Source organism: Chiloscyllium plagiosum, unplaced genomic scaffold, assembly GCF_037043375.1.
Source record: "Chiloscyllium plagiosum isolate Xiang-an unplaced genomic scaffold, Cpla_swu_hap1 HiC_scaffold_21, whole genome shotgun sequence".
Taxonomy (NCBI): Eukaryota; Metazoa; Chordata; class Chondrichthyes; order Orectolobiformes; family Hemiscylliidae; genus Chiloscyllium; species Chiloscyllium plagiosum.
Window position 1 is genome coordinate 14,765,481 of NW_028270159.1, and position 144,179 is coordinate 14,909,659.

General features: G+C 40.2%; 1 protein-coding gene and 1 long non-coding RNA gene across 11 annotated transcripts; one reads left to right on the forward strand and one right to left on the reverse strand.

Annotated features, from left to right (window-relative positions):
* The first annotated feature begins 9,235 nt into the window (after positions 1–9,235).
* On the forward strand, positions 9,236–118,411 carry fubp3 (far upstream element (FUSE) binding protein 3). 7 transcript variants are annotated; one of them, XM_087998296.1, is made up of 19 exons: positions 9,236–9,360; positions 44,050–44,155; positions 51,167–51,200; positions 53,619–53,668; positions 57,284–57,355; positions 57,606–57,663; positions 62,118–62,283; positions 64,483–64,581; positions 70,143–70,241; positions 72,210–72,312; positions 76,092–76,192; positions 78,046–78,190; positions 86,812–86,975; positions 87,861–87,934; positions 88,751–88,830; positions 91,884–92,000; positions 95,535–95,603; positions 113,005–113,144; positions 116,730–118,411. In XM_087998296.1, exons 1-19 carry the CDS (start codon positions 9,250–9,252, stop codon positions 116,736–116,738), a joined length of 1,797 nt encoding a protein of 598 aa, XP_087854422.1. In that variant the 5' UTR covers positions 9,236–9,249; the 3' UTR covers positions 116,739–118,411. The 7 variants fall into 7 exon arrangements, with proteins under 7 accessions (XP_087854422.1, XP_087854427.1, XP_087854425.1 ...); XM_087998301.1 differs by lacking the exon at positions 116,730–118,411 and adding an exon at positions 116,032–116,109; XM_087998299.1 differs by lacking the exon at positions 95,535–95,603.
* Positions 118,412–129,119: 10,708 nt separating this feature from the next.
* LOC122564666 (uncharacterized) lies at positions 129,120–136,887 on the reverse strand. 4 transcript variants are annotated; one of them, XR_006315961.2, is made up of 3 exons: positions 136,788–136,887; positions 136,409–136,502; positions 129,120–133,083 (listed from the first exon to the last, which is right to left on the reverse strand). It is a non-coding gene; the product is annotated as an uncharacterized LOC122564666 (long non-coding RNA). The 4 variants fall into 4 exon arrangements; XR_015760701.1 differs by adding an exon at positions 135,360–135,409 and having other exon boundaries at positions 136,009–136,864; XR_015760700.1 differs by having other exon boundaries at positions 136,009–136,864.
* Positions 136,888–144,179: the final 7,292 nt, after the last annotated feature.

The window sequence follows — 144,179 nt, forward strand, 5'->3', positions numbered from 1 at the left end:
AGTTCAAGAAGGCAGCTCACACTACCTTCTCAAGGGTCAGCTAGGGATGGGTAATAAATGCTGGCCAGTCAGCCACATCTGCATTCTACAAAATGAATTAATAAATATGATTTGCAATGGTTTCTGGCTATGGTGTATCAATTGGCTAAGTCTTTAACACATTTTGCCTCTGTTATAGAATCCCTGAGAAATCTCTTGAAGAAGTCACAAGCATGGCATATACTGTAACAAGTGGCCTTTGAGAGGATTAAGGATATGTTGACTTCGACTGAAGTCTCATTACAATCCACCACATCCCATGATTACTACTGCGCATGCCTCAGCCACAGGCACTAGAATAATTTTTTCTCAGTATCAGCCAAAGTATATTGAAGGTCCATATATTAAACCTCAAGGACATTAGTGCATATGAAAACCCAATATACTATCTTTGAGAAAGAAGCTTTAGTGGTTACATTCACCTGTCAGAAACTTTCTGCTTACACTTTGGGCCTCACCCTCTGGAGAAAAATATTTTTTAAAATTGCCTCCTCACATACAATGGTTTCACCTCAAACTCAAAAGATTCTTTCATGACACTCGACATTTCTAAGGCATGTGAGAAGATGCTCTATGTACTCCCATATAACAATACACTTTTGGGGCTGAGGCACATCGGGCAATCATATAATCTCAGCCAGCCTCAACAAACCAACTTAATTTCATCAAAAAGGAACAAATGAAAGATCCTAGGTACATATGGTATGCAAGAGCTTCACCCAAAGTTCACCAGATCTCCTTTCCCACTCCATGCCTTGAAGACTTAAGTCAAACAGGGACAACATGTTTCTGTTATCAAGAGTTTGCTGGTGATTAATGTGTAACTGGCAATTCTTCAACCATTGCAAAATAACATTCTTCAATGGAATCACCAAGGGCATTTTGGCATATCCAAATGCAGAGCAAGAGCTTGTGTAGCTGTGCTTCAGAATTCAAAACATTTAGAGGACCTTGTCGTCAATTGTAACAAACATACGATACCAGTAGGGAATGGCAAGAAACTCTCATTCATACAGAACTTCTGGAATGACCCTGGGCTCATTTGGGCACGGACCTGTTTATGTATGAATGTCATTTATACCTCATCTTGTTTGGTTATTACTCAAGATGGTTTCAGGCTTAAAAGCTGACATCAATGAGTACTAAAACAAATGTGAGAGCCCTACAGAAGATGTATGCCAGTCACTGTACTCCACATGTCATTGCTTCGGCAGAAATATATCTAATCATTGATTTAGAGAGGGATAGGAGAGATAAGGACAAAATGTACAGTAAATGTTGTTAAAAAAGCAACCTTTTATAAGTGAACCAGCCACCTTGTGTCAATTACAAACCGGTGGAAGCATCTGAAGAAAGATAGTTGAGTAGCAAGAATCATAAGGAACTAACAATCATATGTAATCTGTAAGTGGGAATAGGAACCAATGAAGTGTGTGTGTGTGGTGTTACACATTAACATTTATAACTGTTTGCCAACAGTCAGCATCTAATTACTTGTAATGAATAGCGATTCTTGTTAAGTGCAGAAGGATAGCTCATACATTCTTGGTCTGGAAGGTCAGGTAAATTGAGTGACTTAGAGTGATTATTTTAAAATCTTTACCTTTTGTAAAAATTCCATGAATAGTGGGCTTGATTTCTAATGTGCTACTCCAGTTAGCAGTGAAAATCTGTAGCATTTCTTGGCTGTAACCATGACAGCCACTGCCAGCTTTCCCCAGGGTTAAAACAGATCACCATATCTAGCAGCATTCAGGAGATGCAGATTTTATCAATGGCCTCCTGTGGCAATTGTAACCCATTTTGGCAGTTTCTCTGAGTCGGTCCATCAACTAGTGAGAAAAGTTCCTCATGGATAGCATAAAGTTGGAAAATAATCCTGGAAACAGTGTTGTCCAGATAACACAGAATATGCACAACACAGAAAAAGGCCATTCAGCCCAAGTCATGCTACTGTTTATGCTGTACTTTAGCCTCCTCTCATGTCCTCTTTATTTAACCTCATCTCCAGTTACTTCTATTCCTTCATTCCTTGTATTTACCTAACTTCACCTAAAATGAAACTTTGCTTTTTATCTCAATTACTTTGTGTGGCAATGAATTTTGATTTCTTAATTGTTTATAAAAGACGTTAGCAAAGATTTTATGTAAATATGTAAATAGATGAAAAACAACTCTGCTTATGGGATGTTAATAATTTTCTGAAAGTGTTTTCTGTTAAAATTAATTAATTTTGGTGCATATAGATTATAAACTTGTGCATTGAAACATGATTTTTATATTGACAGTTTTAACTCCTGGAAAAGTTACTTTTCATACAAACAGTATGCACTACTGGGGATAAACAAGATTCAACAGGCTCTGTACTGTATTTTTAAAGAGAGCATCATTAGCAAATCTTTTAAACCATGTCTTGTGACAGAAAAACATGAGTTTGCTTAACATCTTTTTTGAATTATTTTCATATGTTTCTGTGTATTGTTAGATAAAACATCTCATACTAATTGGAGTGAATGTTCCATTTGCCATCTGAGTGTTAGATTGGCAATAGGTTGCAAATAGGCCAGTGACAGGCTGGTTTTAATGTGAGTATAGCCTGTCATTAGGCTGATTGTTATTAGGTTGGTGTTTGACCAGTGTTGAATTAGTGTTGGATCAATGCTAAACCGGCATTCGGCTGGCATTGCAGATTGACTTCCCAATATAGCTACAATACAATTTGAAAAGAAAATTGAGTGGTTTCAATAACAGAGTGGAGAATTTACAGTGCAGGTGGTTATAACCTGGGCAGCAAGTTGAAAATCAATCCCAATGCATTTTAGGCAGAGATTTATGTATCATGGAGAGCCATAGTCCAATATTATGGAAAGAATTGAATGTACACACATTGGAAGCAACTTGAGTTAATGATAGCATCTATTGATTTCAAGATTCTTCCTATTAGCAGAATTGTTGGTGCAAGTGAAGATTGTGATGTTATCATTAGCCTTACTCTCCAGGGTTTAGGAAAGGGACAATTAACTTGATTTCTCATTATTGATCAATAACTTATGGCCTCTGCTGGAGAGTAAATCTCTACCAACATCAGAATGGAACAGAATCAGGTTGGATTAAATGTTTTCCCCCCATCCTCTTCCAACTTCCACCCCACCCTCCACCTTAGCCCTGCATCAGATAAGTGTCTACAGCCTTGTTACCTCCCTATTCCTTACCTATACCCTGTCCGTCAGTGACATTATTCAAATGCATGACATCAATTTCCAGTTATATACTGATGACAGCATCTCCATCTCAGTGCCACTTCTTTCACCTCCATTACTGCTCTTTTGATATCTACAAGTTACTCATAACTACACTGGTCCTCTCATATTTCTTTATTTCAAATCTGCCATTAACACCCCTCACCTTAAACAATCAAACCTCTCTCCTCACAGTTGATGACCCAGTTCCAAAATCCTGTTCCTTTACAATGTTCTTAAACATTTTGTTGCCTCCCAAGCTGGTTCTCATTTGACCCTGCCAGAGTGTTGAAACAGTTTTTATCAAACCATCAAGCCATTACATCCTCTATGTGATTGTGACTGGGATTGTCTTTGTTATCCTTCTTGGACTGTCTCACATCCTTCTCCAATGCATCTCCACTGTCATCCAATTGGGACTGCACTCACCTGGTTGGTTGATACCTAACAAATCCTCCATTGTTGCCTGATCTTCAGGATTGGACTCCTCACACCAAGGCCAGAGCACATTCTTGTGCAGGTCAGGGGAGAAAACCCGTGGTTTTTCCCTCTCCCCACACCTATGCTATAGGTTATAGACCTATCCACACAGGCAGCCTCCTCTATTCTGCTCCCCATCTCATTGTTGGGAAGCAAAGCCTATTATACAGTCAGATGTATCAGTAAGACAATATAGTCCATGGGTAATACTTTGACTTTTAAGATTACAATACTTTAGAGTTCTACCAACAGGTTGATCAATTAAAACTATCCCTCTGAATGAAGTAGCTCATCCTGCCTGACCTGCTGTGCTTTTCCAGTGCCACACTTTTCGATTCTGATTCTCCAGCATCTGCAGTCCCTCACTTTCTCTCTATTTCCATCTCTGTCATGCCTCTAACCCTGTCTCAGCTCAGCAATTGAGATCCTTATCTATATCTTTGTCAACTCAAACCTTCACTATTTTCACCAGGTCTCCCACCTTGCACTCTTCCTAAGTGTAAGCTCATCTAAAACATTGCTGCCCAGACTATAACTAACATCAAGTTCCATTCTTCTATATGAAAATGGAAAGTACTGGAGAAATTCAGCATGTCTGACAGCATTTATGGACAGAAAAACAAAGTCAATATGAGTCCAATATGCTCTCCAATCACAATGGCATTTCAATAGCTAACAATATTCTGAATCATAGACTCATCTCCGTCCTTAATATCTCAGTCCTCATTAAAGCATCTTTCCCATCACCCTCACAAGCGTATATTGGCTCCAGCTTTGTCAAAGTCTCAATTTTAAAATTCTCATCCCTGTTTTCAAATCCATCCATAGTCTCACCCTTACTGATCATTCTCAGCCCTCCAGTTCTCCAAGGGTTCCTCTAATTCTGGCCTCGTGTCCATCCTCCAAATCCATTACTTTAGCATGAATGGCCCATTCTTTCAGCTACCTGGACCCTAAACCCTGAATTATTTTCTTTAAGGCATTCCTTAAAATCCTTGATTTGGAAGTTCTGGTGTTAGATTGGGTGGACAAGGTTGGGCATCGCATGACATGGGGTTATATTCATGCTGGAGCAATGAATTTTAAGGATGCATATTATATAGAATATAGGAGTTTATGGAAGAAGGAAATTAGGAGGGTGAAAAGGGGCATGAGATAGCCTTGGCTGAGAAGATTAGAGTGAATCCAAAGAGGTACTTTCAGTATATTAGAGGAAAAAGAATAACCAGAGAGAAAATAGGGCCCTTCAAGGACCAAAGTGGATAGGTATGTGTTGAACCACAGACGATAGTTGAGGTTCTCAATGAATATTTCACCTCTGTGTTTACCATGGAAAACGACTTGAAGACTTGGGAACTTGGGGACTTGGGGAAGTTAGTGGTGATATCTTGGGGACAGTCCCATGTCACAGTAGAGGAGGTGTTGGATGTATTAGAATCTATGAAGGTGGATGAATCTCTTGGTCCTGACCAGATATATCCAAGAACTCTGCAAGAGGCTAGAGAAGAAATTGTGGGGACTCTGGCTGATATTTTTGCATCATCATTAGCCATGGGCGAGGTGCCAGAAGCCTGGAAGGTAGTGAATGTTGTACTATTATTCAAGAAGGACTGCAAAGAAAAGCCTGGGAAATATAGACCAGTAAGCTAAACATCTGTGGTAGGTAAGTTACTTGAGAAGATTCTGAGAGGTAAGATATGTATGCATATGGAAAGACAGGGGTTTGATTTGGAGTAGTCAGCGTTTTGTGAGTTGGAGATCATGCCTCACAAATTTGTTAGGTGAAGGTTAGGCGAATTGGCCATGCTAAATTGCCCATAGTGTTAGGTGTATTAGTCAGGGGTAAACGTAGGGAAATGAGTCTGGGTGGGTTACTCTTCTGAGGGTCAGTGTGGACTTGTTGGGCTGAAGGGCCTGTTTCTACACTGTATGGAATCTAAACTAATCTAATCTAATCTAAAGTGACCAGGAAGGTTGATAAGGGCAAGGTGGGAGATATAGTCTATATGGATTTCAGTAAGGCCTTTGATAAGGTTCCACATGGTAAGCAGCTTTGGAAGGTTAGATTGCATAAAGTCCGGGGGAGCTGGCAAATTGGATACGCAATTGACTTGATGGTAGGAAGCAGAGGGTAATAGTGGAAGGATGCTTGTGGAACTGGATGCCAGTGATTAGTGGATAACAAACATTATTTTCATTAAGGCCCTACCATTCACCATGACACTCCTACCTTGATTTGATTTTCCAAAATGCAAGACCTCACAATTATCTATATTAAACTCCATTTGCAATTTCTTGCCCACTTTCCCAGCTAATCAAGGTCCTGCTGAAATTTCTGATAACCTTCTTCACAGTCCACAATACTGTCTATTTTATTGTTTGTTATCTATATCAATACTTTGAATGAGAACATACAAGGCATGATTAGTAAGTGTGCAGATGACACTAAAATAGACAGTATTGTGGACTGTGAAGAAGGTTATCAGAAATTTCAGCAGGACCTTGATTAGCTGGGAAAGTGGGCAAGAAATTGCAAATGGAGTTTAATATAGATAATTGTGAGGTCTTGCATTTTGGAAAATCAAATCAAGGTAGGAGTGTCATGGTGAATGGTAGGGCCTTAATGAAAATATTGAAATAGAAGGATCTTGGAGTTCATGTGCACAGTTCTCTGAAAGTGGAGTCACAGGTAGACAGGGCAGTGAAGAAGGCTTTTGGCAAACTGGCCTTCATCAGTCAGGGCACTGAATATAGAAGCTGGGAAGTTATGTTGCAGTTGTACAGGATATTGGTGAGGTCGCACTTGGAGTATTGTGTTCAGTTTTGGTCACCTTGTTATAGAAAATATGTTGTTAAACTGAAAAAAGTGCAGAATAAATTTAGTTCTTGGCCTCAATGGTCTGAGTTATAGAGAGAGGTTGGACAAGCTCAGACATTTCTCTTTAGAATGGAGGAGACTGAGGGGGGATCTTATAGAGATGTAAAAGATCTTGAGAGGCATGGATAGGGTGAATGCATTCAGTCTTTTTCCCAGAGTTGGGGAATCAAGGACAGAGGGCATCAGTTTAAGATTAGAGGAGAAAGATAAAAGGGAATCTGAGGGGCAATTTTTTTTACACAGAGGGTGGTACAGATATGGAATGAGCTGCAAGTGGAAGTGGTTGAGGTGGGTATGTTAACAACATTTAAAAGGCATTTGGACAAATACATGGATAAGAAAGGATTAGAAGGATATGGGCCAAATACAGGGAAATGGGGTTGGTGTGAATGGATATTTTGGTTAGCACAGACCAGTTTGGGCCATAGGGCCTGTCTCTGTGCTGTAGGACCCTATGATTCTAACTGTTTTAATATATTTTCATGCGCCTTGGTGTCAAATCTTGTTTAATATCCATCTTGGAGACATTTTACCACATTAATGGTGTTTTATAAATGACAGTTGTTAGTGTAGTTTTGCCATCAAATTGAATGTCCTATATCATGTTGGAGGATTTGACCTAAACAGAGAGATTGAATAGACTGGGGCTGTTTTCCCTGGAGCATCAGAGGCCGAGTGGTTCTTACAGATATTTATAAAATCATGAGGGGTATGGATATGATAAATAGACAAAGTCTATTCCCTGGGGTGGGGTATTCCCTAGAGAGCATAGGTTTAGGGTGAGAGGGGAAAGATATAAAAGAGACCTAAGAGGCAACTTTTTCATGCAGAGGGTGGTACGTGTATGGAATGAGCTGCCAGAGGAAGTGATAGAGGCTAGTACAATTGCAACATTTAAAAGGCATTTGGATGGGTATATGAAAAGGAAGGGTTTGGAGGAATATGGACTAGATTAGGTTGGATAATCTGTTTGGCATGGACAAGTTGGACTGAAGGGTCTGTTTCCATGCTGTACATCTTGATGACTCTATAACTCTATGTCCTCATGAGCTGGAATTTCCTCCAATTAAATATTGGTGGGATGATAACCTTTTCCTTCTGTTGCCAGCTAATTTTCTATTTTCCAGAAATGAATTACAAGCCTCTCTGGCCACAACATCAGGCCATATTGTCTATTACCATGCCATCCTGTTTGAGTCAGAGTTTCAGCTCATCTGAGTAGTGAATGCATGGAATGCGTTGCCAGCTGTGATGGTGGAAGCAGAGTCAGTGGGGACATTTAAGTGACTGCTGGACATGCAATGGATAGCAGTGAGTTGAGGGGTGCGTAGGTTAAGTTACTATATTTTACATTAGGATTAAATCTTGGCACAACATCATGAGCCAAAGGGCCTGTTCTATGCTGTACTTTTCTATGTTCTATGTTCTATGTTCTATCACTGCATATGTGCTAACTAACATGAAACCCCATTCATTAATTTCCCCTGTGCCTGTTGACCTGCTGTGACTTCTATTCACCAACAACTTAATGCCATTATACCTAGCCTTCTGTTCACACTCCTTTTAATTTCCTGAATTTCCTGCAGCTCTGCAACACTCTGAGACCACTGTGTTCCTCCAGTTCTGCCTCCTTTTGTGTTCTCTACCATTGGTGATAATGATTTCAACTTTCTATGATGTAACCCTTCTAACATCTTCCCTAAATACTTTGCCATTTTCTTATCTTTAAGCCACTCCACCAAAGCTAGCTCATGGATAAAATTTTTGTCACTCATTTTAATATTTTCATCACTATGTAATATGAAATTAAATATAGGCAAGCTGTGGAAACATGCAAACTAGGTTGACATATAAAAGAATATAGAGGTGGGCTAAGTACTGAGGGCTGCGTTGGTACGTAGGGCTCCACTCCAATAACCAAGGCAACACCTTTGGAAAGAGGGAAGAAAATTATGCTTATCTATTATTTTCCTAATTTTACCTTGAAAGATTGATGTGCCTTCATTTTTAGTAAGGCCATTGGTGGCAGTCTTATTGTTGAAATTAATCCTATTCAATGATATATTTGCTTGAATTTTTGAATTTTATCATTGATTATCACAGCACTGAAGAAGGCCATTCAGTCATTATGTCTACCATGTACTTTAATTCTGTATCTTCTGATTTTTGACCCTTTCCAAATGTAAACAGTTTTTATTTAGCTAATCTGTCAAATCTTTTCATGATTTTGAACACCTCTTTCAGATCCCAGTTATATAATAATGTGTAAGAAATATTCAATTGTTTTCTATTTTCATTCGTTGTCCATTATATGTTTGTGTTGTGTTGTTATTCACAATTTTTAAATTTTTCCTCGAGTATGTTTATTTTTTGTGGCAAAAGAAAGCTCAGTATGTAGATTAATGAAGATTATCATATTTATGATTATCAAGTTGAGGGAGGAAAGGACTCTCCGGAAATAGGTGAGGTGCGCATGGCTGACGGGAATGACATCATAACGAAAGTGCTCTATCTGAGGTAGCAGCGCGGAAACCTCGCGAGAGGTGAGCGCGGCCTTTGTAGTGACGCAGTTTCCGTTTCCCTTTCCCAGTATGCTCTCTCTCAGAGACGGGAATGGCGGAATATGGCAGCATTCTCACCCCGGCGGCGCTCGGCCTGAACGCCGGACATTCGCCCGGACCCAAAGTAGAAGCTTTCGCGGACGCGCTGCAGAGGGCGCGGCAGGTAAAAGAGAAACCCCCTCTCCTGCACGACCGCCCCGGGCTTTCCTCAGTTCCAGGCGGGGGTGGCTTCAGGAGAAACCTCTTGTGGCGGGCCGGAACCGCCTCCATTTGCAGCCCCCAGAACACTCCCCCCTTTTGGGAGGGGGCAAAGACACATGTGTCCAGGGCCCAACAGTCAGCTTCAGGTGCAGCAGATATCCTAATCCTCCAAATTCCAGTTGGGCATCAACTATTAGCTTCACTCTTGCTCATATTCCACTGGTTCAACTCCCTAAGGTTGCCACACTGTGAGGTCTAACCTTCCACATCAGGACATTAAATCCACTGCGCAGGACTGCCAGGATCCTGCTTCCAGATGTTTGAGTTTCAAACTTCAGATGGGTTTTTATTAACATACCCTGTACTACTGGCAATGTTACAGGTGTCCTCGGTTTTGATCTCCTTGAACTCAAATAAAGTACTTCATACCATGTATATATACCTCTACATCAAATCATATTTTTGCTGTGGTCGTACTTGAACTGGAAACATTATTTTCCATGCTGTTGAACTTGACCTTCTGTCCATGGCCCAGTCTGTCTCACTTTTGATTGTGCAAGTTTCTTAAAATTGCCTGAATTTCACTTGGAGTTACTAATTTCAAAGTATATGGTTTCCTAATATGTTGAAATCTTTTGTAAAGTAGAGGAAACAAAGTATAGCATATTATTACATTGAGTCTTATGGTGTAGGGAAGGAAAATGTTTTGAATCTTAATGTTGTGCAGTACATAATTCAACTGAGTTTTTTTGACACTGGTACAAGAGAAATTCAGGATCAGGTATACTGTGCAGTTTACATTGGGGATGCACAAGTTAATATTAAATTAGTGGAATCTCTCACTGTAAATGTTTAGTGCATTTGTCACTTAAAATTAGCATCTCTTAATGAGTAGACTTACATATATGACAAATCTTTGGTTTTGACATGATGTATGGGTAAGCTGTGTTTCTTATTATAAGATGAACTTGATTTTTCTGTAATAAGGAAATGTAAACCAGTAGCACCATTCCTTGATCTCCAGTAGCAGATATATTTCCAAATGTATGTCAGACAGTCTAGTTTTGTTATATTTTTCATTGTTTCATGGCAGAGGCCATCTACCTCATCTTTGTCCTGTCTCAAAAAAAACTACCTCATTAAATCTCTTCCAATCTTTTGTTCTACAATCATCCAAGTTATAGCATCTTAAGTATATGTTGAAGTATTTTTTAAAATGAGAGGGGGAAGTAGAGGAAGGAAGCCTTACCAGATAGAGCTCCAGGATCCCTAATCTTTCTGGATGATGAGGTTTGTCCTCTCTTCTCCCATAATCATATCCATTGCTTTCAAATCTGTACATCTTGTTGATTGACTATTCAGATAAGTTTAATAGGGTGTTTATTTTCTACTGTAACTCAACTCCTGTGTAATTTTCTGCACATCAACTCTTTATTAGCTTCTTCCATTAATAAGAAAGCTACCCCATCCTATCCAGACTTCTAGCTAAAATTCTCCATTCCGGCCACAGGATTACAGATGCTTTGGTTGAAAGATTTACCATAATAAGATTTCTCTGAATTGTTACAGGATAATGGCATTATTCATTTTTGAAAGGTCTATCTCAACTCTAAAAACAAACTTTGATACTGAAAGAAAGGCAGTGCCAACATAATTTGTGTAACAATAGAAGTAACACCAGGAATTTATCAAATAGAGATCATGATGGAAACCTAAGGGACTACCCAGCAGAATCCTGTTGTTCTCTTGGAGATGAGGGATGAGCTTGAAAGCTAATGCTTCAACAAAGTTATGATTTATTCTATTATTTAATTCAGTTACGATATAAGCATTGCTGGCTAAACCAGCATTTATTACTCAAATCTATTTGTCCTTTAGGAGATGGTGAGATGTCATCTTGAACTGCCACAGACAACGTAAATTAGGGTTGTCCACAGTTCTGTTAGAAGGAGAATCAATGTTTCGGCATAAGCCCTTCTTCTTCCTGGAGAAGGGCTTATGCCCGAAATGTTGATTCTCCTTCTCCTTTGATGCTGCCTGACCTGCTGCGCTTTTCCAGCAACACATTTTTAAGCACTGATCTCCAGCATCTGCAGCCCTCACTTTCTCACCTTTCTGTTAGGGAGAGAATTCCAGGAATTTGACTTTGCAACAATAAAGAAACAGCAATATAATTCCAAGTTATAATGCTGTGAGACTTGGAAGGAAACTTGCATGTGGTGGTGTTTCCGTCCATCTGCTGCCACTGTTCTTCTAGGTGTTCGAGATTGCAGGTTTGAAAGTGCTGTCAGTGGAGTCTAGGTAAGTTATTCTGTGCATTTTGTAAATGATACACACTGCTGCTAGTGTGCATTGGTAGTGACGAGAGTTATTGTTAAAGGTGGTGGGTGGGGTGGCAATCAAGCAGCTGCTTTGCCCTGGATGATGTCAGATGTCTTGTGTTGCAGCTGCACGCATCTAGGCAGGTATAGTAATGCATTTCACTCCTGACTTGTCTCTAGTTGGTGAGCAGGCTTTGGGAAGACCAGAGGTAACGTACTCATGGTAGAATTCCAAGTCTTTGATCTGATGTAGTTAGAATGTTTGAGTGCCTGGTCCAATTCAGTTTCTGGTCAGTAGTCACAATGCGATATTGGTTATGCAGCAACTCCAAATGAGAAAGCATTACATGCTATATACAAGATATATTTTTCAAACTAACTGATTGCAGTGTCCTGAAATTGAGTTGAATAAATTTAGTACTTGTACATTTGTGGGATGTGAGTATCACTGACTGGAGCAGTATTTATTTCCCATCCTTAGTTGCTCACTAAAAAGTTGTGGTTTTCATGAATAACAACAATGAGTTTGGAAATAAAACAGGAATTGTTGGATAAGCTCAGTAGATCTGGCATCATCTGTGGAGAGAAATCACTGTTACCATTTCATGTCGAGTGACCCTTTCATGGCCCCAATTCTGAGGAAGGGTGACTCAACCTGAAATGTTAACTTTGATTTCTGTCCACAGATACTACTAGACCACCTGAGCTTATCCAGCAATTTCTGTCTTGTTAAGCATTACTTCAACACACCAAATAGGTATTTGCAGTAACCATAAACTGTTATTTTTCAGCTCAAAAAGACGATGCTTTAAATGTGTCCAATGTGATCTGACCTTCCCTCACCGCGTGTGAATCACTGCCTTTTAATCACCTTTGTAATATCCATTTTTAGTTTTTTGTAATTTTGTGTATTCCTTGCATATACATTGTATCAGTAAAATCCGTACAAGTTCTCTTATGAGTCTTGAGGACTTGCATACAGCGATGATTAAAAGCAAAATATTGGGGATGCTGGCAATCTGAAAAACAACTTTGGAGAGATTTAGCAGGTCTGATAGCATCTGTGGAGAGTCAGGTGTGACTCTTCTTTCTCCACAGATACTGCCAGACCTGTTCAGTTTCTCCAGCAGTATCTGTATTTGGTACAATGATAACAATTGCTTTTGCATGCTTCGTGGTTCCTAATGCATTAACATTCCTCATTCATAGTTGGATGCTCTTGATCTGTGCTTGATTAGGGATTGATCCGGTTTGGCTTACTGGTGTGAAATGGAACAGCTTTGTGAATTAGAGCTGGACTTGGCAGAGACCTTGAAGAGTATAGTTTTATTTTTGCTTCATTAACCAAACCAGACATAAACAGGTTGTCTCAGTGCATGTTGGTCCAGCCACTACTGGTGTTTTATTGTGTTTTCAATGTTGTCACTAAGCTTAATCAGCAAATACAGGCAAACCTTTACAAAAGGGCAGTAGTGTATTATGCTGTTTCTTTATCCATGAGTTGAAATACTATGATTTGATTTCGGGCCTACACTTACGTAGTTTGCTGTAATATTGTGCATCTTAAAATGTTCGCCGCAGATCCAACCCTGACATGGTCTGTAGTCATAATGCTCCACTAACTACAGCACTATTTTCTGCGTACTTAGAACCACGTGATGTATCGATGTATTATTAGTTTTGTGCTTTGAATATCAGAATTATCTCTGGTTTGTAGATTCTGGAGTTATGTTTTTCCACTAGTCAAATTAGGGAAAATTGCATTTCCTTGTGGACACAATGTAGGAACTAGACGCAGGAGTAGGCAATGTGGTCTCATGAGCTGCCTCCACCACTTTTTTAGATCGCAGGTGATGTTTAACCGTACCTCCACTTTCTTATCTATACCCATATTTCTTGATTTCCTTAGAGGCAAAAGACCTGTCAGTCTTAAAAGTATCCAATGACTGAACACCTCGAGGTTTTGGTGGGGGGGGAAGAATTCTAAAGAATCCATCAGCTGAGCAAGTACTGAACATGTTATGAATTCAGAAACAAAATCAGCAATTGCTGGATAATCTCAGCAGGTGTAGCAGCTTCTGTGGAGAAAAAGCAGCATTAATGTACCTTCTTCAGAACCAAAACATTAATTCTGCCTCCCCTCCACAGATGCTGCCAGATGAGTTTTTCCAGCAATTAGATTTTTTGTTATTTCCAGCATCTGCAGTTTTTTTTATGAATTCAATGTCTAATTTAAGATTACATTATTTTGATGTAATCACTGTTTGACCTTGTGTACATCTGCTGTAACATAATTCTTTCTTTTAACTTGTTTTTGACAATTATGTTGACATGCTTTCTGTGTGTACTGTATAGTTTGATGCAAATGTTGTCCTACAATTATAATTTGATGTAATGGTCAAATATCAGTCAGTATTCTGTTTCCACGATGTTTCTATGCGCATCAGTGTGTATATGCTTTCTACCATTAAAAATCTTTACAGGCTTTGATATTGGATGCATTATCTTTTTCCATATCTTCTTTCTCTTCCTTTCCTGATGATACTGATACAACACCAGGCTCTGTTTCAGTGCTGAATATGCAATCATAGTTTATCCAAATTAGCAAAGTTTGTGTGTGGGCCTCAGCAGAGAGTGTTGACAGCTCATTCCATTGTTAGGTATGTAACTGCTGTGTCCAGGGTTCAGTACATGTTGCTGTCCACATGCTCAGATTTTCCACAGAGTAACTGTAGGAGCCTCTTTATTCAAAAACAAAATACTGCATTGGCTGGAAATCTGAAATAAGAATCAAGAAAGGCTGGAAAGACTCAACAAATCAGGCAACATTTGATCCGAAACGGTAGCTCTGTTTATATTAACAGGTGCTGTCTGAGAGTTTCTAGCCCCTTTCTATTCTTATTGCAGGGAACTTATTGTTTCTTCCTTTCTTTTCAGCACTAGGACACCACTAAAGTGCTAACTTAGCTAATCTAATATTAGCTAAATCTGGAACATTTCTAATGTAATTGAATCGGAGCAGTTTCCACAGATGTGAATTCGGATCATAAGATACTTTAACTTATGCCTGCATCATGTGTATTTCGCAGTAACAATTTGCTAAATCCATTGGGATGGTTGTTTGTATCTTTGCTGTTATGACGGTTGATTTTCCCCACCTTAGTCTTCACTAATGTAATAGTAAGGTATGGGATTTGAAGATAGAGTGCAATATACTCTCGAAGAGTTTTATTGTGTTCCAATGAGGAGGTCTTGACGTAAGGAGGTTTGCATAGTTCTCAGGCTCTACGGTGTTTTTTGATTTCTTCCTATGCCTTGAATTGTCTCCCTGACAAATGAAGATTTCAATGTTAAATGTATTTCCACAAGAGGGATTTATTTGATTTTTAAATATTTTGGTCATTTATTTGCAAGTACTTCAAATAAGTTATGCTGTTTCTCTAGAGGATTCCAACTCTGCATTATAACTGTGAAGGAAAAATAATTCTAATTTGCTTTCATCCACTCACAGGAGAAAAAAACCAACATTTGTTATCTGCTACTAATTGCCTTGAAAAAGGTGATGGTGAGCTGCCAGTCGTGTGGTCAAATGCTGCCTTGATATTAAGACCAGTCACTCGTGCCTCACCTCTGGAGTTCAGCTGTTTTGCCCCTGTTTGGACCAGACAGTAGTGAGGTCAGGACCCAACATTGAGTATTAGGCAGCAGATTATTCCTTGGAAGTGCCGTTTTATCTCACTGACATTCCCTTCCATCACTTTAGTGGTAACAGAAAGTGGACTACAGGGGTGATCTTTGTTCAGGTTGGATTTGTCCTGCTTTTGGTACATAGGACATGTGTAGGCAGTTTTCTATATTGTCATGTAGGTGCCAGTGTTGGAGTTGTACTGGAACAGCTTAACTTGGGGCACAGCTTGTTCTGGAGCACAAGTCTTTGGTACTATGGCTGAAATGCTATTAAGTCCTATACTCTTTACAGGAGTCAGTGAACTTTGCTGTTTCTTAATATCATGCAGTGTCAACCAAACTGGCTGAAGGTTGACATTTGTGATGCTGGGGGCTTTGTGAGGAGGCTGAGGATGTATCAATAATTTGGCACTTTTGACTGAAGATGGATACAAATACTTCAACCTTCCATTTTGTACTGATATGCTGTGTTCACCTAGCATTGAGGATGAGGATATTTGTGGATACTGCATCTTTTGCTGGTCGTTTAATTATCCACCATCATTCACTACTGGATATGGCTGGAACTCAGAGGTTAGGATAGTTCTGTCTTATAGCTTCACCAGGTTAATGCTTGCTTTTTGGTATGCTAGGTGGCATGTCCTTCTGCACCCTTCATTTATCCTGGTTTAATCTCCTTGATGGGACTGCTGGAGTGGCGGATGTACTAGATCAATGCGTTACAGATTGTGGTTGAATACAATTCTGCTCTGCTGATGGCAAAAGTACCTCATGAATGTCCAGTTTTTTTTTTACATGATCTGTTTGAAGTGTATCCCATTTAGCACAGTGATAATGCCACACTCTGCAGTGGTCACACCTACCAGTATTGTCATGGACAAATGCTTTTGTGACAGTAGTTTGAGGATGAGAAAGTAATTTTTTTCCAAATTGTTGGCTTCCTCACCACATGAATAGCTTCAATCTAGGAACTCCTGGGCCTCTGCCAGTTTGGTCTGTGATCGTGTTATTGAGCCATCTTAGTGATGGTCATTGAAGTCCCCCATCCAGATTATGTTCTTGCCTTTGCCACCTTGAATGGTACTCAGCGTAGACCTGTACTGATTCATGACTTGAGGAAGGACGTTGATTTTGGGTTAATGTTGAGGTCATCCAGGGCACCTCATTCCCCACTGCATATCACCCTGCAGCCCGCTTTGGTGGACTTATCTTCGCAATAAGACCAAACATTCCACATGAACGATGATGATGTCTGGGACATCATCTAAAATGTGTGACTCTTGAGATTGACCATGTCAGGCTGATGTTTGACTAGTTGGGGCCTGCTCTTCCAGTTTTTACCTATGCTGCCCAGGTGTTGTTAAGCAAGACTTTGCAGTTGACAGTTTGCTCTTGTTGATTCCAATGCCTAGTTTGATGCTACATGATCGATTTGATTCCATTGCACTTAGACTTTGTAACGGTTCGATACAACTGAGTGGCTTCCAGGATCATTTCAGAGTACAGAGTCAGCCACATTGCTGTGGGTCCAGAGTCACATGTAGAGCGGATCAGATCAGAATAATAGATTTCTTTCCCTAAGGAATGTTACAGAACCAAATTGGTTTTTATGTCAATTGACTACAGTTAATTGTAGTCATTAGGCTACGTAACTCCGGATTTCATTGAATTCATATTGCACCATCTGCCATTGTAGAATTCATGCCTATGTCCCCAGAAGATTAGATTTAGATACTGGATCATTAATCTAGTGACACTATCACTGCACCACCTCCCTGCCTTGAAATGAAACATTTGGTGATGTTCTGCCAGAGACATGACTCTGAAATTCAAGATCTTGTGCAGTCTCTTTACAGAATCTTAGATAATGAAGAGAATGATCCAGGCTAATCTAATCTGATATGTTTGTGGCACTAGTGATCATTGACCATCTGGCTGCATATTAATGATCACTGACTTGGTAGACATCTGATCGGGAATGAGGATTCTTTCTGATAAATATTTGCCAGTTCCCAGATGGACAGGCTGGCTGTAGGTGCTTTAGAATTGGAAATTTGACGAAGTGATGAGTGCTCTTGAGCTGTGTTTATAGCTGTACGAGCTAAACGTTGTGACCTCTGTGTTGGACAAAGAATCTATCTGAATTTTCCAATACTACGATTTGTTTAGGTGACTGTTTAATTTTACCTTTTAGATGCTGCACTGATTAAATGCTTTTAGATGAACTAAATATAAACTGGGAATTGACAAAATAATACAACCTCTTTTTGATCTGTGTAGTAGAAAAGTTATGGTGGTTTTCTAAACCCTTTTGAATGAGTAAAGTTCCCACTATTGTGTCCCATCAATGCACTGATCCTAATGCAACAGCAGGCATGAACATTTAAGTCAATTTCTATATGGAAACATTGCGTTTCAATGAGTTTGATGTCGTTGAGGCAGCCATTGTAAGAAGTGATCAGCTCAAACCTTTTACACAGAACAGCTTAAAACCAGATCTCCGAGGCAGAAATGAAGCATTGTCCTGAGAAATTGTCAAATCTCACTCGTACAAATGACAAAATAAAACTGTATTGTCTAAGTAGATTCAAAATCCAGCTCACTTGACAAGCTGAAGAGCTGCTGCTGTAGGACACATTCTGTAGTAAGGGATAATTAGCTCCAATATTCTCTTTGTACTTAACTGGATCAAGACAAATCTACCTCGTGATCTTCCTAGAATATTGCAAGCTGTAAATATACAAGTGACATCAGGGCCATAATCTCCTTTGGGAATCAAGTGATAACTACAAATGGTATATGCCTTTTATAATTCAATTTTAGTATCCTTTTGGTGGTTAAAGCTTTAAAATGTATATATTTGTATAGTACATATATTTTCTCAAATATTCTTACTAGAAAGGATCATATCCCAATCACAGCTCCTTTGCTGTGGATATCATTTTGCATTATCTGGCAGATTTTGACTATTACCTGGTAAATATCTGTTACTAACAAAACTAAAATAATTCAAAGTTTCTTCCCATCAGTTATGCAACACATATTATGACATTTTTTTCCTAATTGTTTTGTCTATTAATCTAATAAATAAAATAAACTTTAATCTCCTTAGTTTGGAGTAGGTTACAGCTGTAACTCATGTATCAATTGTGTTTAGCTATATGCAGGTAGAAGACATTAATTGAGGGTTTACTTTCAATGTAAAGAGGAACATTGATTATCCAACATTCGATTATCCAAACAAAATATTCCTCACCTCTGTTGTTTGGATAATTGAGGTTCTGCTTTAATGAAATTTTTATTGAAATTATGGTATGTTTAGTGTTTGGAAGTATTTTTAAAATGTTTCACTCTAAATAAGATCCCGTAACGATTGGTTTTAGTAGTACCTTTAACCAATTGGCTTGCTGAGAAAAAACAAGAAATCCCAAAGTTGCACAACTTACTTAGTTCACACTGATCCAGATGGATTTTAAATTACTGATTCAGGACTGAAGACTGTTGCCTCCTGGGCCAATAGCCTATGAATGCTCCTGTTGACTCTTCTGCAGAGTAGTTGCCTACATGGATGTTTTACTAGAGGTAGCAGTGAAACTTTGTCCTCTCCAGAAATCTTCACCTTCAATTGAAAGGAGGGGAGCAAATCATACACGCCAGCATACGAATTAGGAATACAAAGCAAAAGCTCTCCTTTTGGCTGCCAGTGTATTATGGCAAATCATAGAAAGCCATTAAATGGTTATAAAGCTGTAATCTGATCTGTTCTTGTTATGATTTTTAGCCCTAACGAGCTTCCTGTTGTTGATGATGTTTCCACTTAACATTTTTACTGTTTGCTAACTTTTAATTTCCATTTTTAGAACACAGGTTATTTTCAGTGATTTTTCTTCCTATGTTGTGGGATATTGATGCTGTGGAATCAATGTTTTCCTTTTTGCTTTCAACAGCATGAGCCCACTTCCTGGTCATATACTGAATGTACTGGAGTGCTCTAACACTCTCCCAGCTTCAAGTCAAGAAGACTGGCCTTTCCTCCATTCAAGTGACCTTGAAATTGAGGTGATGTGGAATCATTGGAGACATCTCTATGACTCTGTGGTCTTGGTCAAATTTTAACATTAGCGTTTAGATTAAGTTGCTTTAGAACAGTGAAATTAATACTGGTTCAATTATTTGCTATAAACATCAATGTGTAAATGGAATTGTTATTTTTTTTTGCAGAATTTGGTTATCGCCACCTTGCTTTTTCTCTCTCTCTTTCTCTCTCTCTCTTTCTCTTTCTCTCCCTCTCTCTCTCTCTCTCTCTCTCTCTCTCTCTCTCTCTCTCTCTCTCTCTCTCCCCTCACACACACTGAAACTGATAAGAATTTGTTTGCATTGTATACTGTTTAATCTCTGAAACTTTTAAGTTCAGATTCTTGTCAGCTTAACTGTGGTCAGGTATGACTGGAGTATTGAAGGTGACATGATTGCTTAATCCTTCACGCCATCCCTCAGTTGATGTTTAACAGTAATGTTTTACTCGGCAGTCTCTATTGAATTAAATTATTTTTTAAATACTTAAGTGGAGTTCGTCAAGATATCCATTATTACAATCTGAACTGCCAAGTTAAGTTTCTGGCTGAAGCCGTTTATGGCTTTCTTGTGTTGGTGGCCTCACATTGACTGTAGAAAAATATTAAGCTTGGTTTCTCTATTGAGTACCAGCGAAGAATTCCTTGACATTGTCATCAGAAATAACCCAAGACTGGGAATGACAGTTAGTTTAATGGCAGATGACTGGAAGCAACAATCCTAGGTTTTGCACTTTGAAGTGGCGAGGTTTCAAAACCATTTTTTTTATCCTTTCTGCATGTTACATTTTTGATCTTCAGGAATCTTAGTTTTCCTCTATCCAGATTTTATGTTTCATTTACTCTAATATTGAAAGGAATTAAACTATTGTACATGGTAATTACTTGAAATAGTTTCACATCCGTTGTGGTACAGAAGTGTCATATGTTTCTGTATCTTTATTAGCGTTGGTAATCCTGTTTTACTCAATATTTTAGTTTTTTCATAAACCACCACAGGTCAATCTGCCTTTGTGGAAATTTGTTTATTCAAACCTTTGTCATTTATATAAATGATTTGGATCTGAACATAGGAGATATGGTTAGTAAAATGGCAGATGGCACCTAAATTGGTGGTGTCATGGACAGTGAAGAAAGTACCTCAGAGTACAACAGGATCTTGAACAAATGGGCCAAGGGGTGGCAGATGGAGTTTAATTTAGATAAATGTGAGATGCTGAATTTTGGAAAGACAAATTAGGGCAGGACCCAAGCATTCAACGGTAAGGCCCTGGGGAGTGTTGCTGAACAAAGATACTCTGGAGTGCAGGTTCATAGTTCCTTGAAAGTGAAGTCGCAGGTAGGCAGGATAATGAAGAAGGCGTTTGGAATGCTTGCCTTTATTGGTCAGTGCATTGAGTATAAGCATTGGGAGGCCATGTCCTGTGTAGCCACAACATTAGTTGGGTCATGTTTTGGATACAGTGTTCAATTCTGGTCTCCCAGGTATAGGAAGGAAGTTGTGAAACTTGAAAGTGTTCAGAAAAGATTTACAAGGATGTTGCCATGATTGGAGGGTTTGAGCTACATGAAGAGTCTGAATAGACTGAGGCTGTTTTCTCTGAAGTGTTGGAGGCTGAGGGGTGTCCTTATAGAATAGGGATAAATAGACAGTCTTCTCCCCACAGTAGGGGAGTCCAAAACTAGAGGGCATAGATTTAAGGTGAGAGGAGAATGGTTCCTTTTAAATCTAAGGGGCAACCTTTTCATGTGGACGGTGGTGCATGCATGCAGTGGTGCAGACTGGTACAATTGCAACATTTAAAGGACATCTGGCTAGGTATGTGAATAAGAAGATTTCAGAGGGAAATGGGCCCATATGCTGGCAAATGGAACTAGATTAATTCAGGATGTCTAGTTGGCATGGATGAGTGGGACCGAAGGGTCTGTTTTGGTGCTGTACAACCCTGTGACTCTAATCTATGAAAATGGTTTGGTTTTTCTTTGGTTCAAACTGCAGAAGGGCAAAGATCAGGATTGGGAAGTGAAAATTAAGAAAATTGGGCGAGAAAATCTTTTAAATGGGCATGGAATATAGATTAAAGAGACAATGGGAGATTTTTCTGGAGAAAATGCAGAGAAATTAGGTGCTATTGATATTGTCAAACATATCTTTTGAGCTGGAAACATATTCTCTGTTCTTATGGATTTTCACCAATTTAACCATGGCCCATTGTGATGATTTTTTTTAATTTGGTGTCAGTGTTGCCTATTGTTTCTTGTATAGGTACAGACCAGGGATACTTGCTGTAGTCTTTCTGCCATTAAACAATGTAGTGACATTTTGAGAAACTCCAAACTGGCTTGGAGATTTATAATTTGAGGTTTCCTGATGGGTGCTTAATTAATTTACAAGTTCCACTCCTCTGCTAGATGATGCCTCTCTTATAATTGTTAGATGGCAATTTGCTAAAAGAGCATTTAGAATTTTCATACTGTTTTGAAAATTATACATAAATTTAAAGTTTGGGTTGTGTGGATATCTGATTGCCTCCTTCAGAGTGTCATTTTTGAATCTTGTGTTGCTTCTACTATTGTGAAGCTGTTTAATGGATTGCAACAAATACTTGCACTATTTATAAGGATACTTTTGGAATAACAGGATGGTGGCTGAAAATACAGCTGCTGCACCCTGTTGTTGTCTTGTTTTGCTTTGGCTGGCTGACTTTCCATGGTGCCATTTGTTTTTTCCACATTTGTGGCTTAGTTACTCTCGTCCATGTTCTCTTATACTTCATCCTTGATAAGATCCAGTTTTTTGAAAACTCTTGTCAGGATGCAGTCGCATATCAAGTGATGCTTGGCTATTCACATCGCTATCTAGTATTTATACTCATTTGATCCCAGTTGTCCAGCACTTGAAGTTGTTAGTTCCTGTTGGGCTGTAAGACCCTCCAGGCTTTGACCATTCCTGTTTTTAATTGCTGCGAGTTGTAATACAGTATTCCGTTACTGAATGCATCATACCACTGTCCATGCAAAAGGTAGCAAAAAAACTGGAAATTTTTCACAAACTGTTAATCTCGATCAGTCAAACTTTTTTTGAAACTGTGATTGATGGACAAGATTACAAAATCAAGGCAGGTGCACTCAGAGAAGTTGAAGTCTAGATCTGCGAGCGTTAAACTGAATGGCAGAACAAGTTTGAGGAGTTCACTGGCATGCTGCTGTTGCGATGTTCTATCGATGACAGTCATGCTGTTAAACCCCTCTATTTTGCTATAAAACTAATTTAAAAACCACCCTTTAAACCAAATTTTTAATCACCCTTACCTTATGTCTTCTGTTATCCTTGCTTCTTCAGAGTAACTTTAGAGGTCATTGTGTTAAAGGTGAAATAAGTGCAATTTGTTATTGACACAAGTTCTGTATTTTGTTTTGCCTTGCATATCTATTGGAAGATATTGTATCAAAGCTGTTATGTTTCTAATATTTACTGTTTTTAGATCCCTAGTATGCAATTTAGGAACTCCATATTTATGAGCTTCTGATCAAGGCTGTGATATAGCTTAAAAATGTGAAGTGAAAAGTTATTATGTTGAAATTATCTGAAAATGCTTTTTTGATAAGTAGAAGATATGAAGTTTACTATTTGCTACAATTTTTGTTTTTGCAGTTTGTCTCCGGTTGCTGCTTGCCATTACAAGGTTGGGGGGTTAGATCCTGCATATCAGGGTCAGATCATTTTTTGAGGTGAATCCCTGACCATTTTCATTGTCAGGAGTACAGATCCCATAACACTGTTTGAAACTTAGCATATTATGCTCATCAAACATTCCTTTCTCAACCAGTCTAGCCATTTAACTACTGACTGTTGAGGGACATGCAAAATGTTTACTGTGTTTACCTACACAAATCACAGTTGATTGGGTGGTGCATTTTCACATTTCAGTCTGCTGGAAAGTGTATTTGTTATGTAGTTTTCAGTACTTTGTAGAATAACAGCTATAGTTTACGTTTTGAGTACAGAGAGTTGGATGAAGACTGTAGGTATCTCCGTGCAAGTTTTAGGATATGAGGAAAGTTTCCAAAACATTCACATTGAAGTGCTTTATTGTTTTCTTGTGTAGATTGTGAATTACTTAATGCATTAGTTTTAATACCATTATTTTTCCTAAGTTCCTCTTTATATCTAGATCTAATGTTATACAAGATTTTCCGCATTGTACAAAATAGTGGGCTGAAATAGGAGAAAAAAATTGAGCAAAGTTTAAGTGGGACAGGGAAAAAGAGAGAGAAAGTAATGTTACAATGTGAGTGCACTGTGGCCTGGTTTTTATGTGATGTACCATGGTTTGAGGAACAGGCCTGTGTAGCTCAATTTATCACTGTGAACTTTGAATTTCATTCAGAGGAAGTAACCAGAGGTGGCTGAGTACTCACCTGTTTAAGGAGAGACGGCAGAGCTAAACCATTATACAGTCACCTCAGCAGCTGGCTTTAGATAACATGACAGCAGTAGAGAAGCAACTCTACACCTAATCCCCTCTCAGGTTTGTGTTGGAGAGTAGTAGTTGAAAATTTCTTGGATATGGACTTGAGACATTCCTTCTTGATTGGTACATCTTTAAAAATGAAGTTGTTTGTTTGGTGTTTCAGGCATACATGTAGGGATACAAAAGCAAATTAGAACATACGAGAATAACTTGAATTGCTTCAGTAGCATTAACTGTCCCTTTATAAAGCCTCATTGATTTCATACTTGCGTTGTTGCTCAGTAGCTCTGACCTGCCTAATGCAACTTCTTCTGAACTCTATAATCCAGTGCTAGATCAATTGTTACACTGACTAAGAATTGCACTTTGAAAATGCAAAATCTCTATTGAAATGTAGAGAATCAGTTGAATTATTTCACTTTGTCCCTAAGTCAATTAACTGTGTTTAAGCCCAAGGAGAGCAAGATGCTATTCAAATAACTAATCCATCCCCTCAACATTTTTATAGTAAACTCCTCATTTGGCTCTGTTGGTTTCTTTCCATCTGTCTCAACTATGAATCTATTGAAGTCAAAAAGAAACTTTAAACAACCTGTACAAATAGTTTGTTTACCTAACTTTGAGCATTGCCCAATTTGGAAAGTAGCGAACTTCTGATTGTATTTATATCTGTCATGTGCCTTGTAAGCTGATATCATAATAACGTAGTCCTATCACTCACTAGGACGTCACATTTCTGTTTATTGCTCCTACCAACCAGTAACGAGTGGAGCAGATAGCATGTTATGTTTGCTGGACAGAGTTGTTCAGAGACATCGTGAGATATGTTCCTGTTCATCTAACAGTTTGTGTTTTTAAGTTAGTTATTTGAGGTAGGTTAGAGTGCTACTACTTAGAATCTGATGATTATTCAGAGATTTATGAGTTCACTAACCAGAATATACATTGGACAGTATAGCCTGGTGTACAGCTGATTCTTATTGTGCATACTGTTTTACTATATTTTGGAAGATAATTTCTGTTTAAAAATGTGACTTTAATTTTGAATTGTTTTTCACAGTGAAGCAGCCAATGACTTAGTGAATGTTGATGGATGTACTTAAATCGTAGGCTTCATAACATTATTAAATATTATATTTAAACCGTTTAGTTTTTCAAGATCATTGTCACCTTCTATTGAATACTGTCTGCATAGTGCAGCATCAGCTCATAATTTTGAGCAGCTTATTCATTTGACTATTATGACCGGGAAAAAGGATATGATATCTCGGGTTTGCACAGAATTTGCTTCTTTAACTGTCTTCAAATCACCATATTTTACAAAAGTAGTACTTTAGTAACAAATTATTTGAGTCTTAGGTGTTTACCGTGGCATGTCAGGCTGTCAAATCGTTTTTCTGGCTTATAACTCTGCAACTGGGAGTCTCGGGTATAAGTATAGCGCAGGTGTATATATATATGGGTTAAAGGCAGATGTGTGTAGCTGCAAATTATTGCAAGTAAATTGGTAAGTAGGTTTGGCGAAGATTGTTCTTGGTGCTGGAGCTTGAATAAATGAATTATCAGTTTCAAATTCTGTTGGTGTCAGTGACTAGAGACATGTACATTTGAATATTGGTTTCAATGTAATGCAGTTGTGTTATGCAACTGATAATGCATAAAAACTTGAATGTTACTGTTAGTGTGGTTTTCTTTCTTACAAAATGGTACGGTGGTTTGGTGAGACTTTGCGGTTTAAGCTGTACTAGAGAGAAAAATATTGGAAGTACAGAGGAACTGAAAGTGCTTTATACTTTGAAAATGACTTGATTTTAGCAGTATAAATTAGAATGTGAACGCATGCTTTCAGGCTCCGGTTTTGAAATGATTGAGCCTGGCTGCGGCCTCCTCCTAATTACCTGTATTCTTGAGTTTAGGGACTGGGGAGTCTAGGACTAGAGGACATTGTCTAACATTAGAAACAGACTTTTCAGGAGTGAGTTGGGGTATTATTTTGGAACTCTGTTCCACAATGCCATTAATGCCAGGTAATTTGTTAATTTTAAGTCTGAAATTGATGGATTTTTATTAATGAAATGTTTTGACTGACAGGGCAAAGGAAGTTAAATGGACTTGGATCATAAATCAACTATGATCTCATTGACTGGTTGAACAGGAAGCTGGGGGCTAAATAACTTCCACCTGTTCCAACAGTTTAGAAAGGACTTTATGCAGTTTGGGTCAGGTGGAAGACTACATGCAGAAAGCCCTAATCTTCATTAGAACCCTGAATTACTGTGGGGAAGTTTTCCTACACTGTTAGTTCTATCAGAATTGTTACCACTTCTTATTAAAACACTGTCTACATGTTTCATTTTACTGGTTATGCATGGAAAATCTTGAAGTTTTTGAACAGGTAAAATTTATATGTTAATGAGTGGATTTACTGTATGTCCTTTAAACGTCTGGAAATCGATTGTTATCTTGCATTCTATTTGAAATTTAAGTTTGTAGGAACTATATGGGTACATATGAAACTTCAAGACTTCCTCATGGTCACTGAGCTGTTAGGATATGACTGTTTTAAATCTTCCTAAATGAGAGTTGTCGCTTCATTTCCATGAGTCACACAGTTGGTATGAATGTTAGCTCAGTATCAGGAAAGTTAGAAACGCTGGTTGCCATTAATGAAATTTAAGCAACCAATAATTTTTGGAGTGAGAGATTGTGTAAAATATCCATATGGTGATCATTTTTATATCTTTGTGCAATAATGATTTGTTTCTGAATGCAATTTACTTTATTCCAGGGAGCAGTTCATGTTATTTTTGGAAACACAAGTTTTTTGCAGATCCATGTTTATTACATTTTTAGTGAGAAGAAATGAATGAAAATTGTTGGGATTTATGGAGCCAGTTGTACTGCAGATACTGCCGTCCGACTAGAACTTCATACAGTTAGATCTAAGTCAGTTGCAGACTTCTGCGGTCATTTTCAACCCAGGTTCAATTGTCTGTTTGTAACCACATTGGCTTTCTAACTTTAGGAAGTGTTTAAATGGTTCCTGTCAAATATTGAATTTATATTCAGCAATTTCCAAAATAGAAAAGCAAAATAACTGCAGATTCTGGTAGTATGAAATAAGTACACACAATGCTGAAAGTAGTTTGCCCATCAGGAGGGAGAGATGGTGTTATTTTCGTTCACACATTCGGACTGAGATTAGATGAGAATCTGAGGCAGAAAAATTGACTGCCATGGAAAGTGTTTTTTATGTTGCAATTCTAATATGTTTCAAACCTGTGTGTTTATAAATTTAATTTTGGAGTGAAGAACTGCATAATCCACAAAGATCCTGTCCCATTCCTTGTATACACTCCTTTGAGTATTACCAAGTCTGAGATTTATGAAACTCGTTAAACTATATTACTGTGTAGCTCTGCCACTCCACCAAAGCTTTAAGCTATGGTTCAGTAGAAGTGTTATTATCTCTATCAAGGATGAGTGGTTCAAGTTACATCAATGGGACCTGTGCATATAATCCAGGTTGATACTCCATTGCAGTACTAAGCTGGTAGAGTTCTTGTCTTTGCCGTGGCACTTTAAGCTAAGGTCCTACCTACTGAGTTGTTCTGGAACGTTCCTATGGCACTATTTCAAGCGTAAGCAGGGGAGTTTGCAGAAACAGATGATCAGTTAATTTGCTACATTGCTGTTTTTGAGACCTTGCTTAGTGCAAATTGGCTACCACAATTTTTGTGTTACAATGAATATTATGCTTCAAGTGATCTTCAATGGCTATAATCTGCATTGGAACATGAAAGGCTCCGTAAAAATGCCAGTTTTCTTTTGTATAAATCCTTCCATGCATATGACCCTCTTAACATTGAAGTTTCGATGAGTCAAGCTTTCCGCACTTTAATATTGGGAAAACTAACTTCAGTTTGTCTCTGACCAAAATCTTTGAAACCTAGTCTATCCACCTGTGTTCTGTTTGACCATGAGCTGAACCTTAAATTGCCTTTCCTATCCACTGAAAGACCATCTATGTTTATTTCCTCAATAAGTGTCTCTGCTTTTAATGCTCTCTAATACCACCAATGCTCTCTAAATGGGAAATACTACTAGCTGCTGCTTCAAGGTGGGAATGATGCACTTTGTGGTATGTTATGCTGTGAATCTGCTATTTTTTAATACCACTTCTCTGTATATTTTGTTCTCCTGTAACTAATATAGGTAATTTCAAAGGCTTAGATATGATGGTTACCTGCTGGCTATGTCCATGCCTGTAGGATAGTTTTATGGAGCAAAGAGGATTTAATGTGCTAATATTTGGATAGTGTTAGCAATTACTCAGTTGGTAGCACTCTTGTCTGAGTTGCAAGAACGTGGATTCACTGCAGACAGCTAGGCGCAAAATCTAAGCTTGAATTACTGTCAGCTGAGGGAGTGTCATACTGTTTGAATTGCTGTCACTTTGAGCTGTTAAATGAAGGTTCCACCTCCCCTTTCAGGTGTACATAGTAAATCCAGTCATACTATTTCAAAGAACAACAGAAGCCTGCTATAGCAGGCATTATTTATCTTTCAATCAAGATCGTTAAAATAGACTATCTGGCCATTGTCACATTGCTGTAACTAAGAGTCGAGCCATGAGAGATTGCTGTTGTCTGTCCAACACTGGCTGTAAGGTCTCTTGAAGTTCTGAGGCTATGAAAGACTCTATTTTAAATGCAATCTCACCACTTATATCTGATGAAAGGATAGTAACAAGTGTTACAATTAGTTTGTAACATTATTTCGGGCAGTGTCTTTAAATAAAATGAGGTGCTCAAACAGTCAGGTAGGTGGGTTAACTCCAGGAGAGGTAGGATGGGGAGGCAGGTAGTGCAGGAGTCTTTTTTTGGCTATCCCCATTTCAAACAAGTATGCTATTTTGGAAAATGTAGAGGGTGATGGAGTCTCGGGAATGTAACACGAACAGCCAAGTTTCTGGTATTGAGACTGGCTCTAATGCAGTGAGGGGTAAGTCGGGTTCCAAGCGATCGATTGTGATAGGGGACTGTCTAGTCAGAGGCATAGATGGACGTTTCCACTACCAGCAGCAAAAAATCAGAATGAAGTGTTGTCTCCTTGGTGCCAGGACCAAGGATATCTCAGAGAAGGTGCAGAGTGTTTTCTAAGGGAGGAGGGATAGCAGCAGGAGGTCATTGTTCACATTGGAACTAACAACATTGGAAGGGAAAGGGATGAGAGTCTGAAGGGACAATATAGAAGGTTACACAGGAATTTAAAACAGGAGGTCGTCGAGGGTAGTAATATCTGGATTACTCCTTTTGCTACAAGCTAGTGAGGGTAGGAATAGAAGATAGAGCAGTTGAATGCATGGCTGAGGAGCTGGTGCAGGGGAGAAGAGTTCACATTTTTTCATCATTGGAATCTTTTCTTGGGTAGAAGTGACTTGTACAAGAAAGACTGATTGATTGCGCCTGAATTGGAAGGGGACTAATATATTGGCAGGGAGATTTGCTTGAATTGTTCGGGAGGATTTAAACTAGTAAGATTGGGGTCAGGGTGGCGGGGGTGGGGGGGGTAGTGGTCCCAGGGAGATAGTGAGGAGCGAGATAATTTTGAGTCTGGTCCAGTTGGGAAAAGGAGTGAATCATACAGTCAGGAACAATGCAGAGAACAAGGTAGGGCTGATAAATTAAACTATTTAATTCTTTACAAGAGGCCTAACAGTGAAGGCAGATGAACTCTGGGCATGGTTAGGAGCATGGGACTGGGATAACATAGCAATGACAGAAACATGGCTCAGGGATGGGCAGGACTGTCAGCTTAATATTCCAGGATACAAATGCTACAGGATGGACAGAAAGGGCAGCAAGAGAGGAGGGGGAGTGGCGTTTTTGATAAGGGATAGCATTACAGCAGTAATGCAGATATAGATATGAGAGATCGAGTGAATCCTTAGAGTATAAAGGCAGTAGGAGTATATTCAAGGTCCCTTTGTACTCTGGAGTAACCTCCTTCAGTGTCCACTAGACCTCCAATTTTGGTGTCATCTGCAAATGTACTAACTATATTCCTGGGAATACATCCAGGGAAGTTATTTGGGTGGAATTGAGAACTAAGAAAGGGATGATCACTTTATTGGGATTGTATTATAAACCTCCCCAATAGTCAGAGGGAAATTGAGAAACAAATTTGTAAGGAGATTTCAGATATCTGAAAGAATAATAAGGTGGTTATGGTAGGGGATTTTAACATTCCAAACATAGACTGGGACTGCCATAGTGTTAAGGGTTTAATTGGAGAGGAATTTGTGTGTACAAAACCTTTTCTGATTCAGTATGTGGATGTACCTGCTGGAGAAGCTACAAAACTTTACCTACTCTTGGGAAATAAGGCAGGACAGGTGACTGAGGTGTCAGTTGGGGGGGGGGGGCACTTTGGGGCCAGCAATCATAATTCTATTAGATTTAAAATAGTGATGGGTAAGGACAGACCAGATTTAAAAGTTGAAGTTCTAAATTGGAGGAAGGCTAATTTTGATGGTATTAGGCAAGAACTTCCAAAAGCCGATTGGGGCAGATGTTCGCAGGTAAAGGACAGCTGGAAAATGGGAAGCCTTCAGAAATGAAATAACGAGATTCCTGAGACAGCATATTCCAGTAGTGTGAAAGGAAAGGCTGGTAGGTATAGGGAATGCTGGATGACGAGGGAAATTGAGGTTTTGGTAAAGAAAAAGAAGAAAGCATACGTAAGATATAGATATGAGAGATCGAGTGAATCCTTAGAGTATAAAGGCAGTAGGAGTATATTCAAGGTCCCTTTGTACTCTGGAGTAACCTCCTTCAGTGTCCACTACACCTCCAATTTTGGTGTCATCTGCAAATGTACTAACTATACCTCCTATGCTCACATCCAAATCATTGATAAAAATGACAAAAAGCGGTGGACGCAGCACCGATCCTTGTGGCACACCACTGGTCACAGGCCTCCAGTTAAGAGGGCAATCAGGAGGGTAAAAAGGGACATGAGATAGCTTTGGCAAATAAGGTTAAGGAGAATCCAAAGGGATTTTATAAATACATTAAGGATAAAAAGGTAACTAGAGAGAGAGAATAGGGCCTCCCAAGCATCAGCAAGGCAGCCTTTGTGTGTGGAGCCCCAGGAGATGGGGGAGATACTGTTTACTGTGGAGAAGGACATGGAAAATACAGAATGTGGGGAAATAGATGGTGACATCTTGAAAATTGTCCATATTACAGAGGAGGTGGTGCTGGATAACTTGAAACATATAAAAGTGGATAAATCCCTAGATGTACGCTGATCAGTGGGAAGCTAGGGAAGTGATTACTGGGCCTCTTGCTGAGATTTTTTTATCGATAGTCACAGGTGAGGTGCCGGAAGACAGGAGGTTGGTTAACGTGGTGCCACTATTTAAGAAAGGTGGTAAGGAAAAGCCATGGAATTAGAGACCCGTGAGCCTGACATTGGTGGTGGGCAAGTTGTTGGAGGGAATCCAGAGGGACAGAATTTACATGTATTTGGAAAGGCAAGGACAGATTAGGGATAGTCAACATGGCTTTGTGCGTGGGAAATCATGCCTCGTGAACTTGATTGAATTTTTTGAGGAAGTAACAAAGAAGATTGAGGGCAGAGTGGTGGGCGTGATCTATATGGACTTCAGTAATGCATTCAACAAGGTTTCTTATGGATGACTGGTTAGCAAGGTTAGATCTCATGGAATACAGGGAGAACTAGCCATTTGGATACAGAACTGGCTCAAAGGTAGAAGTCAGGGGGTGGTGGTGGAGGGTTGTTTTTCAGACTGGAGGCTTGTAACCAGTGGTGTGCCACAAGGATCGGTGCTGGGTCCACTGCTTTTCGTCACTTAAATAAATGATTTTGGATGTGAACATAGGAGGTATAGTTAGTAAGTTTGCAATGACAACAAAATTGGAAGTGTAGTGGGCAGTGAAGAAGGTTACCTCGGATTATAATGGGATGTTGAACAGATGGGACAATGGGCTGAGGAGTGGCAAATGGAGTTTAATTTAGATAAATGTGAGGTACTGCATTTTAGAAAAGCAAATCAGAGTAGAACTTGCACACTTAATGATAAGGTCCTGGGGAGTGTTGCTAAACAGAGAGACCCTGGAGTGCAAGTTCATAACTCCTTGAAAGTAGAGTCGCAGGTTGATGGAATAGTGAAGGTGGTGTTTAGTATGCTTTCCTTTATTGGTTAGAGTATTAAGTACAGGAGTTGGGAGGTCATGTTGTGACTGTACAGAACATTAGTTCGGCCACTTCTGGAATATTGTGTGCAATTCTGGTCTCCTTCAGATCAGAAAGGATGTTGTGAAACTTGAAAGGGTTCAGAAAAGATTTACAAGGATGTTGCCAATGTTGGAGGATTTGAGCTATAGGGAAAGGCTGAACAGGCTGGGGAAGTTTTCCCTGGAGCATCGGAGGCTGAGGTTTAAACCTTATAGAGGTTTAAAAGATCATGAGGGGCATGGAAAGGATAAATAGACAAGGGTTGGGGGAATCCAGAACTAGAGGGCATAGGTTTAGAGTGAGAGGGGACAAATATAAAAGGGACCAAGGGGCAACTATTTCATGCAGAGGTTGGTGCGTTTATGGGACGAGCTGCCAGTGGAAGCTGGTACAATTGCAGCATTTAAAAGGCATCTGACTGGGTGTATGAATAGCAAGGGTTTAAAGGGATATGGGCCAACTGCTGGCAGATGCAAGTAGCTTAGGATATCTGGTTGGCCTGGACTGAAGGGTCTGATTCTGTGCTGTACATTTCTATGACTCTCGTATGTCCTGATCTGAACCTGACAGTAAGCCTGAATGGTTTATTATTTTACTGGGAAGGTGGTATAAGGTGTTTATATTGTGATACAATGGCAGAATCATGTATGGTATCAGTGGATAGACTGGGAGTCTCCAAAGTCCCAGAAAAGTGATGGAACTTCAGGTTATAAATAGTTATACTTTTAAGTGTCTCTTAATTTCAAGATGAAATTGGATTCTTAAGGATCGGGTAGGTACACTTACTGTGTTGTTTGGAAGGGAGTTCCATGAAAGTTTGTCATGACAACATCTCAGCTAATAACTGGAAGGTCAAATTTATTTTTAAAAAGTTAATTAGAAGGCCATGATGCAGATTATAATACAGGTTGTCTCCCCAAGAGGAGAGTCAGTTAGCCTCTCGGCTGGCTTGCAATGTAGAGTGATGCCAACAGTGCAGGTTCAGTTCCTGTTCTGACTGATCTTAGCCAGAAGGTCCTGCCTTCTCATGGTGAACCTCAGGTTAAACGACCATCAGTCATATCTCTCTATTAAGAGAGCAGAGCCCTATGGTCTTTTGGGAATATGACAACTATTTGTACCTCTTGAATATCTGAACCAGCACCTACAGCTTCCACATTTTCCCTGTAGTGGCTGTGTATCCCTCCTTTATTCATGTACTTTTTGTTTGACTTTCTCTAGTTTGGATACTCTAAATCCTGTTTTTGGTGTCCAACTGGCAAATCATTCATCCATTTGGTGTGTGATTGATACAAGCTAAAATGAGGTAATGTACTTCTTAAGAGTTTAGCTCCGAAATCTGGCCCAGAAAAAAACAGATTCGGGAGCTACAACCCATAGAAAATGCACTTACGTAGCATCTATATTATGGTAGAAACATCCAAAGGATATCAGCATCAGTGGGACTTAGGAAATTGGAGGTGTTTATCCAAGGGAAGTACAGCCTGAGATGGATTTTATGAAATAATTAATTCCCTTTGTTTCAAAGCTTAAATTGTTTTTGAAAATTTATCTTGTGATACATTGCTTCATGTCTGGCAGATGTGTAAACTGTTGCATGAGGGGCTTGAGTTTCAAAGATCTCCTTTTATGTTGTGTTAGAGCAGCAAAAATGCATTTGTGTTCGATATTCTGGGGAGGAGAATAACTTGTAAATCTGCAGTTTCATTTGCATGATTTGCTATTCAATAAATCTGACTAGTAATTTATAGCCTGCAGCCCCAGTCTGTTTATTCCAGCTCTCTGAAGTTGAAGAGATCATGTTACATGTGATATATCCTGTAAACTAGAATCAAGATTCTCCTCCTTGGACTATTTTTAAGATAGGTTTCCATGAATCTGGGAGCAAGTGGCACTAAAATTAAATTTGGTTATAAACCCATAAGCATCATACTGCAACAAGATAGACCTGTACTTATGTACACATTAGATGGATAGTGTTTATTCATGATTTTAATTAACGTCAGTAAGTTGATTAGGCCTGGCCTTGACAGAAGAAAACTCTTAAATGTGTCTCTGGGTTTCAACTTCATCTGTAAGACTTCAGTGTTTTGATGCATATAAAATAATCTGTTGATCGTTCGTTAAAGACTTTCAGCATTTATTGGAGTCCTTTGCAAATAGTGATAACTTCCAATTAAGCAGTTCATTTTCTGCAGTCTTTTGACATATGACACATTCTATCCTATTAACTTCCTGCAACTTTGGTGGGTTGGTTCGATGTGCATTCTCTAATGTGTAGTACTGAATGAGTTGAATAGATGGATAAATGTCTTGTAATTTATGCTGCTCTGGAAAGTTTTATTCATTCATGGGATGTGGAGTTGCAAATAAGGCAAATATTTTTGCATATCCCTACTTGCCCTTGGTGCTGTTGAGCCGCCTTCTTGAACCACTACAGTCTGAATTGGAGTTCCAGGATTTTGGCCTAACAACAGTGAAGGAATGTCACAATATTACAAGGCAGAATGGTATGTAGCTTGGAGGGCAAACTGTGGATGGTGGTTTTTCCCAGGCATCTTCTGTCTTTGTCCTCCTCGAGTAGAGGTTGTGTCTCAGATGCTGTAGAAGGTGGCTTGGGAAGTTGCTGCATTGCATTTTGTAGATGATGCACCCTGCTGCGGTAGTGTACCACAAGTGGATAATGTTCATATTGTAAGATGTTGGATGAGGTCCCAATCATTCTACTTTGTTCTGTATGGTATTGAGCTTCTTGTGTTATTGGGCTTGCACTCATCCAGGCAAGTCAAAGTTGTTCCATCACACTCAAAGCTCATGCCTTGTCGATAGTAGCCAGGCTTTGAGGAGTAAAGTAATTCGTTGTTAGACTTCCAAGATATGATCTGCATAGAATTTCTGTGGCTGATCCTGTTAATTTTCCAGTCAGTGGTAACCCTGGGATATTGATGTGTGGTTCAGCAAGGTTAATGTCATCATATTAAGAGGGGGTTGGTTATGTTTTCTCTTGTTACAAATGGTCATTTCTGGCACTTGCCACTTAGTCCAGATCACAGTGTTGTCCAGGTCTTGGTTCAAACATGCATGACTTCTTTCAGTATCTGAGGTGGTACATATGGTGCTGAGTGATGTAATCACCAATAACGCCCCTCTCATTACTCATCTGATGAAAAACGTTAGGTCATTCATAAAACAGCTGAAGATGGTTGATTCTGAGAATACCATCCTGAGGATCTCTTACAGTAATGTCCTAGGCCTGAGAACATTGGTTTCCAATGCCCACTACTCCAATGAGTAGAGAAGTTTTCCTCTGATTCCCATTGACATCAGTTTTGCACAAACCCTTTGGTGCCACAAACGGTCATATGCTGCCTTGAAATCAAGGAGAGACATTCTCACCTCACTTTTTGAACTTGGTTCATTTCTTCCATGTTTGGACCAAGGCAGTAATAAGGTCTGGGACTGAGTAGCCCTGATTAAACCTAGTTGAACATTGGTTAGCATGCTGCTACTTGATACGTGCCACTCGATAGCATTTCAACAATATCTTCCATCACTTTGCTGATGATAGAGAGTAGACTAATGGAGTTGTGTGTGTTCCGGTTGGATTTGTCCCTTTTTGTGGGTAGGGCATTCCTGGGAAATTTTCCATATTACTGGATTGATGCCACTGTTACAGTGAAAACAAAGTTTGTTATGACACATCTCAACACACTGGGTGTAATATAATGCTGGTAGGAGGTAGATTTTCTGTTGTGTTGTTGCAGAGATTGATAGTGTCTGGTGCATAAAAAGTGATGGGGTATTGTAATTATCAGGAAAATATGTATTTTTAAATTGAAAGCCTTATTAATACAGTTGCGTACAGTAGACTGTTCCTTTCTTTGTTTTCCTATTGGTTACAATAACTGTACATCAGCCCTAATTTCGCCTGTTTCATCTTCCTTGTGTATTAGACTCATTCTAAAGAGTAGATTGCTGTTGAGACTATCACCATGTTTTCCTTCTATGTTTCTCATTTTTGGTTTGGAGCTGAGATATGTGATATGTGAGAGTTGCAGTTGAGAATTAAATTTTGAACTTTGAACAGCAGCTTGATTTTGAAAAGGAGAGAACAAAAGACTAATGTTTGCTGTTGGGAACTGGCCTGGAAAGATGTTGCAGGTTAACTATTACTCCAAAAACACTAGATAATTTATCCCTTTACTGGATGCCCATTTGAGAGTAAGGTTTCTACCCAAAAAACATTGGGCTTAGATTGTTGATGTTGATTAGATTGCTTTGTGCATTTGAAATCTGCTGAAGTTACGTTAATAATAAATTAATTTTTGTTTAAGTTATAAACTTGGTGTCCAAGATCTGTTACTTGTAAAGTCCATTTAAGAACAGTTGAGCAATTTTGAGAGTCATTGACTTTTTTAATTTCACTGTGTTGCAAATCTGGTGATTGTGAGGCTGACCTAGCTTGGTTTGCTATCCATGTGCCATAACATTTCTTAGCTGTCTTTATCTAATGCAGTATGTCTTAGTTTACATGCAATTTAAATATTGGTATTAACACAGAGTTCCAATTAACAGTACTAGCAGGGGGGCTTTTTTTAAACAAAGTACATTACGTTTGGTAACTGTTGAGATTTCGGGTGAACACAATCATGAACTAAGACAATAAGGATTCATAGGTTCATCAATCACAAAAAGCCTCACAGTCAAGAATGTGCATACCAAAGTACAATGCCTGCACATCTACAACCTTAGTCGATAGCACTGAGACGAATGTTTGGTGAAACAATTGTGTATAATTTTTCTTATTTAAATACTACGCAATTTCTCCACTCTGCTTTCTGATGATCACCTTGTTCCTCTTGTTGCCATTTTCTGTTGTGTCAATGAACTTAGAAACAAACAAGGACATTTGTGTCAATAATAACACAACTTTTTAAGGAAGTGAATTCTCAGTAAATGGAATACTTGAAAATGTGGTTAAAATAAATTAAATTGTGGGTTTCAAAATTGAATGAAATCATTATCTAAAGAGAGTATTTATAGAACTACAGAGAAAGGGAGTGGCATCTGCTGAGTTACTCTTACAGAGAGTCAACATAGAAATAGTGGACCAAATGTCAGCCTCTCGTCTGTAACTATTTAGTGATTCTAATAACAGGATTGAGGCACTCAATCCACGCCATCATGAATGTGTAGAAATTTTACTAGAAATATCTTTGAAAATATTGTCTTTCAATATGTTTTATGAAACCGTCTCTGGTGTGAGCATGCTAAAATTGTTGCATTAGATAGGAACTACTGTTGGCTTCTGTGCTATGTTCTGAGACCTGGAGTCAGGCTGATTCAATGAGCTTGGTTGAAAAATTTGTGTATGGTGGCTGAAGGTGAAAAATATTTTTTATTAACTTGTTGAGACTTCTTGTGAAACAATACTGGAGTAGCTGTGCCTGACTTAGAAGTCGGGATGCTACCTCTGTGCCGTACCAGCCCTCAGCAGAATGTTATATGTAATCACCTGGGAGACTTGCTGGGTTCATTGATGGAAAGTCGGCACTTGAATGATGTCCATTTGGATCTCACTGAAATAATATTCAGTATTAGCCTGCATCTTCTGGAGAGAGTAGAAAAAAATTGAGGGTTGGAGCAGTTGGGGAGGTTGTGCTAAGGAGAAGGTTAAATCCTTCAAGTGAAGTGATTTTGTTGAAGTATGCACTATTCTGAAGAGGCTTGACAGAATTAACACATTTTTAAATGCTAGGAAGGGTGGAATGTGGACAGTCATCTACTGCTGTTTCTTATGTTCTTATATTCAAATATTCCCATAGCCTAATACCAGTTAGAGAATTTTTTGTATGCATTGACAGTGTGAAGCTGTCACTTTCCAGTTTGCTGGTGTCTGATCTTTGTGTTCCTAGCTGCCCAAAGTCACTAAGATTCAGCTTTAAAATGCTCCAGAGCATTTTACCAAAAACTATAGCAAGCTGTTCCTGGGATTGCATCAGCTGATGATCAAACTACTGTGTGAGACCAGTGGTGTTTCTTCAATAGCTGGCAGAGTTCACTTTCAACTATGCTGTGTAATGCTTTCTCTGGGAAGAATGAGAATGTAAGTAGTACGTACATATGGTATTGATTTGACTTTGCACTGAGCTTCTAGAATGCTGTAAAGGAATAGCTTCCCCATCCACTTGGCAATCTCTTCCTTGGTTAATTACAAAACTGAGGTCTATTCTTAGCTTTACCCCAATTGTTAGGATTTCAGTCGCATGTAATATTGGATGCATGAAGAGAAAAAGCTGTACCTCTATTAATAATTTATTCTTGGTGCCCTTAACTGTTTTACAATGTGAGTAGTTTTAGAAGTGTTGTCAACTGCTGTAGGCAGTCATGTTAACCAATTTGTACACAGTAAATGCCCATCAAGAACAAATAAATGTGTGAACTGATGATTGATGTTTTCAGTGATGATTTGAAGCTGAACAACTCTTGGCTCTCTTTACTTGTACTTTGTTTAAATGTATCCAAGAAGTTGCTTGGTTCTTCAATAGTATTGGCTTGAAGTGTCATTCTGGGTTCTGTTAAATTTGACAGTGAAGCTTGAGTCAGCCTCTTGACACAGGCCAGATTGCTGCCAAGTGAGCCGAGGTGGACATTTTAATGCAGGCATTTGGGAAATAATATAAAGCATCCAGCTAAACAGTTATAGATTTTATTTTTCAAAACTTGAAGTGTTCCCTAAAGAATGTAATTTAAGCTGCTGCATGTAATAGCAAGGTTGCAGATCTGTTATTGAGTGAATTCAAAATATTGTATAAATATTGGTACATTGAAGAACATTGTTCATGGGGAAAACTAGTATTTATAAAGTGCTTTGTCACAACTGAAATGTTTCAAAACTGTTCACAAAGCTAGTTATATTGAAATGTCATGACAATTATATAGGCAAATTTGACAGCTGTTACACAAATTAGGATTCCACAATTGCAACAGAATGACTGACCACTTTATCTGTTTTTGCTTGGTATTAATTTTCATAGGCTAGTCATAAAGTGAATTTGTTTTAAAGCACCACTAATGTTACCTGGGCAGTAATTTCAGGGGTCCTTTTAACACCTGACTAATTACAGAGCTCAACAGTTTCAAATCTGTCTGTTGGGACATTTACCTCTGATACTGAAAGTCCATGTCCACTTGCAATGAGACCTAATTAGCATTCAGGCTGGATTTGATAAGTGGCAAGTAAAGTTCATGGCACACAGGTACCAGGCAGTAACCGTCTCCAACAAGAGGGTGTAACCACTTCCTTGACAATGAATAGTATTACCATTGCAGCATCTTCCCTTTATCAACAACCTAGGGTTCACCATTCACCAGAAGCTTAAGTGGACCACCCATACAAACACTGGTGCAAGAGTAGATTGGAGGCTTTAACTGATTCCCCAAAGCCTATGCACCATATACAAGACATAAAAGTGATGGGATCTTCACTTGCCCAAATGAGTGTAGTTTCAATAGTACTTGAAGTTCAGTTAGGTTGAAAGAACCTATTGATTGCATCCCATCCACAACTTCAAACACTTGTTGGCTTAACCATTAGTGTGTGGTGAGTGTAGTATCATCTACAAGATAAACTGCAGTAATTCATCAAAGTCTCTTCAACATTCCCACTACTGTTGGTTTCTGCTATTTAGAAGAGTGTTTAATGGAAACTCCGTTATTTGCACATCCCTGTCCACACTGCTTGCCATCTGACTTCAAAATATGTTGCTGTTCCTTCACTGTTGCTGGGTCAAAGTTCTGGAACTTTCTTGAACTACATTGTGGCAGCACTTCCACTGTAGACTACAACATTGGTTCAAGAAGTAAGCTTCCAGTTACTTTTCATGGCCAATTGGGGATGGCTCGCCAATAATTACTGGCTTTGACAACCACACCCAAGTACGATGAAAATATTTTTTTAAAGACAAAACCATTCATTTGCGAAGCTTTAAATTATTGCAACTGTTGAGGCAATATTTTCGAATGTATTTTATTGTGTTACCAGTATACTGAACTTGAGGCAAATTCTTGTAACTATGCATGTGCATTCTTAATCTGGGGACTTAAGTTTTGTGTTGGTTGGATGGTTATGTTCACAAAATTATCTGAAAAGTTGTGAAATTATAAAAGCAGTTGTTTTCAGTTTTGGTGAGAATTCAGAAAAAGCTGCTTTAATGTACATGCATATGTCCCAAGAATTCAGTTAGTAAAACGCCTATGTAATTGAGCATTAAAAGTCCAGAAAGCCAAAGGTTCAGTTCAACAATTTGACTTGGCTAACTTTAGCCCGGGTGACAGCAAAGACACTTGCTTAAGTGACTGGAAAATCAGCCAGACATTCCTGTCTTCTGGGAAATGTGCTTGTGTGTGCAGCCTGGCATGTTCACAACTTTAATGTGCTACCCACCTAAACTATCTCAGTCAAGGCTGGCGCATGACTAAAGTGTACTTAGGTAAAATGAAATATTTCTAGGGAGAGCAGAATGCGACAAAAGTACCCAAACAAGTTGCGTGCATTATATGAAATCAAACAACTTAGTGCCTACCAGCTAGTGTATTCTGTACTCACAGGCAGATATCAATCAGTGTTCCCAAAAACAATGGCAAAAAGCTCTCCTTTCAGTAATTTGTCAGACAGATGTTCAAATACCCTGTGCTCAGCCAAATCTGGTTGGCATTCAGGGATCAGTATCCGTCCATGTTTGCATACGGTTTCTCCTTTGACAGTCAGTACGATGTTTGCAACCTTGTACTTTATAGAACGTATTGAAAAATCTGGTAAATTTGCCATAGATTTACCCGAAATTGATATGTGCAGTATTTATTGTATGGATGATGGAATATTTCTGCTTAGTGGTTCCTTAGAATTCTAAATTCTTCAGCATGTAAAAAACATTTTAGAAGCTGGAAATGTTCAATAGACCTTAGTAGTCTGTTTTTTTTAAAAATGCTAATTCCATCTGAAAAGCCTTCTCACCATTTTGCCTTCTGTACTGACCCCACCCATCCCCACTCTTTTCTGTCTGTTGTCTTTTTCAATACAATTATATTTTCTCACTTCTGAAAGTGAGAATAAACAATTTTTAAATAATCCATTGATGTTTTAACTTAGTTTTGTGAAACCCTGCACTTGAATTACAACTGGTGTTAATTACTTAATCTCTAATGATTTAGGGTCGGCTTGATTTATGGAATCAGTCATAACGACACATTAATGAAGGCAAACATATTGTTACTTGTTGCGTAGAAATCCCGATCTTTCTTTGAGCATGCCCCTTACTTTAGCCTTGGAGAGCAATTGGCAGTATTTGAGCTCCTATGCACAAATGTTCAAAGATTTGCAGGCATGCTGCATGTTCTGAGTACAGTTAATTCCCTGCTGCCTCCCAAGAGTAATCCTTATTTATTAGAAACATTTTACTGGTCAACATCTTCTCAAAACTTTGGAACTTGCCATCTGTGACCATTCCATTTGAAATTGCTTCTGGGGCTATAAGGAGTTCTGCTTTATTTCATTTCACGATGGCATTAGTAAGGTCAGAGTAATGTTTAGTGCACTATATAGCGCACAACAATAATTGTACCTGGAATCTTGCAACATTTATATTGATTTGCTTACTGGCTTGCTCTGTTGAGGAATAGTGTAGCCTTGTACTGAACCTGTTGTAGAGAATGTAAGATGAAGAAACACCTTAGTCTCTATTGACACGAGTAATGGAATAATATGATTTCTTGATGAGTTGCACAGTCCATGGTCAAATATTCCTATCTTTACTGAACGTTGCTAGCTCTCCTCTTAATACACCAACTTTAAAATTCTTATTTTTGTCTACAAATCTTCCACCAGTCCTCATTAACTGATCCACTGTGTCAGCTGTCTTTGCACTACACCACTAGTAGCAAAACTTTCAGCCAATCTGTCCTTCTACACTCTTAATCCGTTCTAACACTTGCACATTGATTTACCCATCTATCCCAAAAGAATTTCGTATCCATATTTCTTTTCAGTTATTTTCTAAAATTCCACCCATTCTCTTACTTGTGTTTATGGCAAATCCTGTAGTGTCTTGCTGTAGCAACAGTATTCTATTGTGTTGACCTTTTGAAGGTGCTATCTAATATTACAGGGAGGAGAAAGTGAGGACTGCAAATGCTGGAGATCGGAGTCAAAAAGTGTGGTGCTGGAAAAGCACAGCTGGTCAGGCAGCATCCAAGTTGATGTTTTTAGCATAAGCCCTTCAGGAATGTGGGGAAGACCCAAGGGGGCTGAGAGATAATAGGAGGGAGGGTGGGGCTGTGGAGAAGGTAGCTGGGAATACGATAGGTAGATGCAGGTGCGGGGTGATGGTGCTAGGTCAGAGCGGATAGGTGGGAAAGAAGTTGGACAGGTAGGACCGTTCAAGAGAGCAGTGCTGAGTTGGAGGGTTGGTTCTGGAATAAGGTAGAGGGAGGGGAGATGAGGAACTGGTGAAATCAACATTGATCCCGTGTGGTTGGAGGATCCAAGGCGGAAGATGAGGTGTTCTTCCTCCAGGCGTCCTGTGGCTAGAATTTGGCAGTGGAGGAGGCACAAGACTTGCATGCCTTTGGTGAAGCCGGAGGGGGAGTTGGTGTTTGGCCACAGGGTGGTGGGGTTCTTTAGTGCGTGTGTCTCAGATGTTCTCTGAAATGTTCCGCAAGTTGGTGTCCTGTCTCCCCAATGTAGGGGAGAGCACACCGGGAGCAACAGATGCAGTAGATGTGTGTGGAGATGCAGGAAACGCTCTGCCAGATGTGGAAGGATACTTGGGGCCTTGGATGGAGCTGAGGTGGGGGTGGTGTGGGCGTAGGTTTTACAGCTGTTGCGGTGGCAAGGGAAGGTGCTGGGAGTGAAGGGTGATTTTGTGGTGGGGAGTTGGTGGTGTAGATGGCGGAGGATGATGCGTTGTATTTGGAGATTGTGGGGAGAGGGGGGGGGGGGGGGGGGGTGTTCTGTCCTTGTTGTGATTGGAGGGATGTGGTTCAAATGGCAGAGGTGTGGGAAGTGGGCAACCCCTTCCCTCCAATCATAACAAGGGCAGAAACCACCACCGACCTCCAAATTCAAAGCATCATCCACTGCCATTTCCGCCACCCACACCACCAACCCACTCTTCACTCCTGGCACCTTACCTTGCCACCGCAAGAGGTGTAACACCAGCGCCCACACCCTCCCCCCTCACCTTGATCCAAGACCCCAAAGGATCCTTCCACATCCAGCAGAGATTTGCCTTCACCTCCACACAAGTCATTTGCTGTGTCCGTTGCTCTCCAATCTGGTGTCCTCTACATTGGGGAGACAGGACACACGCACTAAGCACCCCCACTACCCTGTGGCTGAACACTTCAACTCCCCCTCCCACTCCACCAAGGACATGTAAGTCCTGGGCCACCTCCACCATCAGATCCTCGGCACCCGACGCCTGGAGGAAAAATGTCTCGTCTTCCACCCACCTAGGATCAGTGTGGATTTCACCAGTTTCCTCCTCCTCCTCCTCCTCCTCCTTCCCCCCTCTCCCCCTCCTCCCTCCAACTCTGCACTGCCCTACCTGTCCATTGACTTTCTCACCTATCTGCTCCACCTGCCCCTCCATTCCTAGCTACCTCTCCCATTTATCTCAGCCCCTGTGGGCCTCCCCACATTCCTGATGAAGAATACACTGTCTAAGATTACAGCCAAATTCAATTATAAAGCAAAATATTTCAGTGCAAAAGAGTTGAAGTATTTGTTTTGTTCTAAAATATTAAGTTTTTTTTTTCTCTTCTGTGAAAGATTGCTGCTAAAATAGATGCTGGTTCACATCTGAACAATTCTACTCCTGTGGTAGATCCTGCAGTCTACGGCTATGGGACTCAGAAACGGACACTCGATGATGGGGGTAAGTCATTTGCTCAGCGCTTTTGTTTCTTTCTCTGTTTAACTGCTTGATTTTAAGAGTTTTTTTGTGCTGTGTTGTGGTTGCATTTATTGTTAGATTTAAAATGCTGCCAGAACAAGCATGATATTGGAGCTGCAGTACATCAGCTTGCACCCATGACTCTTGATATGCTGGTATAACTTTCAAGCTTCTGTGAGGTTAGTACAAGAAGGTCAGTTACTTACCATGGTGGTATAACATAAACAAGACATGCAAATTCTATGCTGTTTGACAGCTGGTTTGAGAGATCATGGAGCAGTCAAGTCACTTACTGAGCGAAGGTGATGCTTGCCATTAATGGACAGGGGAAAGGGAGACTGTATTTTCTCTTTACTCCATGCTTGGAATCCACCCTGGAAAAGCTGTTTTCTGTTCCCTGCAAAGGAAGTTGGTCATGATTGTTGGTGCGATAGGTGGTTCTTGGGTGGAGAACAAAGCTACACTGGTGGTACGTTATCTAGAGTCATACAGCACGGAAACAGACCCTTCGGACCAAGCAATCCATGCCAACCATGTTCCCCAACTAAATTCGTCTCACCTGCCTGCGCTTGGCCACATCCCTCCAAACTTTACCTTTCTTGAACTTATTCAAATATCTTTTAAATGTTGTAACTGTACTTACAACTACCACTTTCTCTAGCAGTTCACTCCACATACGCAAGCACTCTTAAAAACATTGGCCCCCATGTCCTTTCTTAGTCTTTCTCCTTTCACCTTGAAAAATATGCCACCTAGTTTCCAACTCTCCCACCCTCTGGAAAAGATCCTTGACTTTTACCTTATTTACACCCCTCATGATTTTAAGAACCTCAACAAAGTCACTCCTCAACCTCCTATGCTGCAATGAAAAGTATCCCAGCCTTTTCAATTTATTGTTAGACTTGTCTTGGAAATTTCTTGTGATGCAAATTTCAAGGCATCCTTGGTGTCTGTTCTACAACACTAGCCAGAGCCCTACAATTAATTGTATAAATCATGTCCTTGTATGTACTATCAAAATGCAATACCTCACACTTATCCAAATTAAACTCTATCTGCCACCCTGAGCCCATTTACTCAATTGATCAAGATCTCTTTGTAATCTTAGATAACCTTCTTCCCTGTCCATGATTCCACTAATTTTGGTGTCATCTGCCACCTTACTAATCATACCTCATGTATTCTCATCTAAATCATTCACATAAACAACAAACAAAAGTGAACCTAGTATCAATCGCTGTGGAACGTTGTTGATTACAGGCCTCCTCTCCAAAGAAAACTCTCCACCACCACCCTCTGTCTCCTTACATAAAGCCAATTATATATTCAATTTGGAAGCTCACTCTGAATCCCATGTGATCTAACTTTACTAATTAGTCTACCATGCGGAACCTTGTCAAAGCCTTTACTAAAGTCCAAGTAAACAACATGTACCGCTCTGCCCTCATCAGTCTTTTTGGTTACTTCATTAAAAAAACTCAATCAAGTTTGTGAGAGCTGATTTTACTCGCACAAAACCATGCTGACTATCCTTACTAAATCCTTTGCTCCCCAAATACATCAAAATCCTATCTTTCAGAATTGCCTCCTGCAACTTACCCGTTAGCAATGTCAGGCGTTTAGGTCTATAGTTTCCAGACTTTTCCTTACAGCCTATCTTAAACAATGGGACAACATTGGCCACCCTCCAGTCTTCCACAGTACTTCCCCCTGTTCATAGATGATACACATATTTCTGCTGGGGGCCCTGCAATTTCTCCCAAATTTCCCACAATGTCCTGAGATACATTTGATCAGGTTCTGGAGATTTATCTACCTTTATATTTAAGACCTCCAGCACTACTACTTTAATGTGAACTGTTTTCAAACCATCAATATTTATTTCCCTGAGTTAACCAGCTTCCATTTCTTTCTCAGCAGTAAATATTGACAAAATATTCATTAAATATCTCTCCTATTTCCTGAGGTTCAACACAAAGACAACCTTGTTGATCTTTTAAGGCGTCCTGCTGTCTCTAATGCCTCTCTTGCTCTTAATGTACAACCTTTTTGGATTATCTTTAATCTTAACTGTCAAAGCTATCTCATCTTCCCTCTTCGCCTTTCTGATTTCCTTCTTAAGAATGCCCCTACACTATAATCTTCAAGAGATCATAGTTTGATCATAGTTGTCTATATCTAACTTTTTTTTATTCTTGACTAGAACCTCAATATCTTTATTCATCCATTGTTCCCTGCTTTTACTTGCCTTACACTTCACTCTAACAAAAATATGATGCCTCTGAATTCCTCTTATCACACTTTTAAAAGCCTCCACTGTCAGTTGTCCCTTTACCTGCAAACAGTCTATGCCAATCAACTTTTGAAAGTTCTTGTCTTAAGCATTAAAATTTGCCTTACTGCACTTAAGGACTTTTAACTTTTATGGAAGACTTATCATTTTCCATAAATATTTAAAAACTGACGGAATTATGATCACTAGGCTCAAAGTGTTCCCCTACTCATATTTCAGTCACGTGCCCTGCCTTATTTCCCAAGAGAAGGTCAAGTTTCGCTCCTTCTCTAGTAGGCATGCTTATATTGATAAAGAAAATTTTCTTGAACATACTTAACAAATTCTTCATCATCCAAACTTTTAACACAATGGCAACCTCAGTCAATGTTTGGAAAATTAAAATCCCCTGCAATTGCAACCCTGTTATTCCTACATATATCTGAGATCTCACTACATATTTGCTCCCTAATTTCCCTTTGACTATTGGGTGGCCTGTAGTACAATTTTATTAAGGTGATCATCTCTTTCTTTCTTCTAATTTCAACCCATATATTTTCACTAAATGATCCCTCAAATATCTTCTCTAATTACAATAGTAATGTTTTAATCAAAAATGCCGCTCAGCCTCCACTTTCCTTCCCTTTCTATCCTTCCTATGACATTGAAAACCTGGAACATTGAACAGTCCTGTCCTTCTCTCAACCAAATTTCTGAAATAGCTATGATGTCCCAGTCCCATTTTCCCAAACGTGTCCTGAGTTCATCATCCTTGCCTGTAAGACTGCTTGCATTGAAATAAACACAATTTAATTATTTAGAGTTACTTCGTTCTCTGACTTGCTCTGATCTATCTTTTCTAATTAACTTGCTGTTTTCTGATTCAGAAGCATTGTTATCTGTCTTAGGAAGCCGCTTCTCCCAAAGGTTTACAGACTCCTGAAATAAAATGAGCAAATCTCCCCACCAGGCTAATGGCCCCTTTCCAGTTCATGGGAAACCATTCTCTTTGAACAGGCTGTTCTGTCCCAGAAGAGATCCCAGTGATCCAAGGAACTGAATCCCTGTGCATATTACACTATCTCTTGCGCCATTAGTTTATCTCTCCTATATTTCTGTTCTGTGCATTTCGGTCTCCTGTGAATTTGATCTTTCCATCTATACTTGCCACTTACCAGTGGTAGGTACTACAGCAACAGGGAGGTAAAGGTTTAGTTTTATTGCAACCTTAACTTGAATACGTTGTTACTGCCCCAACATTGTGGTTAAGTTGATTGTACTTTCATGGCTTTTACTTCCATTATTATTTAAAAAAAAATGTTGAGTCCACCATTTTTGTTCTGCACTTCACAGTTCTTGACCTGAGTGCAAAGAGGCAGTCAGTTTGAAGCAATTTATAAAACTGTTGGGGACTTGTCTGCGTAATTTTCTGTGGGTGGAAGTATGCATCTCCTTGAATGAAAAGATCTTTGCATGAGGCAAAAATTGTCTTTGGATGATGCCTTATTTCAAAATTTTTTAACTACCAGTTGCTCCTTCATTTTTAAATGAAGGACAAGTGGTGAAAGTTTTGATCTGATAACTGATGAGGGAAACCTCACCACAAGTGCATCAGAAGACAAACTGGTCTCTGGAAATAACATTTAGTAACAAACGTTCTAAGTAAATGCTGAAGCTCTTGTCAATTTGAAACTGATTTTCTTAGAACTAAAATAATGAAAATATAGTTCAAAGAAAATAATGGTGATTAGTGGCTATAGAGAATTTGAAACTAGGTTAATACTTGAAGTTGAACCTTGGCTTATGTATTGTCAGACTTTTTATAAGCAGCTAAGTACAAGGAGGCCGAAGTCACATCTACAAAGCTGCTTTAGTAACCTGTTCAGACTGACCACAAAACATCGGTGCTTTCACTGGCCAGTTTACTGTGAGAATACTGCAATTTGCGTTTTATATATAATAAGGACATTAGAGTATTTTCTCATTGCTTAATTGTAATATGTAGTTTTTAAAAACATTGCTGCTCAGTTTATGTTTTCTTTTATTCGAGCATTTTTGTCTTTCCTCCTTCCTTACCAGCAAACTGTTTATGTCTTCATTTTATAGTTAAATGTTATAGACCCTGCTTTTTATAAATCATCTGTTCAATCCATCTTAGCCTGTGGAATTGAAATATAATTCTGTATTTGCATGACTCCTTTCCCAGTGTATCATTTCTGGGCTTTCTTTAGAAGTTTAATGGAGCTGCTTTAACTCTTTATCCTGTTAAAGATTAATTCCACTGTAAAATTGCTAGCAGTTTTCTGTGGTAGTTTTAAATATCTTTTAATCATTTGAGTACGGTTTTGTGTTTTTGCTTGTAGTTTTTACTGTCAGTCAAATTTGATTCAACTCTGCAGGAAGAAATTGCCTGCCTCTTGGGTTTAGTTTAGAATTAAGGGCCATGTTCAGTCTTTGTTCCAATATCTTCTTTTGGCTCGGAGGTCCATTTTTATTCTGATTATTTCTGTCAATGCACTGAATGGTTTTCTATGCCAGTATTCTTTCTAAATACAAGTTGTTGGATAGGCTGACTTTTTAAAACACACTGCACTGTACTGTCAGGCTTTATCCTAGTTTTTGTTTCCTAATCTTAAAATAGATATATAAATATATTTTCTCAACTTTCAGCCTCAGCTTTTTATTTTTTAAAAGTTTGTATATGAAAAAGCACTTGTAAATGCATCTTCCACTGCAAACAGTTGGGGAGGCCTTTTTGCATTTATAGTTGGGTGACTGTTGCTGGCTGAGCTTTCTGTTTCTTGGGACTGCTTTGCACACGGTGAATTGAAAATGGCTGTAAAACCTGTCTTTTAAAGTAGTTGCAGATCACAGTTCAGTTCTGATGCTTCCGGAGTTCTGTCTTTGCTGATTTTCAAAGTTGTATGTCCTGATATTGTCCATCTGCTTTGTAAATTGCTTCTCTGCTTATCTACCACTGGCCATTGGAAAAGCAGCAACACGAATAGAGAAATGTTTTGAGTCAATTTGGGTGTTTTCTTAATAATGTCTAGCTGTACTGAAAACTTGCCTGTCTAGGTGGGGGTTTGGATGGGAAAGTTTTTGCTTGGCTGGCGCTAAGCTGTTTATTATAAATACAGGTGTGTAACTGTTTCTCAGAGCTGCAGTCTTCCCTTCCAAGTACAGTAAGAATTAATTTTTCTGTTGAATGAATTTTGAAAGTTTAGTTGCATGTGCAGTGATTTTACTGCTTGATATTCTGTTGCCTTAGTGCTTCAAACGTGTCATTCATGGTGGAATTAGTTTAGTCCAGTCTTGCAGGGTTTATCTAGCAGCTGTTCAAAGCATTGTCTGGCTGACTTCATTAACTTTTGTAAGGGATTGTTACACAAAGGTGACAGAACCGTACCCTGAGTTGTATGCAACAAAGGAAAAGGCTGTTGCCTAAATACTGGGTGATTGTCAAGGTAATTTAGCCTCAGTATCTTGGTTACTTGGATGCTGAGAGCTTTGCTGGACAAACTTCCACTCGTTTGTTTTTTTTTCAAAGTTATCTGACGTGTTGCCCAGGTAGATAACTGCCAGCCAGGACATTCAATTCACTTGATTTACACTCTGAAGGATTAAATTTATATTATCACTTTGGAATTAAAATAACCTGCAGTGAGTTGTTGATAAATAATGCTTTTATTATGTACATCCATATGAATACAAAAGTCCATTTTGCACCTTGACCCTCTTCTGTCATTCAGTGAGATCATGGCTTTCTGCGACCTAACTTTATGTAGTTTGCCCCACATGTTTCAATAACTTCAGGTTGCAAAAATCTACAAAAAATTAACAACTGGTCCAGTGTTAGTTGCTGTTTGGCAGAAGAAAGTTCCAAACTTCTACATGCTTTGCATGGAAGTGTCTTCTAACTTCATTTGTTAATGATCAGACTCTATGCCCCTTAGCCTTAGATTCCCTAACCAGTGGAAGGAGTTTCTTTTTGTCTATCTGTGTTCTTCCTAATACCTTGAAAGCCGATTAAACCACTTTTTAAATTTCAGAAGTAAACTGTAGCTTGTGTAGTCTGTCCTGTTAGGGGAATTCTTAAGTTCTAGGTGTCATTCTAGGAAATCTATGCTGTGCTCTCTCCAAAGCCAATACATCCTGTGATTGGCACTCAGACCTGCCCACAGTACTCAAAGTGCTGCAAAACCAGAGCTCAATATAATTGAAACAGGGCTTCCACTCTTTTGTATTCTAATCCTTTAGATTTGAAAGCCTCCAAGACATTAGCCTTTTTGACTGTTTTCTGTATCTGTTCATGTTATTTTTTTAATAACGTGGACCCCCAGTCTCTTTGGACCTCTACTTTTCACCATTCAAAAGTATCCTGTATTATCATATTCAGATCCAAAGTGGAGAACCTCTCCGTCAACATTCCATTTGCTGTGACTTTGCCCACTCATTCTCTTTATAAAGTTATATATTCATCTGTACCATTTTTATTGTAACGGTATTTGCTGTTGAATTGTGTGCAGGTTGTAACTTCAAGTAATGGTTGCAGTATCGATCCAGGTATTTTAGTTGCAGATCTCATTTCAATAAGGTCTGATCTGGAATGTACTTCTGGAGGCTCCTGTGTGTTAACAGCAGAATAAGAGTGTATGGGAGAAATCTGCACAAGGTGTATTTGTGCTTACAGACTTTAATTCTCCTTTCCCTTTTCTCAGTAGTGAACCAGCTTGGGGGAATGGTGCATCAAAGGTAAGGAACAGATTGTTGTAATTATTGTGTATCTGTGCTAGTGTTTTATATAATTGTAAGCTCCCCAGAGCAATTGATGCCAAATGCTACAAGTAAAAATAGCCTTTTTCTAGTATCCCTTCCTTTTATCACACCATTTTATTAGAAAGTGAGTGACTGTAGAATTGCCAATACTATGACAATATAATTAACATGGGTTGGCAATCTGCAGACAAATGTAGGTCTGAGGTATGGCACATTATTCCACAGCACTACCTCTCCTCAAGGTTTCAGTTGTCTGATGTGGTTTATTACACAGTTTCTCTATTAGTTATGTTACATGTGTGGGTGCGGCAGTCACCTCTCAATTGTAGAACTATATAATGGTTGCTCAGGATGAAAAATACATCTAGGAACATTACTAAATCATTCAGCCTCTGGAGCCTGTTCCACCATTCAATGATATATTGGTTGAATGTGGTCTAACTGAGTATACCTGCCTTTGGCTTAACAAAAAAAGTCTCAAATTTAAAATTAACAACTGATCCAGCATCCACTGCTGTTTGTGGAAGGGTGTTCCAAATATCTATTGCCTTTTTGTGTAGCCCAGGTTCAAGTTCCACCTGCTGCAGAGGTCTGTAATAACATCTGAGTAGGTACGATTAGAAAAGTAGGTAGAAGTGCTTCCTAAACCCCTCATGAATGGTCTGATCCTAATTCTCAGACAATGCCCCATAGCTCTAGAATCCCCAAGCAGTGAAAATTATTTGTTCCTGCATTTTTCTGTCAATAGTTTTGAAGACTTGATCAGATCAACTTTTAACCTTCTAAATTTTGGAGAAAACCAGACTAATTTACATAATCTTTCCTCACAAACTTAGTCCCTAAGTCCTGATATCATTCTTGTAAACCTACGTTGTACTCCCCCTAAGGCCAGCATATATTCCCTAATGTATGGTGCCCACTCTAACCAGTGTTTTGTACAACTGTATCTAACTCCTGCAACCTTGAACTCAGTCCTCTAAATACAAGGACCCGACTTCAATTAGATTTCTTTTTATCTTCTACACCTGTTTGCTCCATTTTAAAGATCTATGCACCTGAACCCCCAAGCCTCTTTGAACATCTGTTCATATCATCGAGAAAGTATCCTGATTCGTCCTTTTTACAGTCCAAAATGGATAATGTCATACTTGCATGCATTGAACTCCATCTGCCACAGTTTTGTCCATTGACTTAGGATAAAATTACAAAGGGACATTGATTAACTATCTCCTAAGCTGTCTACAGTGTGGCCTAACTTTGTGTCATCAGCAAATTTGGATGTATGACTTTCGGTGCCAATATTCAAGTCATTAATGAATAATGTGAATAATTGAGGCCCTAACATAGATCCTTGTGGGATTCTACTGATCATAACATGTCAATTTGCAGACTTGCCCATTATCCCTACTTTCTGCCACCTACCCTTCAACCAATTTCCCAGCCATGTCAGTAATGTACCCTCAATTCTGTGGGCTTCTTTTATGTGGGACTTTATCAAATGCCTTCTGAAAGTCCATATAGTCGACATCCATTCACAATTCTCTGTTCACTACCTTAGTCACCTCTTTGAAAAATTCAGTGAGGCTTGTCAGGCATGACCTACCTGTTATGAATCCATACTGGCTGTCTCATTAACTGAAAATTTCCAATGTGTTCAGTTTCCCCATCCTTGCTTAAAAATTCCCTCAGATTCCTTCCTCAGATGTTCAGCTAACTTGTCTGCAATTCTGATTTTTCACCTTTGTTTTGAAACAGAATGGCATGCAATTTTCCATTCCAGAGGGACAACTCCTATATCTAGGGACTCTGAGAGATTATAGTTGGGGCATCTGCAATGTGCTTCCCTTCTACTTCAGATGGAAATTGTCAGGTTCCAGAGATTTGTCACTCTTTAATTTTGTTAATTTTCTCATTGCCAATGTTTATTTAGTTCACTTTTGTTCAGTTCCTGTTTCTGATCCACTATTAATTTCCTCGGGACTTCCGGCGAGCCTTATTCCTTTTCTACTGTAAATACTGAGACAAAGTAATTATTCAAAACGTATGCCATTTTTCCCATAGTTAATTCCCCATAGTCACCTGATTTCAGTCCTTCACCCATCCTTCCATCCGGAAACCATAAATACTAGGACTACCTGCTTTTTAACTGAATCGCTCCTGAAAATTTAGAAGGGCAAAAAATGACGAGTTTGAGACCTGCCAGTTATTTTTGAAAAGTCACTGTCCCTTTTCATTGTTGTTAAGACATGAAAATAACCAGTTATTATGTAATTTTGACACAATTATGGAGCAGTATATCTAGTTTCTTGGGTATTATGGGTTTGCAATGTGCATGTAAACCTGGATTTTCCAAACAGTTATTTAAATCTGCACTTTTTAATATTCTATTTTCAGGACTATAATGTCTGAAGAGTACAAAGTGCCTGATAAAATGGTTGGATTTAGTAAGTATGAAAATTTTGGAGATAAATAATTTAAGTACAGTAAACTATGTTGAAGCATCCATACAAAATATTTTGATGAAATGTTTTAATTATATTGATCTTAGAATGTTATATTGATGTTTTCACATTTTGATATTTAGAATCTCTGGATCTGTTTGTTGCAACAGAGATAGTTTAAAACTTATACTTTCAGAATCAAAATGAGAATTTATTAAAACATTTGTGAGCAAAGATAGAGCTCATGGATTAAAAGGGGCAATCGCACCACCCATACAAAACAGGCTAGGCATTAGGCAGTGAGTAATGTTGAACCCTTGTTTTTTTGGCTTGGGTGGAGGTTTCTCTCAGAATTCCCCAAGAATCAGTATTCGAAGCTTGGTTTTTCTGATAAACATTGCCGTAAACATTGATGTTCAGAACACAATTTCAAAATTGACAGATGATATGAAACTTAGAACTATTGTGGAACATGAGCAGAATAGTGTCAAATTTTAAAAGGACTTAGTCAGGTTGGTGGAATGGGTGAGCAAGTGACTAGTGAAATTTTATGTAGAGAAGTGCAAGGTAACTCATTTTGATAGGCAGACCATGGAGAGAAAACATAAGATAAAGGGCACAGGAGCAGGAAGGACCTGGGCAAAAATGTGAATGTTTTGTTGAAGTTGGCTGGACAGGTACAGTGAGCATTTAAGTGTATATGACATTCTGGGCTTTAACAGTAGGAACACAGAATACAAGAGCAAAGTAGTTATATGAACCCTGTATAAGTCAGTAATTGGCCTCCACTGGAGTACTGCATCCAGTTCTGAGCACTATATTTCAGGAAGGATGTGAAGATGTTAGCAAGGTTGTAAAATAGATTCACAGCCTGGTTCTAGGATGATAAACTCCAGTTAGACAAAAAGATCGAGGAAGTTGGGCCTGCTTCTTTGGAAGAGAGATGGCTGCGAGAAAGTTTGATACAAGTATTCAGAATCATGAAGGATTTGGTCAGAAGGCATAAAGAGAAAACTGTGTCTATGAGGTGGAAGGGTCAAGAACTGTGTCTATGAGGTGGAAGGGTGGACATCTAAAGTAATTGGTGAAAGAAGCAATGGTGGCTTTTTATACAGCGAGTGACCAGGACCTGGAATGCACTGTTTGAGAGTGGTGGAGGCAAGCTCAGTTGAGAATATCAAAATGGAATTTGATCATTATTTGTAAATGATAAAATTGCAGGGCCATGGGGAAAAGGTACAGGATGGCCTTATGTGAATCATTCCTTTAGAACACCAGCACAGACATGACATAAGCTGAATGGCCTCGTCCTCTGCGTAACCTCATGCTCTTTGATTTCTTCAGCTGGTCAGAGCATGACTGGAATGAAATATGCATAATCATGTACATGTTTCTGTACAAACTGGGAGAAGCACAGAGCTTTAATTTGGTGGTTATGAGCTTCATTTTAAAAAAAGTAATTGGATAAGTTCTGAGTTCAATACAGCAGCTTTTGAATATTGGTGGGCATTAATCCATTGCTGACTCTGGCTGCCCTGTCTAGAGAAATTAAGGCAAAATGCTGGAAATCTGAAATTGAAAACAGATGTTCGAAATACTTCACAGGTCTGGTAGCATTTTTGGATGGAGAAACCGTTAATATTTCAGGTCAATCATTGTTTAATGGAATAGTCTGTCTTTGGTCTACTCCTATAACATCACATTCAGCCCCTTGAGCCTGTTCTGCCATTCACTGAGATCAGACTGTCTGTTACTGTGTTGCATATACCTTCCTTTGGCCCATATCCCTTAACACCTTTGGCTAAACAAAAATTTAGCTCTCAGATTTAAATTAGCAACTGATCCAGGATCCACTATTGTTTGTGGAAGAGAGTTCTGAACACCTACCACCCATTGTTTGTTGAAATGCTTCTCAATTGCTCTCCTGAGCAGTCTGACACTAATCTTTAGACAATGTCCCCTAGTTCTAGAATCCCAAGTTTTATCTTTATCTACCCTATCTTTTCTTGTTAATATCTTGAAGACTTTGATCAGATCACCCCTTTACCTTCCAAATTCTAGAGAGAGCAAGCATGTAAGTTAGCTTGCTGAGCTTGAAGTTTATTTTCAGTTGTTTTGTCACCATAACTAGGTAACATCATCAGTGAGAGTCTCTGGTGAAGCGCTGGTGGTATGTCCTGCAGTTTGTTTATAGGTCTTGGTTTCTTAAGGTGGGTGGTGTCATTTCCAGTTTTATTTTTAAGGGAAGGTAGATAGGGTCTAAATTGATGTGTTTATTGATGGAGTTCTGGTTAGAATGCCATGCCTCTAAGAATCCTCATGCATGTCTTTGTTTCGTCTGTCCTAGGATGTGTGTGATGTGTCCCAGTCAAAATGGTGTTCTCCTTTGTCTGTATGTGATAGTGGGTCATGTCTTTTGAGAAAGCAGTTTGTGTAATTGTTCCTCATAACTTATCTCCTGAAGTCCAGGTATAATTCTTGTAAAACTAAGTTGTACTCCCTCGACGGCCAATATATCCTTGGTATCCGGGTATGCTGTCAGTACTCCCAAGTGGAGTGTGACCAGGATTTTGTATAACTGTGGCATAACTTCTGCAACCTTGTATTCCAGTCCTCTCGACATAAAGGCGAGCATTCCATTAGCTTTGATTATTTTCTACATCTGTTTATGGCATTTTAAAAATCTATGCATTTGAACCCCCATATCTTTTGAACACCACTGCAACTAACTTCATACCTTCTAGAAACTATCACGATTGATCCCTTGGTCAAAATAGATGTTGAACTGAATAGAAATGTACACCTGATAATGGTATATCTCACCTTTGGTTGACATTTTACATGTAAAAGCCTGACAATGGATTACCTGCTAAGATTAAGGGGTAAAGCTTTCAACTGGATTACAAAACCATTTGAATAAATCTACAGGATCAGTCACTTTTCATAAATTTTACAGGAAGTGATTTGGTTTGACAGTATGCCTATTTAGCCTGCATAAACTGTAGTACAACATTGAATGGAATCCATATGCACGTATCTAATTATAGTGCTTCACTTAACTCCATTGCTGTTACTGAAGATTTATGTTTGAGGATGAAAGGGTTGAAGACAAGGCAAAATTTGAATTTCACCAGTTTCCAAAGACCAATTAGATGTTGATATATTATTTTCCCCTGATTTCTGCCACTGTTTCCTCCTCTAGTCATGTGTGTGCTGACTAACACTTCCACATCACCTCATAGCAGAAAGTGATTACCCATGGAGCAGGACCTGTTTGTCACCCTCTCCTCGTGGTGGGGTGTTCTTCTTAGTGCCCTAGCCAGAAATTAGTGAAACTCTCGGCTTTACTACAGTATTGTTTGAATAATGGTCCTTTCTAGAATGTCAGCTGGCATCCTTCATATTACTGCGAGATGTTAGTTTAAATATTGTGTGCATGAAATGGAGATAACTTCGTAGATTCTCACAGATGAGTGATCCAATGAAAGCATAACCTTGATCATCTTTAATCAAGTCACTTTCAAATCCAGTTAAAGTAGCTTGAACAAGACTGCTTTCACTTTAAGATAGTTAATATTCCTGTCCTTCTATTGACATTTTTACAATTGCTGTCTTCAGTAATTGGCAGAGGAGGAGAACAGATATCTCGGATACAGATGGAATCTGGCTGCAAAATTCAGATTGCACCTGGTAAGTACTTAACTATTGATTTTAGATTAGGTTATCTTCAGTTTCTGCTTTCGAAAAAGTTTACATTTTAAGACTTTTACACTTTTACAAATTTCTTCTAAAATGTATTTTTGTTTCAGTATTGTGATGTAGTCCTTTTAGCTGATGTAGGCTGGTGTGCAATGTTAGTCCTGTTTGGCAAGACAAATATGCCTTAACACCTTCAATAGTAATGCTTTGAGACTAACTTTCCTTTTTGCTCCCTTGTAAGATAGTGGAGGTCTCCCAGAACGGTCCTGCACGTTGACAGGTTCGCCAGAGAGCATAGAGTAAGTATTGTCTGTCTTCCATTATGAATGTATGTTTGACATACTGCAATATTGTACAATCTAGTGCACAATTGAATTTTCATGCATCCTGGCGTGTCTTTGTATCTAGTATCCCTCCCACGCATGTTCTTTCCCTAACTATCATCCTCTTCTCCCCTATCAATATCACTTTGATGTCAATACGAATCTATTACTATACCTTGATACCCTCAAACTTGCAATCTAGTAGACTGAGGGAAAAGGCTGTGTTACCTTGACCTAAGAATAAGCAAGCCACTAAATTGTATTCCTCAATTAATTTATCGGTCTTGATGTGATCCATGACCAAATTTACATGTTTGATTACTCAAATCCGTTGGAGTATTACTTCTGCAGCTACATTAATTTCATCATGAGCATTTATTGTGCCCAGTGTCAAAAGCAGAAGCTCAAATTTCATTTTAAACTAGAATTGTTAAACTTCTCTATTAGAATGATTGGTGTTGGTTTAGTGAGGTTTGGAATGGGCAAAATCAATTGGACAACTGTTGTATCTACTTACTCGCATGACTGTGCATAGCTCGCTTCATTTGTGTGATGATTAACCAAATATAAACAAAAGGGATAAAGTTGCCTGACAGCTGAATTACCAAGTCTTGCATGCTCTGCAGTTTGATTCCACAATCTGACCGATCATATGTTATGTTTCTAATGACCTCTGCACTAGGCTATCTTAAATATTGGAAACTTTGGCTCTGGTATGATTTGCATAATTGCTAATGCTAACTATGAAATAAGGTGAACAAGTCTTTAACAGTGATATGACTTACTATATATTTTACAGTTATCCTATTGGGTTTGTTGGAAGCCTTTTCTAGTTCTAAAACTCTAGTATTTGACCATGATGCGATTTCTAGTACAAAAGCAATGGCATACTTCTCTATAACTTGCAATCTTTGTTCACAAAGTGGGTGTTGGGATCATAAGTGAGATCATAAGCTGAAAATTTGGGGGTCACAAGCCACGAGGCAGCAATGGCCACTTTGGAACTCTGAGTTGTACGCTGCAGTGTTACTCTCACTTTAACAATTCCCTGCTCTCTCAGCCTCCAAACTTTGTGTGCTTGGTTCTTAAGCCTCAAAATGTGGTCTGTGATGATACTATGCCTTTTAAGAGATATATTTTGTCCTGGGTTTTTTTCAACGAAGGAAGTTTGAGTAGTCTCTTTAAGCCAATAAAGTAAACAGCTTGAGGGCTTGGGTTTTCTTTTAAAGTTGGAACAATAGAAGCAGCCTGAATGAGTGGGGTCAAGTTTCCACAGTAGTAAGTTTTTTAGTTTTAGATTCTCAGTAGCTGTTGCTGCTGGGGTCTTGAAACTGGATGTGCAAGCTTTTTCTCCTCTCTGTTACAGCTGAAAGCTGGGGTTCTCTTCCTGCTGCTAGAATTGCATGTGAGACAATCATATTTTATTGAATTTGCCTTTGCCAAGGGTGTTTTTATGGGATGTTACTGTATTGGAACAATTGCTGTTTAGTAGTTAAATAATCTATTATTCTGTTCAGTTTTCCAGTAGAGTTTGTTATTCCAATTTCTTTCTTTTGTTGTGTTGTAACTATAGTGTATGAATAAAGTGTGTTTTGCTTCGAGTGGTAGTTTGACAAATTGAATTGCATCTGGAACATCGCATCTTACATTTACATTTAAAAGAAAAAAATGTTAGTGTCTAGGCTATTTTAATATATTTTGGCGGGGTTTGGTCTGGTCCATAAAAGGTCGCAGTGGGCAAAAGTTTGGACATCACTGTCTCAATGTTTCTAAGCACTATTCACTGCTTTGCACTTGCTATCCTCTGAAGCATTTGAGTCATTGTGAAGAGATGCACAAGAATTGTGTTCTGCTCATGTTCCTTCCCTTTCTTTTTGAAATATAAAACCGCATCAGCCTCAACTTGATAGAATTGAGGGATTTGAGCTGTAAATTTATGGGGTGTAGGTTTGCTCGCTGAACTGTAGGTTTGATATCCAGACGTTTCATTACCTGGCTAGGTAACATCATCAGTGGCGACCTCCAAGTGAAGCGAAGCTGTTGACTCCTGCTTTCTATTTATATGTATGTCCTGGATGGGGTTCCTGGGGTTTGTGGTGATGTCATTTCCTGTTCGTTTTCTGAGGGGTTGATAGATGGTATCTAGATCTATGCGTTTGTTTATGACGTTGTGATTGGAGTGCCAGGCCTCTAGGAATTCTCTGGCATGTCTTTGCTTAGCCTGTCCCAGGATAGATGTGTTGTAACTTCTTTGATGTATGGTAAGGTGGTTAGGGTTTCTGGCTGCGTTTGGTCTGCTTGTTGTGGTTTGTTCTTGAGGAATCTGTGGACTGCATTTTTTGAGTATCCGTTCTACTTGAATACGTTGTATAGGTGGTTCTCCTCTGTTTTCCGAAGTTCGTCTGCGCAGCAGTGTGAGGTGGCTCGTTGGAATAGCGCTTTGATACAGCTTCGTTTGTGTGTGTTACAAACATCACAAAATGGTGGGTTTTTACATCCGTGTGTAGGACTACGAGGGAGAGGGGATTTTAAGTTTTAGTTTTTGTTTGAGTGCTACTAGGATTCAGAGGGGTCTTAGTAGTCTGGCTGTCATTTCTGAAACTTCTTCGATGTATGATAAGGTGGTTAGGGTTTCTGGCTGTGTTTGGTATGCTTGTTGTGGTTTGTTCCTGAGGAATCTGTGGACTGTATTTTTTGAGTATCCGTTCTTCTTGAATACGTTGTATAGGTGGTTCTCCTCTGTTTTCCGAAGTTCATCTGTGCTGCAGTGTGAGGTGGCTCATTGGAATAGTGTTCTGATACAGCTTCGTTTGTGTGTGCTGGGATGGTTGCTGGTGTAGTCAAGTATTTGGTCAGTGTTTGTCGGTTTTCTGTATACGCAGGTTTGTAGTTCTCAGTTGTCCTTTCTTTCGACTGTGACGTCCAGGAATGCTAGTTTGTTGTTGGTTTCTTCCTCCTTGGTGAACTTAATGCCTGTGAGGGTGTTGTTGATGATGTTAAATGTCTCTTCAATCTTGTTTTGTTTTGTGATGACAAAGGTGTCATCTACGTAGCGGACCCAGATTTTTGGTTTGATGGTTGGTAGGGCTGTTTGTTCTAGTCTTTGCATTACCGCTTCTGCTATGAATCCCGATAGCGGATATCCCATGGGTGTGCCGTTGGTTTGTTTGTAGATTATGTTGTTGAAGGTGAAGTGGGTAGTGAGGCACAGGTCCATGAGCTTCATGATGTTTTTGTGATGTTTGTAACACACACAAACGAAGCTGTATCAAAGCGCTATTCCAACGAGCCACCTCACACTGCTGCGCAGACGAACTTCGGAAAACAGAGGAGAACCACCTTTACAACGTATTCAAGTAGAACGGATACTCAAAAAATGCAGTCCACAGATTCCTCAAGAACAAACCACAACAAGCAGACCAAACGCAGCCAGAAACCCTAACCACCTTACCATACATCAAAGAAGTTTCAGAAATGACAGCCAGACTACTAAGACCCCTTGGAATTCTAGTAGCACACAAACCCACTAACACTTTCAAACAAAAACTAACAAACTTAATAGACCCAATACAACCCATGGACAAAACCAACATCATCTACAAAATTCCATGCAAGGACTGCCACAAAGACTATGTAGGACAAATGGGAAGAAAGTTAGCCACCAGGATACACGAACACCAGCTAGCCACAAAAAGACACGACCCCCTCTCCCTCGTAGCCCTACGGATGAAAAAAACCACCATTTTGACTGGGACAACACATCTATCCTGGGACAGGCTAAGCAAAGACATGCCAGAGAATTCCTAGAGGCCTGGCACTCCAATCACAACGTCATAAACAAACACACAGATCTAGATACCATCTATGAACCCCTCAGGAAATGACATCACCACAAGTCCCGGGAACCCCATCCAGGACATACATATAAATAGAAAGCAGGAGACAACAGCTTTGCTTCATTTGGAGGTCGCCACTGATGTTACTGAGCCAGGTAATGAAACGTCTGGATATCAAACCTACAGCTCAGCGAGCAAACCTACACACTAAACCTCAACCTGAGCTACAAACCTTCACAAACCCTGTAAATTTATGTCCTGGGCTGCAATGCATTAGAGTTTTGATGTATTAAAACCTCAAACAAGGGATATGAAGCTCATAGAACGATTTTCCTGAAGTAGATTGATTTCTTTTCTGAAAGCTAAATAATAAACAAGCCTTTTAATATTTTGACCAAAGCAAATCCTAAGCCAGCTAACTGAACTAAATGGTCATGGCAAAAAGTTACATCAGCCTAGTATGTGACATTCCTGTGAGGCATTTTGTTAAATGTAATTTAGTTAATTCAATCATGTAAACTTTATTGAATTGCATAGTTGTGTACTTTTAAGACTGACTTGGCTGATCACCATGACTTCTGTTTTATTAATCAGAGAAGCAAAAAGACTCCTAGGGCAGATTGTGGATCGGTGTCGGAATGGACCTGGCTTTCACAATGATATTGATAGTTCCAATAGCGCTATACAGGAAATCCAAATCCCGGCCAGCAAAGTTGGGCTTGTCATTGGCAAAGGAGGGGAAACCATTAAACAACTGCAGGTAAGAAGCCTTTGTCAGCTTGCCTTGTGTCTTTTATCTAACATTTTCAATTATTATAAATGTATTATGTCAAAATTTGAAAATTTCTTTGGCCCAGCAGTTCATTGATCTAACTTCTTTTACTGTGTCTAAATCATTAGGACAGACTCATGCATTTTGACAGTTGGCTGTTTTCTGAAATGTCTAAGAAGTGTTTAATTGTTGAAGAGTGCAGTCTTTTGCTTGAGATGTTGATCCAAGCTGATGTTGAGATAGTATTGCTTAAAGAATAAGAAAGTTCTCTTGGTGAAGTTGGCAACATTTGACTCTCAACCATAGCTAAATTATTAGACTGCTTCTCAAGTTTTGCTATGCACACATTGATTGCTGTGTTAACCATCATAACAACAACATCAAAAGAAATTAAGAGTCTGTAAAGCAATTTGCAAATTTGTTTTAATTTTTATTCATCTGTTTACATGTATGTCAAGTCTCCAATACAAACAGACCTTGTTTGCTTTTAAATTTGGGTTCAACTATAAATGGGCTAATGGCTATTAACAGTTCCTTACGAACCTCCAGTCTCAGTTGTTGCACTGTTTTCTGATTGTGTTTAGTCCAGTTCCTTCTGTTTCTGGCCCTACAGCTTCAAGAAATTACCACACATACCCCAGCAACAGTGGAAAACTCAGTTGTGGCAAAATAAGGCAGATAGTTTGTTGACACATCATATAATGTCCTATGAAAGTATCATTTCACATAAATCAGCCCTCACTGTTCTATAGTGTTGGAATAACTTTCAACAGACCAAGAATCGAATTTGTAAAAGAGTTTGACTATCTTTTTACTCTTTTGTTTTTGAGCTGATAGAGAGGAAAAAGGAAAAGAACCGCCTGTGGCGACTGAAAGATTCTTCTGTAAAGAAATGAAGAAAGACTTGCATTTATATAGCATCTTTCATGTCTATTTCTTGTAATGTTTAGTCAATGACTTGCTTTTTGAAGTATGGTCAGTGTTACAATGCAGACACTGTGCTAGGTAATTTGCGCACAGCAACCTCCCACAGGCAGCAATATGATGACAATGAGATAATTTGATTTTGTGGTGTTAAGGACACAAGGGAGAAATCACTTGCTCCTCTTTGAAATGTGGCCATGAATCTTCAACATTGGCCGAGGAGACCATATCTCGCTGTAAAGATGACTCCTTTGACAGACGAGCACACCCTCAAAGCAAGACTGAAGTGTCAGCTTTGTTTTTTGTGCTTATGTCCTGGAACACGCTCTCCTAGCTTTAAGGTCTGAGTGCTTCCAACTGAGCCACATTGTTTATCACCAAGAGTGATTATATTTTTGGGAAAACGATTTGAATGACCCACGTAAAACGGGTTTACTTGCTCACTCTGCACAGCTGTAAGTACCTGAAGACATTCTGTCAGGATTGCTCAATAAGTTTCCGAGGCTTGAGACTGTTACACATTTCCAGTTTAATTAATACTGTTCAGTCTGCACCATTCTTTGTAATAGTGTCTTCATCTTGGAGAAATAAGGAACACTGTTTCCATTAAATTCTGGATTCTTTGGATAGATGCAAACAAAACTTGTGATAGTTAGGGGAAATTCCAGGGTGATTGTAAAAGTAAGCTTTACCCTTCACTTGATGGTTCATTCAAACATCGTTTTGAAACAAATAGCCAAAGGTATCTGGTGAAGTGAAAAGTTAAATCCATTTGGAAGAACTTGCAAGCCTAAAAGTACAACATTGTATCTTAGGTACCTTGGCTGTTGGGAACCTTCTAGTCAGGGAATGGGAGGACCACTGACCAAATAACGTCATATATTTACAGCAAAGAAATGGCAACACAACAGTAGCGACCCAGCTCAAGATGCTAGGCATCTCAATGCTCTTCTTGAGCATGAGTCTGAGAATGCAAGTGATCTAGAATGAGGTAGCCTTTGCTTAAGTGAAAGTATTTATTTAACTAAACTTTACCCAATTTGTTAAATGCTTTCCATAAACTTTTAACAAATTTATCCTTGAATGTGGGTAGATTTGTTCTGTTGAGAATCAAAAGACTGGTAACCATAAAGGCAAAGATAGATACACCCCTGGCTAGAGTTAACCAGGTGACTGGGCTAAATAAGTGTTAACGTTTGGCTTAACCGCTGGAGTATGTGTGTCCGTGTGGTGGTGTGATCCTTTTTTTTTTGCCTCTTTCAGGAGAGAACTGGTGTAAAAATGATAATGATTCAGGATGGACCACTCCCCACAGGTGCTGACAAACCACTGAGGATTACAGGAGATCCTTACAAAGTACAGGTGAGTTGACTTCAATAGCCTTCATTGAAGTAATCAAAGTGCTGAATATTGCATGATTTCCTTCTAATTTGTTCCTGTCTGTCATTAAAGTGGCTTTTGCCAAATGTAATATTAAAGTCCCTGTGTGTGCATATTCAGGGATGCACTGACTTTATTTTCATCGACAACCACTGCCATTTTTAACTTGCCATTTCACCATGTCAATGTTTACTTTGCTTTGTATTTGATGAAATGAGAAGCTACAAAATTCTGTGACAGGGTTCTGGAGAATAATGCAATTTCAGGTTTATGCCGTGACTGGTTGAGATGAGCAAAACTCCACAGGCTAAAAATCTGAGAGCTCATACGTGGAATATTACACAGTTTTTATCTCCATATCAAAGGGAAAATATACCTAGTTTGGAGGTATTCAGCAAAGATTCATTCAATTAATTCCAGGGGTTATCTTCAAGTAATTTCTGTCAAATTGCCTGAGGCCAAATTGAACTAGCGGACAGTTGGTGGTTGTGTATTAATTAAAGGTGTTAACTGGGTGAGAATCTGACTGGATGTTTTTGTGTATCTAATATGTGTTATAGTATATGTTTAATAGGTAAACTGCACTGGAATTTTGTTGAATTGGAATAAAATTGACTAGGAAATATGTGCTTGGATTCTGTCTAACGAGCCTTTGGTTGCTAAAATTTATTATTGGTAGCAAAGAATAAATGGCTCTTTATAAGTCAAAGAATAATGTTTAATTTTCACTCTAACAGAACAGTAATTAGAAAATGAGCAATGACTGGATCAAAATCTAAAGTATGAGTTTGTTTGCCCACTTTTGTTTTCTTAATATGAATCTTATGATGAGTGGAAGAATGAAGTAATCATGTAGGCACATGTTACTTTACTGAAGAAGATACTTGCCTTTGGTGCAACTATACAAATGCTGTCGTAGTGCAGTGGTGGTGTCCCTACCTCTGAGCCAGGAGACCTGGGTTCAAGTTCCATCTGCTCCAGAGGTGTGTAATAACATTTCTGAATAGGTTGCTCAGAAAATATCTACAAAAAGCAGGCTTAGCGATGTTTGTATACAGAATTGGAGACTGATGATTTGAACGCAGAATGAAGTTCGGACAAATTATTTAGATTTAGATTGGATTACAGTGTGGAAACAGGCCCTTCGGCCCAACAAGTCCACACCGACCCGCCGAAGCGAAACCCACCCATACCCCTTACCTAACACTACAGGCAATTTAGTATGGCCAATTCACCTGACCCTGCACATCTTTGGATGGTGGGAGGAAACCGGAGCACCCGGAGGAAACCCACGCAGACACGGGGAGAACGTGCAAACTCCATACAGTCAGTCGCCTGAGGCAGGAATTGAACCCGGGTCTCTGGCGCTGTGAGGCAGCAGTGCTAACCACTGTGCCACTGTGCCGCCCACAACTTGCATGGATAAAATTAATCAAAAAGTTGATTATGCTGATTGCTTATGAAGCATGGTCAAAGTATGACAAAGTCAGAAAGTGTGAAGATAGTTCCATAGAGGAGAACATAATGGAATTCAGCACATTTGTTTATATATTGACTAGTAAATCCATTTTGAATTTCTCCAATCTGGCCTTTAGGTTTTATATTGTACTAAAATAATGAGTTTTTACAGATTTCTAGGTTTGTCAAAGAATATATTTGCACACTGCTAGAAAAAATGTCAGAAGAACTTTAAAAAAAATCCCTGAGAAGAATTCTTTCCAGCAGCATTTGTAGTGCAAATGGGAAATCGGACAAAAAAAAGGACACAATGTCAATAGCCTGGTGAGACCAGTTGGATACAGGGTGTGGGCAATAATAAGAAAAATAAATCTCTAAAAGAAATGACAAGAAAAATGCTTTTGACAAGTTTGAGAAGTGAAGAGTACTTGTGGTTTGCAATAAAAATGATATCCAGAAATACTCAATGTCAATTAATGTTTCAGGTCACAGTCAAAATGCCATTTTTTTATGGACTATCCCAAGCATTATAATAGTATTTGAGCTGAATGTGAACCTGAAGATTCTGATGGAGATATGGATCAAAGAGAAGATATTGTATTGGTCATAAATTTCAAGCTAGTAATGAATGTGTTCGTGGTAGAATTGATCAGTTGTGAGGTAATAAATAGCATTGCATGGTTACAGTTTGGGGAATAGACTGTCTATTGAGAAATTTGAGAGTTCCATCAGTTTCAGATTTGGGAAGACAACACATTAAAATCCATTGTAAAATAGCCAGAGTGAATTATTTTATTAGATACAAATTAATTGTATCCAATGAAAGTGTTGTTAGTAAACCATTAATGAAAGCACAGGATATGGAAAACAACAAAGCTATTGGATTTGGAAAGTCTGTGTTTTTAATAGCACATAACACTTTATTAATGTCTTTAATGGAGTTGGTATTTGGTGGAAGACATTTTCACTTTATACCTTGTAGACTTGACAACCAGATCTAGTGAGTCAACAATAATACATAGTAATACATAGTATTATTGTGGATGTGATAATGAGAAAAGTACTTAAAGATTGAACTTGGACCACTGGCAAAATTTCTCACTAATACTAATGAATTTAGTGATGTGTGCAAATGTGAATGTAAGTTAATACGGTAACAGCAAACTCTTGTCAGTGGGTTGTGTGAAAGAAACTATTTAATCTATTTCTGCATGAAATTTAGGCAGATCTGCTAATTTATACATTATTGTCTGTGCTAGCATGGAGTGTCCCTGCTAACAACTCACTGCAGATATTTGGAAGATATCATCTGTTTTTGGTAAAAAAAAAATCCTAAAGTTCTGTCATTAATGAGATTGGTCCCCAGCTTGGAAGAGGTTGCAATTAGCTCTGCATTTTTTTTAGTATTGAATGCACTGCACCCAGGCACAAAGGCTTCCGTTAAAAACAAAGTCAATGGAAGAATTTGTCGAGCATAATGTAAGACCATTGAAAACAGTTTAATTCGGGGAGACAGTTCCTGATAAGAGAAGCCTAACGAGTGGAGAAGCCCAGAGAAAGCTATTGGTAAAGGCAGAAAAATAACAGTTGTACAGCTTAAAAGCCATTCTGTTTGGGTATGTTCTTCAACATTGCTAGATATGAATTATAAAGTTGCAGAAAGTAATAGGGAGTTGGGTACTTATAACCATAGGTTGCACATTTTTAAGATGTGTAGTTCAGGTTTGGGTTGTAAATTTGCTCGCTGAGTTGACAGGTTTGTTTTCAGATGTTTCGTCATCATGCTAGATAACATCAACAGTGAGCCTCCAGATGAAGCACTGATGTTCAGTCTTACTTTCTATTTATTGTCTTGGTCTGTTAAGGTGGGTGATATCATTTCCGGCTCAGAGATTGATAAATGGGGTCTAAATTGATGTGTTTATTGATTTGGTTCCAGTTTGAATACCAGGCCTCTAGGAATTCCTGTGCATGTCTCTGTTTAGCGTGTCCTAGGATGGACGGGTTGGTTCAGACAGTGGTATCCTCCTTTGTGTGTATGTAAGGATACTAGTAATAGTGGGTCATGTCTTTTTGTGGCTAGTTTTCTGCCTGTCTGTCCGATGTAGTGTTTGTTACCAACAACCAACAAAACACATGTTATCTACAAAATACCGTGCAAGGAGTGTAACAAACACTACGTTGGATAAACAGACAAAAACTTGCCATCAGGATACACTAACACCAACTAGCCATCGAAAAGCATGACCCACTGAATCACCCACACACTTGGTGAAAGTACTTTGCTCTGGCAGTCAAGGCATTAAAATATGTTTCTGCCACCCAATCCCCGCCAAACCTCCTGTTGCTTCAGTGACTTGCTGTTTGTCATAATCTGACTTGCAGTTTGACCATATTATGGTCATTTTGTATCATCTTTCAATGATCTCTCAACTCCATAATTCATTTATTCTGTCAAAAATAACAATAGCCCCAAAACAGCCTCCTGTCTACATTTTTTTGGGCTACAAGACTACTGTTTTTCACTTACTCACCTTCTTTCCTTCAATGAACTCTCTACTCCGTGCAGGGAGGAATACCTTAGTCTCTCAATTTCAATTCACCGTAAAGTCCCGATTGTACTTTAAATCTGATTACATTGCAATTATATTTTCCCCAATGTGTGCCTACCTTGAAGAATTCTACAGCTTCTGCATCATTATCTAGAACTTGTTCCTAATTCATGCTTCCTTCCTATTGGAGCAGTATATTCATTTAAAATAAGTTGAAAATGTATCCCATTGTCCCTTAACTGATTCAAGACACTGTGTCGACTGTCATATTCTGGAGCCCATAGCAAGTCTTATTGTGTGTGAAGAACTGCCTCTGATTCTAGTTGATCTTTGTTCATAAACTGATATTTATTTTGCAGGTAAGTTTGTAAGTTTAGATTTTGTCTTTGGCTTCCTGTGTTTGTTTTTTTTGAACCTCAGACCTTTCCTGTTAGCACTGACATTGTTCATCCCCTTAGCTCTCTTTAGTCAATAAATGCCTTCATAGTTGAGACCAGTAGAAAACTACACTGTTTTGCACTATGTTTTAAAATTACCATTACTAATCTGTAATTCTATTTATCAATTTATTTTCTTCCGTGTAAACTGAGCAAGGTTTCATCCTTAAAATTTTTGTTTGCATTTTTGTCCTTAACTTTTTATTTGCCCTTTTTAGTCACATATTGAACATAATTATGTTCCAATTATATTTTTTCCAATGTTTACCTACCATGAAGAATTCTACTGGCTCCTCATTATTAACTAGAGTATGTTCCAAAGTCGTGCTGTTTTTCTGTTGGTGCAATATCCTGATTTGAAAGAAACTACAGGCATATTGGCAAAGACTGTTTGCACTTCAGATATTTTCTTCACTTTTTGGAGAAATAAAATGGCCTACATCAATGGCTTTAAATTGCCTGAAAATTTCAATCTCTGTTTCCTTTTCATTGGTTGGCATTCTGTTAAATGTGCGCAACATTATGACTGGATCTTTGCCATATTCTTTGCCTCCATCCTAAAGTTCAATTCTGGAGCACACCACTATTTAAATGCCGACAGTCTAGTATTATGAAATATTTTCTCCAGTACTGTGACATTTTTTCCACCTTCCCAGAAGGTTTGTCTGGGTGTAATTGCCAATTCTGATTTAAGCAGTTGTGTTTTCATTATATTCATTTGTCTTGATTGTCAGTAACATAGTTTGCTTGGTGCTTCATTCAAAATACCTTGCTTGAATCTGCTGAGACAGTTAAGATCAATAACTTAGTTTTGTGGGTGATTAATGTGACTACTGCATTTAGCTGAGCTGATTTGTGACTTTCCAACACGGACAATGCATATGAGAGCCCTTGTGCTGTTTGTGGCTTTGTAATTCTGTTTTTATTTAATGCTGACTATGAATTTTATTTTTGACGCAAATCATGGTACATTCTTGAAAGTAGCAATTAGTGTTTACTCATTGATTTGCTTTTGCATACATGCTGCTCATAACATTATTGACCTAAAATGATAACTTAGTTTCTCCTCTCTCTGCCATTTCCTCCCTAACCCCAGCAAGCGAAAGAGATGGTCATGGAAATAATCAGAGATAAAGATCAAGGTGATTTCAGGCGGAATGAATATGGTTCCAGAATTGGAGGAAATAGTATAGATGTAAGTACTCGATTCCTTTTTTGTGTTGAAAAAAACAGTCTGTGTTTTCAAATGATTTTTGGGTAGATTTTTTATTTGTTGCAGTTTCTTTGCATCACACACAAGGAGCACCCTGTGTGTATTCATTAGTTATGAAAGGACTACTTTTAACTATTGGCATGCCAGTAAATAAGATCCATTTACATTTGGAATAAAATGGGCTTATTAGAGATACGTAGTATGGTTTTGTGCAGAGAATATCATGTCTTACCAACTAAATAGAATTCTTTGAGAAAGTGACAAAGTTGATTGATTAGGGACAGTGAAGCAGACTGTCAGAAAATGCAGCAGACAATAGATAGATTGGAGAGTTGGGCAGAGAAATGGTAGATGGAGTTCAATCCGGACAAATGCGAGGTGATGCATTTTGGAAGATCCAATTCAAGGGCGAACTATATGGTAAATGGAAAAGCCCTAAGGAAAATTGATGTGCAGAGAGATCTTGGTGTTCAGGTCCATTGTACCCTAAAGGTGGCAACGCATGTAGATAGAGTGATCAAAAAGGCGCATGAAATGCTTTCCTTTATCGGATAGGGTATTGAGTATCAGAGTTAGCAGGTCATGTTACTGTTGATTAGGATTTTAGTTCGGCCACATTTGGAATACTGCGTACAGTTCTGATTTGCCACCTTACCAGAAGGATGTGGATGCTTTGGAGAGGGTGCAGAGGAGGTTCACCTGGATGTTGTCTGGGATGGAGGGTGCTAGCTTTGAAGAGAGTTTGAGTCATTAGAAAGACAGAAGTTGAGGGGGGACTTGGTTTGAGGTCTACATAATCATGGGTTTAGACAGGGGGGATAACAAGCTTTTTCCCCAGAGTGGGGGGACTCTATTACTAGGAGTCACGAATTCAAGGTGAAAGGGGAAAAGTTTAGGGGAAATGTGTGGAAAGTTCTTTACACAGAGGGTGATAGGTGCCTGGAACGTGTTACCAGGTGAGGTGGTGGTGGGGGCACGATAGCATCATTTAAGATGTATCTAGAGAGATACGTGAATGAGCAGGGAGCAGAGGAATACACATCCTTGGAAAATAGGTGACAGGCATCTGGATCGGTGCAGGCTTAGAGGGCTGAATGGCCTGTTCCTATGCTGTAATTTTCTTTATTTTCTTTGTTCTTTGAATTTCTGGAATACATTTAGGATGTGCTGTTTGATTATCCCCATCAACATGGATTTAAATGTATTTGTAAACAGCTGGTGTTCTTTCATATCTCAATTAATCCATTTAATTGAGATTTAATATCTCAATTTAACTATTGGAGGTATTTTCATTTGAGAAATTTACACGATATTTTGACTACCTTAACAGCCCAGGCTTGTTAACTCTTGAATGATTCCTGGGAGTATTCAGTATAACCAAACTCCTCAGACTAGGAAAATCCATGGTCTCTGAGCAAATCTGTTGTCAATCAAAGCATTAATAGCATTTTATAATCACGATTGAAAAATTAACAGTGCCAGCTTCTGATCACGATTATCCAATGCTTGAACTGAATATCAGGTAAGGACAGAATCATATTTGTTCGGTATGCTCTGGTATTGAGCAATGGCGACACTCATTATTGTCATAGGTGGTCGGGGGGGGAAATTACCTTCTGTACGAGTTCATGGATCTGTAACCCATTCCTTAAGAATAGAAGCGGAAAAAATATAAACTATCTGATAGATATATTCCTACAAACTATTAATGTTAAGCTCTCATTCAGTAGCTTTGGTATGTTTGGTTAATTGAGAGAGGTTCTACAAAGAAATAGGTTGATGCATTGAACTGTTAATGAACAGTTATGAGAAGCCTTTTTCTTTTGGAACAGTGGTTCTGGTTAATTGCAAGATGTAGGTTTTAGGTGTATTGCACTAAATATTTGTAAGCTAAATTCTTCTCTTCTCTCTTTCTATCCCTCCACCACCCCATCACCACCCCTAACCAAGGTTGCTGTACCTAGGTTTGCTGTTGGTATTGTAATAGGAAGAAATGGTGAAATGATAAAAAAGATTCAAAATGACGCTGGTGTTAGAATTCAGTTTAAACCAGGTAAGGAAACAATTGCTTGGTATATGAGAAAGCTCTTTTACAAAAGAGGCCCATTCTGTTTGGAATTTAGTCCAACCTTTGTTTATTAAATGACCTGCATCATTCATTGGGCATTTCTTTAAAGAGCATGACAGTTCCTCAATTTTCTTGAGCTGCCACAACCTTAAGCATTCTTGCACTTGTGTCCATAATCTTTGTGCTTGCCCAGTTTGGAGACAAGTGCTTGTAGATAGATGTAATTATATCAGCAAAATAAAATGATCACTCAAGTGATGTTTGGCTAATGATTCTGCCACCACTGATTATCAATCCTTCACCTTGCTGCTGTTAATTAAAAATGTTTTTCAGGTAAATCACAGCTGAATGGTCTCTGACTATAAAATTCTTAATCAAGAGCTTTCCAGATGCAGTGGAGGCCCAGTCTCTGGATTCATTTAAGAAAGAGTTGAATAGAGCTCTGAAGGATAGTGGAATCAAGGGTTATGGAGATAAGGCAGGAACAGGATACTGATTAAGGATGATCAGCCATGATCATATTGAATGGTGGTGCAGGCTCGAAGGGCAGAATGGCCTACTCCTGCACCTATTGTCAGATTAGAGTATTGCATGGGTTAATTGAATCTAATCAGGCACTTTAGTTCAGCAAAGTCCATTTAAGTTCAGTAGATGTATGAGTTGGGTTAAAAACAAATTGACAGGCTTTGATGCCTAGAAGACTGAGATATATGATTGAAACGATGACCTTAAAATGTAACTTGAGGATATTCCAATATAATCCTGTCTGACTTCAACAGCAAAACAGAACTTCCAATTACTTTCAGTTACAAATGATAGACATTTCCAGTTTTAATATTTTGATTTTCAAGCCATGCAGTGGATGGACATCTAGCATAGCAAACACTTAATTGCTCCTTAATTACTAATTTGTTTCAGAGCACTGATAATTGATTGTGTTTGTGTTGAAGTAGCTTTTTTAGTGCAGTTGCAGTAGTTTTTACTAATTTAGATTTCTAAGGTTGGGTTAGCTATCCATTTAAGTATTTTTATTTAACCTATTTTTCTAATCAACCTGTTCAGAGATGTGATTGCACACCTCTGGAGTATATGGGACTTGAACCTGGGTATGTCAGTCAGGGATGCCTTGTTAGTGACTGAAGTCCTGCTGAAATATATTCAAGCCATCAAAATTATCAAGTATATTCAATGTGCAAACATTTTACTCTGCAGTTGAGTAAAAACATCACCTTGATTTGCATCAATGTCAACCTAAATAGCTGAATAGTTTTCCAGTTGGAAACCAAAAACAGGATTTAGGGTATTCAAACTGGACAAGTTATAACACGAAGTAATGTAAATAAAGATCGTATAGACATAGAAAATAGGAGATAGAAATAGACTTTGAGCTGGTTCCGCCAATCATTATGATCATGGCTAATCGTCAAGCTCAAGCTCCCCCTTTGATCCCTTTAACTTTCAGAGCTACATCTTCACTCTTTGAAAATTTTCAATGTCTTGTCCTCAGTCACTTTTTATGCCAGAGAATTTCTCCTCATGTTAGTCCTCACTGACCTAGCGCAAATCCTTAAGCTGTGTGACTCCTGGTTCTAGATTGTCCAGTCATCGGGGACATCTTGTCTAATATTGTTTAAAATGTTTTTTTTTAATGGCCTTGTTGCTTCATTAAGTTTACAATGTTCATGTTTCTCCATGCTACAACTGTTGAAGGCTTGTCTAATTCACCACACTGACAAACAAGACTGACCAATCCAGTTTGGTGACATTTGGTGTCAGTTGTTTTCATCCATTTCTCTCTCCCAATATTCCAACATATCTCTGTTGATTCATCTTAGTGTGAGGTTCAGGGGACACTGGGAGTTTTCAGTAAGTCATTCAGATCATCCTTTAGAGACTAACTTGACAAACTCTAATTCTTCAGCATCACTGCTAAGTGAGATTCTGTATATTCAACATAAGCAGTAGTACTTCCTGGCTTAATTTTCTTTCTTTGACACCTCTGCTCCAATAACTGATGGGTTGAAAGCCATTGTAGAGTTGCACTCACTGCTTCCATGGAAATAAGCTAATTCTGTTCAGATATTTTTCTATGTAATAAATGCTACTCTGGGTAGTGCCTTTGCCCATAGTGCAAATATTGGGACTATCAAAAGTATAAGATTATTCAGATGTAGCAGTCATATTATTCCAACTTTACTGTCCAGCTCTTCCTATGCTAAGATGGTGCTTATCAATTCAAATAATTAAATCGTAAGTTCAGTCTGACTTAACAGTTAAAATTCACAGCTGAAAAAGATTGGTATGACTGCTGTTGTGGTGCAATGTTGGTGTCCCAAGCCCTGGATCAAGAGACCCAGGTTCAAGACCCACTTGTTCCAGAGCTGTGCAATAACATCTTTGTACAGGGTGATTTGAGAAATTAGTATGGTGCAGTGGTAGTATCCATATTTCTGAGCCAGGAGGCCTGGGTTCAAGTCCCACCTGTTCCACAGGTATGAAATAACCTTGTTGAGCAGGTTGATTAGAAAATAAATTAAAAACAAACACACTCCTCCGCTTCCTCTGCTGTAACCCACCCCAGCTCTGCCCTATCCCCTCTTCTCCCTCACTTGGCATCTATCCTCACCCCTGTGTTCCTCTGTTTGCTCTTTCCCTCTCTGATTGTCCCCTCTCCCTCATGCTGAACAACTCACCACCCACCATGGAAACACGCCCTTTGGTCCCAACTAGTTCACACCGACCATGTTCCCAAACTAAACTAGTTCACCTACCTGTGTTTTGCCCTTAACCCTCCAAATGTTTCCTTTTAAAGTACTTACCTAAATGTCTTTTAAACATTGTACTGTGCCTGCATCCACCACTTTCTCTGCCAATTCATTCCATGTATGAAACAGTGTTTTAAAAAAAATTGCCCTCAAATGTCCTTTTTAAATCTATCTTCTCTCACCTTAAAAAAAATGCCACCTTGTTTTGAACTCCTCCACCTTAGGGAAAGACTTTTGCTATTCACCTTACCTATGCCCCTCATGATTTTATAACCTCTAAGGTTTCCCCTCAACCTCCTACGCTCCAGTGAAAAAAGTCCCAGCCTATTTTTATAACTCAAACCCTCCATGCTTGGTTACATCCTAGTAAATCTTTTCTGAGCCCTCTCCAAGTTGATAATATCCTTCCTATAACATGGAGACCAGGACTGCACAAAGTACTCCAGAAGAGGCCTCACCAATGCCCTGTGCAACTGCAACATGATGTCCCAACCCCTAAACTCAAAGATCTGAACAATGAAGGCAAGAATGCTAATAGCCTTCTTAATCACCCTGTCCACCTGTGAAGCAAATTTCAGAGTTATGCGTCCAAGCCCCTAGGTCTCTCTACTCTCCAACACTACCCAGGACTCTAGTTAGTTGTATAAATCCTACCCTTGGTTATTTTACCGAAATGCAATACCTTGCATTTATCCAAATTAAACTCCAACTGCCACATGTGACCAACCACTGCCTTGTTGCCAACCAGATCTGTATCTATACACCCCTTAATTCCAAATTATCTGCAACTCAATTTCAATTATTGTCTGTTCATACAGTTGTTTACATGATGTTTGGCATTGCTGTCTGATTACTTACGTTCAACCATACAGCCACCCTTTCCCTCATTGGGTTTTAAAATATTTATTTTGCATTTCATCCATAGTTTTTAGAAACACAAAAATAAAAGGACAGTCCTTACAAAATGTGTGTCACTTAGCAACCTTTTTCTCCTTCCAGATGATGGTATAATGACAGACAGAATTGCTCAGGTGATGGGACCTCCAGATAGGTGTCAACATGCTTCTCATATGATTAATGAACTTATTCATACTGCGCAGGTGAGGAACTAAGTGCTTAAATGCTCTTATTCAGCAAAGAAAGTTACACTGATGATGTGCAGTCTTCACTTCCTTTAATTTTCTTTTACATGATCTAAGTGGAACAAACCAACATAAAAGATCTGGAAATTTTCAAAGCACAAAATCTTTTATCCTCATGTTCACAATTCAGTTCACTTGAGCTGTAAGTTACATGGCCCTCAAGTTAGAGATCGTGCTGCTTCAGCAAGACTCCTTCAAATTGGGCTAATTTGCTGGGGTGCATGGGAATTAGTGGATACATTTTCATCTCAGAAAATATTTAATTAATTAAGAAATTGACTAATGTGCATTAATCAAATTATTAAATGGTCAGCAGGTCTGGCAGCATCGTGAAGATGCAACAGAGTTAGCATTTTGAATCTAGTGACTCTTCAAGACTCAACAATAACTGTTTTCTCCCCACAAATGCTGCCATACCTGAGTTTCTCCAGCAATTTTTTTTGTTTCAGAATTCCAGCATATGAAGTTCTTTGTTTTGTTAAATGGTTCAGTAGTTCTTTTTAAAAAAAAACACTTTCAGTAATTTTAAATTGAGTTACTTAGAGCTGGAGGGCAGGACATTGTTTTGAGGATTCTTATTTATGGTGACAGGACCATATCAGCTATATTAATACGACACCAGGTTGCCACTCAAATACATCAATGAATACTTGATCATGGAGGGCAAAGAAGCAATTCTGTTTTATTAAGCTGCTTAGTTGCATTTGTTCATGAAATGTTTTAATTTTGTGTCTGGGTGAATGAATTGAAGCATGACCCAACCAACGCAATTTCAAACCTATTTTGTACATGCATGATTATGTCCAAAATAGAATGTTTACTTATTTCATTTGTTGTTTCTCAAATCCATTGATTTCTTTATTCTTATTCATTATCCATTTTATTTAATTTTGCATCAGTTTGTTTTGTCTCCATTCCTTCCTCACTTAGGTTTCTTCCTCTCTGAAGGTGCTGGCACATAGGATTCCATGGGCACTTCGCCCAGTGTATTCTAGACATCTATGCTTTGTATCCTAGGCACAAAGGCATTGACAAACTAATTCAATAGACTTCATACTCTATTTGCTACTACACCTGTTATTAGGGAAGTTTTGCAATATGAGGTTGAGATTTAGTGTTTATGGGTCTTTGAACAGATTTTTCAGAAGTCTCTTTTCTTACTCAATTATTCAATATTGCCTGTAGTTTAACAATTAAACCACCATCAAGTCAAAGTATTGAATTCAATGAAAGGTAGAATCTTGGGTTTAAAATGGGACTTTAATTCTGTCAAAAAGCTTATTTCCTTCTCAAGTACTGATCCTGATACTTGGTCGAGACTTTGGATCTGTAATGCCATGAGAGTTAACCAGGGTATCTTAAAATATCCTGACTGCAGGTGCAAAGTAAGTACTTAAAGCAGAAAAATTGTAAACATTTCCCATTTAACTTGGACCAATTCAGTTTGAATTGCTACAGTAAACTACTGTATAAATTTTGAAGTAAAAGCAACTATAAAATATTGTGACTAATCTGTTGGATCCATAAAGTTAACTGACAGGCATTGCAATACTGATTTCATTCCATTAGATGGAGTGTATTTACGTAGTTCACTGAATCCTCTTTTTGGAAGTACAACTGTTGAAATGGGGGCAGGGGCTCTCAATACCTGACATCTCCTGAATCATCAAGCTAATTGTATGCCTCAAAGATTCAATTTATCTGCTTCTGTTTGGTGTGATTTGATAATTAATTAAAACCGTAGTATCAATTGTAACAAAATCTATTTGTATTTCTACTCTCCATTGTTTAATATGTATTCCTTCTTTCAGGAAAGAGATGGTCAGTCTGGATTTGGCGGTCCTGGAAGAGGACGGGGTAGGGGTCGTAGTGACTGGAATATGGGACCTCCAGGTGGCATGCAGGAGATAACATATACAATACCCGCTGATAAATGTGGCTTAGTTATTGGAAGAGGTATGAAGATGAGCTAATAATGCTGAACCCAGTTGAAAACATCTCTCAGCTATAGTAATCACTCTATGAAATAGAAAACTAATGATGTTGAAAAAAATCTAGCAATGGCACAGACGAGGCACATGCATAGCAGTGGGAGGGGGTACATTTTTGGTAGGGGAGAACAAAAGATCTTGCATTAGTTTCTATTTGTTAACTCACTTTTTTTTAATCCACTTGTGGGATGAGTGTCATTGACTCAGCATTTATTGCCTATTCCAGACTGATCTTTCGAGAGTGTTGGTGAGCCAGCTTCATGAATTGCTGCAGTCTGTGTTGTGGGTATATCCACAATGATGTTAGTGAGGATTTTTCTTGGTTTGATTTGGAAAGACTAGTGATGTTACTTGGATTGTTCCTTTGGCATCATAATGTTGTGTCTCTCACTAGGAAAAGTGAAAAGGTATAACTGTTCTTATTTTTTCAACTATACCATATCTGTGTGTTTTCGAACTCTCTCTCATACTTTGCAAAGTTGAAAGTTTGTTACTGACAGTCTCTTCTCTTAGCTGCTTCAGTGTAATCTGGGATAACTACATTTTGAGCCATCACTTTGAGGATTAATTATTCAGCAGAGTGAACTCTTCAGGTTGCGTAGAAATAATTCAGTTGCTTAATTGTATTTGTAGATGACATGAAGTTGCCCACTCACTTGAGCCAATTTCTTCCACAGTATGAGAAGAAAGTTATCAGAAGTTAGGAAGCGATTCTGGCAAGTTGTCTGCATTTCTCTGCATGGATGAAGTGCTGTTTCAGTTTTCAAACAATTAAACTAATGTGAGTAGTTTAACCCCTTGAGAACTGCAACAGCCTTTCCATTTCAATGCTTCCTGTAATGCAGGATAAAACTATTCCACAAAAGCTGAGGTGTTTAGAGTCAACACATTTCATAGCTGTTTGTTTCCAGCTACATTGGTGGGATAGGTTATGTTGAAGTTTTCCCAGGCCATCTCTGCTGGCTATAGAATGTGTGGATTTTTTCTACTTGAATTCTAGTTTCCAATCATCTGTATAGAGTAGGTTGACAGGCTAGAATGTTGATGTTTCGAGTCAGACTATTCCATATGACGTTTCTTTTAATTCCATACTTTAAACTATTCTGATTTTAATGATCGCAAACATGTATCGTTCCAGAGAGGGAAATATATGAAGGTCTTGGATGCAGAGTAACTATAGTCATTGAGTTGCTTTAAAACAAGGATAAAGGATCAGCATTTTAAACTGTAGTCCACAATTTTGTATTTTTCCTCATCGTGCATTAATAACATAACAATAACATACGAACAAACTATTGCCTCTGAAAATGTCACTATTAGCCAATACAGGAAGTTGGGAACACTAGCCTGCACGTGGCCAGAGCAAGTGAGTTGTCCTGTTAATGACAGCATTTGTATTAATAATCGGAGTGGTAAAATGTACCTCTAAGAGGCTTTTGTATTTCTTGAGGTGATATTTTTCCCTCCTTTGTCTTGTGGTGTCAGTAAAGTTGAGGCAGCTGTCAGGGATACATATTGAATTCAGCTTTATAATAGTGAGTGGTGTGACATTTGTGCTCTCTATGTAATGGCTGCTGTCAGTTTGCTTTACATTGGCTAGTAGTGACATTTCCTTTCACTAGCCTGAATACACCTTTCTAACCAACAGGGCACATACTCTAACCAGAAAATAAAAGTTTAAAACTGTGCACAAGCAATTTTTATGATCTTTCAGTATTATAGAAATCAGGCAATTGCCCCTCAATCCAACCAGAATGGGTTCTGCAACGTGAACACCCTCCCACATTAGACACTGACTCATTTGAAGTGCACACAATGGACAGGGCACTGGGAAATTGCAAAAAGATCGTGAGACAAATTGCAGTTATTCTCCAACATTCTCTGAAAATTTGAAAGCAACAGTAGGTATTTTACAGCCACTAATCTTCTCCAATAGCATTCTCATCCAATTTTTTGGCATTCTACCTTTTGCCAATTCACACTGACATTCTTCCCACTCCTAGTTCAAGCAGGTGTCTTCCGCCAGTTAGCAGATTCAAACCCTGATCCCATCCCTTTGCGTTGGTTGTCCCAACATTCCCAGCTTCCACTTATATGACGCTAGTTGTTGCATGCACTGTGGAGAATTCTTTATGACACTATCTACCCATGGTGTGCAGCAGACTTTAAATTCATGGATCTGCACCAGCAAAGATGACAGAAACCACTGTGAAAGGAAACTCGTGGAACAGAGAAGGCAAATTTTCCAGTTTCAATTTTCTTGTTTGGATAATGTTGGTTGAATTAAGCATAGGATGTGATAATGAAGAATAAATTGCTAAGTCCAGTGGAAGTGGTTCCATTTTGAACTAGTTTTGTATCTTCACTCTTCTGTGATATGCCCTCTACCAAAAGTATTACTAAAGAAAATTCACTTCCTCTTATGCATTCTGTCTCAAATACTCTAAAGTTCTATATGAATAGTCAGTATGGATTTAAGTTTGTTTGCTGAGCTAGAAGGTTCATTTTCAGATGTTTCATCACCATATTAGGTAACATCATCAGTGAGCCTCCAGTGAAGTACTGGTGTTATGACCTGCTTTCTATTTGTGTATAGGTTTACTTGGGTTGGTGATGTCATTTCCTGCTGTTTTTCTCAGCGTGTGTTAAATGGGATCCAAGTCGATGTGTTTGTTGATAGAGTTCTGGTTGGAATGCCATGCTTCTTGGAGTTCTCGTGAGTGTTTCTGCTTGGCTTGTCCTAGGATGGATGTATTGTCCCAGTCGAAGTGGTGTTCTTCCTCATCTGTATGTAAGGATACTAGTGATAGTGGGTCATGTCTTTTTGTGGCTAGTTGATGTTCATTTATCGTGGTGGCTACTTTTCTGCCTGTTTGTCCAATGTAGTGTTTGTTACAATCCTTGCAAGGTATTTTGTAAATGACATTTGTTTTGCTTGTTGTCTGCAATTGGGTCTTTTAAGTTCATTAGATGAGAGCTCACGATGTTAGGGGCAAGTTACTGGCATGGATAGAGAATTTGCTGGCTGGCAGAAAGCAATGAGTGGGGTTAAAAGGTCTTTTTTTCAGGATGGTATCTGTGAACTAGTAGAGTTCCACAGGGGTCAGTGTTAGGACCACAACTATTCACGTTAGACATAAATGATCTGGAAGAAGAACTGAGCATATTTTTGCCAAGTTTGCAAGTTGCTAAATTTTCAAATGACACAAAGATAAATGGAGGGACAAGTAGTATTAAAGAAGCAAGGAGGCTGCAGAAGGACTTGGACAAGCTAAGAGGGGGAACAAATAAGTGACAAGTGGCATTCAATGTGGGAAAGTGAGAGGTTATGTACTTGGTAGGAAGAATATAAGCATAGATTATTTTCTAAATGGGGAAAGCACAAAGGGATTTAGAAACCTTAGTTCAGAATTCTCAATTGATTCAGTTGGCAGTTGGGAAGGCAAATGCAATTTTGCATTTGTTTCAAGTGGACTAGAATATAAGAGCAGGGTTTGTTGGGTGAGTCTGTTTCAGGCTCTGGTCAAACCACATTTGGGATATGGTGAGCAGTCTGTAAAGAAAGGTGCGCTGGTGTTTGAGGGGGTGAAGATGAGGTTTACAATGATTCTGGGAATGAAGAGCTTGTCATATGAGGAGGAGTTACGGTCTCTGTCTGTGCTCAAAGTTTAGAAGGATGAGAGGGCATCCGATTGAAACTTACAGAATACTGAGAGACCTGGATTTAGTGGACACAGCAAAGATGTTTCCATTAGTAGGAGAGACTAGGAACCTTAGAGTGAAGAGATGACCCTTCAGAACTGAAATGAGGAATTTCTTCAACCAGAAGGTGGCAAGTCTGTGGAACTCATTGCCACGGTAGACTGTGGAGACCAAGTCATTGAGTGTATTTAAGACCAAGATGGATAGGTTCTTGATTAGTATGGGGATCAAGGATTTATGGTGGAAAGGCAGGAAAATGAGGTTGAGAAACCTATCAGCCATGATAGAATGGTGGAACAGATTTATTAGGCCAAATGACTTAATTTTGCTTTGATATTTTAATGTCTTGTAAATTTTGGATTGTTGAAAAGTTGGGTTGATAGTTATAAAAGTTGTCAATTTACTTTTTCCTTGGGAGCTTGGTGTTTCTTAAAAGTAGGGATTTACAGTGGTCTTGTTTGGCAGGGGTTGGTCCACAGTGGAATCATTTCATGGACCCTGGAAGAAGTGTGAATGGTCTGAACTCCTTCTCATTCTGACCTTGATGTTTAGTGTTGTTGTGTTTTAATGTCTTTGTAATGTCTAGATTTGATCGTTCCAAAGCACTTGCAGTGATTTCTCAAGTTCCATCCTCCCTAAATTTGACATTCAAAATTCTGCTGCCCATTACTTTTAATTAAGCTCCTCTGCTCAATGGCCTAGATTTATTTCCGGTCTTGCAATGCCTTGATTTTAAAAATTCTCATGTTTGTTTAAAAGCCTTCCATGGCCTCTCCCCTATTTATCTGTGTAATCTCCCCATTCCCCAAACCCTCTGAGATATCTGCATTCTCTAATTCTGGCTGATTAGGCATGCTCAGTTTTAATCTCACTCTCGTTGATGGCTAAGCCTTCTGTTGTGTAGAGCCTTAGCTGTGGTAATTCCTCAGTTTACCTCTCCATGCTTCAAAGTCACAGTTCTCCGAAAATCTATCATTGACCAAACTTCTGGTCACCTGACCCATTTTCTTCCGATGTTTTAGTTTGTTATGATACTTTTGAAAAATACCTTGGAATTTTTTTATTGTGTTAAAGGTGTTATATAAATAAGTTTGCAGAGAATTTTGTAGTGTATAATGCAATATTTAAGAACCTGGTGATGGTCAGAACGTACTGAGGTGCTGTTTTAAGAATGTTAGACAGCATTAAAGCATACTGGCCAATTATGCTTTTCCTTTCTAACTTTCTGTTGCCAATAGATTGTCACTATTAGAGGTTAATGTTTTGTGCTTAAGTGGATTATTAAATGGAGAGCTCTCTAAGGGTGTGGACAAATCCATAACACATGATATTGAATGGATAATTCACAAAATTAAACAAAGCGAAGTGTCTGGCCAAAACTGATACCTTCATTCAAATATTGCATTGGTTTTTTTTTTAATAAAAGCGCAGCCTTGGATTCCGCCCCCCCCCCCCCGAAAACCATTAACTGGGTTTAAAATCTCAACAATTTCAACAGTATAACTGGAGCTAACTTAATCAAACCGTTTTACTGCTTTATTCTGTTAATATGAACTGTATATGTCAAGTGTTCAGCGTTTGTTTTTGATGTCCAGTGTTTGTCATTTATTCCTGTTATTTTACTACAAATTGCAAAATAATTAGAAAAAGAGTCATTTTAAAAGTATTTAAAGGCATTTTTGCTTTGTCAAGTCTGAGATCTTTGAAGTCTGGTTTTGGAGAGTTAAACTTTGTCGGACTCCTTTACATTTTCATGAAGAGAATAATGAAGTGGCTTAAATTTCTGACACAACCCTTGACCTGTTTTAACTAAACTAATGATGGTTGAATGGAGCTGTTTTTAAGATGAAATGTGACTGAGATCACCCAAAATTTGTTCTCTTCTACCGCACCAACACCCCCCCCCCCTTCCATTCTGCTGCCCCACAAAACCCACATTAAAAAAGATCAGTTCATTTGACTATATTGTGGTTGTGAGAACAGGGGCGGGTGAAGAAGCACACGCTTTGAAAAACCAGGCCCTCATTGTGCGCATCCACAGCTTAATGTGAGTTACAATGTGCTGAAGCTAATGTGACATTAATTGTTGGTGGTTGAGGGTTCGGTTCATGATCTTGTGTGAATCTCCCCTCACCACCCGTCCCTCTTTGGAGGGAGTGTAATTGAAATCTGACTGCATAACCAGTATTTCACGGGTCTTTTCAGGATCACTCTATCGCCCAGTCTCTAAAGTTGATGTCCAGCATTGCCTTTTCAGTGGCTCTGACCAGCTGAAAGAATTCTGAAAAGGCAGTGAGGCAATAGAAACGTCAAGTGCTTTCTCTGTTGGGTGAAGGCAGGAGCTAGAAGATAAATCGTTACTTCTCTTCGCCATATTACCATGATAAAAAAAAATTGATGGATAATTCTCTAGTGCTGGGCAGTGTCACTGCTGTCTTTTTACTGGTTTGATTAATTGCTTTACAATTTTCATCAAGTACCATTGCAGTCGGTTTCACATTGCACCCCTGTCAGGTGGAAGAATAGACTGACTGTTGAACGTGTCTGTGACTGGCCACCAAGCGTCTTGTGAGTGACCTCCCCCAGTGGGTGCATTAACCACCAAGGGCACCCCTTTGGACTCACTGGAGGAAGGGGACAGTGAGAGAAACAGTCAGAGCAAGCATACACAACTCAACAAGTAATTGATGTTAGGACATAAACATTAGATTTTAATCAGCGTGCGGGTTTGAAAAGCCTTTGAGCTCAGATTGTTTGGTGAATAAAGCAGTGAAGAGAAGGCGTAAATTGGCTACATCTAGGAAGGCCACGCTTTAATTGATTTTGTAGGGGAATAGCATCGTTTTTTTTACGTTCCTTGGCTTTCAATATGTTTAACAGGTACTTTCCCTGCTGTCTGCAAACATTACAAAAGGATGCAATTAAAAAGGCACTTTCCACAGTAACTGTTTGGGGGAGGGTAAGAATTGAGCTATGAGAGAAATCTTAGTGACTGAACTTCTTTAACACATGAATTTCAATTTAGTACTTGCTGCAGGCATTTTACAGGCATTACATTTTATAGGATATATTTTATTAAAGTCAAAGTTATAGGTTAACCATTGACATGGTTTTAAGGAGCAAACTGCCAATAAAGTATGTTAAATAATTTTAGAACTCATTTTAAAACTTGTTTGAATTCTACTCTCTGAATTAAGTGCCTTCAGTTTGATCTGCAGTGAGGAACATATTTTTCTGAATTTTGTAATGGTGTTGTCAAACCTAGAGGTTACAGCATTAATAAAGTTCGCACCATTGTTCATTGGAGTTTTTGCATGGGCGCTTGCAATTGTTGTTATAAGTTAAATGTCCTGACCTGATTTTGTCACAGGAATTGTTAACATCATAGCTCACTCTGGACAGAGGTTTACTCTTCTAAAACTCAAATGGGCAGGAAAGAAATTTCCCAACAACTGATTGCATTTAACTCCTGCTATATTTGCGTATCTATTCCATAAGGTGTTATCCGTAAGATTTTTATGGGTGCATGCTCATTAATTCCTGCTTGTATATTTAGTAAGCAATTTACATTTTCCTACAAGAACATGGTCAATGTGTAAAATATTTTAAATTGTTTGTGCCATTAATTTCAGTATTTTCTCTCTATCTCTTTCTCTCTACCACTCCTTCTCACCAAATTAACCAAGAAAAAAGGTTTTAACACAGCACAGTGAGAGATGTGTTTTTATTAAATTAGCCAGTTTGGTGTATCTGATCTAGAATTTTGCATTTGTTGTGAACAAGGGTATTCCCACAGATCAGATTAGTGTATTTTGAAGATATTTCTTATGACCATAAAATCAAGCAAAGGTATTTGCTTTGCTGTATTGGCTGTGTTTGTATGATTGAGCTTCCTGTCCATCACACCCACTATATTCTGACATGTCTCTAAGTGCCAACTAAAATTGCTGCAAGTAAAATGTTTGATGCTTGTTGGTGGGCTATAGAAGGTTCAAATTATCATATGTTGCAAGTCCTCTACAAAGATCAGATTCTTGGGGATTAGTTTCGAGCTGCAAAACGTTGGTTTGTTAATGAATGCTCACCATGCAACTATATGCAATGTTGTTTTTCTTTTGGGCTTACTGAATCCTGCTTTGTACTCTAGTGAAGTAGCTGAGGCTTATGTACTTAATTACTTAATGAAGGAAATTTCAAACCCCACTACCATACCAACACTTCCTCATTTGAGCTTTGTATTTCAGGGATTTTACTTGCTTTTGGGAGTGGTAGTGCACATACGTGCATTTGAAGAATTGTTTTATGGTCCTTTGGAGATCATGTCACCAGGGTCAAGGCTGTATGCCTGACCAATGGTCACATGTAACAATGGGTTATGAATGTAGTCTCTTTATCTTTGTAAATACTCTTTACCCTTTCTAGTATATCAGAGGTATGAGGCTGAAAACTCTCCTGATTGACATTAAAAACCATAGTTTCACATGTACAGACTAGTTTGATTTTAGTCAGGCTGTAGTACAACTCAACTCTATGACCAATTAATTTTCAGTGGAACTGAAGTCATTAATTTTGATTGTTGTCTTGGCCTATGCTTCTGTTCTGTTGTCTTAGCTATTTTTTTAACATGTTTCACTAATGTAAGAAGCAAATCGCTAACGTAAATGTTTTAGCATCTGCATTTGTTTCAGGGGTGGTTCATGTTAGGTTATGTTTTCAACTAGTTTGTGAATGCCCGATATTACTGCAGAATTACTAGACAATAATCTGTAATCGGTCTATAAATAAGTTAAGTTTTTTTTTATTGCTGATGAGTTGTATTTTGGTATGAAATGTATTGTTAACTCTGTTCTAAGGGCACTTTAATATTTCCATCTCATTCTTCAGGGGGAGAGACGATCAAAAGCATCAACCAGCAAACAGGAGCACATGTAGAACTACAGAGAAATCCACCACCAAATTCTGATCCTAATATTCGAATATTCATTATCCGTGGAGCTCTACAACAGATTGAGCATGCTCGACAGTTAATAGAAGAAAAAATCAATGGGGTAAGATTTTATTCCATTTTTTGACTGCTGTTTTCCATTTCTTTCATCTCAATCTATGCTTCACAGTTTAGTTTTGTTCCAGACTTTTTTTAGCCTTCAATAAAGCTCCACTGCAGATACATGTCAATGCTGCTGCATGATGACATATTAACATCTGTTGATTTATTTACCCCTATGAGAAAGTTTTAATATCAGAGTCATGTACTTTCTCAATCCCCTTCTTTTTGAGTGTTCCCTCTGCGTTGTGCAGGGCCTGTTATCTTTCAAAATAACTCATTCCTCAAGTTCATAGAATCCTAAAATGTTGCAGCTCAGAAGAAGCCACTGACTCATAACTGGGATGGTTGGTTGAAAGAGTTATCAAAATTTCTGGTCTGTGCTAATCATTAAGAATTTTGATTGTTTATCGAATAGAGATTAAAATTTTTAAAAATGAAAGTTTTTTTTTAAACAATGGTGCTTGCAGTAAACAATTTGAAGGACTCTGAGTTCATAACTGTCAGCCTTGGCTGAGTGATATCACACTCCTATCTGATGCAGAAGGAAGTATGTTCAGACCCAACTTCATAGATTTGAACACAACCTCTGCTGAGACTTCTGCAAAGAAGTGAGTATTGTACCATCTCACAGATGAGCTATTGAATAAAGACTGAGTCTCTCATAAAAGGTCTCGCATTATGTTTCAGTAAACAGCAGAGCAGTTCTCCCAGTAACCTGATCACTTGTATCTAAAACAAATGATCTTGTCGCTAATATAATTTTTGCTTATGGAACTTCCTTGTGACCAAATTGTTTGCTGTTCTCACATTACAACTCAAAATGAAATAATTCTTCACTTAAAAGTTCTTTCTCTTTCTTAAACACTTCCTTTTTGTGCACTTTCAGGGTCCAGGACCTGGTGGCCCTGGAGGGTTTAACACAAGCCCTTATAGTCAAGGACCACCTGGACACCATCAAAAGTAAGCAACATAATTCTGCAGTAATTTCATTTTAAGCTGGGACAATTGCCTTCACTTATGTGAGTGGAGGGGCATTGCGAAGTTTCAACAATGTGTGGTTTCTACCTACCTTATTTCAAAGCTTTGAGTTTTTTGGTCAGAATTTCTGATAAATATATGCATGCCTCACCAAGTTTTGAATCTCTGATTAAGCTATTGAAAAATCCTTCAATAATAATCCCATAAGACAAAGGAACAGAAGTAGGCCATTCAACCCACATTTACTTCCTCATTTCAATGAGATCACATCTGGTTCAATCCTTGGCTCCACTTTCTTTCCTTCCCCCTAATGGATGGACTCTGACTCTGACCATACAAGTATATCCCGCTGTCAAAATGCAGGTCAAGGTTAGCCTGGACCCCATGTGTGCACAGTTTAGCTATTTAAAAGGCCGCTCACTGGAGTTACATTACTGGTAACTCTGCCACTGTTTGTCTGATTAGGAAAACCAACATTTTGCAACTTGCCCTTCCAAGTCTTGGTCATGAGCCAGGCTTGCTAATTAGTAAATTGCTCCTGGGGTATTGCAGGTCTGCCTGGTTCATGCATAAACCCATGCCTACATCGAAGGCCTTCGCAAGTAATAATTATCTTACCTTGCAGTGTTGCCTTAGAATCAAGACCTTAGTTTTCCCATCCTTTGCTCCCAACCACGCGTCGCCGCCCCCCCTACTCATCACTAGGTGATTAGCACATACCAGGACCAATATTAAATTCATGATATCCTGTTGCATATCCACCTTGCTAAATGTTTTGCTCATTTATTTCAAACGTAGTGGCCCACCACAAGCTTTTATGACACAGGGATGGGGAAGTACGTACCAACCTTGGCAGCAACAAGGACAGCAGGATCCAAGTGAGTGATTTGTTTATATCTAACAGCAGCTGTGTTTTCTTATTGTCCTTTGGCCCTTTACCAACTCATTGTAGTATTAGTTCTGTTAAGTTTAATCTAGTGGTTTGCTAAAGACCTAGACAGCAGTGACTTTTCATCACCCTTCTTGAAATGTGTACAAGGATATTGAAATTCAAGAGACAAAGCAGTGTTTTTCTATCCACACATTTCAACACGTTAAGTTCCCCTCCACACATTTCCTCTAAGTGCAAAACCTGCTTCTGTAATCCATCTCCGGCATCTATTTCAGCCAGTCCTAACCACAGTCAAATTTATTTAAATTATTTACAACTTTTTTCCAATTTAATTGTTTTTATTTTCGTTCTGTCCCAGCTGTAGCAGCTTAGACTAGTTGAAACAAACCTAACAATTGTAACAATTTATGTTGTAGAAAAGTTTAAAGTGTTTGTACCATTATTCTAGCAATGATGTGAAGGTACTGGTTTGGAAGTGCCACTTCACCTGATGAAGGAGTAGTGCTCTGAAAGCTTGATTTCAAATAAACCTGTTGCACTATAACCTGGTGTCATGTGACTTCTGACATGATTATAGCAATCCTAGTGATTTGCACATTCTCTCCGCCAAGATCTCTTTCCACATTGTTTTACACTTATAAGGAATCTTGGCTGCTCTATTCTAGATTGAGCAGGATTGTTACATCTAGATGTCCAGGATTGTTACTTGACCTGACAGTTAAACAATACAGCACCCTGCATTTGAGATGGGCAGAGAATTCCCATCAAACCTACTCCATCCAGTCAGCATTGCATCCTATCATTCAGCAGTGCAGCAACATTATCTCCTGATGGAGAAAAACCTGCAACCAATTAAGGGAAAAGTCCCGCAGAATTTAGCGCCACAACCACCATACCTTAAGTTTCAAAGTAATGAGTTTTCCATCATTTCTTACAGTTACAGTTAATTAATGTTACTCTTATTACAAAATAGCCTATCACAAATTTAGGAATCCAAGCCCATTGTTTCATTTACTTAAGGTGGAGATGGTAATACGCTATTTTCTAATTAAATATGAGGGTTTAAATGCTGCAGTGCCAAGATAATACATTATAATGTTCATTCCATATTATGTTTGTTTCATTGACTGTAACATTGTAATTGTATGAACAGCATCACTATCACCACCAAAAGCCAGGCCATCTATCTTGTAAGACTGCTGCAGTTTAAGTAGTATTTTAGATTTTCACTGTTGCTTTCCCTTCTGTTTCATTACTGCTAAAATATTCTTGCTTGCAGGCCATGCCCACTCTCATTAAACATGTTATATTTTTATGTCCTTTGCATGCTCAAATTTTTGCAGCTCTTATTTTTGTCAGTTATCACCACCAGATATTTGGTGCTGAGCAATCCCACCGTAGAATATAAATAGGCTATGCAAATGTGTTACTACAGAGGAATCTCGATTATTCGAAGGGCGGGCAGTATTTCTTTCAGTTAGTCGAATTCCGGATAATCGAATGCTGGATGGAATAGTTTAGCCAAGCATCGGGACCTTGCAGTCTTGCCAGATAACCTGATATTCGGATTATTGAATGCTGGGTAATATAATTGAGCTGAACATCAGGACCTTGCAATCTTGCCAGATAATCGAATGCCGGATAATCAAGGTTCCTCTGTATACTGAAAAGTTACAGTATACTATACATAAAAATGTCCACTTACTGTAAATTAAGTATCTTAGCACGATATCATGTAACTCATTTTATTGTCATTTCCTTTTTGAGCCTGTTCGTCCTAATTCGTCCTAACATGTATATAATTTCTCTATCCTATTACTATAATTTGCTTTTAAGCTAATGTTCCCATGGTGTTCAGTAGTAGTAGTTAAAATGTATCAGCAGAACACTGTTCTCCAGCCTATTTAAATATTACTTCTCCTTAATAATCAGCATTTTCTTCAACTTCTGTGAGCACAGTAATCCACTAATAACTGAGGGAAGTTAACATTTTGGATTTGAAACCTCAAAGTGGTTGTCAGAAGACCGGCACCCAAAACTTGACTGCATCCTTTCTTTCAAATGATTATCATGTTTAATCATCTATTTTCAATTTCTGATTTTATTTTAACCCTCTTATAGTTTGTCCTGAATTGTCTGTTATTATCTCACTACTTTTTAAACTGCAGAGTGTGAGCAGTGTAGTGAATCGCATATGAATAAAATTGATGAGTAAAGGGTGATGAAAAGTACGGGACAAAATGGTACTAACAAAAGGTCTATGGATGAATATTGTATGTTTCAAATCAGCAGATGCAGCAGCATACTTTGTTTTGATATAGATTCCTGAACAAAATTTAATGTAATCTCTTCTGAAGTGGTTAGGTTAATTTTTGTTCTGCAGAAAGACTGTTTTAACCTGGGCAGCCCCAGCTTCTTAACTCTGCTCTCAATTTGTACACTTGACTTGAGATCTTCTCCCATCTCCCTGTTAATTCCATTGCGTAAACAGAAAACAACTCCTGCCCACTTAGAACCACTTCACTGAGTGTACTTTTTAAGTGGAGGATATGTTACACAATGTTTCAGTTTCTCTTACCACTCAGCCATCTTTGTATACTGCGAGGTATGAAATATTAACTCTTCTCTACCCTTTTCCTTAAGCTGTGCATATATTTGAATAAAATTTTTTGAAGGTTGTTATCTGGTTCATTTTTTTGTCCAGTTTATTTATCACTAATGCTTTTACAAAAGCTTCCTGTAACTAAATAAATATATTGAGAGGTGAATACTGGTCTTGTTGGTGATCTTTTCTTTGAAGGCTAATTCAGTAGAAAGAGGACCAATTCCAGTATCACTGGTAATAATCAATGATGTACTTGGATTTTAATTCCTTCAGATACAGTTGTGTTTGGTAAGTGGATGTAGAGTTGTGTTTGCATGATTCAAAATTAGACCTTTAAAACTTTGAACTTGATTGTAAGCATTAATATTATCACATAAGTAAAGCCTACCAAAATTAGACAGTGATAGTTACTGTGACACTGTGTGTGTGTCTAGGTAAAGCTGCACAGCATTTGGGTACAGCAGCCTGGTCAGCTTACATCTCCCAGTTTTACCAGCAGCCTAACCAACAACAGCAACCAACAATGGGGCAAAACTCGCAACAAAATTCAGGTGTGTATTTATATAGATAAATTTTTCAAGTTCTTTCCATTTTCTGTGCTTAGCACTTTTCAGCTATTACATGTGCAGTTCCAGAATCAATGTCACTTCTGATAAACTCCAAACCTAATAAGTGCAAGATATTGTGTGTGTTCTCAAACTGTCCTCCCATCTGACACTTCGTTATGAGTGGACCATTTGAGTTGAAAGTCTTCTATTTGTCAAACTGCTAAAGGTGGCTGTAAGTTTGGAGGTAATCCCAACAACATTTCTGCTGGGATATCATGCTCTCTTTCCATTCTAATCTTTGAGAGCTATAGTTTTGTTCAGTCCTGTTAAGAACTGCTGATTTCTGTTTTTCACAAGGCGTCTGTCTACAGTATGCTAAATATGAGATAGATGATCATGGTCTGCTGCATATTTCCACTCTTTTTAGTAGATTTCCTGTGTCTGCTATTTTTACATTTATTTTAGTGCGCAAGTCCACAGCACAGAATTGTCCAGCACGATGGCTAATAACCTTTGGGATAGGAATTGGAATTTCAGCATTAAAGTAAAGGAGATGGTCTTCTGAGATTGAGAGATGATGCTTGTTGTTGCGTTAGTGTAAAGGGAATTTCTGTGCCCAGGTCTGTGTGACAATGGGGCTAATCACAAAAATGGGCAATTATCAAATATCCTTCGCTGAAACATTTGAACAGTTCCAGTCAATGAGTGTTTATTCTGTGCAGTTATGTACAATGTTATATGTAAAGTATCAGTGATACGAAACTGTATCTTGGCTGTTGTGTTGTATGGTGTCTATTTTAAGATATTATGTGAAAAACAATTAAAATTATTGTCAAGTTTGAGTTTGAATCATGAGGTAAGACTTTGGAAGTATTGTTATCTTACTGCATATATGATATTCTATTCATTTTTATCCGTCAACTTTTGTAGAGTGTTCCTTTTTGTGATCTGCTGCTAAATGGTGATCAGTGACAGTAACTTGTTAACCAGATAGAACAGACCTGATGAAATTATCATTCATTTGAAAAGAATCTCAAATGAACACTGTTTTATTTGCTTGTTAAATTGCAATCCCTTTCGTTGGAAAGGAATAAGAATTCACTTGTGGCCGAAGTGGTTTAATTATTTTCAGTCGAGTTGTTTGCAACTCTTATAGCTCACTTCCAGGGCAAGTGGGACTTGAACCTGTACCTTCTGGTGCAGAAGTAGGCATACAACCACTGGCACCATAAGAACCCTGCCAGAGTGGTTTAGGTATTTTTAGTCACCCTGTTCAGACATATTTACAACATTCCCCTGGGGAAAGTGGTACTTAAACCAGGCTCCTCTGGTACAGAGGTAGTAATGCTGTAGTTAAGTGATGGGAACTGCCCACAATCTTTTTTTTTCCAGTTCTATTCCGTAACTAACTCAATTAGATGCTTAAAGAGTGTGTGATAAGTAGTTTACCAATCAGATCATGTGTTTCTGGGCTGATGGATGACATGGTCTCTGAACTGCACAATTGAGTTTATGCATATGTTAACAAATTAGATGTTGCCCACATGGAACTGCAGAGGACATAGGCTCAAGGACTTCAGAAAGCGCCAAGTGCAAAGCGAACTACATGGGGTTCGGTTCCGAACTTGTATTTGCTGAGCTGTACTTGAGAGGTTTAAATGTGTTGCTCTTACTCTTTGTTTTCTCCATAAATCCTGATTCAAATAAATCATATCACACGAAGATCATTTGGAGTTCAATAACATGCACAAATGCTAGTTTGCTTCTCCGCTAGTGTGTGTATTTTCAAAATGAGCCATTCATTCATTTATTTCAAGCTTGACGTGGAACCTTGCATTAAATGTAGATTTAGTTTTTTCAAGACTTGTCCTGTGTTGCCAGTTGCAGAATTTTCTAACTTTTTATTAAAGTATGTTATTCACTCACTCTAATAGTTACTAACCTCTGTAACCAATTTCCATACTTGACGTTTGCTGCGAAATGCAAGTTCTTCCATTTGCGAAACTGTTCAAAAGTGCATTTGCCCTTTAAGCACTTTGATGTGAACAGCCTGTGATATTGGGAAGAAGGATAAGAATGATTTGTGTTTATGAAAGTGCCTTAAAATGTAAAGCACTTTACAGCCAATTAAGTGTTTCTGAAGTATAGAAAGAATATCTTTGGAATAGAAGGTCTGTTACTCAGCTTTGATATAGGTATGAGTATTGCATTACAGATTGGTGATCTTTGCTACTTCGTGATGTATTGAACTTCCTTGGGTAATGGAGAATCAATTTGTAGCAGTATTTCCCTCAGTGTTCCCAAAATTGAGGTCAGTTGTACCTCAACCTATGTTCCGCAACAACACTCGCAAAGTAATCCTCTGAAGATGTGGGGAATTCTTTAGTTGCTTTTCTATCTTTGTTGGATATGTTAGTTATGTTCTATTCAAATTGACTGTGTGCTTTACCATTTCTCTGATCTGCTGTTCTATAATCATGTGAATCACCTTGAAGAACCTCTTGCCATGAGAGTATGTTTTCAGTGTACCCCTGCACTTGCATACACTATATAGGACCATAACTTGTTTTTTCTGTTGTTACTTTTGATCAATTTTGAATGTAATCCTGCAGATTGCAGCCTCTGTTCTCTCTTCTCCCCTCTCCACCACCTCAAAATTCATGATCTTTTATTTCAGTGTCCCATCTGCAATATTCAAAAGCAGCTTTGTAGCAACATTTGCAGTACTTCAATGTTTCATGCAGCACATTGAGCGGATTGCCTAACCGCATTGTAGCATTTGAGAAGCAAAGAGATCAAACAGAGCATGTGCATGTGTCTGGACTGTAAGGTGAAACCTCTGAAAGTGTCAACTGGAATCTGCTCAGACATTACAGCACCTTCTAATATGATCAAGGACAACAGTTAACTATTTTGTGAATAGAATAGAGAAAAAAGTGACTTCTGTCTCCCATCCTTACACCAGCACACTACTACTGAGGAATGATTGGAAGATGATAGAGTTTGTAAGGGTGAAGAGTCTTGTCTTCTAGACTGCAGGCGTTTGCTGGTGCTGCTGATGAAATTAATTTTTGCTAGTTAGGGACTGCTTGATCTTACTCACTTCCTTTGGGGCTAAGATTGGAAGCTCTCATGAACGATCTGCTGCCAAGTTTCATGAGGAACATACTTGTAGAAATTGTGGAAAGTGCATCAGTTACATATTGTCATGTCATTAGCACAAGAAATTAATACTTCCATTGAGAGAAGTTTTCCCTTGCAATCAGAAGACTGCAAATTGAAGTAAGATTCAAACGTAATTTATTTGGCCGGTGTGCAATCTGAGTTGTCTGCAAGCCAAATTTGGTTGTACTTCTGAATCCTGAACAAGCATTAATGAGTAGCACTTGCTAATTAGTCATCCCTACTCTGAATCAGATCAGTCTGTTCTGAATCTATTTGGAGTACTGAGGTGGCTTGCAAAAGATCTGACCTTTTTTTAACCTATGATATATTTTATTAGTTTGTGAAATGTAATTTTCTTAAACCTGCCCACAGATCAGAATGGTGGCCAAACTGGTCAGATGGATTATTCCAAAGCCTGGGAGGATTACTACAAAATACTTGGTATGCATTTTTCTTGGACATTTTGCAAATGGCGTTTGAGTTGCCTTCTCAGAGGGGGTTTTTAGAAAGCAGGCTTTGTGGGATAGAGAAATATTTTATTTCCTTTTTCTTCTCACTTTTCTAGCCCTATCCTCCCCCTCTCCTCCAAAACCCTCCACTTTCTGTATCTGTATATCATCTCCTTCCCAGTCTCAGTTAAAGCCTTGCAATCCTGCTTGATCAATCTAGACTGCAACTGTGCTAGTAGTCCACAGCTTTCACGCTTCTATGGGCAAGAGAGCAAGCAATCATACAGAATGTTTCCAGCACTACTATTATATGCAGTGATTTACAATGCATGCGTATCTTGGTAAACCTGCAGATCTGAATTTTACATTTGCGATGTGGAACAGTACTGCATGAGGATGAGTTCTGGTCCAGTCAAAACAACCAAAATAGGAATATTCTGTGAAAAAAGTTGCAGACTTGAGCTCAGTCCTCTAAGTTCCGTGATGTTCCTGTTGCAGAACTGTGACTGGAAATATCTCTAAGACATGCTGATGAGGAGTGGATGGACTGTCCATGTTGTGCGACCTGCCTTATTTACATGCACAGTTGACTCTACAGTGCTGATGCAGCAACAAACTACATGCAGATCATTAGCCAGATATAAGTCAGCAGCAGAGCACAACATTGTTTATCTGACTGGTGGAAAAAAGATGGCAGTGGTGGGGGCTGTTCCGTTACGGCAGTTCCAGATATGTTGGAAAATATTTCTTGGGTTGGGATTTGATGCCTTCAGAAGCCATTATGCTTTTCCTTCCTTTGCCATTTTGTCACCACAGTCCCACACATTGCTGCAGTTGTGCTGAGAGGTTAATGCTTTGCAAGCTCAGTAGTTTTGGCTTAATCATCTAGCAGCAAAAAGAACCATTGCATTTAAAAATACAAATAAATGCCTTTTACATTTGACAGCTTGTAGAGTATGCATATGTGACATCTAAAGCAGTAGAGCAGTAAGAGTATAAGTTTCCAACTTTAAAAGAGAAGGGGACAAGAGCCCACATACTGGGTGGTGGTTTGGTAGATGGGAGTTTTTTTTTATCATTGTGTAGTTTGTTTCCCAACTTTTGTTAGGGCTGTCTGTAAAATGGCCGATCAAATGATGTTACATGTAAATTTTATTTGTGTTAAAATCCAATTTACAGACAGGTGGAGGAACTCTGTACCACATTTGGTTCAATTTCTTTGTTCTTTTCCCTGCAAACTTCATTTTTTTCTTGATCAAAGTTTTGAATTTTGTTTTCATCTATTTATAGTGGCACATTGTGTTCTGAAGCTCTACCTGATAGCAGAAGAAGGGCTTATGCCCGCAACGCCGATTCTCCTGTTCCTTGGATGCTGCCTGACCTGCTGCGCTTTTCCAGCAACACATTTTCAGCTCTACCTGATAGCAGTCCAGTTCACCTAATCTCTCCCTTCATCCGTTTTCTTGTGATCTTAAATTTATGCCCTTTAGTTACTAACTTCCAAGCAATGGAATACTTTTCTAGATTTACCTCATCCAAACTATCATAACGTGACCCTATGAGCTCTCGTAAACCTTTTCTATTTCGGTGAAAGTTATTCCAGTTTATTGCGGGAATTGGAAAACTTGTTGGAAGCTGTACATTCATCACTTTTCATTAATATTTTTGGTTGTTGGAAGATTTGTAGTTCAGTGGTCTTGTTGTGTATGACTGTTCAACTCACCTATGTAATGGTGGAGTGAATATGACACAGAAATCCCCTGATGGTGTTGGTTCAAGACATTTCATTCGGTGATCAGCTGATCAGGCCATAAGGAATTAGGATCGTAATGGCTTTGACATAAAGATTTAATATGTGTGTAGTTTGCCGTGCTTTGGACAATTCCATGTTGTCTTAAAGTGGACCCATCAATTCCAAGTTGATTTTATGGTGCACAAATATCTTGCTTTTAATAATTACACATCTTGAGATTTTAATCTTTGCCTGCTGTTTGTTTTATCTAGGTAGCAATGATAATTATCTTTTTGAACTATTAAAATCTTAAGTCAGGTATGTTTCTAAAGGCAAGTGTGGACATATTTTGAATGACCCCATTCTCTGCACTGTAAACATGGGTTAAACTCCATAGTATTTCATGTTTCATTGACTCTGAATCAATAACTTGTTGAATATTAAAGTTCTGTTTTGAAATGAAAAAGCATGAAGGATCTTTTGTCATCTATAGCAGGTGGAACCTGTAGTTGGTCCTGACCTTCCTTTTCAAAGGGTCTTGTCCTATGACTGTGGCCAAGTCTCTCCTTTTTTTTTCCTTGTCCTCCTCCAGTCTTTTATGTTAAATGCTCCCTCCCCCTGCCTCTTTAATGCCATTTGTAGTCTGTGTGAAGGACAGAAGCCCTTCAGGGTCAAAGCAGCACTGCAAGCTCTTTAAAAGGCAGGGAAACGGATTCCTGAGCTATTGAAGTGGAGGTTTTTTTGTGGTTGCTGCTGGGGTCCACGCCTGCTGGTGACTTGTGCCATCTCCTGGCTGTTGATATTGTCTGTCTGTGATTTAAGATGGCCTTGCAGTGCCCTGAGGCCAAATGCTAGCCACCTTCCTGAAGAGCCCTGTTGTGAACATGCGCAGGATAAAAGGAACTTGAAAACTAAAAGCTGGAATTGGAGCCATTTCTAATTAACTTCTACATCAAGAGCTTGACGGTCTTCCGTGGCACATTTTAACAATTTCTTTCTGCAGCATGATCGTCACTGAGATGAACCACAGATCCAATAAGTTTGCACCAGTGTCATTTAGACTTTGACTTAGCTAATTCCCAAATTGAGAGATTAAATTTTTAAAATGTACACATGGGATTACAAAAGTGTGACCAAAACAAAAGGATGTAAATATGGAAAGTATCTATCTAGTTTGTTTAAAAACTAACTGTTGACTCAAGAATTTGAACTACACTGTGCATTGTTTTTACAAGTAATACAATGTAACTTAGTTTCTATGCAGGAATCTTGTCCATTTGACATGATGCATTTTCACGTCCAGTTTTATGAAATGCTTTATTCTGTGCATATTGAAGGAGTCATTAATTGATCTTTTTGAAATTTAAATCTCAATTAATTTCCAGGTAATTTGAATTACAGTATAAAAGTTATTTGAACTGAAGCTTCCTCCCCACCGGTGACTACGTTTTGACAGGCCGTATAGACTGGGAAAGTCATCTAAGTAGCACTAGAATTGACTTTAAGATTAACACTGCCCTTCCCAGTTAGGACAGGGAATATCAGTCAAGATTCCAGTTCCTGACTGTCTTTTCATATCCTTCTACTGAAAATGCGAAGGTAGGTTAATAGTAGGATTGGATTTGATTGCGACAGATTGTGATCCATTTAGCCATTGATGCTCATTGTTCAGGCAGTGACATGGTGAAACCTGAAGAAGTTGATCCACAAGATAAGTCAAGTAGAGGGTAAGGGAAAAAAATTTGATGTCGCTCCCAATCCTTGGAATCTGATAACACAGGAGGTGACCAATTGACCACACTGTGCATTGTGCCAAAAGCGTGTGCTTGCTCTTAGAAACAGTTACATTATTTAGACCCACCATTTTCCTTTTAATCATTTTACTTTAATTAGTTGAAATTGCATAGATTGTACTACATTTTTTTCTTTCTGATCTGAATTTTGAAGCATTCTGTCTGTAAGCTGCATTACTGAGGTTGTGAATTTCATTTCCAAGCCAACTGCAAGAAAATGTCTGGGGAGAGTTGTGGTGCCTTCTAATGCAGGATATTTTGCAGCATGCTGCTGACTGAAATGTACAAAATATGATTGGTGAAAGAAGGAGCTTGATTCTTCTCTCTTGGTACTGATTTTACTGTTAGGGAATCCTTAAGTGCCCCTCTCGTACTTCGGAGCTCCGAGGTTTTGTGTAACGTTGCTGTGCTTCTCAGGTGCTGTATGATTATTTTCCTTTAAATCCTTAAAAGCTTCTAAAAGATGCTGACTTTTAAATATCCTCCTGGTGTAGTTGGCAATGTAGAAAAATGCACGATAAATTCCTTGCTCCTTTCATAGCATCTCCACCCCAACGTGCAGTTTTGAGACTATTACTTAAGGGGGTGAGTTGTTGGATTTTGTGCGCAGGTAGAAACTCCTGTGTGCTATCTTTTTGTATTTGTCACTCCACATCCTCTTCTCAAATCCAAGCTCTTTTCTACCCTGCCTGATGAGGAATCTGAGCATTACAAGACTAACAATCCCATGTCAAATCTGTTTGGTGCTCTTGGGTTGGGACTGTTGATATTTCTGTCTATTTATCTCTTGTTTAATGCACCCCAAATGAATTGAGTAGTAGTGCTCCTGCCCCTAATTGCTATTGCTAAAGTCAGCATTGTATCTAACTATGGCATCTGTCCCACCTAAGATAGCCTTTCTGCTTGTATGAAAAAAATGATCACTTTGCAAATAAACTTGGTCATTATAGCTGTGATTGGTTCAAGGGAACTTATTTTGGATTGCAAGATGTTCCTGAGCTGTTTTTTAAATTTGCAGTTTAAAATCTTGTTCGTCCTTGGCATAAGTGAACACTGAAATCCGTTGCACAGGGACCTGCCCGAGGCAGTTTAAATGAGAGGCTTGGAACAATAGTGTTGCTATAATCCTTAGCCGTTAATAATGGTATCCACGGGATTAGTTTCATTTTACTGAATTAATTGCTGTATACCCCTGCTGACATTTCTTTAGCTTGTTTTTTCAAAAAGTTACCACTATGCAGCAACAAATTCTGATTCTTGTCTTATGCTGAGAAATTTCTTCTGCCTAGCATTATCTTATGTAGTTTTGTCGCTTGCACTTACACAGTAGCTTATCTGTCTTTTTGTGATAAACCGTGCATCCACAACCCCTATGAGCACTTTGCACTAAGTGTATTTCATGGGCATTCCTTTCTCTCAAATGCCGTGTAGTGCTGTATTTTAAAGCTATTCTGTAGCCTTGTTTTTAAACACCTGTGGAGGACAATTTGTGGGTCTCTGATCTTGTCATTTTAATAGTTTATGTGCAAGCTCCATGCTTGAGCTGGTCAGAAACAACTGGTCGTTTCTCATGGCCCAAACTACCGCACGCAATTAAATGGTGAATTTGTTCAATCTGTTAAAGTAGCTCTCCAAAATAGGATGCAATGGTTACTTGTCAGCTTGCATGGTATAATTATAGGCATGACACATGTTAAATTGGGGTTTTCAAGATTTCCTGAGCAATAAGCATCTGAGTGCCTCTTTTAACATTGTCCAGCTGGTTGACAATTCCAGCCCCCACACATTTGTGAAATTTTTGTGATACTGGTTGAACTTGATAAATTTTTACCAAGTCTTGGATCTACCAGGTCATCACTTCACAATAAAACAAGCTTCTTAATTGGAGGTTATTTCACTCAGTGCTAAGGAGCTGCTGCTGTATGATAACATTAAAAATTCACCGAAATGAAGAGGTGTTTTTGGTGAATAGTAGAAATAGGGAGAATTGTACTTAATTGCTAATGTACCCCCATTTCAAATTACTGTTTAAGGGTAGGATGTTCATGTACAATGGGCCCATTGTTGAATTGTGGCTGTTCACACAGGCAGTCCGCTATTATGTGGTTCATAAATGTAATCCCCATGAACCATCTATGGGTTGTGACCTCATTATCAGCAGAGTGCTTCATCTGCTGTAACACTGTCACGTTGCTGAATGGAAACATCTGGTATAAAATTATCTCCATGTTTTATTATCCTGAAAAGCTTGTTACTTGCTGATCTCTACCAAGGGTTTCAGATGTGCATCAATAGGTATGCACCGATTGTTCCAATTTTTTAATATCTAGTGTATTGTGTGTTTTAAAATCTTGTAACCTGGTAGCAGGTATAGGACATCATTGGTTAGGGCATAAATATGCAGTTTCTCAGCTGATGAACAATCTGTTTATTTAGGTAAATGGAATTTTGTCAGATTTGATTGAGGTAAGCTTTTAAATAACTAGCGCTCAGATTTTTATGAAGAGTAAAGACTGAACCTGTACTCCTAGTTGATTGCAGGCATAGAACATGGGGCCAAAATTGGGCAGAATACTCAAAGAAATAATTTCAATTGCAGATTTGCTAAGTAAATTGTCAGAGGATTTGAATTTGCTAAAATGGAAAATTGCAAGTTTTTTAATCAACTATGTCTTTAGACCTACTTCATGTACAACCTCATTAAGGTGGTTGATATTGTACATTATCTCCTGAAGGTGTAGATTTAGTTTTCATAGCTTTATATATTGTAGTTTTTTTTTTAATTGATGAAATGATTGGAAAGCTTCATCTAGGTGACAACCATCATGAGAAGTAAATTTTGCATTGATGTTTTTGATTAAAGGGAATGGTATTGCAGCCAATAGTTCTGTCTGGAAGACAGTAGTTCCACTTATTGAAGCACTGCCTAGAGCACTGCCACTGATTGTCTGTAGACGTTTTGAATTGATAGGAGGTTGTGATATAGCACTACTTAAGGAGGACTTGCTTTAGCACCTGCTGTGTTCATGCTCATAAACTTAGAGGACAAACAGCCCAGTCACATCTCTTAAATATGGAGAGCCAGCTGTGAGGTAAATCATCCTCCTATCACGTTGCTTGGGTTTAGTTGAGCAATGATGGCTTTTCTTTGTGTCCTGTTGAGCAGAGCTGCAGTATTCTATTACTGAGCTGATGAAGGATATTGTAGAACAGCAGAAGAGGGATCTGAACTTGCTTGAAGTATCAAAGGCAAAAGGAGTATTAACTGAGACAATCATCAGTTTGACTAAGTTGTCAACACACTCTGCTTGAGGCCCATTGTGGGCCCAAACCATAATTGCAGCTCGTTTGACACTGGTCAATTCAAGGAGTACGGAATTGTTGGAATTCTGTCTTCTGGATGAAATATTAAAATGAAGTCCCTGTTGAGGTGACTGTAGAAAATTATAAAAGAAGAGCAGGGAATCTCCCAGTTTCCTGCCCAATATTCCTACTTCAAGCTACAGCACCCAAGAGACAAAAACAAACTGCCCATTGGTCTCACTTGCTATTTGTGGGACTTGTCAATTCAACAATAACTGTACTTTGGGAATATGTCATTGCCTGTGAATGTGGGACATTGAGGGTATTAAGGTATGCTATAACTACAAATTTGTGTTCTTGAAAGTGAATATCTTTGTCTTTTTTGGCTCACCCAATGCAGAGCAGCTCCAATTACAATTCAAGGCATTTAATAAGTGCAATGGAGGTCAAGCAATGTCAAGGCTACGGCTGTACCTTGAAACAAATCTAGTCATTTTTGATTTGGTTCTGTTTGTTCTTTATCATTCTCAAAGGTTTTGGGCAAATAAGGACACTTTCTATACTTATGAGGGTCAATTGTACTCAAGCTACCTCTGTATTTGTTTTTGATTTTATTTTGATCCACTTTTTTGCATTCAGTCTCTAATCACTACTTGATTTGAATTTACCAATATGGTGACTGGCAAAAAATTTGATTTGTAAAATCTCAGTCATGAGATCCATGCCTGACCATAATGGAATTGTATGAGTCAAGTATTTACCATTCATGGTGCTTATTGACAATAGCATGATTCATATTAAAGAGCATCATATATGAATTCATTGTATAAATGCACCCCCGAGAAAGCGCATCCATTTTGTAAATGATGCAGGTCCGAAACAAAAGGGAGCTTATTTTGGGTTTTCCAAAAATAATTGAAAAACTGCATTTACAGGTAGGATGTTTTTCTTTCTTTCCCTTCCTCTCATCCTTTCCTCCATGGACGCTGATAAAGCAGCTAAATATGATTTCAGCATCAACCTGTGGCCCGTTTCTTTTCCTGCCCCAAATAGAACAGATTGCTAATCCATGCACCTTTATCAACAAGCCCACCAGAATCTCCAATTGACCCATTGTTTTGAGGTAATTGTCCTCCAGAAGATCTTGGTTTTACTCCCTGCCACACAGCAACTAAAAGGTTAGCAGTATCAGCTTGTTGGTAACTTTTATGATTTTTGTTTAGCATTTTAAACATGAAAGATCTAAGTTTGTTTTCCCCCCAGGCATGATATGATAAAATTACATTGCTAAGTTTTGACCTGTTGTACACATTTGCTGACTTGGTCACAGTACCTATGTGCCCCTTTTCTAACCCATATCCTTTTTCTTTGGTATTCTGCACCATAACCAGCTGTGTTTAGGCAGAAGGCAAGAATTTTATAACCATTCTTCAGTTACTTTCAGCTCCAAAAATAATGATGTTTTTTCACATTTGCACCATCAATTAATTGAAAATGAGGATGTTGGGATCATTGTCGCTTTTTGTTGACCTTTATGACAGTCACCTATTTATCATGATCTAGTTGCACTTTTGGAACTCTCGGGTTGATTATTTACTTGGTGCATTCCATAGATTGTAAGAGCTGTAACGTTTTTCCATTATTCTCTATTTCCATTGCAAACTTGCACAAATAACAGACCCTCCCCTCCAGTTATCTCTCGTAAACCACATTTGCAATCTCAGCATCTTATCCATCCCAAACTGAGCTTCTGACTCCATATCTTCCCCATTGCAAAAGCTATCGATTTTAGTAGCATTGCTTGATTCTACCTGAACCCATCATTTGGAACTCTTAAGTGCTACCAGATTTGACTGTTCAATGGTCTCATGGCTGACAATCCATTCCCCATGGTCTACAAACTACAGCTATAAACTTGCTGCCCTTTTGCTACCTTGCTCACCTAGAATTCTTATATCTGCTGACTTGCATTGGGTACTTCTTTCTCTAGCTGTGATGTAAAATACTCCGTCTTTTGTTTTGAAGTGTCTCGTGATGTTATCTCTCCCAGCTGTATGTTCACCTCCAGGCCTTCAAACATCCATAGATGATCATTTCTTCCAACTCCAACCTCTCATACTCCTGCCCAACAGCCAGTAGCTGTCCATCCAGCTTTTTAGGCCCAATATTCCAGCTTTCCTTCTCTAAATTCATCCTTTTCTCCACATTCTCTGAGACGATCCAAAATACCTACTTATTTAGCCAGACATCTAGTTGCCACTCTTAATACCTTCTTCGTTTCAATAGCCATATAATTACACTGCTAGACTCCTTGAAACTCTCTACATTAAAGATATAATGAAACCTCAGTCTAAAGGGAGGCCATTTGGCCTATTATGTCCCACAGCTGTCTCTTCACAAATGATATAGCTCCATTTCTACAGCTATTGAAAAATGCTAAAAGCTTCTCCTCAAACTCTGTAATAGGAATTGAGAAAATCGTTCATTTTCTGGGCTATGAGACTTGAATGTTGTATTTTATTTCATTTGTTCTGATGTGTCAGCTTTAAGATCTGTAACTATATAGCAGCCTTAGAATAAGTATTATATTCATATAATAGTCTTATCAAAATAAGTAGCAAGAAAATGGGATGTTTGAACAGAGGCATGAAAGAGTTTTGACAGGACTGTACTCACAGTCACCTTAAATTAATTTGCATGTGTTCTTCCTAGGCAGCTGAATCAAAGTGGTCCAGTATGTGTAAACCAGACTGAATTCAATCACAAGCACATAGTTGGCAGGTTGTTGTCTGCACTTCCCTTGATTGACATTCTGCTCTGATTTTGAAGAAAGAAACTGTAATACTTGTAGGAAATACTTATGTATCAAAATGAATGTCAATCCAAGGATGCAATTTGCTATCTACATATGCATCACATCTTTGGAGGGATGGAAAACAACTGGAATTAAATTAATTGGATAACTGTTACAGTATGAGCATGGAACAAAAGGATTGGAATAAAAAGCTACCAAAAAGATCATTTAAAGGAAGTCAGGTTTTCATTTTCCACACAACCATGTATCCAAAATATATTGCGTTGCATTAGTTAAGATTGCTTCAAAATAAACAGGACTTTTACATGGTAGAATTGATCATTCTGTTCTGTATTTGTCATTTTTATGGTGCAATTAGTGGTTAACAGGAGGTAGGTATGTGTAAGAGCCGAAGGTAGACACTGACTAACTAGCGTGCTAGCCAATCATATTGTTCATGTGAAACTTACCTGGTGACTGGGAAGATTGGCATGAGAAATGTAGTTTTTAAAGCCTTTTTTTCCCCCCAAATGCATACCCACTTGAACCTTTTTGTTTTCTCCAGTGATGATCTCAGTCATTAACTAAACCCTGCAATGTAGTGTTGGCAAGATAGTTTTATTGGGTTTTCCAAGGGAATGAGTGGACAGAACCAAAAAGATAGAAGCTTTCCATGACCATCGATTTCAGCATTACTGAATATTATTGACAAGGTAACTGAAGGTAAACCTCTAGTTGATCCGCCAACATAAAGGGGAACCACTCAAATTGATTGATTAGTCAACTCCCACTAGTCATCGTAAAGGTGTGAGTATTGTATGAGATCAGAGGAACTTTGGCAATTGCATCCTGCTGTGATTTATAACAATCTCAGGTTAAGTTAAACAAGTCTGTTTCCCTTTATCCTGTGCACTTTCACCCAGATATAATCTGCAGTAAATGGTGGAATAAGCTGAATTTTGTCTCCCTTACCTAGGTTTGAATTCAGTTGATGACAAAACATTGTATGTTCTTTCGAAAAATATCAGTAACACTTGAATCACTATACTGTCAGGCTTGGGAATCGCGTTTTACTCCTTTGAAATTCATTTTGGGGATGAGTGTTTTGATGACTGGGTCAGCATTTATTGGCCATCCCTTGTTGCTACCTACCAGGTAGCAACAAGGCTTCTTGAATTGCTGCAGTGTATTAGGTGTAGGGGCACCCACAGTATTGTAAGGAGACAAATTCCAGAATTTTGACCCAGTGACAGTGAAGGAATAACAATATAGTTCCAAATCAAGATGGTGAGTGGCTTGGAGGGAAACTCGCAGGTACTGGTGATCTCAATTATCTGCTGCCTTTATCCTTCTGAATCGTAGTGGTCGTGGGCTGAGAAAGTGCTGTCTAAGGAACCTTGGTGAATTTCTCCAGTGCATCTTGTAGATGTTGCAAATTGCAGCTACTGGGTATCAGTGATGGAGAGTGTAAATTTTTGTGATGCCAGCCAGGCAAACTACTTTGTCTGGATGTGTCAGGTTGCTTAAATGTTGTTGGAACTGCATTCAGCCATGCGATTGAGTATTCAATCACCCTTGACTTGTGCCCTGTAGATGGTAGTCAAGTTTTGAGTTGGGAGATGAGTTACTTGCTGCAGAATTCCTACCCTCTGGCCTGCTCTTGTAGTTTATTAATAGTTAGTTCAGTTTCTGGTCAGTGGTAACCCTCAGGATTCCAGTAGTGAGGGATTGCCATTGAATGTCAAGGGGGTATAGTTAAATCTTTGAGGAAGTAACGAGCATGCTAGATCAAGGATGTTATCTACCTGTACTTCAAGAAGGCCTTTGACAAGGTGCTGCACCAGGAGGCTCCTGAGTAAGATACGGACCCATGGTGTCAGAGGCAAGGTATGGATATCAAGGCATGGATAGAAGCTTGGCAGTCTGGCAGAAAGCAGAGAGTGAGAGTAAAAGGGTCCTCCTCAGAATGGCAGCTGGTGACAAATGGTGTTCTGCAAGGCTGTGTTGGGGCCGCAACTTTTCACTTTATACACTAACTATGTAGATGAAGAAGCTGTGGGCATTTTGGCTAAGTTTGCAGTTGATACAAAGATAGCGGACAGGGAGCATTGAGGCAGGCAGGCTGCAGAAGGATTTGGACAGATTAGGAAAGTGGGTGAAGAAGTGGCAGATGGAACACATCATGGGAAGGTGTGAGGTCATGCACTTTGGTAGGAAGAATAGAGGAATGGACTATTTTCTAAGTGGAGAGAAAATTCAGATGTCTGAAGTGCAAAGAGACTTGGGAGTTCTAGTCCAGGATTCTCTCAAGGTAAACTTGCAAGTTGCGTCAGTAATTAGGAAGGCAAATGCAATGATGGCACTTGTTTTGAGAGGACTTGAATATAAAAGCAAGGATGTACTTCTGAGTCTTTATAAAGCTGTGGTCTCACCACATTTGGAGTATTATGTGCAGTTTTGCACATACTCTTAGAACGGAGATAAGGAGGAACTACTTCTGCTAGAGAGTGGTGACTCCATGGAATTCATTTCCATGGAAGACTGTGGAGCCAGTTCATTGAATATATTTAAAACTGAGATTCTTGATTATCAAGGGTTACGAGGAGAAAGCGGGAGAATCTGGTTGAGAAATTTATCAGCCACGATTGAATGGTGAAGCAGACTTGATGGGCTGAATGGCCTGATTTCTGCTTCTATGCCTTATCATCTTAAATCCACTTTTGTTGGCATTGGTCATTGCCTGGCACTTGCGTGGCATGAATGTTGCTTACCACTTATCAGTTTGGACATTGGCCAGGTTTGTGGCATTTGGACGTGAACTGTTTCAGTGTCTGGTGAATTGTGAATGGTAATGAACATTGTGCAGCCACTGGCAAACATCCACCATTTTTGACCTTATAATGGAGGGATGGTCACTGATGAAGCAACTGATGATAGTTGGGTCCAGGACACTCCCCTTAACTCCTGCACTGATGTCTTGGGGTACAGGTGACTGACTTCAAACAACCGCAACTATCATCTATTTTTTGCCAGGTATGACTCCAAGCAACAAAGCATTTTGCTTGATTTGCATTGGCATGAGTTTTGCTGGGGCTCCTTGATGCCAAACTTGGTCAATTGCAGCCTTTATGTCAAATACAGTCAGGCTCACCTCCCCTCTGGAGTTCTGCACTTTTGCGCATGTTTCAACCAAGTTTCTAATAAGGTTAGGAGCTGAATTACTTGACACCATGTCTGTAACCCCACACAGTGTTCTCAAAGGTCTTCTCCAGTACATCCAACTAAGGGAGTCTCAACAATTTTCAAGCCTCATTACAGGGGTCACAATCTGAAAAGGTTTAGGAAGTACTGTTTTATTACTTAAGCAATATCAGTTCAAATGTCCCATCAAAGACGGGAGCAAAAATCAAGGTTGACAGTGCAGTACTGAGGAGAATTTTGTACTGAATGAGGTGCTGTTCTTTAGATGATCTATTGAACAGCTGTCTCAGGTAAAAATAAACTATTTTGTGCGACTATTCTAAAGAAGTGTTTTGGATTGAAGGAGTTCTTCCAGTGTCTCGGCCCATGTATATTACTCAAACAACATCATAATATGATATCTATCCCATTATCATTTGTTGCTTGTGGGAGCTTGCTGTGAACAACATCTGTGTTCCTTCCATTGTAGTAATGTAGGTAATTATTTCGAGAACAGTTATAACGGATATTGATAGACTAAGGGCAACACGGTGGCTCAATGGTTAGCATTTCTGCCTCACAGCACCTGGGACCCAGGTTTGATTCCAGCCTTGGATGACTGTCTGTGTGGAGTTTGCGCATTCCCCCCCCCGTGTCTATGTAGGTTTCCTCTGGGTGCTCTGGTTTCCTCCCACAATCTAAAGATGTGCAGGTCAGGTGGATTGGCCGTGCTCGGTTGTCCATAGTGTATGGGGGTGTGCAGGTTAGGTGAATTAGCCATAGTAAATACAGTGTTAGGGTGATAGGGTAGTGGTGGGACTGGGTGGAGTGCTCTTCAGAGGGTCAGTGCAGACCAGATGGGCCAAAAGACCCCTATCTGTACTGTAGAGATTCAACATAAGCAAGTGTAATGTTGTCCGTTTTGGACCAAGAAAGGATAGATCAGGTAATTTCTAGATGGTATAAAGTTAAATACCATGGATACCCAAAGAGACTTGAGGGGCGGGGGGGGGGGGGGGCGGTTCAGGAGCATAGATCTTTAAAATGTCACAACAGGTACAGAAAATAATTGAGTTGGACAGGAGTACAAGGTTGCAGAAGTTTTGCTACAGTTCTACCAAAGCCTGGTTAGACCTCACTTGGAGTACTGTGAGCAGATCTGCGCCCTAAACCTAAAGGAAGGATCTTTTGGCCTAGGAAAGAGTGCAATGCAGGTTTGCAAGAATGAAACTTTGACTTCAAGGGTTCAGTTACGCAGAGAGATAATACAGGTTAGATCTGTATTATGTAGAATTTTGAAAGTTGAGTGATCTGATCGAAGTTTTAAGATATTTAAAAGGAAAAAAACTGGGATGATGAAGATAAACTATTTCCATTGGTTGGGGATTCTCGACCTAGAGGGCATATTCTGAGGATTAGGGCCAGACTGTTAAGGAAAGATGTTAAGAGGCACTTTCACACACAGTAAATATTTGGAACTCACTTCCACAAATGGCAGTGGATGCTGGACCAGTTGTTAATTTTAAATCTGAGTTAAATTATTGTTAAGCTCAGGTATTAAGTGATATGGGCCAAAGGCAGGTTCATGGAATTAGGCCACAGACCAGCCATAATCTCATTAAATGGTGGAACAGACTCAAGAGTCTGAGTGGTTGACTATGTTCCTGTGATGTTCTGGGATCATTTCAATGTGCTTCATAAACGCAAGGTGTTTTTAAAGAAAGTTTTCTGATCTGTTTAAAATACTACAAATGACCCACGCCGTTTTAGTAACAATTGAACGAATTGTAGCACAATCTGGGGTCGAAGAAACATTTGTTGATACTAATGGAGTAACAGGGCACCATTATTCTTCTTTGAATCACTAATCCTGGCAGTGTTGGTGTGCAGCTACGCAAAGTTCTCTTCCTGCAAGGAAGATTGGGAGAATATGGGAAAAGAGTGGTATTTGAGGTGGTCTTTCATGCCTGAGTACTACTTTGTGAAGTATGTAGCATGCTCACCAGTATTCATGTTTGGAAGGCATGAAAAAGGACAAGAAATGGAGAGGATGCAGCTAACCTGCTCTGATTAGAACATGGCAAATTCTAATGGAACAAACTGCCTGTTCTTGCACTGTATCAAGTTGTGGAGTGCTCAGTTGTTACTGCTTCATTGGGTTACTTCGCACAGCACTTCTGTTTATATTCCGTCAGTTTTTCATTTGTTCTTTTGGTCGTTCTCCGTTTTCGCTCTCGCTCTCGCCCCCTCTCGCTCTCTCCCTCCCCTCCCTCCTTCTCTCTTCCCCCACCCACATTTTCTTGATCACTAGTTCTCGCATGCTTTACTGTGATAGCTCTCACACTTCAATTTGACTGTAAGACATAGGAGCAAAAATTAGGCCACTCAGCCTATCAACTCTTCTCCACCAATCATGGCTGATAAATTTCTCAACCCCATTCTCCCAATTTCTCCCTGTAACCTTTGATCCCTTTAACAATCAAGAACCTATCTATTTAAGACTTAAGTATACTCAGGGATCTGGCCTCCACAGCCTTCTGTGGTTATGAATTCCATAGATTCACCATTCTCGAGCTGGACAAATTTCTCCTCATCTCAGTTGTAAAGGGTCATCCCTTTACGCTTGCGGCTGTGCCCTTGCATCCTAGTCTGTCCTGCTAATGGAACCATCTTCCCAACTTGCTCTGTTTCTCTAACTGTCTCTCATTTGCTCCTTCGAACCCTTAGTGTGTTTATTCCTACCTTCCCTCTCAAGTTGTCCCTCTTTTTTTCACCTCCTCGCACTCACCTTCCATTACCTAGTTTCCTTCGCCACTCTCACCCCATCTCACCTTTGCCTCCCCCTCCCCCCCTCGTCCTTTGCCTTCCCCCACCTCGTCCTTTGCCTCCCCCCACTCGTCCTTTGCCTCCCCCCACCTCGTCCTTTGCCTCCCCCCACCTCGTCCTTTGCCTCCCCCCACCTCGTCCTTTGCCTCCCCCCACCTCGTCCTTTGCCTCCCCCCACCTCGTCCTTTGCCTCCCCCCACCTCGTCCTTTGCCTCCCCCCACCTCGTCCTTTGCCTCCCCCCACTCGTCCTTTGCCTCCCCCCACTCGTCCTTTGCCTCCCCCCACCTCGTCCTTTGCCTCCCCCCACCTCGTCCTTTGCCTCCCCCCACCTCGTCCTTTGCCTCCCCCCACCTCGTCCTTTGCCTCCCCCCACCTCGTCCTTTGCCTCCCCCCACCTCGTCCTTTGCCTCCCCCCACCTCGTCCTTTGCCTCCCCCCACCTCGTCCTTTGCCTCCCCCCACCTCGTCCTTTGCCTCCCCCCACCTCGTCCTTTGCCTCCCCCCACCTCGTCCTTTGCCTCCCCCCACCTCGTCCTTTGCCTCCCCCCACCTCGTCCTTTGCCTCCCCCCACCTCGTCCTTTGCCTCCCCCCACCTCGTCCTTTGCCTCCCCCCACCTCGTCCTTTGCCTCCCCCCACTCGTCCTTTGCCTCCCCCCACTCGTCCTTTGCCTCCCCCCACCTCGTCCTTTGCCTCCCCCCACCTCGTCCTTTGCCTCCCCCCACCTCGTCCTTTGCCTCCCCCCACCTCGTCCTTTGCCTCCCCCCACCTCGTCCTTTGCCTCCCCCCACCTCGTCCTTTGCCTCCCCCCACCTCGTCCTTTGCCTCCCCCCACCTCGTCCTTTGCCTCCCCCCACCTCGTCCTTTGCCTCCCCCCACCTCGTCCTTTGCCTCCCCCCACCTCGTCCTTTGCCTCCCCCCACCTCGTCCTTTGCCTCCCCCCACCTCGTCCTTTGCCTCCCCCCACCTCGTCCTTTGCCTCCCCCCACCTCGTCCTTTGCCTCCCCCCACCTCGTCCTTTGCCTCCCCCCACCTCGTCCTTTGCCTCCCCCCACCTCGTCCTTTGCCTCCCCCCACCTCGTCCTTTGCCTCCCCCCACCTCGTCCTTTGCCTCCCCCCACTCGTCCTTTGCCTCCCCCCACTCGTCCTTTGCCTCCCCCCACTCGTCCTTTGCCTCCCCCCCCCCCGTCCTTTGCCTCCCCCCCCCCCCGTCCTTTGCCTCCCCCCCCCCCCGTCCTTTGCCTCCCCCCCCCCCCCCATCCTTTGCCTCCCCTCCCCCGTCCTTTGCCTCCCCCCCCCCCCGTCCTTTGCCTCCCTCTTTGCCTCTTCCCCCCCCCCCGTCCTTTGCCTCTCCCCCCCCCCCCGTCCTTTGCCTCTCCCCCCCCCCCGTCCTTTGCCTCCATCTCCCCCCCCCCCCCGTCCTTTGCCTCCATCCCCCCCCCCCCCGTCCTTTGTCTCCTTCCCCCCCCCCCCCGTCCTTTGTCTCCATCCCCCCCCCCCCCCGTCCTTTGTCTCCATTCCCCCCCCGCCATCCTTCGCCTTCTCCCCCCCTCGTCCTTCGCCTTTACCCTATCTCTGAAGACCTTCCTGCCTAATTTGCTCTTCTGTGCTGATTACTTGGAGAAATTTGTAAGTCTTTCTGATTTGCTGCTCTGGTTTCTTCTGACATATTATGCTAACTTTTACAATTTTATGTTATTGAGAGATTCAGCATAATTTATTGTCTTATTTCTCTCTTCCTCCCTTTTCCTCCTCCCCTTTACCAGCTCAGGCCACAGGAACTGCTCAAGGGACTCCACAGCAGAGCTCACAACCTGACTACAGTGCAGCCTGGGCAGAGTATTACCGACAGCAAGCAGCGTACTATGGACAAGCCACACAACAAGGGCAGGCCCCTGGTCATCAGGTATGCAAATAGTGCCCATTAAACATTGCCATGGTGATTGTGCCACAAAGCCCTGGTGCAGTAATATACCCAGTGGGGAGCAATAGGGCACTGGTAAGCTCAGTTATGCCTCACACCATCACATTTGCTCCCAAAATCACTCCGCTTCTCTATCTCTGTCTCCACCTTAAAGACATACCTCATTGACAGTGCTGTTGGTCAAGCTCCCTCATTTCGAGTGGCAGGTAGATAGGATAGTGAAGAAGGCGTTTGGTATGTTTTCCTTTATTGGTCAGAGTATTGAGTACAGGAGTTGGGAGGTCATGTTGCGGCTGTACAGGACATTGGTTAGGCCACTGTTGGAATATTGTGTGCAATTCTGGTCTCCTTCCTATCGGAAAGATGTTGTGAAACTTGAAAGGTTTCAGAAAAGATTTACAAGGATGTTTCCAGGGTTGGAGGATCTGAGTTACAGGGAGAGGCTGAACAGGCTGGGGCTGTTTTCCCTGGAGTGTCGGAGGCTGAGGGGTGACCTTATAGAGGTTTACAAAATTGAGGGGCATGGATAGGATAAATAGGCAATGTCTTTTCCCTGGGTTCGGGGAGTCCAGAACTAGAGGGCATAGGTTTAGGGTGAGAGGGGAAAGATATAAGAGACACCTAAGAGGCAACTGTTTCACGCAGAGGGTGGTACGTGTATGGAATGAGCTGCCAGAGAATGTGGTACAATTGCAACATTTAAGAGGCATTTGGATGGGTCTATGAATAGGAAGGGTTTGGAGGGATATGGGCCGGGTGCTGGCAGGTGGGACTAGATTGGGTTGGTATGTCTGATCGGCATGGAGGGGTTGGACCGAAGGGTCTGTTTCCATGCTGTACATCTCTATGACTCTATATCTCCCTCTGGCTCAGTGTCATTGTGTTTGATGACCTGCTGTTGAATAGCTTATTATGGTAACAGTACTGTTATGATTGAAGTTGTGCTATCTAGCGCTGAAACTTGTTCAGAGCGGGTGAATATAAACTGTCCCTTCCAATTGGTTAACATTGAACAGTTATGTCAGAAGGGAGTGGACTTGGCTGAAGCCAGTTTACTTTCGCTTCATACAATCATCGATGTTAGCAGTGAAATCGGGAGTTACCCTTCAAATCACCAACACTTGAGGTTATAATTTGTTCATCATTTGCTATGTAAAATCACTTTTAAGATTGTAGCAATCTGTATTGAAGGGCAATCTACCTTGTCCCTTCTCTTTCCACATCCTGCTTTTTACTGCTTTTATTTTTAATCTATTGAATTAAATTATGTTTCAGTGAATGATGTTGTTAAACTTCCTTTTGCTGATATTTTCCCTTCCTTGTCTGGATACCATTCCTTGGATCTTATGAGAAATTCACCAGTATCCTGTCCACTTGGTCATTTGTCATCTTACTAGAAATTGGTAGCAAGCAACATGGTTCTGATCTTAGCAGTGCCAACGCACTTCAAGCCATAAGGATCAGTCCATCGCCATGAATAGGTGACTCTGGCTGTCATCTTTTGCCCTTCCTGACACATAAGAGGCCAGTTATTAATGATCTTTGCCACTACCCCAGAATTGAGTCATATAACACCGAAACAGACCCTTCAGTCCAACCAGTCCATGCTGAACCTTATCCACAATAAACTAGTCTCACCTGCCTGCTCCTGGCCCATACCCCTCCAAAGCTTTCCTATTCATGTACTTATCGAAATGTCTTTTACACATTGTAATTGTGCCCTCATCCAGCACTTCCTCAGGAAGTTCATTCCACACGTGAACCACCCTTGTGTAAAATGTTTGCCTCTCGTGTCTTTTTTAAATCTCTCTCTTCACACCTTTAAAAATGTGCCCTGTAGCCTTGAAGTCCTCCATCCCAAGGGAAAGACACCTACGGTTAACTCTGTCTATAACACTCATTGTTTTATAAATTTATATCAGGTTGCCTCAACTTTCTACACTCCAGTGAGAAAAGTCCCAGCCTATTCAGCATTTCTTTATAACTCAAACCTTCCATACCCGCAACATCCTGGTAGATCTCTCTTCAGCTTGATAACATCCCTCCTATAACTGGGTGACTAGAACTGGACACAGTTTTCCAAAAGAGGCCTCACCACGATGTTGCCTGGTATGGAGAGAAGGTCTTATGAGGAAAAGCTGAGGGACTTGAGGCTGTTCTCATTAGAGAGATGTTTAAGAAGTGACTTAACAGAGGTGTGTAAGATGATCAGAGGATTAGGTAGAGTGGACAGTGAGAACCTTTTTCCTCAGATGGTGATGGCTAGCATGAGGGGACATAGTTTAAAACTGAGGGGTGTTAGAAAACAGGACAGGTATCAGAGGTAGGTTCTTTACTCAGAGTAATAAGGGTGTGGAACACCCTGCCTACAATTGTAGTAGACTCTCCAACTTTAAGGGCATTTAAATGGTCATTGGATAAATATATGGATGATAATGGAATAGTGTGGGTTAGATGGGCTTCAGATTGGTTTCCCAGGTCAGCGCAACATTGAGGGCCGAAGGGTCTGTACTACGCTGTATTGTTCTATGCTCTACGTTCACCAATGTCTTTTACAATCTCAACATGACTTCCAAGCTCCTATATTCAAAGGATTAAGCAATGAAGGCAAGCATATGAAAGGCCTTTTTAACCACCCCGTCGATATGTAGCACAAACTTCAAAGAATTATGTACCTCCGCCCCTACGTCCTTCTATTCTACAACACGACCCAAGGATTGAACCTGACATGAATATGGTTCAGCTACCAACTGAATCATCTGCCTGAGTTACCAAGATAATAGTGTTTTACAGGATTTACAGCACTGATACAGGCTCAATATACCTTATTCCAATATAACCTTATTCCTTTCTCCCTCATGTTGTACAGCTTTCCCCTAAGACCATCCAAGCTAGTAGACTCAGCGACTCCTTGCGGTATCGAGTTCCACATTCTGGCCATTTTTAGGTAAAGAGGTTTCTCCTGATCGGATTTACTTGTGACTGTCTTTTATGTCGAGCTGCAAATTTTGGGATTCCCCAGAAGCAAATGCTTTTCTCTGTGCGTCCAGTCCTATCACAATGTTAAATATCTAGAAACATTTACCTGTAATGATGCAAGGAATGGAGAACTTACTTGCACCTTATGGTTGTCTGTAAATATATTGACCTGGGTGATGGTAATACTGAGAAGGAAGCTTCCTGGCCTATGCAGAGTTAGCCTGTCTCAGCTGATCAGTGGAGGTTTAGTTGCTACAAGTCTCCCTAGCCTTTGTGTAACAGGGCAAACAAAAAAAGAAGCAGCCTGGTGATGTGCTCCTGGTGACCTTCAGTGGCCAGTGTTGGATGAGAAATCAATTGAATTGTAATGTATCTCATATGGCTGACACACTCCGAAGCACTTGGCTAGGCTCGTGATGAGCAGCTGGGTACCTAACAAACCATTACCAGCAACAATGAAGAAAGGGGAGAAGGTTTTTTAAATTTTCTTGAAGATCTCACAAGTTCTTCCGACCTTCCCAATGCTCTATTCTCATGCCCTGGCAGTTGTGTGTTCTGGCACTCACTTTGACTATTTTTCTGTTGCAGGATCAATAATTTGATGTCCTTGTGAAGACATTCGAATCATTATGGGTGTGGAGCCTTTTTTAATAAAAGGTTAAAAAGATTTATGACGCCTTGAAGAAAAACTTATACTTTTGTTTCTGAACACTAGAAAAAATACTTATTATGATAACTTTCTAGATTTACCATTAATGGAATAATAGTGAAGTTGAGGGGTGCAGATGTTGTGACTGAACACTCGGGGACCCTTAAACCGATACCATGGTTTGGACAGGCTAAAATGCGAATGGTGGTTTGTTCTGTTTTTTTAATTTTTTTTAAGAAGATTACTCTCCTACATCATCAGCACTACAGGATAAGTTTTTAAAGTATAATAGTAGTGTGGATGTGGGGGTTCAAAGACGGTGCATTGTTGAACTGTATACATCCCAATGATAGATGGGTAGGAATACTGGTGCTGGTACTGCATATCCTGATGCTCGTTAATGGCAACATACGAGTCCCAGGTGTCGGTCTGGGGTTTTGTACAGCACAGACCGAAAGGTACTAACGACCACAGTATATATATAATATATATTATATATATATATAAAATATGTCTCACTTTTGTGAAACTGTGCCTCCATCCCTATGTGAGTGGGCACTAAATACAAAACTGTGTTGGACTGGTAAATTTTTGTACTGGTCCATTAATTCTACTGTGTGGGGAGGGAGGGGGAAAGAAGAAAAAAGAAGTTAGCACAACAGAAACTTCTTTTTATAAGGAGTTGAAAATGAGAACTGTGAATAATAATTTAATACTTTTTTCCAAAATACATGTTTTATGTAGGTGACTGTCAGCAAAGATGAGGATTTAAAAAATGTATTTAAAAAAAAGACAAAAAAAAATCTAGGCACATTTTGTAATTGAATGAAAATTGAACAGCAGCAGGGTGCACATCTGTACGTGGATGTAATGGAAGAACACCACCATTCGCACTATAGTCTGCCTGCCACCCCCACTTCCCACCCCAACCTCCCCTCAAAGTCCTGGACTGTAAGCATGTCTGAGAGGAGCCTCCAATTTGCTGAAGACTTGATCATACACTTCTTTTTATGGCTGTCAAATTGCACCTGTCTGTGTAATTGCCTGACGCAAGAAGATGATACAATTAAATAAAAGTACAGGTTTTATTTTTAGTATGAAAAAAAATACAGAAATGGTTGGTTGTGTTTGGTATACACCGCTCTCAAATTTGGACTCGGTAAAGTCTTCACGAGCCATTCTAATGACTATTTTTTAATTCTTATTCTTACGTGGTGTGATCTAATATGTATGATTATGTTTAGCAAGTGAATGAATCCTAGTATTAATTACGTATGTGGAAAAAAAATTAAGTTGATTAAAAAAAGGGATGTTATTAAGTTGAAGCTGTTTAACTTGTAGTATTTGCCTTTGTACAGTTAACAGTGTAGATAACCAGGGACTTTGGTTCTGTTTTTAATGAGCTGAAGTTTACTGGACATTCCGTTCAAATTGTACTGATTTTTTTTCTATTAATGCTCGAAATGTCTAACTTTGGAAAGTGTGACTGGTTTAAAAAGAGAAAAAGAAACAGCTCTGCGCAGCATGTTAAAGAGATGTATCCCTTTTATTTTACTGACACTTGCATTTTACACTCTATAATAAAATATCCACAACATTTCTTTGTGGAAATTTGGCCTGACTTTTTGGCTTTGCTTAATTTGCTGATGGTACAGAAAGCTGCCCTGTGTTCAATGGCAACATCCTCTTCCCTCCATTGCTACAATTAAATCTGTCGGATTTTTATGTCATTATGGAATCCTTGGAAAAGGACCAAAGTCCATGGTGTAGGATTAAAGTTGCAACCGGACAAAGGTTGGAATAAATCCAGACATAGTGATAGAAGGGTTGCTGTTCATGGCTTATAAAAGCTTTTGGGAAGAAATATCCGAGAGTTGAGTTAATTGTCATGCTTCTGGGCGAGGATGAGTTTCAGAATGATATGGTGCACTTGGATTTGGAAATTGTAGCAACTGCAGTACTGAACTGGCAATTGAGTTGTCACAGGTCCATGCCAAGTTATCAAATTTAGTCAAGTGGATCTAATTTGGGGCTAACATTGGGGATAAATGACCATGAAAGTTTGTCCTTTAAGAACGCACTGGTCTGATTGAAGTTCTTTGGGCAAGTGAATCTGACACCCATATACCTGATAGATACATGTGGCTCCAACCTGACACTTTATGCTTTGCACTTTCTTTCTCTTATGGGTAAGCTGGCCAACTAGTCCATTGCAATAAAGCACATTTTCAGCAAAATGAGAATGTGGAAGAGGGAAAATGGGCAATGAGGATACAAATAGGAATAAAATGTGAGGATTGGGGCAGAGAGCAGGGAAATCTTTGGAGTGCGGACGGAACACAATCACAGGGTTAATATCAATCAAATAACACTGTATAGAGTTTTGAGAAGATTTGTAGCTCAGGTTGAGGTTTTGGATGTAGGTTTGCTCGCTGAGCTGAAAGGTTAATTTCTAGACGTTTCGTTACCGTACTAGGTTACACCTTCAGTGGACCTCATGCGAAGCAATGCTGAAAATTCCTGCTTTCTGTTTATATGTTCGGGTTTCGTTGGGTTGGTGATGTTTCCTATGGTGAGGTCCACTGAAGATGTTACCTAGTAAGTTAACGAAATATCTGGAAATGAACCTTTCAGCTCAGCGAGCAAACCTACATCCAACACTGTACGTAATCTAAAGTTACAAGAATATTTTAGCATTGACAGGTGATTGGAGGATCATTTATTCAGCTGGTTTATTTTTGCTATTCTTTGGTTATTCTGATAACTTCAGTAATTATAGTTTTTTTTTGTTTCATGAACCACACTGAGTTGTTGATCATTTATTACCAGGTTGCGCTCTGAGAGTTATAGGTTTGATTCACCACCTGTATCCCTTTAAAAAAATATAAACTTTTAAAATGTACTTGGAAGTTTTTTTTGGGGGTGAGTGGGGGAAGGCATATTCTATGAGCTCCCCCACCCCACAATTACTGTCCAGGCTCACTTGAGGAATGACCCAGAAAAACATCTTTAGAGCTGACAGCAATTTGGATTAACTCCTCCAGGAGAAAAGGGATGGATCACCTTGGTGCAGTAATTAGTGAAATCCTCGTGATTTCACCAGAAACAACACCTTTTGAAACAAAGAGTCAGGCTTTAGGTTATTCGCTCACTTTGATTATTTGGGATGAGAGTAAAACTGAATAGATTTGGGCCATTCATCTGAATTAAGACAGTTGGCTGTCAGTTCTCAGGGTCAACAACTTTTCAATAAAGTGTAAGTGGCATTCTGACTTCCATTTAGATTTTTGCCCATTGTTGCTAAGTGTGGAGGAGGGCAGGCTCAGTCATACCGTGGAATGACTGACACAGTATTGTTAATAACTTTCAAATAACCAGCAGAACTTAATAATCCACATGTAATTTCTTCCTTGAAGCTTTGGCGATAAGTGTAATAATTGTACTGACTGATGATCCGATTATCTGGAAGGTCTCTTACTGGAAGGAAATCCTATTGTAACATGAAAGAGATGCTTATCTCCTTTTGATTGGATGTGTCTTGAGACATGGCTAGTGGCCGGGTGCAGGTGGCAGCTAGCCAGCCTCTCCTTTTTTCTGCGGTCAGCCAGGGTCGTTGCCTTGGCGCCTCCAACCTCCACTAACCAGAGGATTACTTATGTCCATTCATTTGTTACTTGAGATGGGCAGGCACTGAGTTGATATCACACCAGTTAGAGCTATCCGATGAGCTATCTTGCTCTTGCAATCAGATGTGGAGGGATTTTCACAGTGTGCCTCAGTGAAATAAATAAGCTTTTTATAACTCTTGCCTCCAAACTGCCTTTCCTCCCCCACCACCCCCTCAAATCCAGTTTTCTCTTTTCTTGAAGGAAGTAGGTGGTTGTGGTATATCGTTCTGTGCTGCTGGCAGCCTTTTGCTATCTTGCAACAATAAACATTCAGCTTAAATAATTGGTGTTGGCGATTCTCTGGCATGGTGTCTTGGGGTGTTGCAGCTAGTGCCATTCGTGTGCACTTAACTATTGGGAGTGGGGCCATGGAAGATTTTTTTTTCTCTTTTTGATCCTGGGCAGGTAAAACCCAGTTATCTCCCAGCTCCCACCCACTGAGAACAAATGCCTCAACACTCTAGTTCATAACAGTTGGCAAAATATTATTTGAATGCTGTGCTCTTCCAGCACCACTAATCCAGAATTTGAACAGTTAGTGCTGATTGAATTGCCAGAAGTACGTTAGTGCTGAATCATTCCCTGGGCTTGATAATATAATTCAGCTCACTACATTGTATGCACTTCAATAAAAGCTAAATGCAAGTTCTTTGTCTTTAGGTCAGGCACAATTACTGTTGCTGCAGCAACGTAGGATGACTGGTTGGTCCTTCGAGCCTGCTCCACCATTCAATAAGACCATGGCTGGGCAGGATTATGGTTTAAACTTCAGTTTCCTGACTGCTTCTCTCTCTCTTTCCTCTCTCCCCCCCCCCCCAAACAATAATTCCTTACAATATTTCCTTTCCGGATGCACAGCCACTCAGAAGGTCTGAGTATGCCAATCAGTGTGTGAACACAGATTTTCATTTTCACAAGCTGCTGTCATGCACAGACCTTGGTGATCTGTATAACGGCATGAAGAATTAGAGAGAATGTAGCTCCCTTGTCTATCAAAAGCCTATCTAACTCGATCTTGAATAAATTTGATGACGCAGCCTCAACTGTTTTCTGGGAGACAGAATTCCGCAAACTGCCCTCAGAGAAAAAGATCTTCTCTATCGCTACATGTTGTCTTCTGGTACCTTTATACAAATAACATTCTCAAATGTTGGAAATGGGCAAAGAATGGTAACCTTGTTCGATTTCCCTTCAGCCTACTCCCATAACTTAGTCTGTTGATGTTAAAGGACGTTGTATAGCATCTCCTCCCAGCTGGTCAGTTAGCTGAGCAGGTATTCTGAATGAATCTCGTCTGTACAAATGGCAACAGACTTGGCTTTTGAGGGGCTCAATTATATCTCAAAAGTAACAGAAACAAAAATCTCTTTTTTTAAAAAAAATTAGCCTAAAGAATTAGATTCCGTCTTTGATCTTGAATCAGGTATTCATCTCCATCCTCTGCTAATGGGAATGAAGGTCAAAAATCACACAACACCAGGTATAGTCCGACAGGTTTATTTGAAAACACAAGCTTTCGAAGCCTCACTCCTTCAGGTGCTCATTGCAGTATCAGGTTTGTATTCTTTAATTATGAGAGCTTGTTGAATCCTGATTCTGTACAGTTTTGTGAGGTGATGTTTAAAGAAAGAACTTAAATTTATTTTGGAGCCCATCACAACCTCAGGATAATTGCAAGTGCTGTGCAGCTAATGGAGTATTTCTTAAAATATAGTTATTATTATGGTTTGGAAACACTGCAGTTTGCACACTGTAAAATCTCTCAATCAATTCCATACCTAGGCAATCTACTTTAGTGCTGGTAGTTTATGGATAAATGCTTGGGTGAGGTGGGTCCCCTTACTCTGACTAGTGTCATGGGATCTTTTACATCTACCTAAAAAGACAGGCCTCCTTTAGCATGTCATTTAACAGATGAGCGATTCCATTAAAGCTACACTGTTCTGTTGGCATATAGATTTGGATTTCTAGTCATAACCCATGTTTACCTGTACCATCCTTTTAAATGCATAAATCTTCCAAGAACTTTGCAGTTTATTTTATGCAAATAAATTGTGCTGTTGATTTAATACTGTCTATTGTCCTCTTTTGTCATTCCCTCCTCTTTCGGAGCCTTGGTTATAGGGAAGCAACAAATGGGGGGACCTGATGTTTCTCTGGTGGAAGATTCCTATCTCTTTTGCTTTGAATAGAATTGCCCAATGTGAAACAGTACAATTGACCTCCATCTCCTTGGTGAAGGAGGGGAAGAATCTGATCTTTTGCTGTGTTCTCTATTGTATGATGTAAAGTGTGTATATGGATACAAGGTGAGGATAGGATCAAGCTTGGTGGCAGTGCCCTCCATCCCTGAATAGCCCAGTCTTCTCTTCCCTGCCTCATTGATAAATGAGTTAGAGGGGTGGGAGCCTATACAGGGAGATGGATGACATGAAAATGAAGATTAAAGCAAAAGAAAGAATGGGAAATGAGGAAGTTTCCAGACAGAGAATTCAAGGGCTGGAATTGAGCAGGACTATAGTGAACAGGACTAAGAATTGTAGAAAGACCAGCCATAAAGTTGTGTGCCATAATGAAGAGAGCATTTGCAATAAAATGGGTTAAGTAGTCATGCAAATAGACCTAAACAGGAATGATAAAGTGGGGATTACAGGACATGGGTGCAGGGTGACCAGGAATGCGAATTGATCATGCAATGGTTTTCAGTTTTTGGAAAGGATAGGCAAAACGTAGGAGTAGCAGTGCTGATTAAAAAGGAAAGTAATGCAATTATGAGAAAGGATATCAGCCCTGGTGAAGTAGAACCTGTATGGTGGAGGTGGGTACTGGAGATTAGAGTCAAGATTAGAGTGATGCTGGAAAAGCACAGCAGGTAAGGCAACATCGGAGGAGCAGGAAAGTCGACGTTTTGGGCAAACGCCTTCCTGATGAAGGGCTTTTGCCCGAAACGTCGATTTTCCTGCTCAGATGCTGCCTGACTGTTGTGCTTTTCCAGCACCACTCTAATCTTGGCTAGAGCCTGTATGGGTTGAGTTTAGAAATGCCATGGGGCAGAAACCGATAGTAGGAGTTATGTATATAACCCTCACCTCTTTCCCCCCCAACCCAACTGTAGTAGTAATATTGAGGAAGGTATTAAAAAGGAAATTAGAGATGCAAGTAATAAAGTATAGTCGCAATTATGGGTGACCTCAATCTGCATATAGATTAGGCAAATCAAATCAGTAGCCATACCACAGGGGACAAATTACTGTAGTGTAACAAGATGGTTTCATAAATCAATACATTGAAATACCAGTTAGAGAAAAGACCATTCTTGACTGGAGATTGTGAATTGGGAAGGAGTAATTGACTATCTAGATGTGTGTGAACCCTTAGGAAAGAGTGACCTCAATAGGATAGAATCCTTCCTTAAGATGGAGAGTGACATAGTTGTTCCTAAGACTAAATTCCTGAATTTTAAATGAAGGAAATTCCTATGGTATGATGTGCAAGTTAGCTATGATAAATTAGGGATCGTTATTTAAAGGGCTGATGGTGGATAGACAATGGCAAATGTTTCAAGAGTGCATGAATGAGCTGCAGAGGTTATTCATCCCAGTCTGGCATAAAAATAAAATGGGGAACATGGTCAGACCATGACTTGCAAGGGAAATTGTGGTTAATATTAAAGCCTAACGAAGAGGCATACAAATTGGTCAAAAGGAACCAGCCTGAGGATTGAGGAAATTCAGATTCCAGCAAAGGGAGACAAGGAGACTGGTTTGTATATTCCCCGTTTAATCAATATGTAAAAGTTTCTATTAGTATGTGAAGGGAAAAAGTGAAATAAATATAGTTCCCCTACAATTGGAAACAGCAGAATGAATAATGGGGAACAAAATGAGAGCTGACTAATTAAATACAGACTTCTGTCTTCACAACATCCCCAAAAAAGTGGGAAAACACTGGACCTAATGGGAGGATGAATTGAATGAAATAAATGGTTAATTGTGAAATGGTGTTGATGGGGAGGTAAAGTGATTAAATCCCCATGGCCTGATGAGCTTCATCCCAGAGTACTTAAGGAAATGGCTGAGAAATAACAGATGCACGAGTGATCATCTTTCTAAGAAGGGAGGCAGAGAGAAAGCAATGATTATAGACTGCCTAGCTCAACATCAGAAATGGGAAAAATATTAAAGTCCATTATAAAAGATATAATGGCAAAGTACTAGGGAGACTGATGAGTCATGGGTGATGGATTTACAAAGGGGAACAAATCTGCTCAAATCTATTTGAGGATATAATTAGTAGAATGGATAAGGGGGAGCCAGTACATGTGGCTTACTTGGATTTTCAGAAGGCTTTTGATAAAGACCCACATAAGAGATTAGCCTGGAAGATTAAAGCGCATGGGATTGAAGGCTGTATATTGAAATGGACTGAGAACTGATTGGCAGACAGGAAACGAAGAGTAGGAATAAACAAGTCTTTTCTGTATGGCAGGCAGTACTAGTGGGGTACCACAGGGATCTATCCACACACTTTAGATGAGGAAATTACATGTTAAATCTCAAAGTTTGCAGATGACACAAAACTGGGAGAGGGTATGCTGTAAGGATGTTGCATGGAAGCTTCAGAGTGACTTGGAGAAAAATAGACAGGAACTGACAGATACAGTACAATATGGATAAATGTGAAGATATTAAATTTAGGAGCAAAATACAGGCAGACTGATAACTATCTAAATAGTGATAGTCTGGGAAAGGTGGAGGTGCAACGAGACGTGGGCATCTTTGAACACCAGTTGCTTGGAAATAAGAATTTAGGTACAGCAACCAGTGAAGAAGCTAAATAGTACGTTGGCCTTCATAGCAAGTGAATTCAAGTACAGGAGCAAGGGTGACTTGCTGCAACTGTGTAAGGCATTGGTAAGACCACACCTGGAGTATTGTGTACAGTTTTAGTATTCTTACCTAGGAAATGTTATTGAGGGGGTGCAAAGAAATTTTATGAGACTGATTCCTGGGATGGTTAGACTGACATACAAGGAGAGATTGGATTGGTCAGGACTACATTTGCCAGCGTTTAAAGAATGAGGGAGGGAGTCTCATCGAACTGTACAAAATTCAAATCGGATTAGATTGGGTAGATGCTCTTGATGACTAGGGAGTCCATAACCAAGGACTACAAGCTAAAGAGGTTGTGGTGCTTTGGGGGGTGGAGGAAGCAGTTAGGCCGAGAATTCTCTGCCACACGAAGCTATTTAGGGCCTCTGTGGCATAGAGGTAGTGTCCCTACCTCTGATCCAGTAGGCCCAGGTTCAGGTCCAATCTATTCCAGGGGTATGTGGATAATTTTGAACAGGTTGGTTATGGGACCAAAAAAAAAATAAAAAGATCATTAATGCATTTTTAAAAATTGCAAAGTTTATTTACTTGTGTGGCCACAACCTTGCTTACAAGTGTGGGAGCTAACTCACTGTTGATACGCACCTTGAACTGACTGAATTGAGAATAACATGCTTTATATTGAAAGTAAGCAATAGATGCAACGTAGAAGCAAATCCTGATCTAACTCTTTACTGAAGCAAGGCTTAAGACATACGTGGACACAGAGCAGTGGGGATGTTGTTCTGTACTTACTCCATGCTGCCATGGACTTGGGGGATATTTAATGCTGATGCAGTGCAAGAAATGGATATTGTTCCTATCCCTGCCCAGCACTGACCTAAATGGACACTTAAAACAAATCAATAATTGTTAATATTTTGCATCAATTGTCATGCAAGAGCTGACTGGGATTAAATTGGAATTGCAACCTTATCAGTGCTTCATGCATGTTGACATTCTGCATGTGTGAACTAAACCCATATAAATACCCATTAGGTCATCACAGTTTTCCCTGAACAGGTTCCCACCTTTATAGGATTTACTGAGAAATGGTTAAGACAATTTAAATCCTCCCAGACTACCACTTTTCTTTTGTTCACATGTAAGGAATTATGGGATCAGCTGAGAAAGCAACTCAACACAGACCAAGGATAGAACTAAACCAGACCAGTTGTAGCCACAGTCTCCTGATGACACACGTGCTGGTAATACACAACATCCTGCTGCAGTGTGTGCATAAACCTTGGACTCTGAAACATGAAGATTAAAATTAAAGTTGACACATTTACTCTTAGTGCCCCTCGTCTTGACCTAATGTTTCCAAGTGTTTGTTTACACGAGTGCTCGTGCAGACAGTGCTTCTGTAAAGAAACATTATGTGTCAAGTATGACGTTCTGAGTAAATGCTAATTGAAGTTCCATACACTAAAGTGAATAAAACAGAATTTGGCATCAAAGAACTGCAGTGAAATTATTTTAGAATTCTGAATGGATGATTTTATCTTCACTAATTTACAGATTATTGGGTTTGGAAAAAAATTCAGGGGTGGCATGGTAATATAGGGTGGCACAATGGTGCAGTGGTTAGCACTGCTGCCTCAGCACCAGGGAACTGGGTTCATTTCCAGCTTTGGATGACTGTCTGTGTAGAGTTTGCATGTTCTCCTTGTGTCTGTTTGGGTTTCCTTTACACAGTCCAAAGATTCGTAAATTAGCTGGATTGGCTATACTAAATTGCCCACAGTGCAGGGTAGGTGGATTAGCCATGATAAATGGGCGGCAGGGTGGCACAGTGGTTAGCACTGCTGCCTCACAGCGCCTGAGACCCGGGTTCAATTCCCGCCTCAGGCGACTGACTGTGTGGAGTTTGCACGTTCTCCCCGTGTCTGCGTGGGTTTCCTCCGGGTGCTCCGGTTTCCTCCCACAGTCCAAAGATGTGCAGGTTAGGTGAATTGGCCATGCTAAATTGCCCTTAGTGTTAGGTAAGGGGTAAATGTAGGGGTATGGGTGGGTTGCGCTTCGGCAGGTCGGTGTGGACTTGTTGGGCCGAAGGGCCTGTTTCCACACTGTAATGTAATCTAATCTAATCTAATCTAAATGAAGGTTGCAGGTTATAGGATGGGTGTGGGTATGATGCTCTTCAGAGGGTTGGTGCAAACTCTTTATGCACAATAGGGATTCAATGAAATTAATAATTTGATGAAATGGTTTGGTATTATTATCGTTATTGTTGATCAGACACTTTCCTAACTGTTTAGAGAATGAAACTAGTTTTGGCTTGGCTCCAATATTCTAATGATTATAGGTGAAGCGATTGGCAGAGGGAACAATGGCAAATTCTTGACCTCTGTGTCACTTTGCACTAGGGATGTCAAGTTGCAGGTGAAAATGTGCTTTAGAAAAATGTAGATATTGGCGTTCACCCTATTGGAACACAACCTTGAGGTTACTCTGGATTCCACCGTGAACATAACACATTAATTCAAATGAAACCATCTCCACACCTCTCTCTCTCTCTCTCTCTCTCTCTCTCCAGCAGTCCTGGCATTTCTTTTCTTTTAGTTTGGGACAATATCTCATCATCTTCCTGAGCTGTCTGGACACTGTATACTGAACTCTATCAGGACACTGACTTTATTAAGTATGGAAATTAAATTTATACCCCGATTTTTGATTCAGCAGGGAACATCAGGGGATTTGGAATGGGTTGGACACAAACAGAGACAGGTGGCCATGTCAGACATAGACACTCCTGTTTCAGCTTTGAACTGAGCAATGTGCAGTATGCAAAGCAGAGCTGCTGGGATAGTGAATTTGAGTTACTTTCTACCTTCAGGACTTTCAGACCTACTATGCAATTCTGACACTTAATTTTCATTTCAGAATTCATGTCTTTCCTAAGATTTTGATCCCATTAGATATTAATGTGTGTTCTTTATCTACTTCTAGTTTTGCCTTGTCTCATTTAGATGATCTTTTACATCACAAGTCCCCTGTGGGACCTTTGCAGGTCATTCTGCCCTTCAACCATTATCCTGTATTCTGCATTACTAGTCTAGTGCTGTTACCACTATACCACTGCCTCCCCTTTGCTTTTAAAGGATGACTGAAAGGAGAATGTAGGCCAGGGCACCAGGCAAGAATTGTTTCTTAAGTGTTGCCAAAAAAAATCTTAAGGGCCAAGAAGGCTCCAGTTCAACATCAATTGCTCAGGCATGTCCAACAGTCGTATTTGCCTTCATATCGGTTTGACTAAATTGTGTTCATGTTCTGGAGTAGAGTTGGAACCATAAACATCTGAGGTGTTCAGTACTACAAACTGTGCCAACCTGAGACATCCAAATGTGCAAATACAGAATTTCATCTTTGAGTGAGTTTGTCAATTTGTTTGAATAGGTGCAGAATGGAATTTGGACACTATCCAAAGTCATTTTGAAACATTTTGCTCTAGCCATTCCTAATCTAAGCCAATTGGACCCCCTCCAACAGAAGATTTTAATCATTGACTACAGTGCATCAGATGGAGCTTCTTTACAAAGTGCAAACTGACCTTTAAGCATCTCAACAGCAGGTCTGTTCTTCCTGTGCAGAAAGGGGAGGTAATTCGACAGCTGAACACAATAACTGATCTCTACACATAATTACCTCTCCTCATGGCCTACTGAGGTGTGATTGGAGCTGTAACCAAAAGCATATCTCTGCAACATTGTGTTGCATCATGCTTTCCAATATCTAATATCTGAAGTTTGAAGAGAATTATTTAGTTAGATGAAAACAAATGCTGATCTCTCAATTGCAAAAGAGGTTATTTTTAATTTCAGTTAGAACAAAGTAATGGTACAAATTATAATACAGACAAGATGCTGAAAAACTCATTCCACAGTTTTATCATATGACACTATCATATATAACATAATAATGTGTTAAAACATCATTCTTACCATTATGCCATTATATAACAGAAAGCACTTTTCATTAATACACAGGAAAGATCTATAATGTGGATGGCAAATTGAAGACATACTGTATAATTTTTACAGAAGCATTATAATGTCATATGCAAGAGTTTGTGTGCTGTTAATTGTCTCACCGTCTCTCAGGAAGACTACAATTCAATCAGAAAGACTTGCATTTATGTAGCACTTTTCACAATTTCAAGACATTTCAAAGCCTTTTATAGTGAATTAAGTACTTTTAGAATACAGTCAGTCTTCTAATATAGGAAAAGCAGCAACTAATTTGCACACAAGTTCCCAATCAGCAGTGTCCAGATAATCTATTCTTTGGCTATATTCTTGTACTGGAAGATATTGGTTAGGATACAGCATAATTCCCCCACTCTGCGTCAAATTTTTGTCATTGGGATTTTCACAGCCACCTGAGAGATGTAACATCTTGTCTGACATACAAGCATCTCGATGCTGCACTGTAGCATCACCAAGTCTCTGGAGTGAGATTCAAAACTATGGCCTTCTGACTCAGAGGTGAGAGTGTCACCACTAAGCCAAGGCTAAGACTGATAATTCTATAACAACTAATAGCTGCTCATGCATCTGTCTCACTCCAGTGTCAAATGATATGAACTGAGGTGCCCTTTTGTAACCCACTCAATGCAGAAATCCTGTATATTGACTAACTTGGAGAAAGTGAGGACTGCAGATGCTGGAGATCAGAGCTGAAAAATGTGTTGCTGGAAAAGCGCAGCAGGTCAGGCAGCATCAAAGGAGCAGGAGAATCGACATTTCGGGCATATTGACTAGCTTGACAAGCATCACCAGTTGACATACTGACAAAAAAACCCAAAGTTCAGATATTACTCATTGCTCAGAAAAGGGTATTATTGTTTTTGAAATGATCTGAGGTTCATTCTGCAGGAAGATGCAAAGCTCATACCTGGCTCTAGGAATGTGATGAAATCTCTGAACGTGTTACTCTAATGAGATGTTGGAAAGTGAGTGCCATAGTCACTAGACTCTGTTTGCTGGATTTATCCAAATGTACCTGATTCTTTTGCCTTCAACAAAATCTCTTTCTCCTTCCAACAAACAGGAAATATGAAGAGGAAAGTTCACAGAGAATCCCATTCAGAAGCTTCGGGGCATACTCCTCATAAGTAGTGCAAAGGGGCATTCTAAGATATTGTATCATGAAACTTGACCCTCTTAAGGTGCAGTGTTTAACTAAAGGTTCCAGAAAAGGCAAGGTAAAGTAAATTTGTGGCAACATGTTTCAGATTATTTTAGATTTTCCAGACCTCCATTAAGAAATCAGTTCTGATCATGGTGTCAGATTAAGACAGAAACATCTTAGATTAGATTACATTACAGCGTGGAAACAGGCCCTTCGTCCCAACAAGTCCACACCGACCCGCCGAAGCGCAACCCACCCATTCCCCTACATTTACCCCTTACCTAACACTACGGGCAATTTAGCATAGCCAATTCACCTGACCTGCACATCTTTGGACTGTGGGAAGAAACCGGAGCACCCGGAGGAAACCCATGCAGACACAGGGAGAATGTGCAAACTCCACACAGTCAGTCGCCTGAGGCAGGAATTGAACCCGGGTCTCAGGCGCTGTGAGGCAGCAGTGCTAACCACTGTGCCCACCGTGCCAATATTCTTAAAGCCTACATTGTTATGTCAGTGGAAAAAATAATGGTGTTTAGGATTTTTCTGACTTCAATGGTGAGATTGCTGCCAATTCTAACAATAGATCAATCAAACCAGGTGAATTCTACCCTTGTTCCAACACATACCTCACTGAACTTTTCATACCAGTAAGCCAGGTTCCAGGTATAATTATTGAAAGGAATTAAACTTAGAGTTCAGTGGATATTTTGACCAAGGTGAGCGCATATATATTTCAAGGTAAAATTTAAACAAAAGAACTACAGATGCTGGAAATCTGAAAGAGAATGTTGAGAAAGTGAAAACAGAATTAATTTTTCGAGTTCAGTGACCCTTCTTTAGTTCTGATAGATGCTGCCTGACCTGTTGTGTTTCTCCAGCAGTCTCTATTTTTGTTTTGTATATTTTAAGGCCTTACATTTTAACCTTGTTTTTGTATAATGCACTAAACTTGCATTCTGAATAATATCCAAATAACAAACAGAAATATATAACAGAAGAGGAAAATACAACGCACAAGTAACTATCTGATTTTTCATATTTTGTTAATGGACCATCCATGGAAATGATGCAGAGCATCATTATCAGGTCATGTACATCGCACAAATGTTAATTTTATCATATTTTATAAATGCTCCTCTGCACACAATTATAATTGAAACTGACAAATGGGCTATGCAACTTTTCATGTAGCTCAGCACTGGTGTTCCGCTACTAGAAAGCTAGAAATAAAATCTAACAATATTGTCTAATGAATTGACATTATAAACACAGACATAATGATTTATCATGGAAAAGAATGGAATGGATACAAATTTAAGATTTGTAAAACATTAGCTAGATATAGCCATGTCATAGTCATGCAATTCTGTAACCTGTACAATTAATTATTATATAATATTGGGTCACCCATGGCATTGTTCATGGTGAGTTGAGGCCATTCAAAACTTTTCTGCCAGTGTCCTAACAAATACCAAATCTGCTCACCCACTCCACTGTGTTCATTGACCTAGATTAGCTCCCAGTTCAGCAATGTCTCAGTTTTAAAGATCTCATCCTTGTCATTACAAGATTTACAAGGATGTTGCCAGGGTTGGAAGATTTGAGCTACAGGGAGAGGCTGGACAGGCTGGGGCTGTTTTCCCGGGAGCGTCTGAGGCTGAGGGGTGACCTTATAGAGGTTTACAAAATTATGAGGGGCATGGATATGATAAATAGACAAAGTCTTTTCCCTGGGGTCGGGAAGTCCAGAACTAGAGGGCATAGGTTTAGGGTGAGAGGGGAAAGATATAAAAGAGACCTAAGGGGCAACTTTTCCACGCAGAGGGTGTTACGTATATGGAATGAGCTGCCAGATGATGTGCAACATTTAAGAGGCATTTGGATGGGTATATGAATAGGAAGGGTTTGGAGGGATATGGGCCGAGTGCTGGCAGGTGGGACTAGATTGGTTGGGATATCTGGTCGGCATGGACGGGTTGGACCGAAGGGTCTGTTTCCATGCTGTACATCTCTATGACTCTATTTCTCCATGGCCTCACCCTATAACTCCTTCAGCCCTACAGTACCATTAGCGGAATGGGATGATTGGGCGCAGCCGTTTTGGTGCCGGCATTTTGGCACGGCCATTTGGGGCACCAGCTGATATGGCGCCAGCCCATTTGGCAACGGACGTTTTGGTGCTCGGAAAAAAATGTTGATTGATTCATCATCATTCAAAGGTAGAACTTTAAAAAGTTTTAAAACTGTAACTCAATTGAAAAGTAAAAACATTAAATCTGTTAATCACTAAAAACTGTAACAAAGCTTTATTTAGTTCATTTAGTAATTATGAGCAAGGCTCCTCAAGTACTCAATAACATCCAATTTACACAGGTCATCTATTAATTTCCATATGGTGGATGTTGCATGCTAAGTTTGTATTATAATCAACAGTGGGCTGCATTCGCATGATTGTTTGTGTGGTCTTCCCCGTTTAATCTTCTCTGATGAAGATGTCACTAAGTGTTGGAGCCAGCTCTGTCTTCCGAAGATTCATATCCGGCCGGGACGTGGTCCGCTATCACACAGTAAAAAATTTTCTTCCACACCTGGTTGAGGGACATATATTCTGTAGCATTCTGACACAAATAATTGTTGCAAATCAGTTGGATTGGTGGAGGCATTCATCACTGAAATAATACGCCTTCTGCGTATTATTTTCCTCAAAGCAGACATATTAGGAATGACGACTAGACTAGCTTGGGATATGCCTGTCAAACATTCATTAACAACTACAGACAGTGACTCAAGAGTCTCCTCTGCTCTCTTTTTTATTTTAGTTTTCGCAAGTGTAACCTCTAATTGTGCTGCAGAAGCTTCATGCGAATGGCTGTTCAGCTCCCTCACCACCTCTCCAGCTTTAGAATGGAGCCATGCTTTGCACTGAATTTTTTTGCTCACAACGCCAAAATTTCAAGTCGCTGTCAACTTTGCTTGTTTTGTCAAAGACATAGAGAAATGTTCTTAGCGCCAAAAGGTCCGTCACCAAATGGGCTGGCGCCAAACGGCCATGCCAAAACACCAGCGCCAAAATGGCTGCGTCAAAATGTACCAAACCCTACCATTAGGCCCCTGCACTCAGCCAGTTCTGACAAATTGGGCATTCCTAATTTTCAATATTAATGACCATGCATTCAGGTGCCTTGGCCCCAAGTTCTCAAATTCCCCCCCAAAATATAATCATCCCTACATCTCTCTTTCCTTATCTAAGATACTCCTGTAACATTATCTATTGGAGCAATCTTTTGATCATCTGTCAACAATTTCTCATTTCAGGTTTGTTATAAGAAAGATTCTGTTCCATGACACACCTCTAAAGTGCCCTTTATGCATGATTGTATAAATGATTATATAAATGCAACTTGGAGATGGTAGTTTGTAACAATGGACATTTAATGCACAATTTATTGTGGGAACTATTGATGAAGAGTCCCAAATAAATTCTGTTTTTAATTCATGCTCATCTCAGACTTTTGCAGGAATTTTGTGACTGATTTTGGTGATTCTACATTACTCTATGAAAATTGTAAATTGGCAGCCTTGGTTATTATCAAATAATCCTTTCATTTTAGGACATGAACATCACTGGCAAGATTAACATTTGTGGCCAGCCCATGATTGCCCTTGAACTCAAGACAAATATGGAGCTTTGGTAGTGCTAGGCAGGCTCCCTGGACTTGACAGCACTGGAGATTGAGGACCACAAGTGAGTTTGGACGCATTTGATTCCAAAGACCTGTTAAAGGAAAGATTAAAATGAGGTAAAATGCATCCAGCCTGACAGCATTTCAGAGTCGGGGTGTCCAGTGTGCCAATGCCAGGAGTGTGCCAATGCCAGGAGTGTGCCAACACCAGGGGTGTGCCAATGCCAGGGGTGTGCCAACACCAGGGGTGTGCCAACATTAGGAGTGTGCCAACATCAGGAGTGTGCCAACATCAGGGATGTGCCAATACATGTTTGTAATTCTACAGAAATTAACTTTATTCTGGAAAATTACTATTCCCTTTCAATAATTAACTATCACAATATTAACTAACCATAAATATTTCAAACATTAAATAAACCTATGAGCACATGCAGAAAAAAATAATTTTTAAAAAGTGATTTAATCTTTTGGGAAACAGGTGAACCATTTTCTATCAATGGTTGGTCTTACTCTCAATTATAACCTATCCCCAAATTTGCCTAAAACACTATTTACCTAAAACTCACAACCTTTTCTGTGAATCTAATAACATGATTTCTATTGTTATTAGATAGTACGTGAAAGCAATAATTACCTCACCCTCTTCGGGTTTTCCCAGTCAGTATCGAACATTTATGCTTCACCTACAGTAGATGTACAAAAAATCTTAAACCCAGTAGTGAGTTCCTTTGCATCGTGGGTGTATCAGTGAGAGGGCACTAATCTCACTGTCTCTCCCAGCTTGGTTTCATGTCCGAAGTTACAAAAGAGTTAATTACTTTCCTTCAGTTTATATTCAAATCACTTTCAAACACACACAAGCTAAGATATAATTATGCAAAATTTAGCCTGATTTCTTCTGACCTGATGGGTTCTTCTGAAATTTTAAAAGCGAGAGTGAAAACAAATGGAAATTTGTCCATCCTTTTTGAAAAGGGCTTTCAAAGATACTGTCCATTTCTCCCTCCGCGACAACTTCCTTGTGATGGAAACACAACGTTGACCCTTTTATTTTCAGAAAAATATTTGAAATTCGGACTCGGTTAGTTTGAAGGAGATTACAAACGCAATCAAATACTGGAGGTTTAAATTGTTAGAAACTGGAAATATCCGCAGACTGCAAACAAAAACGCACATTTGCAAACACTCGAGTTCAAAAAAAGAATTACCTTTCAGATTCTGCCCAACGCTCGGGGAGTAGGCGTTAATGGGTAGGCATCTGAGAGAGGGTGAAGTTATTCGGTGAAAACTATACAATAGTTATTGAAATGTACCCCAAAATTCGATGAGTCGATTTAAATCGGTTATACGAGTTACCAAGAGGGTGACGATGGCAGAGAAGAGGCGTTGATCCCCAATCTTGAATGATAAGGCGGGTAGAGGGAGCAGAACCTGGGGCAGGAGATGCCAGGGTTCCAGGTGTGCAGTCTTACCTTCCAAAGGTCTATGGCTTCGGATTGCTGTCCAGCAGCAGCCAGTGTATTCCCATTGCGCGTGTGCTGCACACATCTAACCTTATTTCAGCAGAATTGAAGGGGGGGGATCTCAGCCGCACTGAGTCAGTAGGGGGTTCGGTCACAGGTCTCACCAACAATTCGTTAATGGGTCTGGGGGCAGAGAGGCGGTGGAGGGTGTTTGCGAGAATCTCAAGATAGAAGGTAATATGGTATTAGCCATTCTCTCCAACCCCTAACCCCAGGTGGGCTCCTGAATTAGTGTCACATCTAAAAGATCCAAACTCCACTCCCACCAACTCGATCTTGTCCCTCAGTACAGACCCTGAGTGAATCCCCGAGGTTCCAAAGAATTAATCTCTACCGTGCGGAACGAGGCCACTCGGCCCCATCGAGTCTGCACCGGTCCTCCGGAAAGGATCCCTGTAGACCCTGCATTTCCCATGACCAATCCACCCTAACTGACACAGCTTTGGGTTGTGGGAGGAAACAGGAGCACCCAGAGGAAACCCCTGGAGGGGAATGTGCCAATTCCACCCAGACAGTCACCCGAGGGTAGAATCGAACCCGGGTCCCTGGCGCTGTGACAAAGTCACAGGACACCAGGTTATAGTCCAACGCGTTAATTTGAAATCACCAGCTTTCTGAGCGCTGCCCCGTTGTCACTGAGCCACTGTGACACCCTTTCTCGGGTGAGGACTCTGACCTCAACTCCAAAACCTTCGTTCAGTTTGTAATTTGGGGAAGGGGTTAAGGAGGGGTACCTCATCGCGCACATCTAGGCAGTATCCTGACGGGCAAGTTCACCAACTAAACTCTCCGGCTGTCTGAGTCTGAAATCAGCAGGTCCGGCAGCATCTGTGAAAAGAGAAGTTTTGAGTCGTCTTTTGAACTACAGTTCCCCTTCACTCTGTTTCTCTCTCTCTCTCTCCACAGGCGCTGGGTCCCGACAGTATTCTCTGATTTTCTGTTGTAGTTGGTAAACTATACGTTACTTTGTTCATTAAAGGATTGTCGTGTGCAGTGCAGAACCAGGATCATGCTGAGTGTATGGAAAACAAAACACGGCTTTAACGTGCCTCGGAGGGAGCGAATAAATTGGAGCATGTTCAGAGTTATATCCCTCTGGTCAATGCAGTTTACCTGCGATGTTTTAACTGCTACACAATCTGGTTTTCATCTGGGACCGGAGAATAGTGAAGATCTCTGAAGCTTCCTGGTCCACCTGCGCGCAGAGAGTGGCGTGTGGACTGGGGGGGGGGGGGGAGCGGCCTGGGGAAGGGGTGGGGAAGTTGGGGGTTAATGCTCCCGGGCACCCTCCCCTCCCCATTGTGTAGGACACTCTCCCAAAATCCATCCCACCCCCTCAAACCACAGAGAGAGCTCGGGCTCTCTCCCACAGGTGGGGCAGCGTTGGGGCATGTTCCCGGAGTCAGGTCCAAGCTGGGAATCTGTTGCAAAGGCCTTGAGATCATGTCTAATGATTTTTGAAATTGGGTCTTTCCCCCCACCCCCCTTGGGCAGTTGCGCGCCGCGTAAACCGCGTCGTTCCTGGCTGTCTGCAGAAACTTGGCCCTGGCGAGTATTCTCAACTCCCACCAAGCCCTGGTGAAGGCTGTAGGTGGACGGGCTAAACCAGCGCCTTCCCTACCTTCCACCCCACAGCCCTCCCCAGAGTGAGAACTGGCGGCTGCCATTGAGTGCTGGACTCTGCGGGGAAGGCGCTCTGACAGGGTTACTGTAATACAGATGGTCAGCACTGTCTATTAAATACACACGTTTATAAAAATGGAATGATTAAATAGAATGTTACATAACAATTCCGTGAATCTGTGATAAAATGCCCATTGTGTCAAACATACACCCATCTATCACTCTATCCATCTCCCTGTGGCTCTCCATCTGTCCATCCACCTATCCAGATAACACCCGCCTCTGGTTTGTCTCCCCGCGTCTCCAACTTCCCTTCCGAGGGTCTTGCAATGTTTCATCTCTCATCTTTCGAAAATACTCTCTTTCTCGCTCAAGACTTCCTAGAGTTTCGCTTTCTTCCTCCGTCTTACCTTCGCTCCCAAAATTGCTTATGAGTCTGTATACCTCCTCTATCTGTCTCTCTCTGTCTCTGTGCTCCTTACCTCTCTGTCCGTTTACCTCCCTGTCCCTTTACCTCTCACTGTCCCTGTGCCCTCTACCTCACTCTGTCCCTGAGCCCTTTATCTCTCTCTGCCCATGTGCCCTTTACCTCTCTCTGTCCCTGTGCCCTTTATCTCTCTCTGTCTCTATGTCCTTTACCTCTCTCTGTCCCTCTGCCCTTTACCTCTCTCTGTCCCTGTGCCCTTTACCTCTCTCTGTCTCTATGTCCTTTACCTCTCTCTCTGTCCCTGTGCCCTTTATCTCTCTCTGCCCATGTGCCCTTTACCTCTCTCTGTCTCTATGTCCTTTACCTCTCTCTCTGTCCCTGTGCCCTTTATCTCTCTCTGCCCCTGTGCCCTTTACCTCTCTCTGTCCCTGTGCCCTTTACCTCTCTCTGTCTCTATGTCCTTTACGTCTCTCTGTCCCACTGCCCTTTTCCTCTCTCTGCCCCTGTGCGCTTTATGTCTCTCCGTACCTGTGCGCTTTACCTCTCTCTGTCCCACTGCCCTTTATCTCTATCTGTCCCTGTGACATTTACCTCTCTCTGTCCCTGTGTCCTTTACCTCTGTCTGTCCCTGTGCCCTTTATCTCTCTCTGTGACCTTTACCTCTCTGTGTCACTCTGTCCCTGTTTCCTTTACTTCTCTCTGTCCTTGTGCTCCTTACCACTCTCTGTCCCTGTGCCCTTTACCACGCTCTGTCCCTTTGTCCTTTACCTCTCTCTGTCACTGTGTCCTGTACCTCTCTCTGTCCCTTTGTCCTTTACCTCTCTCTGTCCCTGTGTCCTGTACCTCTCTCTGTCCCTGTGCCCTTTATCTTTCTCTGTCACTGTGTCCTTTACCTCTCTCTCTGTCACTGTGCTCTTTGCCTCTCTCTCTGTCTCTGCGCTCTTTACCTCTCTCTGTCCCTTTGCTCTTTACCTCTCTCTGTCCCTGTGCCCTTTACCACTCTCTGTCCCTCTGTCCTTTACCTCTCCCTGTGTCCTGTACCTCTCTCTGTCCCTGTGCCCTTTATCTTTCTCTGTCACTGTGTCCTTTACCTCTCTCTGTCCCTGTGCCCTTTATCTTTCACTGTCACTGTGCTCTTTGCCTCTCTCTCTGTCCCTGTGCTCTTTACCTCTCTCTGTCCCTGTGCCCTTTACCTCTCTCTGTCCCTCTGTCCTTTTCCTCTCTCTGTCCCTGTGTCCTGTACCTCTCTCTGTCCCTGTGCCCTTTATCTTTCTCTGTCACTGTGTCCTTTACCTCTCTCTCTGTCTCTGCGCTCTTTACCTCTCTCTGTCCCTTTGCTCTTTACCTCTCTCTGTCCCTGTGTCCTTTACCTCTCTCTGTCCCTCTGCCATTTACCTCTCTCTGTCCTTGTGCTCCTTACCTCTCTCTGTCCCTGTGCCCTTTACCTCTCTCTGTCCCTGTGCCCTTTACCTCTCTCTGTCCCTGTGCCCTTTATCTCTCTCTGTCCCTGTGTCCTTTACCTCTCTCTGTCCCTTTGTCCTTTACCTCTCTCTGTCTCTGTGCTCTTTACCTCTCTCTGTCCCTGTGCCCTTTACCTCTCTCTGTCCCTGTGCCCTTTATCTCTCTCTGTCCCTGTGTCCCTTACCTCTCTCTGTCCCTTTGTCCTTTACCTCTCTCTGTCTCTGTGCTCTTTACCTCTCTCTGTCCCTTTGCTCTTTACCTCTCACCGTCCCTGTGTCCTTTACCTCTCTCTGTCCCTCTGCCCTTTATCGCTCTCTGTCCCTGTCCTTTACCTCTCTCTGTCCCTGTGCCCTTTACCTTTCTCTGTCCCTGTGCCCTTTATCTCTCTCTGTCCCTGCATTCTTTACCTCTCTCTGTCCCTGTGCCCTTTATCTCTCTCTGTCCCTGTCCTTTATCTCTCTCTGTCCCTGCATTCTTTACCTCTCTCTGTCCCTGTACCCTTTACCTCTCTCTGTTCCTGTGCTTTTTAAGTCTCTCTGTCCCTGTGCCCATTTCCTCTCTCTGTCCCTGCATTATTTACCTCTCTCTGTCCCTGTGCCCTTTTCCACTCTCTGTCCCTGCATTCTTTACCTCTCTCTGTCCCTGTGCCCTTTACCTCTCTCTGTTCCTGTGCTCTTTAAGTCTCTCTGTCCCTGTGCCCTTTACCGCTCTCTGTCCCTCTGTCCTTTACCTCTCTCTGTCCCTGTGTCCTGTACCTCTATCTGTCCCTGTGCCCTTTATCTTTCTCTGTCACTGTGTCCTTTACCTCTCTCTCTGTCACTGTGCTCTTTGCCTCTCTCTCTGTCTCTGCGCTCTTTACCTCTCTCTGTCCCTTTGCACTTTACCTCTCTCTGTCCCTTTGTCCTTTACCTCTCTCTTTCCCTCTGCCCTTTATCGCTCTCTGTCCCTGTCCTTTATCTCTCTCTGTCCCTGTGCCCTTTTCTTCTCTCTGTCCTTGTGCTCCTTACCTCTCTCTGTCCCTGTGCCATTTACCTCTCTCTGTTCCTGTGCTCTTTATGTCTCTCTGTCCCTGTGCCCTTTATCTCTCTCTGTCCCTGTGCCCTTGATGTCTCACTGTCTCTGTATCCTTTACCTATCTCTGTCTCTCTGCCCTTTTCCGCTCTCTGCCCCTGTGCCCTTTATCTCGCTCTCTCCCTGTGTTCTTTACCTCTCTCTGAACCTGTGCACTTTACGTCTCTCCATACCTGTGCGCTTTATCTCTCTCTGTCCCACTGCTCTTTATCTCTCTCTGTCCCTGTGTCCTTTACCTCTGTCTGTCCCTGTGCCCTTTTCTTCTCTCTGTCCCTGTGCCCTTTATCTCTCTCTGTCTCTATGTCATTTACCTCTCTCTGTCCCTGTGTTCCTTATGTCTCCCTTTCCCTGTATCCTTTATGTCTCTCTGTCATTGTGCTCTTTACCTCTCTCTGTCCCTGTGCCCTTTTCTTCTCTCTGTCCTTGTGCTCCTTCTCTCTCTCTGTCTCTGTGCTCTTTACATCTCTCTGTCCCTATGCCCTATTTCTCTCTCTGACCCTGTGTCCTTTTCCTCTGTCCGTCCCTGTGCCCTTTATCTCTCTCTGTGTCCTTTACCTCTCTGTGTCCCTGTGTTCCTTACATCTCTCTGACCCTGTGTCCTTTACGTCTCTGTCCTTGTGCTCCTTACCTCTCTCTGTCCCTGTGCCCTTTACCGCGCTCTGTCCCTGTGTCCTGTACCTCTCTCTGTCCCTGTGCCCTTTATTTTTCTCTGTCACTGTGTCCTTTACCTCTCTCTGTCCCTGTGCCCTTTTCTTCTCTCTGTCCTTGTGCTCCTTACCTCTCTCTCTGTCCCTGTGCCATTTACCTCTCTCTGTCCCTGGGCCCTTTATCTCTCTCTGTCCCTGTGCCCTTTATCTCTCTCTGTCCCTGTGACCTTTACCTCTGTCTGTCCCTGTGCCCTTTACCTCTCTCTGTCCATTTGCCCTTTACCTCTCTCTCTGTCCCTTTGTCCTTTACCTCTCTCTGTCCCTCTGCCCTTTATCTCTCTCTGTCCCCATCCTTTACTTCTCTCTGTCCTTGTGCTCCTTACCTCTCTCTGTCCCTGTGCCCTTTATCTCTCTGTCTCTGTGTTGTTTACCTCTCTCTGTCCCTGTGTTCCTTATGTCTTCCTGTCACTGTGTCCTTTACGTCTCTCTGCCCCTGTGCCCTTTACCTCTTTCTGTCCCTGTGCCCTTTATCTCTCTCTGTCTCTGTGTCGTTTACCTCTCTCTGTCCCTGTGTTCCTTATGTCTCTCTTTCCCTGTGTCCTTTACGTCTCTCTGTCATTGTGCTCTTTATCTCTCTCTCTCCCTCTGCTCTTTACCTCCCTCTGTCCCTGTGCCCTTTACGTGTCTCTGTCACTGTGCCCTTTACCTCTCTCTGTCCCAGTGTCCTTTACCTCTCTCTGTCCTTGTGCTCCTTACCTCTCTCGGTCCCTGTGTCCTTTACCTCACTCTGTCCCTGTGCGCTTTATCTCTCTATGTCCCACTGCTCTTTATTCTCTCTCTGTCCCTTTGTCCTTTATCTCTCCCTGTCACTGTGTCCTGTATCTCTGTCTATCTCTGAGCACTTTTCTTCTCTCTGTCTCTGTGCCCTTTATGTCTCTCTGTCGCTGTGCCCTTTACATCTCTCTCTGTCCCTGTGCCCTTTAACTCTCCCTGTGCCTGTGCCCTTAATCTCTCTCTGTCCCTATGTCCTTTACCTCTGTCTATCCCTGGTCCCTTTACTTCTCTCTGTCCCTGTGTCCTTTACCTCTCTCTCTGTCCCTGTGCCCTTTATCTCTCTCTGTCCCTATCATTTACCTTTCTCTGTCCCTGTATCCTTTACCTCTCTCTAAACCTGTGCCCTTTATCTCTCTCTGTCCCTGTGTCCTTTACCTCTCTCTGTCCCTGTGTCCTTTACCTCTCTCTAAACCTGTGCCCTTTATCTCTCTGTCCCTGTGCCCTTTTCTTCTCTCTGTCTTTGTGTTCCTTACCTCTCTCTGTCCCTGTGCCCTTTACCTCTCTCTCTGTCCCTTTGTCCTTTACCTCTCGTTGTCCCTCTGCCCTTTATCTCTCTATGTCCCGCTGCCCTTTATCTCTCTCTGTCCCTGTGTCCTTTACCTCTGTCTGTCCCTGTGCCCTTTACCTCTCTCTGTCCATTTGCCCTTTACCTCTCTCTGTCCCTGTTTCCTTTACCTCTCTCTCTGTCCCTTTGTCCTTTACCTCTCGTTGTCCCTCTGCCATTTATCTCTCTCTGTCCCTGTGCCCTTTATTTCTCTCTGTCTCTGTGCCCTTTACCTCTCTCTGTCACTGTGCTCTTTACCTCTCTCTGTCCCTTTGTCCTTTCCCTCTCTCTGTACTGTGCCCTTTATCTCCCTGTCCCTGCGCCCTTTACCTCCCTCTGTTCTTGTGCTGCTCACCTTTCTCTCCCTGTACCCTTTACCTCTCTCTGTCCCTCTATCCTTTACCACTCTCTGTCCCTGTGTCCTTTATCTCTCTCTGTCCCTGTGCCTTTTACCTCTCTCTGTCCCTGTGCCCTTTACCTCTCTCTGTCCCTGTGTCCTTTTCCTCTCTCTGTCCCTGTGCACTTTACCTCTCTCTGTCCCTGTGCTCTTTACCTCTCTCTATCAACGTGCCCTTTCTCTCTCTCTATCCTTGTGTCCTTTACCTCTCTCTGTCCCCGTGCCCCTTACATCTCTCTGTCCCTGTATCCTTTACCTCTCTCTCTGTCCCTGTGCCCTTTATCTCTCCCTGTCCCTGTGCCTTTACCTCTCTCTATCAATGTGCCCTTTATCTCTCTCTGTCCTTGTGTCATTTACCTCACTCTGTCCCTGTGCCCATTATCTCTCCCTGTCCCTCTTCCCTTTACCTTTCTCTGTCCTTGTACCCTTTACCTCTCTCTGTCCCTCTTCCCTTTACCTCTCTCTGTCCCTGTGCCCTTTATCTCTCGCTGTCCCTGTGCTCCTTACCTCTCTCTGTCCCTGGCGGCAGCAGCTTCTACAGCCAGTGTGTAATTGCAGTCACCTCCTCGGCACATGCACGCAGATCCGTGTGTATATTAATGTGACCCTTTATTCTGGTGTCTGTATGGGAAAACAGTTGTGAATATTCCCACAGACCCCCCCCTCCATCTCCAAGTGCTGAGAGAATGGCTGTTTAGTATAAGCTGCTAATTCTTTTCTGTGTTCTCCCCACACATCCCACCCCGCCCCCCCCACACCCCCAATCTTTTCACACGTGTTTGGGTTTCATGTGTTTCCACTTAGGGATGGGTCAACCCTGGGGAGAGAAAGCGTTGTCTCCGCGCTCTGGCGATCAGTCTGTGCCAAAGGACATTTTTTTACGCGTGTGAGTCACCTGCCTCCCCAAACTCCTCATTGTTTTTAACACTCGTTTTCTCCCTTTGACTTTTATGAAGGCTGTTGCACAAAAACTCCCCACAAAATGAGCTTCAAATTGGATACATATTGAGACTCTTTTGTCTGTCGAGGGTCGTACAAGGCTAATTAAATGTGATCTGGACAAATAAGTAACGTCGCCATCTATTAATCCCAACTCCGCTTTCATCCCGCACTTGCATTCAGGGGCTGTGTACTATTTCTTAAAATCTGCCCACTCAGTGGGTTTAATCTATTGAGAAACATTTCCAGGAGTCTATTGTCCCCGTGAGCTTGTAGTCATTCGCTCTGAGAAAGGCGAGTAAGCGCCGCTTTGAGCCAGTTGGGAGAGAAAAGATCTGAACACTAAAATAGATTTACGCGTTTCCAACTTTTTTTTTATTTAAACCCGAAAGGTGTTTTATGTCTCTTCAGCCCCCGCCCGAGGAGTTTCACTTTTAAACGTTTTATAAAAGAAAGGACATTCACACCACGAACTGAGAGTTTGGCTGAATGTAAGATGGAATTATTTGTTAAATTCTCTCCGAATGAAGGGGGGGGGGGGGGGGGGGGAAGGTGAGGTGAG

Excerpts from the sequence above, each read along its gene's own strand:
- fubp3 (XM_087998301.1), top strand. The coding sequence starts at position 9,250 with ATGGCGGAATATGGCAGCATTCTCACCCCGGCGGCGCTCGGCCTGAAC. Across the intron at positions 78,191-86,811 it reads TGGCTTAGTTATTGGAAGAG|GGGGAGAGACGATCAAAAGC; the intron begins GTATGAAGATGA and ends CTCATTCTTCAG. Across the intron at positions 113,145-116,031 it reads GGCAGGCCCCTGGTCATCAG|CTTTCCCCTAAGACCATCCA; the intron begins GTATGCAAATAG and ends CATGTTGTACAG.